This window comes from Rhinolophus ferrumequinum, chromosome 18 (genome assembly GCF_004115265.2).
Source record: "Rhinolophus ferrumequinum isolate MPI-CBG mRhiFer1 chromosome 18, mRhiFer1_v1.p, whole genome shotgun sequence".
NCBI lineage: Eukaryota > Metazoa > Chordata > Mammalia > Chiroptera > Rhinolophidae > Rhinolophus > Rhinolophus ferrumequinum.
In genome coordinates, this window is record NC_046301.1 from 27,687,516 (window position 1) to 27,831,694 (window position 144,179).

The 144,179-nt window shown below is 37.2% G+C and overlaps 2 protein-coding genes and 1 pseudogene across 5 annotated transcripts; 2 read left to right on the forward strand and 1 right to left on the reverse strand.

Moving 5' to 3' along the window:
* Positions 1 to 3,297: 3,297 nt before the first annotated feature.
* Positions 3,298 to 47,130, reverse strand: GASK1B (golgi associated kinase 1B). Of its 4 annotated transcripts, none has more exons than XM_033134891.1 (6): positions 46,793 to 47,130; positions 46,246 to 46,402; positions 44,428 to 45,564; positions 29,113 to 29,327; positions 7,586 to 7,812; positions 3,298 to 4,743 (listed from the first exon to the last, which is right to left on the reverse strand). In XM_033134891.1, exons 3-6 carry the CDS (start codon positions 45,332 to 45,334, stop codon positions 4,536 to 4,538), a joined length of 1,557 nt encoding a protein of 518 aa, XP_032990782.1. In that variant the 5' UTR covers positions 45,335 to 45,564; positions 46,246 to 46,402; positions 46,793 to 47,130; the 3' UTR covers positions 3,298 to 4,535. The 4 variants fall into 4 exon arrangements, with proteins under 4 accessions (XP_032990782.1, XP_032990780.1, XP_032990781.1 ...); XM_033134889.1 differs by having other exon boundaries at positions 44,428 to 45,568; XM_033134890.1 differs by lacking the exon at positions 46,246 to 46,402 and having other exon boundaries at positions 44,428 to 45,568.
* A 20,538-nt stretch (positions 47,131 to 67,668) lies between these two features.
* Positions 67,669 to 108,268, forward strand: TMEM144 (transmembrane protein 144). The gene is made up of 12 exons (XM_033135303.1): positions 67,669 to 67,830; positions 79,386 to 79,557; positions 81,626 to 81,748; positions 83,706 to 83,805; positions 85,409 to 85,489; positions 89,630 to 89,711; positions 92,139 to 92,215; positions 94,691 to 94,809; positions 97,214 to 97,333; positions 98,455 to 98,552; positions 102,374 to 102,427; positions 108,185 to 108,268. The coding sequence occupies exons 2-12, from the start codon at positions 79,449 to 79,451 to the stop codon at positions 108,266 to 108,268; spliced, it is 1,047 nt and encodes a 348-aa protein (XP_032991194.1). The 5' UTR covers positions 67,669 to 67,830; positions 79,386 to 79,448.
* A 35,582-nt stretch (positions 108,269 to 143,850) lies between these two features.
* The window catches only part of LOC117038422 (40S ribosomal protein SA-like), a 5,755-nt pseudogene continuing 5,426 nt past the window's right edge, over positions 143,851 to 144,179 (forward strand).

Below are 144,179 nucleotides of genomic sequence, written 5' to 3' on the forward strand. Positions count from 1 at the left end.
AAGGTAGCAAAAAACACCAATTAGAAAAGAAAGAAGAATCCCAAAAAATGAGGAGAGTTTAAGGGGCTTTTGTGACACCATCAAGCATACCAACATTCGCATCCTATGGGTACCAGAAGGAGAAGAGAGAGAGCAAAGAATTGAAAACCTATTTAAAGAAATAATGACAGAAAACTTCCTTAACCTGGTAAAGGAAATAGATATAAGCCCAGTAAGTACAGAGTCCCAAACAAGAATAACCCAAAGAGGCCCAAACCAAGACATAACATAGTTAAAATGGCAAAAGGTTACAGACAAAAAATGAATCTTAAAAGCAGCAAGAGAAAAGCAGTAGCTACCTAGAAGGGAGCTTCCATAAGACTGTCAGCTGATTTTTCAACAGAAACTTTGCAGGCCAGAGAGGTTGGCACAAAATACTCAAAGTGATGAAAATCGAGGACCTACAACCAAGATGACTTTACCCAACACAGCTACCATTTAGAATTGAAGGACAGGTAAAGAGCTTCCCAGACAAGAAAAAACTAAAGGAGTTCATCACCACCAAACTAGTATTACAAGGAATCTTACAGGGACTTCTTTAAAAAGAAGAAAAAGATAAAAAATATGAATAATAAAATGGCAATAACTACAAATCTATCAACAATTACTTTAAATGTAAATGGATTAAATGTTCTAATCAAAAGATATAGGGTGGGTGAATGGATAAGAAAACAAGACCCTTATATGGACTGCCTATAAGAGACTCACTTCAAATCGAAAGACACACATAGACTCAAAGTTAAAAGGATGGAAAAAGATATTTCATGAAAATGGAAACAAAAAACAAACTGGGGTAGCAATACTTCTATGAGACAAAACAGATTTTAAAACAATGGCTATCACAAGAGATAGGACCCAGTAATCCCACTTCTGAGTATTATCCCAAGAAACCCAAAAGACCATTTGGAAGGGACATGTGCATCCATATGTTCATTGCAGCATTATTTACAATAGCCACAATATGGAGGCAACCTGAGTGTCCATCAATGGATGTATGGATAAAGAAGAGATGGTACATATATACAATGGAATACTACTCAGCCACAAAAAGAATGAAATCTTGCCATCTGCAACAACATGGATGGACCTAGAGGATGTTATGCTGAATAGAGCAAGTCAGATTGAGAAAGACAAACACCATGTGATTTCACTGATATGTGGAACCTAAAGAACAAAACAAACGAACAAACAAAACAGAAACAAACTCATAGATACAGAGAACATTTTGATGGTTGCCAAATGGGAGGGGGATTGAAAGATGGGTGAGAAAAGGGAAGGGAGTAAGACATACAAATTGGTTGTTACAAGTAGTTATGGGGATGTAGGGTATAGCATAAGGAATATAGTTAATATTGTTAATAACTGTGTATGGTGTCAAATGGGCACTAGATTTATCAGGTCGATCACTTTGTAAGTTATATAAATGTCTAATCAATAGGTTGTACACCTGAAACTAATATAACATGTCAACTGTAATTTAAAAATAAAAAATATTTGCAAGGAAAGAAGGAAGGAAGGGAAAAGAAGAGCAGGAAGGAAGGGAAAGAAAGGAAGGAACAAAGACAGAGAGAGAAAAGAAAGAGAGAGTAGGAGGGAGGGAGAGAAAAAAAGGGGTGGGAAAGAATATGTTAATTATGTGAGATGATGGATATGTTAATTAGCTTGATTGTGGTCATAATGTATATAATATATCAAAATATCAAGTTGTACACCTTAAGTGTAAACAATTCCTATTTTTCAATTATACCTCAATAATGCTGAAAATTTTAAAAAGGAAAACTTTAAAAAGCAAATTCACCCAAATTCACCCAAAGCAAAGAAAACCAAAAATTAAATATTCTCTTATAGTTTATGGTATCTGTTACTTTGCATGCCACCTAAAACTATGCTATATGTACATCAAGAGAAAGCATATCACTAATAATAATATCAAATATATGTATACACAAACACAATCCAATAAAATTCTTGACTATTCAGTTGTTTCTTTTATCATGGATAAAAGTAGCAAACATTCCTCTATACTTCACTTCTGGAAAGTAACCCATCTGCAAAAGATAATGAACCCATGTACAAAATAGAAAGCATGCATCTTTAATTTCTAATATTTTTATTACAGATTTTTAAGATACATATTTTCATAAGTTTAAAGAAAATAAATCACACAAGAATAAGCTTTTGTATGTCTGCCAAGGTAAATTGTTCTATTTTCAATTTATCAAGTTATAAATAAACCACATAATGTGCTATGTGAAACACAGATAATCTGAGTACATTTGAAAGATGCAGAGTATTCTCATTGTTTCAGTAAGGGAAAAGAGGAGCATTACTTCTTAGAATTAAAAGCCTGGCCTTCAGCTATCCATTAATTCAAAAGTAATACAGCATGAATTATTCACTGATTATAAAACAAAATACATTGTTAAAAAGCAAAAGTGACTAAAACTAACATGTGTTCCTGAAACTTTCGTTTGATATTAAGTATTTTGGAAAAACTGAAGGCAAATAAACAAAGTCAGACCCACATATGGGAAGACGATGCTGCCCAAAAGCAGGTAGCTTGAGACACAAAATTAAAGCTCACTTCTCAGAAGCCGGGAATCCCACCACCAACGTCACCAATTTGGATGAAGATGGTATATTCCGTAAAAAGCATATTACAATGCACATATGCCTCCTTGATAAGACAAGGTGCAAGGCAACTGTACCACAAGTTACTCAAGTCAGTGCCTCACAGTAGAACGTGGGTTCCCAAACTTTCCTTAGGCCAATTTTTCATTAATATAATGATTAAGAAGAGAAAAAGCGATCTTAAAAAGCCCAAATACCATAGGTTAAAGTGGAGACTCAGGAGAGACAAAGAGTACTCTGAAGAGACGGGATCCGAGGGAGACACTCAGGGCTGTACAGGAGGAAAGGTCGGAAGACCAACTCTCCAAACGTCAGCCTGGCAAACAAGGGTCCTAAAATGTAGTACTTGAATGGGAGCCTAGAAAAGTTACAATTAGATGATCAAATGATCTCTCTCTCCTGAGTCTATCTTCTCCTGTACTTAACATGTTATTTTGACATTTTGCCCCTATTCTTTTGTATAAATTAGAATCTATAGATACGTTCTTATTATTAAAAACATTAAATTAAATTTTAATGTATTGTATTTTTCAATTTGCAGGGAAAGGAAAATTCAGTCTACTAGTTTTTAAGTAAAGGGTGGGGTGTGTGGGGGTGAGAGGATAATGATGATTTGTTCAAGTTTGGAAACCTCTATATGAACATCCATCATACACGACGACATGGGTATCGTCTAAGAATATGAAGAGCCCCCAGCACATGAAGACTCTATCTCCAAATACTTCCACCTAATTTAAAAAGTTGGTAGAGGGAACTGGGGAGAATTATCTGACGTTTAATAATATCCAAATTTGCTGCTTTCCTTGAGGAGAATTGATCAGTCAGGTTTTAATTTATTTTATTCATATTTCTCACATTGGAATAAGCCACACAATATACTTAAACACACTCAGTATCTGACCCTATTGTCAATATCTGGGAAATAGCAATGAAATCAGCTTAAATATAATCACACAGAACAAATTTGAAGAAACCCACTATTAATAATGAAATATACAGAAATTATAGTTCATCCTTTGTAAAAATAACAATATTTTTAAAAAGGGCATCCATTTTTAAAAGGATACTCGATAAGTATAGTTTCAAATAAGTAACTTCATGCCTTAAAATTGTTTAATTTCTAAGCCACTAGACATAAATTGGACCAAAACTGAGAGAGCAAAATCACCTAACATATAAATTGTGAGATGTGGATAGTTTCTGACACTGACAATGAAATAAATGTCTAAAAAAGGAATGGAAAATGTGGTTCTCACTGCTCAGAATCACAGAAATGCCTGGTCATTTACAGCTACAGTAAAATATATACAGATAGCTTTGCAAATGACTCACCATTTCTATTTAGAACTATTGCATGTGCTGATGTACTTACAGACTGTGTGCCTCAGTTTTCCAGTGCAGACTGGCCTCTGGGTTAGTGCTGGCACTGCTGTGTGCTAACAATCAGCAACAAATAATGCCAAGAATCATGCCCGTTAGTATCTGGACAGACTCATGAAAATGGCACAAAATATAATTTATTAAAGAAGTCAGTTTATACCATTCTACTAAACAACATGACAAATGGTTTAACAAAGTTAGCTGGAATAATAATTGCAACTATTCTGTCAACAGATGCTGAGACTCACATGACATGATATTAGTGAAAAATACAAACAAATTATTTTTTAAGGAGTATGTTTTTTAAAAGCATTATAAGTCTGCTTATAGCACTCAGGCCCATCACATATACTTGGTTCAATTTATTTCCTTTATATATTCATCTACACTGCCACATTCCTAAAAGAACTTGAGATTTGTGTACTTAGTTCAAAAACAAAAAAACACATAAATAAATCTAGTACTCTAGCCAGAAGATCCCTTTGTTATTCGTTCATCGGTAATACTTTGGCTCCATGTGCACTGATGTAGGTGAGGAGGATTTGGGCTCTTTGTTCTATTACATCAATAAGCTTTTCAATTCCTTGTCTACCTCCTTGACTTTCCCAATAAACTTTATCAAGAAACAGAGACTGAAGGAGTTTCTGCCGTAAGTGCTGGCTCTTCAAAACAGAAACTGCAGATTCGGGAAACCTGAAAAGATAAAATATTTCACTCTTAGTAATTGTTTGGAAATGTTATACCTTACCCAACTGCTCTGCCCTTCATTAATCTGGCATAAATCACACTATGAAACAGTACCTTGAGAATCAAAACGTTTTGATCACTGTCAAGCAGACACTTATCATAACAATATACTAGAATAATACATTTCAAGGGAACTAAATTTTCTATACCATTGAGAAATTGACATGCTAACATCTTACCTCAGGCCATGATATGTAGGTAAAGAGAGGCACAGAATTAAAAAGAGAATTCTGTTGGATGGGCAAAAATACTTTCCTCAATCTCAAACTCCATTTCACCCATGGAAACCACTTGAATCTGTCAAGTAGAATAGTATTCTCCTACGTGTCAACGTCGGGTTTTATGCAAGAAAGTCTTCAGCAAAATGCTGACAATTTCAGGCAAGTTCTCTTCCTGAGTAGAAGTTACATGGGGAAGAATCCAAAATATGTGTAGTAAAAACAGAAAGGAATAATTCCAAAATGCCCAATTAAATAAAGAATTGCCCCTGATTCAGATAATACTTCAGGAATTTTAAGGATCTGGGAGCATTTTATTGAACTGAAATACTAAATTGTTTTCAAATAAATTTAGCAAAACTCAAGTGTTAGAGCCAGGGCATTCCACCATGAACCATCTCTCTGGAAAACCTGAGGCCAATTTAGAATTATCTTAAGAGAATGCATGTGCTTCCTGCCCTTCACACAAGAAGAAAAAGGCCAGGGTCTAGCACACACATTATCTTAGTAAAAGTTCTGGTTCAAAATCATTAGGAATGTTTTTCTGAATCACCAATTCGGCCTCCCCCAGCTGTGATTAAAATGCTGATGAAAGCACAGTGAAAATATTGAGGTTTCATAGTAATTTTCAAGTAAAATTAGTTGTTCCTGAAAAACCAAAACAAGAGCACATACTTGCTGGAAGAGTGCAGTTTGCCAGAAGTTTCAAGCCTTCTAAGTACCTTTTCTAAATTTCAATGGAGCAAATGGGGCATGGCACTCAGGCGCATGAACGCAAGGCATCCACGTGCTCCTGCACTTCTGCTGCTGCAGAAAAACCAGAGGACACACAGCTGGACATGCTCAATGAGTGAATAAGTGTGGAAATAAAGAAGGCTGATAGGATGCTCTGAGCTCCTGAAGACATGCAGGATGTGATGTAGTGGCCATAGTGTTAATTAAGCATTTTAGCTCTTTGAAGTATTAGGAATCCATGATTTATAAATTCTACGGCCTTTCAACTAATTTAGCTGTGGCAAAATGTATGAGATGAAATTCTTAAAACCGTGGATCTTTTTCCTGGCGAATCGTTTTCACATAGAGAAATCAAAAAATTACCGGTCTTTGCATTACATTGGTTAATAGGATTATTCTATACATAAATCTGGGTTAGCAAAATCTTCATTTTTGTTTTTCAGTGTGTAAGTTACATATTCAAGGAAGATTTAACTAAACTCATTACTCCTCATAAAGCATTTAAAGTTAAATCTTTGAAAGTATAAATAAAACAGTATTCATATTTATATAAATGGATAGACTGCATTCTCCAAGGACTCTTAATTCTAAGAGAAGATTTAGGGATTTAAGAAGGCCCCATAGTATCAACTCAGTAAGTGATACCTTAGGTGTGTCAATTTTCCTACATGTCAAATTTCCTTCATTTAGATACTTCCAGGAGACAATTTGCCTTATATTCTACCTTCAATCCACAAAGAGATGTGAGGGCAAAACATGGGAAACACTCATGAAACTGGGGCTCATGAAAGTCTCACAGTACTATCTCTAGGGTTGAAAGTACATAAAACCTACATTACCTAATTCTCAGTGCGAGGAAGGACTATTGAAATATGCTTCAGAGGATTATTAACAAGAGCAATAGTAACAGCATGCGTAGTATGAGTTATTGCAGAAAAATCACTGAACTTGGATTTGGAAGACCTGGCTTCTACCCTCAATTTTAGACTTGCTCATGTGCTTTCCAGCAGTCACTTAGCTTCACACAGCTGGTCAACTATTTTAGAAATTCACCTCTCCATTTTCAAGTCTCAAACATATCCCAAGTTCTTGGTCACTCTGATTTCTGACTAAGGTGGGAAAACCATGAAGAGTGGCTACAGGTGGACCCTGAAATCTAGCCTCAATCTCCATAGCAGGCTGAACAGCTCCGATTCTACAGCAGGGTTCCTGCCACTATTAAGTGTGTTAGTTTCCTTTATTTCCAATTACATGTAAGTTTGAGATACTTTTTTCCATAATCTATGTCTACTGGTAGGATTTCCAAATGTTCGAAAACCCTCCTACCTGAATTAAACAGCTGCTACCTTTTGGTACAGTGTTCTACTCAGCAGATTGGCTCTAATGTTCCACCACATTCATAAAAGCCACTGGAGTTTATTGTGCCTTTGGACACCCTGCCATGCCAATATCTGCATGCCTAGTTAGTTTCCCTGTGCCATGCCCAAAGAACGGAGCCTCTGCCACCTGCTTATCCCTGTCCTGCCAGTTCCTATTAGAGAGATTTCTGCATGCTTCCAACCTAATCCACATGGATTTTTCACAGTGAGGGCCAAGCAACGTGATGGATGTGAAACATAGCAGGAGCTTTGCAGGTTGCATGGGCTGGAGACAGTAACACCCTGGATGCATCCTTGTTCTGTTCCGCTAGGTTTTGTTTCCCTTTTCTGCGCCTCCATTCCCAGATTCCACACCCGCAATTCAAGGGTTAAAACAATCAGACACAGGATGTGAGGTTTCTCAAAACCTTACTAATTATTTAATATACATCTGAAATCCTCCATCGTGAAACTTACTCTTGGATGCCTTTTAACAATTTGAAGTTTAAGTTATCTTCACTTCTGTCAAAGAAACCCTTGTTGTCGATAAACACCAAATGTCTTGGGTCATGCTTTCGCTGGACAATGTGGGCTAGAACCACAGAATCTTGGTGATCACATTTCAGCCTCAGTCCATTCTGTACACAGGCATCTTCCTTTTGAGGTCTGAATCCACAGCAATTGGTATCCAAGCGATTATAAATCTGATAATGAAAAACAAAAACAAAATTCAAGATGCTGAGTAAAAACAAAACTTGGGAAAGTCAGAAGAGTTCCAAAGAACTGGTATTTTCTAAATAGCTGACTTGCCAGAACCTAACAGCTTCATTTCATTAAAGGCAACTCTCAGGATAAGTCCAAGGTTCATATCCTTTTGACTCAGCTACGGTTATAAGCATTTCCAGCTTCTGCTAACAGCTCCAAAGGCAGATCACCCTAGTTTGGTGTCTCCACCCTTAATAGTCAAAGTTCCCACTGACATCACATGTGGATGCACAGCCAGAAAAATCTCTGACTCTATTCATGACAGAAGATAGAAACGGCTGTACTTTTACATGTCCAGAAGGCTCTATCTTGTTTTCTCCCTTGGATTGGGTTACAAAAAATCTGAGTTATCTCAGTGGCCCAACTGGACAAAACTATTGGGTCTATTAGGGTTTATTATGGGGAATAGGGCTACTAACATACAGAAGAGGATGAACAAAGATAAATTAGAAAAGGAAAAAATTGTGTAATTTCCATTTCCTTGGGACAATGAAAGAAATATTATTTATTGATCAGGGTAAATTAAAGCCTTGGCTCAGAAATTAGATAAATTTAAAGTCAAGTTCTGCTCTCACACTTGTTGGCTCTATGACCTTGTGTAGATTCCTTTATGTCACTGATTCACAGTTTAATTACCTATATAGTAGGAATGATACTATTCACCTTGCATGGTTAGTAAGAAGATTAATGAAAATCCCACTCTCAGGCATCTAGTAGATACTCAAGAAATGAAAGCTGTTATTATAATTGTTGAGACACGCACATACACATAATATGAAGTGATTTACCTCAAAACAAGCTTCCAAGGCAAAAGGTAATTTCTCCATTTTAATGAAGGAAAGCTGAGCCTCAGAGGGGTTAAATAATCTGCTTTGGGTAAAATATTAGTATCAAAGTTAAGATGTAGACACAGTTGTGTCTGTCTCCATAATGCCATGATTTTCCCCCATTACAGGTCACACTGAATAGCTTATGGCCGGTATATAGCTTATGCATATGCTCATGATGCAAAAGATGGCTAGACACAGAACGTCATTATTCTTCTTTTGGCACTAAATTCCCATCCTTTCTCCTCCTCCTGTGTTTTTACAGATCCTGGGGGTTGGCCATTCTAGGAGGCCAGGTGTGAAGAAAAGAATGCGGAAAGAGTAGTACCAAAATCTAGCCTCCTTTGAAATGATCATTATTCATCCATCCAACAGAAGTTTACTGAGTATCTCCTACCACCTATCCGTAGGTGAGGCATCAAGGAAACTGGTGCCCATGGATGGCCCGCACCTCCTCACATCACTTCCAGGGGAAAAGAAAGTGGTCATTTAATTTTGCCTCACTACCACAACCAACTTGAAGAACTGGGCAAATGACTTCCTCTCTGTCTTCTGCATGTCAGTGGACTTAGTATCAAATAGCATACTTTGAGTAGCAGAGATTATGAGACGTAAATTAGCATAAGCAAATTTCCTATGAAGTTGATGCAAAATCAGTCATATGGAGCAGGGGTGGTCAGTGAACAACCAAGCATTTGGACCGCTCAGAGGGCACACTATTGATCTAGAAACAATCCACAGATAGGGAAGGCTGGTCAGGATTGATTCCAGTTGACCCAGGGGGACATACGTCTAATCAGTGGTTTATCCAAAAGGTCACATAGGCTAATTCCAGTCAACAGGAAGATCCCACTGCTGGTTACAGCACATTTGTTCGACATGAGGATAAATGAGTTTCCTGAAATTGAGCAAGAGTGCCCCAAGCAAATCACTGTAGGTTAAATGAAAAAGGCATAAATTAGAAATGATTAGAAAAATTTATTGAGCCTTTTCTATGTAATTTCATTCATTTTACATAGTACTTTGACTGCCTTTGGATATAAGGTAAATCAAATCATATGAAGACATTGCATCTGATTACCAATTATTTAAGTCAAGATCAGGTGTCAGGGAGAACATGAAAAATAACTCTTCTACAAGCTGCTTCTCATCCAATCTCCCGAGTTTTAAAAACATTAGTTAATAATTCTTAAAGAATCTCTCTAGCATTTTTCCAGCATCATCATTATCATATGTTTATATCAGTTATAATAACATTACATATGAGGAAAAATCAAATCCTATTTAATTTTGACTATAACACCAAGGTCTGTTATGTTGGACGTAACAATAAGCACTTTAGAATTGAGGCCCTAATTTTCAGTACTTCTGTAAGTATTATACTCTGCTACTTTTAAACTACATGAAAAGCATTAAGAATTAGAGGTGGGAAAGCCCAATTTAGGTCATCTTTTTATTGCCTTCCCAACTTTAGATTGTTTCCTACAGGGTATTTTTAAAGTGCTTCATCTGATCTAATTTTGAATCACTCAAGAGTCTGTGATGATTTCACCACTTCCCTGACAGACTGTTGCACCACTCAAATCTAACAGACCTTATTATTGAAAATGGGCGTGTGTGTTCAACTCCTTTCCAGAAAAATGTTTACCACTCCTTTTATTCAGATCCTCACATGTACATGGTTGGTATGTTCACATGTACTGAGTGTGTGTGTGTGTGTGTGTGTGTGTGTGTGTGTCCACACTTACAGACATAGAAATGGATTAAAAGTCCTCAAATCTGGATTTTACTTTGTTTTTCCCATCCTCCAGCTATAGTAGATTATGTCTTTGTGTTATTGCTCTTGTGTAGAAAGGGTTTAAAAAGCTCTTATATCTAGTTCCCCGGCCCTTCTCATAATTTTGTTTATAGTCTTCCTTTTGAATTCACATTCAATATACCAGAAATAATCTGACCACAAAAACCATAATCCACTCCCTCAAATTCAGTGCCATTTTGCTTGGTATTTAATTTAGTTACATACTGAATATATTTCTGCTTACTTTTAAGAGAGTTTATCTATTTTTTAAAGCCTAATAAAGCATATTCTAGATAACTATGAATCTATAATATGGTTTTAATATGCTTGTTTAGTGCACACATTAAAAAAATCATTTAACTACTGCATGGTTAGCACAGTAGTTCATATCTATGTGTCTATGTTCTTAGATATTATCCTACAAAAATACTGTTTGAGGGTAAATTTTGGCAGTTCAGCAATTGTGAGTATTGAGCATCATTATTTCAGTTTGTTCAAATTTACATTTTATTCTTTAAAACAAGGAAAATCTTTTGCAAAATTGATCTTCCGAATCTGAAGATTACTGTCAACCACTATGTTCCATAAAATTACTCTTTGCTCTTTTAGGAAAAATACATCATTTCAATGTTTACCTAACTAAAATTATACTCGGAAAAATCCAGGTGTTCCAGCCAAATTTTTTGTGGGTGGGGATCATTGCCTTCTTCTAAAGTTGTTTTTTATTATTCCATTTTCCTTTTGGTCGTGTTAGTTTTGCCTGTAGGAAAAAGTATCTTATGAGTGACTCATGTGATGCTCTCGATGTAGAAACATGGAGGCCTCCACTGCACTCCCTGACGAGCTCTGCAAAGCCCATCAGATATCCAGTGACTTTCCACTTTTTGGCACAACACCCATTCTAGCTATGTCTTCAGAAAGTGGGTCTGTCAAAGCATGGGGAAGTTTCTTCACTTCTTCTTTTTCCTCAAAACAATGTGACTAAATGATTAATTTCAGGCAATGCCTGAACGAAGGCAATAAAAAATAGTCTAAAAAGGCTGCTAATGTTAGTAATGAAACTCATAATAGCAGTCACTTGTTGAGTGTTTAGTACATGCCAGGAACTGTGCACTTAATGCTTTATATGTACTATTTCTTTTCATCTTCAGAGCAACCTGAAGAGATAGGTACAACCAATAGTCCCATTTGATAAGTAAGGAAACTGAGGTATAAAAAGCCTAGTTGACTGGCCCCAGGTCCCTCAGCTCATAAATGACAGAACTCAGGATTTTAACCCACACGTCTATGACTTCCAAGTCCATGCTCTTATCCATCCTGATCCTAGCTCTCAGGTGCGGCCTCCAAGATGGTACTGCAGAAAAGCACGTGCATTTGTATAGAATGTTACATGCCAGTACACCTCCAATAAATACTAGTTATAAGATTTCAGCAGAAATACAAAGAACTTCCATGTAAGAGTCAGAAGAAGTGTAAAAGAAAAATTCATAGAGAGATTGTTATAGTGGGGAGTAAGCAACAGACAGTATTAACTGAAAAATAGGCAAAGGCATGAAGGTAGGAAATCAAAAAACATCTTTAGAGAAACTGAGAATACATTAGATCAGTGCTTCTCAAACTGTGGTGATCAGGTGTTTTTATCTTTTCTCTCCCCTGGCCCCACAATCTATGTGGACAACTGCTTTGCTAAAACAAAACAATTTAAAAAATAATTTATTACTGGATGGAAGTTTTAAAAATACAAAATACCAATATTTAGTTAGATCAATAGACAAAATGACTCTACCAAATTGCTATCGAAGTGCTTAATGCTTACTTTCAATTTTTGCACTTACTGTGGACTGTATGAACTGGCTGGGATCTTTGAATTAATCGCTAATTAAGTAAAACAGTAGGAAACTGCCATCAGAGGTCAGAGCAAAAGGTAAGTAAGAGTATCATGCCTATAAGAAAAAGTTAACAAAAGTGGATGTGTCTGCAAGTTTCACTCTCATTTTCTCATGTACATTTGGAAGAAAGGTACAAGGCAAGGGAGTAGGTCATCAGGTTAAATGTTAAAAGAATGAAAACTGAAGGGAACGAAGGCCGAGTGTAGTTGGAAGCTGAAGAAAGAGCAAAATGAAGATGTTCTTTTTAACACAGATTAGAAATGACCTTTATCCAAACATTTTTCTCAATTCTTTTAGTTAAATTACATAACCCTATATATTTTTCTACACCTCTTTAAGGGCATGAATGTGTGTGTGTGTGTGTGTGTGTGTGTATGTGTGTGTGTGTGTCCGGTTTGGTAAATCTGTATCTTAAGATTCTTACCATCTATTTGTTTTTACTGTTTAAAAACTGCACCTTTAACAAATAAATTGCATTTTTACAGAGCAGGTTTAAATTATGTAACAAAACACATAATGAATGGAATCTGATAATTCACACAGTAGCTCATCCAAAGCCTGGCACACAGTAGGCACTTAATAAATGTTTATTATTGAAAGAACTCTGCTCAAAGTTGGTATTCACTTTGCATTTAGCTATTTACAAAGCCCTTTCAAAACACTGTCTTCTATTGGGAAAGAGTCAAATAAAATACTAGTGGCTTACTAAGACATGGGTCTTTTTAAAGTAGCATGTAGTGAATGAAGTTGGGAAAAAATAGGAAAGGAGCAAACAATGGAACGGCTTCTGCTTGTCATTTGCTCTCGGTTGGCTTCTTTATGTGAGTTTGGTTTCACTTACCACAGACCATGATCTCTTACATCCCACAGAGAGTCCCCTTACATGTATTAGGCATTTGATAAATGCACAAGCAGATGTGACAGAAATAACATTAGGACATTTTTCTATAATTAGCAGTTTCTGGAAGTTTCCTTTGAATACCAGTGTCTCATAGGCCATCTCATTTGTTTTTAGAAAATGCATGGAGAAAAAAAGTCACATTTTCAGAAATTGCCTTACTTCAAAAAGTCAAAAAGACAGTGAGAATTGTTGCCATTATCGGCCCTACCCTAGGTTAAGAGAAACACAGAAACATATGGACTAATTTATCAGCTAACGACATTGGAAAATTTGTCGACATGAATTTGTCTCTGTGTAAGCCAGTGCACGGTTGCCATGTTATCAGCGGAAGTAGAGTTGGATCCCTGTAATCTGGTGAACGTGTGAAGGTAGAGGATCACAGAGAAGGCAACTGAAAACAAATGCCACAGTCCCCATGGAATTTGTTAATACAGACCCAGCCTCTTACCTTGGGAGCGATACAAAGCAAAAATGTTTTCGCGAGCCTGCACCTGTATCACTTGGGAACTCTCACCTCATAAAATAATAGATTTCATTTTTGTTCTGTGCTGCCATGGTAACAGGTGCCTGTTAAATTAGTATGCATGCAAATGTGACTAGCAGAGCAGGTGATGAACGAAGAGAAGAGTAAAAATAGTTTGCAATTTATACATCTAACAATGGGCATAGGCTCCCTTGGGTCTCTGCCTCTGTAAATAACAGTCATTGCCCTACATCACTGACACTCTTGGTATCAATCGGTACACATTGATAGTTATTTGACTATTTTAAAAATAACTATGAATGTGTACCAATGCAAGACATAATTTCTAGTTTCTTCCACGTTCCTGAATCATAAGTAAAAACATAATAGTTTTCTTTATGTATAAGTAAAAACATGTTAATGCTACAATATATTTGAATCTATTGCTATAGATGCAATGCTTGAGCATATATGCTGCCTAAGCAAGCACTGGATGCAACGTTTAGATTCCATATATAGCACCCCTGAGTAAGTATCAGAAGTCAAACATCATTCTGGCACAGAAAGATTCTTGAGAGTCATCAGGCTATTTTTAGAGAAAGAATTCACATTCTATAATTTGCACAAGCAGAACTGCATGAAAATAGCTCTGCCAGTGGCACACCCACTTTCCTATAAAGATTTAAAAAGAGCACTCAGACTAAGAAAAACAATAATTTTTACATTTCATGAAATTCTGATTTATAGAATGGATTTATATTAAGGAAATAAATTTAACACAGGAATAAAATAACCTTAATAAAAGTAAAATTGTTTAAATGCTGTCTTTCAATGAAATGAAACATCCTTTTTAACAATGTAACATTAAATAGGGTTGTAAATAAGCTTAAAATTGTGTACATTTACGTCTCGGGGAATATTGTCATTGAAAACTTTTCCTTTGCTTGAATTGATTTATATTAATTTTTAATATTCTTATAGAATTTCTATCAATTTTAACTTCTCCTATAACATAGTTATTTTATTATGAGGAAATTGATAAAAAAAATATAAGATAAACTAAATGATTATACTAAAACACAATTCTGATTATAGTGACAAAAATTCTTAGCTTGACCAAACTTTGGTCAGGTTCCTAAACCTTCTCCTAGGCCTATCTGTGCACATCTTTATAAAATCTAGTTTTAGCAAACACCCTGCTAAGTCAGCTTAACCAGAACCCACTCCCACCCCCACCCCCCTTGATATCTGATCACTCTCAATGTCTAATCAAGTTCCTTATCTTCCACCATCCCCCAAGTGACCCTGGCCTGTCTTCAGCAAGAACCTGATTAGTCCAATTTACCCAGAACTCCCTTTACCCCTGATGTGTCCTCTTAGTGATTTTCAATTCACTGAGCCCTACTCTGTTATAAATAGCACTTGCACATGATATGTGCAGGGTTGAGCCCAATCTCTCTCCCTCACTGTAAAATCCCATTGCAGTCGCCCCTATACCTATTGTGATGGTCCTCAAACAAGTCTGCCTTACCAACCATTTTAACAAGTGTCATACTTTTTTTTTCTTTAACAAAGATTAACACAATCTAATGTATCCAAAAGCTATTGAAACTCATATTATTTTATGGAAATTAGTTCCCTTTATAAAAATTTCATTGATTCTGACAGTAATTATTTTCTGGTTATTTAAAAAGAAATACTGCTTGAGAGCAGAACGGTGGTTGCCAGGGGCTGGGGGACATGGGGAGATGCTGGTCAAAGAAAGGGTACAAGATGAATAAGTTCTAAGGATCAGGCATTAGTTAATAAAACTGCTTTGTATATTTGAAATTTTCTAACAGAGCAGCTCTTAAGCATTCTCTACACACACACACACACACACACACACACACACACACACACACACAGAGGTAACTATGTGAGGTGACAGATCTGTTAATTAGCTTAATCGTGGTAAATAGTTCACAAGGTATATCAAATCATCACATTGTACACTTCAAGTATATACAATCATGTTTGTTAATTATACTTCAATAAAGATGGAACAAATAGAAAATAAATTCTGTGTTACTAAACTTTTTTCAAAGATTATTTTTCCATGTTCTTATAGAATTTCCCATTTAAAATGGATTTGTTGCTATGCTCCGTGGGTTAGCAAATAGATATAAAATAAAGCCCTGTCTCAACATTATTATGGAAATAGTTCTGAACCCCCTGAAAGGGCCACAAAAAAGCCATTGCCCCAAACAGTCCCCTTCAATTTGACCATAAATAGTAATAACTTTTCAAAATTCTAAATATCTCTTAGTTATCTGTATCCATAAACAACTTGAATATAGTTGGGAAGAGCATGGAACTACTAGAATCCTTATGAATCAGCTCTCGCTTAATCCTCTCTGAGTCTACTACATTGGGCAACATGAACCATAAATCTTTTAAAAATAATTACATACAAAAATATATGTGAGCCGGATGAATTATCTGCCTGCCCCCTCAGGTGTTCCAATAGAAATATTATCATAATAACTTTTCCATGGCTTTCTAATTTGCTTCCTGGCAGATTTATTCAGAGGTCCAATGGTTAGTCCTCCTGTTTGAACCTCAGTCAAACTCAGGCAAGGTCAGTTTCAAATTGTCTGTGGTTCAATGGCATAGAATTAGTGGGGAAGCCAATCCCAAATGCTAGCTGAAACAACACATTAAACAATTTTTGAATATCGAAAGGTTATGTATGAAATCATACAGGCTTCCTCAAATCCCTGATCTCTCCAGCCCAGCTATGTATATAACAAGATTTAGGACTGAAGTATGCAATGATCAGTTTCAGCACAGGCTAAAAATTCCATGGCAAGGGTTGAAATAAGAAAAAATGACATAGAAGTAAACAACATATGCTGTACTTTCGATTGATAATTAAATTACAGTTGACCCCAAAATGCACAGTTGATTGTCACTCAGCAATATGAGGTTTGCGAATATAAGTTATTTGACCAGATAGTTCCCCTTTTGATTCAGATGATATAAGAGCAAAGACCTACTGTCAACCAATGTCCTAGAACCAAATAAAGCTTTGGCAAATCCATGCCGGAAATCTCTGAGAATAAATGCTAGACCGTAGGTGAAAAGAATATATAAAATTCTAAAGGCTTTTAATTTGGAAGCAGAAATCTGAGGAACCTGTACACTCTTTAGCAGGAGGGTTATGCTCTGAGACACAGAGAACTCTTAAACTGGGCCAGGATCCAAAGAAACACAGTCTTGTTGTAGAAGCCAGGTAGCCAAGAAACGATGTCTGATGGAAGCAAGAAAGTACGATGGGGTAAAGACAGTCTATTCAATAAATGGTGCTGGGAAACCTGGACAGACACATGCAAAAAAATGAAGCTGGACCACCTCCTTACACCATATACAAAAATAAATTCAAAATGCCTTAAAGACTTAAATGTAAGATCTGAAACCATAAAATACCTAGAAGAAAATATAGGAAGAAACTTCACAGACATTATCCGGAGTAAGATTTTTACTGATATATCCCCTCGCGCGAGGGAAGTAAGAGAAAAAATAAACATGTGGGATTATATCAAACTAAAAAGTTTTTTCACAGCAAAGGAAACCATCAATAAAACAAAAAGGGATCCTACTGAATGGGAAAAGATATTTGCCAATGATATATCTGATAAGGGATTAATATCACAAATCTATGGAAAACTTACTCAACCCAACTCCAAAAAAACAAACGATCCAATTAAAAAATGGGCAGAGGACTTGAAGAGACATTTTTCTGAAAATACAGATGGCAAACAGACATATGAAGAAATGCTCAACCTCACTAACCATCAGAGAAATGCAAATAAAAACCACAATGAGATACCACCTCACCCCAGTCAGAATGGCTATCATCAATAAATCAACAAACAACAAGTGCTGGCGCAGATGTGGAGAAAAGGGAACGCTTGTGCACTGTTGGTGGGATTGCAGACTGGTGCAGCCGCTATGGAAAACAGTATGGAGGTATCTCAAAATTCTGAAAATGGAACTACCTTATGATCCAGTAATTCCACTCCTAGGTATCTATCCGGAGAAATCCAGAACTTCAATTCAAAAATCTCTATGCACTCCTATGTTTATTGCAGCACTATACACAATAGCTAAGACATGGAAACAACCAAAATGCCCATCGGTAGATGACTGGATTAAGAAACTGTGGTACATTTATACAATGGAGTATTATGCAGCCATAAAGAAGAAAGAAATCTTACCATTTGCAACAACATGGATGGATCTAGAGAACATTATGTTAAGTGAAATAAGTCAGACAGAGAAAGATAAGTACCATATGATCTCACTTATTTGCGGATTCTAAAGAAAAGAATAAGTGAATGAACTAATCAGAAACAGTTTGGGAGACAATGAGGAAAAACTGAGGGTTGCTAGATGGGCGGGGGGGGGTGGGGGTGGGGGGGAGGGTGAGGGGATTGGAGGGCAGTCGGTGACCACAGGATGGCCACGGGGTTTGAAAATTAATCTGGGGAACGTAATTTGGTGGTTACCAGAGCGTAAGGGTGTTGGGGGGTGGGGGATGAGGGTGAGGGGGATCAAATGTATGGTGATGGAAGGGGAGCTGACTCTGGGTGGTGAACACACAGTGTGATTTATGGATGATGTGATACAGAATTGCACAACTGAAATCTATGTAATTCTACTAACAATTGTCACCCCAATAAATTAAAAATAAATTTAAAAAAAAAAAATCAAATACAGAGCTTAAATTCTGTGAAAGGAGAGACTGTGTGTAGTCTCTAAAAGTCTGGTCTCCTCCAGGGAAGTTACGTCAAAGCTCAAAGGAAAGACTCATAGGTCAATGCCTTTGTGTTTACTCTCTCCATCTTGTCATATTCCTGTAGAGCATTTTTAGCAGCATAAACACATTCCGTTCAAGGGCCATAAATAGTGAGACTATTTGCCTTTTGAAGTATAGACCAATATAATTCTACTGCTGGTTTCCTAATCACCCCCGAAATTTTGAGAAGGCTTAACTTCTTTGGAAGAAAGTCCAATCTGGCAGATCAATTTCTGCAAAGGACGATATTACAGATTTCCTAGGTCAGACTCTCTTTGGAAGAGAGAATACTGAAGGAGCCACTGTGTGTCGATGGGATCTATCGCATGAACAATCAAAGTGGAATTGGTTGTGTGGATCAACCAAGAGGACATCTTGGAAGGAATCACACTAAGAAATAAGAGGACAATCATTCCCAGGCATGGAAATGACATTGTGTCAGATTCAGGGACCAAGTCACGAAATCTCAAATGATCACTGAAGTCCACACACTGATGGAAAATTGTCTGCATAGAATACAGAAATCCCTCAATTGAGGTTTGTTGAATTTAATTAAATCCCATAAGCAGTATCCTGTATGTTTACAATTCCTAATCTTGTTCGTAAAGTAAAATAAAAAGTACTAAGATATACTAACAGGAAAAATAGAACAAATGGTTATAAAGCAAACCATTTAAATAAAACACCTATGAAGCCAAGCAAAGTCTTTCATATGATGCTACAGTGCCCCCCCCCTGAAAAAAAAATAAATGTTCTGCGGTGTTTGTCACATTAAGAATCTGGTTCTAATCTAAGGAAAATTTCTTGGCTGCTGCCTTGCAGGCCTATGTTCTCAGGAATAGACTCCCCGTAATATCCACATCCCACTACACCCCTATTACTGGCATCATAAAACCACAGCCTGGCTAGACCCTGCCCCTCTCTAATTGTTAAAATAGGAGTAATAGTTAAAAACAGGAATGACAAGTTATATAAAAATGCATGCAGTCAACTGCATTTACAGTATGTAAATTTTACAAAACACAAACATCCACTTATTGTGCATGTAAAATGATTTTTAAATTGGCTCAAGAGTGTGATAGCCTGTGGGGAGAAAATGCTGGAAGAGCATAGGAAGAGATGGTCAAAAGGGACTTTATTTTTAATGTTATTTATATCTCTGAAGTAAATACCGAAAGCAGATATGCAAAAAGGAATATTGACAGAATAATTCTAGAGGGCGGAAACATGATACTTGTTATGTTACTCTTTACTCTTTGAGACTTTATTTTTAATGTCTCAACGAAGGGTAAGAAGATTGTGAAGAACAGAATCTGAAAATAAAATGCCAACTAGCTTCCTTAATTCTGTAAGCTGAGAGCACTGCAGTTAACAAACATACAAGGAAGTATTCTCTGCAGTTCCCCATCCATCTATGCAAAAACGGCAACTCCTGACCTCACCCTGACTTAAATGGCATCTCCATGGAAACTGCTTTCCATGATCCTATGTTTTCCTACAGCACCAAATGCTACAATGAGCAGCTCTACACTGCAGAAAATTCAATAAAGACTTATATGATTCCCTACCACCAAAGGCCCGCAGTATTTGGCGGTTCAGGAAATCATAAGCACACATACAAATACAATAAATTCAAATTTTTACAAATGGGATGGTTCTAGATGATAACTGTGCTGATCTATTGAGTACTTGCTATCTGTCAGTGTCTTAGTGCATTCAGATGCTGTAACAAAACACCACAGACTGGGTAATTTGTTGTCCCTCTTCCGGGTTGTAGACTTCTTGCTGTGCCCTCACATGGTAGAAGGGACAAAGGAGCTCTGTTGGGCTTCTTTCATAAAGGCACGAATCCCACTCATCAGGGCTGTCTTCATGACCTAATCACCTCCCAAAGGCCCCACCTAATGTTCTCACCTTCATATATTAGGAGTAAGCCTATAAATTTGGTGGGATACAGACATTTAGACCATAGTGGCCAGGTACTGTGATAAGCACTTCATGTAAATTATTTCATGTTATTCTCAGAAAAAATCTCCAAGGGAAGTAAAATCATTCTTATTTAAATAGTAAAGAAATATCAGGCGGATTATGAATTTGCCCAAGATTACAGAGCTAATTATTGAAGAAGTGGGGATTCGAATCCAAGTCTGTTTTATATAAACACTATGTTCTGTCATTTCTCTATGCATTTAATGTACTAAAAACTTGGGGAATTTTTTTAAAAATGATATTAGATGTCCAGAGGAGAAAGGGAGCTTAATCTGGTTAGAGCTGAGCTTTGAGGGATGCGCAGGCTATACATTAGATAGTGAGGAACAGAATTAAAGAATCCTTGAGAAGACAAATCTAAATCTGATAAAGTATCTGGACCTGATGCCAATGTATATGGTATATAGATGACAGAAGGACAGATAAAGGCACCATAAATGTGATTAGCTAAATTTAGAATCTAGAACAGGTGATCAGATCTCTTCAACAAGTAAAACGTAGGGGAAAAAGAGATAGAGGTGGAGTCTACAGATTAAAAGACATACCAACTAATCACGAAGTATAGGCTTTGAGTCCTGATTCAAATAAACAAACTGTGAGACAGATAAAAAGATGATGATAATGATAATAGATGATAGATAGATAGATATTTATGAGACAATTAAAATTTTGACCACTGACTGGATATTTAACTGGAATTATTGCTAATTTTTCTTTTGGGTGTGATAATGGTAATGTGCTTGTGTGTTTTATAATATCTTCTAGTGATTCAACATACCAAAATATTTACAGATGGAAGTATATGCTTCCTGGGATTTGCTTCAAATTAAAGTGGGCATAGTAAGTAGATAGGAATAGAGATGACATAGGATTGGTCGTGAGTTAATTGTTGTATTTGGATGACAGGCACAAGAGGGTTCATTATAAATATTCTATCTACTTTTGTATATGTTTAAATTTTTCTATAATATATTTTCTTTTTTTTAATTAAAGTTTATTGGGGTGACAATGGTTAGTAAAGTTACAAAGGTTTCAAGTGTACAATTCTGTAATACATTTTCAATGCACTAAGGCATTTAAAACTTATTTCAAATCAAATGGAAGTCTTCAAAGATTTCTTTTGCAAGAAGTAATATTACTAAAAGGGAAATAGAAAAGATAAATTCAGCAATGATTTGCACATAATTAGGAAATCTGTATGCTTCTTTTATATCCTTTCTTCTGTCTCTACACATCTAAACATATAAAACAATAAAGACATTGTAGGTACTCAATAAATACCCAGTCTTCTGGCCAGTTTGCTCACGTATTGCAAGCAGTACTCAGAAGTAGTGTCACAAGATAATTTGGAAAATCTCTGAGGCCTTTTTAACTAAGATAAGCCTTATATTGCAGCATCACTAACACTAAAATGAATTTCTCCTATTGACAAAGTGTGAACATATACATAGAAGAAACTATGTCAAAGTCCGACTTTTGAATTTCATTTATAACAAAAGGCAAATTAATTTTATACAATTAAAACTCTATAGTAACCATGACATATTTCAGTGCTTCACAGGTCCATACATGCGAAGTTTTGGAGTTTGTCATTTATAATGCCTAGAATGACACTGTCCGCATGTCTTCTACTTAGTGAGTCTCTGTAATCCAGTGAACCACTGTGATTCTCTTCATAAAAGAAGTTCTGAAGATTTTCAACAAGCAATAAGAAGCAGGAATGTATTGTTCTCTAAATCCTCTGATCCTTGGCAATCTTTGTTTCCTAAATCCCAGCCAATTCTGCATGCCAACCAATATTCCCAAAGCTAACCCCAGACTTTCTTTGTTACTTGAATCCAAGACAGTATCTGACTACATCATCTTTCATTGTTTGGTAGCAAATGAACAAGAAACTATATAATTTGCTTGCTTGGACTTACCAATAATACATGGTTAAGGGCTATTTATATTGGCAATGTGCTAATTCTACAAAACAATAAAACTGACCCAAACTTTCTGAAATTCCTGTGACCAGTACCCTGAATTGCTATGCCTTTTTCCGTCAGAGTACCTGCCCATGAGTGTTTGTCCTCACTGACCTCTGAAAGTCGGAGGTAAGACCCTTGATCCCTAAATAGTAGGGATAAAAGAAAGGAATGCTCGAAAGACCCTCGTGCTCTATCATGGAGGCCATAGTTGGAATCTTTCTTTGCCTAGCATATAGAATATTCCTGCAGAAACAAATCTTTTAGTGAAAAGTAATATTTCCTGTTGTTTATAGTTCATTGAAATGTTTACTTTTACTATTATCACACCATTAAGAGGAAAAAATGACACGGAATAAAAAGTGGAAGAGAATAGGTCAAAGATTCACACCTATTAATCCATTTCATTACATTCAGTAATCAAATAATTAGAAGCCAGCTACGAGTTAGGAGAGGTAACTGAAGAGAGACAACTGTAGAAGGCAAGGCATACCAATTCATATTTGCTTGTTGAATTCATGAACATACGCTGATTACTCACAGTCATCAGCAAGAAAACTAGCTTCATGGAACAGTTAGTTTCCATAAGCATCATTTTCTCCACTCTGAACATCTTCCCACGTTCAGCCCTGTTAGAATCCCTCTCTGAAAACTCTCTTTCTATCTCTCATACTCATCTTATTTCGGCAAGTTCTTCAGTTTCTAAACTAAATGTCGCACACTTAGTCTGCATTATCATACCTCTAATTCCATAAAAACAAATAGCACCCTATTTGTGGCTACAGAATGTTAACCTTGACTCCATCAGGACACCTGATATATTCTGCTATGATTATCTGTCTCGTCTATAGTCTATTAGATTGCATAATGCTTGAAGCCAGGGAGATGGTCTCTTTTTATCACCAGCACTAAACCTGCTGAGTGTCTGGAACAGAGAAGAGCTCCAAAAACATCTGTCAAATCCAAGTGAAAAGAAATACGTATAATTTATTTTGTTGATGGTGGAAGCAAACATCTCCCAAGATGCATCTCTGTCGGTCCCCCTCTGTTTAAAAACTCCTTAATATCTCATCAAATAAATAGCTGTTTTTAAAAAAATATAAGTGCAGGAACAATACCACTAAATAGTAAAAATATTCAATATTTTCTCTTCATTTAATTTTTCATTGTCTCAACTTCCACTTCTCTTCCTTTAACAAACTTTGTTTCTTTATTTACAAATATATCTTCCTTTCTTTCACTTTTAACATTTTTAATTTGACACTTTGTATTTACTATTTTAATATGACAAGGTAGTTTTCATTGATCAAGAAAAGCAATGTCCTGAGTAACTGTGACATCTCCAGTCTGCTGCTAATTAAAAGGTTATGAAGTTGAGTAAGATGGGGACTGCCATTGAGAAATTCACAGCTTATTAAAGAAGACAGATTAATAAAAAATAACTGAAATTTAATATGTTAATGTCTATAAGTATGAAAGTACATAAGAGTAGAAAAAATAAAATAATTTGGGAATGACTTTTAATGAGTGATAACAGTGATAAAATATTTAATTCTTATATTGATATTTACTTCCACTATTATTTCTAGATAATCAATTTCCCAATTAATCCATAATACTGACCACCTATTATGTACCATGTACGTTCTAAATCCTTTATGTGTATAAAAGTATTAAGTCCTCTCAATAGCCCTCTACATAAACAATATTATTATTCCTAATTTTACAGATGAGGAATCTCATGCAGAGAGAGGTTACATAATTCTCAATGTTAAAAAATAATTAGTATCAGCAATTGCAATTCAAATTTCGCAGACTGGCTCCAGAATCTGAGTTGCAAACCTTTGTGTAGTCTGTCTCTGAGGTCAAAAGCAAATTTGCTACATCCTAAATCTTCTTCTGTTATTTTATATAACCTTTGGAAAGAAATTTCACCAAATCTTGGAAACTCAAATACTCTCTAGAATCCTACTCTTTGTCATCCTAATGGAAATGAACTTTTGTCTACAAAGTTCATACCCCCACGCTTCACGAATAAAAGGTTACTTGTGTCTCTATCACATTTTATAGACCCAGTAAAATAGCATAGGCTTTGTGAATATAGATTCGTTAACAGGGTGACACAAAAAGAATGTTGTGCACAGAAAATTAACAACTGTGTTCTGTATTCTCTCACTCTTTCTATAGCATCATAAAACAAGTGATTTTAGTTTGCTTGAAGCATAACCTTTCTAAGATTATTCACAAATTCCATTCAATATACTCCAACACATTCTCAAACACCATTTAAATAAGGAATATATTCAACTTTAAAATAAAAATTTCAGTGAAACTGATGAGAAGGATTATTATATAAAAGATAACTATCTTTTTAGGGTACCCATGAAAAATGGCCTAAGCTTGTTATGTATTTTTGTTCAGTAAACATTTTCAATAAATATCTATCATTAGTGTATGATGCTAATTATAGGAAGTAAAAAGATCAATTAAGAGATGATCTTATTAAAAACATACAATTTTTTTGGAGTAAACTTTACTATGAGCAAAGTCAAAAGAAAAACAACCAAGAAAAATTATTTGAGCTATATAGGATTGACAAAGGCAAATGTTCATGGTATAGAAAATGTTTTTATAAATCAATAAGTAAATGTTATGAATGCAATAAAAAATGGCAATGATTTGAATATACAATTCAGATATGAACTGCAAATAATCAATATTTGAAAATATGTATATCCTCAATCTCACTCGTTATGAAAGAATCAGAAATATAAACAAGACCCCATTACCTTTCATAAAATCAGTAAAAACATTAGTTTTCTACCTCCCAAAGTTGGCAAGAGAGAGGGAAACTCACACTTTCTTATCTTACTGGTGAAATTGTAAAATGCTGCAATATCTAAAGGAAATTAGCCCTTTGTCTGTTGCACTGTAGGAAGTAAATAAATGTTGGATAAGTGAATGAACGTAAGTCCATTCTCACAGATTCCATTCTCAGATACATTACTTGATATACTTTTGCAAATACTAACCAAATTAATTCTTAACAATTGGATTAATTTCCGCCTTTTAGATTCAGTGCTTTAGCCAGAGCCAAAATTAGGAACGCCAATCTTAGTATCATAACTTGGACAGGTTCCAGTAAAGTCTTGCAGGGATCTCATCCTCATGAATTATCAAGACCAAGAAAGACCTCCTTTACTTTCCCAGGCAGAAGGAGAAAGAGAGTTGACTGCAAGAAAACAAAAAATCCACCTCCCCTACCAATAGAAGCAGTTCCTACAGAGGTAGCAGCAGCCTGATGCCGAGTATAGCAAGCCAAAGGTGATCTTGGCTCATAATGGAAGAACTAGAGTGGATTGGAAGGAGTCCTCCAGGTGATGAATGACAAAGCCTGAACTAAAATAAGAATACAAGCTATACCTAAAAGTTAGACTTAGGTGATATCAAGGATATGGTCTGTATGGATGTGAGGCTATGTCTCACGAAGCATCTAGGTGATACCCAGATTTTTCACTTGGAAAATTCAACGATGATGCTGCCATTCCCCCTTAAAATGAAAGGAAGCATTGTTCAGAAGTTTGGCTCTTAAGCCTGAACTCCAGGTTCTACTGCATACCAGCTATGTGACTCTGTCCAAGTTACGTGCTTCATTTCTCTTTTCCTAGATTTCCTCATCTCTAAAATAGAAATAATAAAATAGTATGTATTTCATAGGGCTGACATGTAGATTAAATACGTTAATATCTTAGTGCCTAGTATCAAGTGCTTAGAACAGTGCTTGGAATATAGCAAGTGTTACATGATTGTTAGATTATTAATGGTATTTATTTAAGGATTTGAAATAGTGATCCTTGTTAAAAATTTATAATAACGATTTCATGTGCCCAGATTTATCCTCAAGGACACAGACAATGGGCACAATGATGGTAAAAGCTGCCGGTGCCTTCAGAAGACAGTGGCTCAGCTGGAATTTGTTCTTGCTCAGTCAGGGGAATGGACAAAGAGAATTACACAGCAAGCATACGTCTTGCAAAAACAGTTCTCTTCTTCCATGTTCTACCATACTTCTTACAGGCAGAAAGAGTCACTAGTCTCCTAAATAACTGCTTCAGACGAATGGGATATTTAGGATGCCCTAAATATCACATGACTATTGCCAATCCCTTGTCCTTCCTCATGTGTTTTCCTATCCTCTCTTTCATTGGCCGCCTACAATCATACTCAAACTCTTCCTCCTTCACTATCTATTTTATGACAAAGAGTTCTCCCTCTTTTGACCTCACAACAATAAAAACTGATATTATTTCAGCCAGCCATTCTTGCATGAATCTCTCTTTTTGTTTTAGACACCATACTTTCCAAACTAAATATTTAAAAAAAAGAAAAATCAAACTGGAGGTGGGGCAATAGGGATACAAGCTTACACTACTTTGCTACCCCTGTGGTTGTTTTGTATAGTATAAGGCACAGCAGATGATGCATAAATACATCTTCATTGGATGAATGATAGCTGTAGCTTCCCTCAGCGATAAAGACAGAGTGTAGGCTGAGATTAGTTAAGATTCCAGAATAAAGATAAATGTCACTAGAGACAACTAAAAGGGTTTGCCCTCCATTCAGTGTTGATCGGCTCGTGCACATCAGGTACAAACCTCGAGATCACTCCTTTCTCACAGGCTTCACTACCATGGATTTCCTCTCCATCTTCCCCCTAGTCATCATCCTCAGAACATCAACATCTATGCTGACCACTCCTCCAAACATCTGGCCTCACAGTGAGTACCTTTACCTACTCAACCCTATACATTTTCATTCATTCTCCACTTCATTGCTGATGCATTTTTATCACACTGACTTCTTTCATTAACCTAAGGATAACTTGGTAGTTGTTATACAATAATGGTTTAAAATATCAAATCTAGAGTTAGTCAAACTGAAATCTCTATTTGGGAACTTACTAGCTATGTAATACCGAACAAGTTAGGTAACTGTTGAGAGACAATTGTCCATGACATTTCTGCACATCTTATATCAGGTTTTATTCTGTACTATCTCTTCAAGGATGTTAGTAAAGCAAACAGCCTTGGAAGATACAAAGAGTGTCTCCCTCTGAGGTGGAAGACAGACTTGTTTCCTGACCAAGATATACGGTCTCTTTCTGGGGCAGATTTTAGGCAGGTTTGTTTTAGGCAGCCTTTTATAAGATTGGTTTCCTGAGCCCAGAGTCAGCAGTGACACAAACCCACTACATGCGGTATTCACCAGGGCCACTACCGGTATGTATCACTCCATGGGACATGAGAGGCAAAGGACTATGAAGTTCATGCCACCTGCTGAACCACGAGTAACAAGGTCATTTGTCTCTGCCCCAGGAGTCCTTTGTCTTCTGCTAGCATCCATGAACATATGGCTGACTAACTTGTTAGCTTTCAAGAAAGGTAAGGTCTCACACTTCTCACAGCTCTCGATCATAACCTCTTTATGCCTCAGCTTCTCTACTTGTAAAAATGGAGAGGGTGCTTAAAACCAGTGTGAGTCTCATATCTGGACTCTTCAACAATATTTGGTGACTCCTGATTGCCTCTTTGCCAAACCAAATTTCATGCTTTTCCAGCTCAGTTCTCACTGGTGGCTCTGTGGCACTGACATCATAAATCATTCTCTCCTTCATGAAAGTTCCTAATGCCTAGACTGTGAACTCTGTACTAAAATGGTTTCTTTCTTACGTCTTTGTCCCTTTTAGTTCCTTCCTGAAATGTCAGACACCAAAAAAAGGAGAATGCTTTGCAAATGTCCTAAGATAGTCCTAAGTTTCCACAAAATACTAAATAACAGTACAACAACAGAAAGTCAGTTGTTTCTAAAATGGAGAATGGGAAAGGCAATAATCAGAATGAGGGGGTGAAAAGAGTCATGAGATCTTTATCAAAAGTAGATAAGAGGTATAGAAACCTGTAAAATGTCAAGTCACTCAATTTTATAGATGGTTGATATTCATTTTTCTCCAACATTTAATTATAACGAAATATTTATAAAAAATTACTAGAAAGAAAACAAGGGAAATGGTGGCTGTTATATGCCCAAATGACCATTGAAACACAGTGTGCAATGATGGAAAGAAATCAGATTTTTCCCATCAACAGATTCCCAGGGAATCCCAGCCCCAGCTTCTGGTAATTATAAGAACTTGGGTGAGTTACTTAATCTCACCAAACTTCAGTTTTCTCACCGCCCAAATGTGTGGAAAACCATCCACCTTGAAGAGCTGTTGATGGCTTACCTTAATAAATTGTGTCTATGGTGAGTATGACTATCACAGGATTGTAGTATTAAATAATTGTTTTCTTTAGAAATTAATAAAAGGGCTGAGGGTAGTTCTGAATATACCCCAAAAGGATAGAAAATTTTGTAATGTGGTAGTACACTTGCCAAATATAGATAGCATTATAGAACCTAAACTCTGGCTTCATAAAAATTCAAGATGAAGAAAATTCCTTAGTGTCAGACATCTATAATTCAGTGTCAGTCTTAGATAACCACTTACTCGATTTGATAAACTTACCTGTAACAGAAAATCAAAGAGGGCCACCTTGGACCACTCATGGTGATGTACTTCAGTACAACCCCAGTCAGGTTTGGGAACTCGACCGTTCTGCCAGCACTTCTGTTTTAACAACTGCTGATAAGTCCCCCAGGTGAGTTGAACAGATGAGTGGGTTTCATTACTTGTTGGAGACAAAGATGAATCCCAGAGAATGACAGGAAATGGGTGGCCATCTATGGAATTCCAAAAACAAACACATTTTTAGCATGCAAATGCTCGGTGTGTGCCCTTAGACAGTCATACTTTTTTTTTTTTTTTTTTTTTTTTTTTAAGGAGGGTGCAGCTCACAGTGGCCCACGTGTGGGGATCAAACCAGCAACCTCGGTGTTAGCACCACGCTCTAACCAACTGAGCTAACCGGCCACCCCCATACATTCTTTCACAGCTTCACTCTCTCACCTGTCAAATGTGAGAGTTTGATTGGATGGTATTTTATGGTCCCTTTGTCTTCTGAGGCTTTATTATTTTATACCTCCATGATAACTTCCTGATAGAAGTCATATAAAACAGAAAGTTATTGTTAGACAATGATAGGAAAAAAAAATTTTAAACAAGATACTTTCTAGATGTGGCAGGAATTGGCCACTAACCACCAATAGCAACGTCCTCTGGTTAATGTGGTTTTATTCCACATCTAAAAGCAGCCACCACAAATAAGGAAAGAATCCAGACATTTATAATTGTCTATTCAGTGTCTGAGTGGAGCTGCTCTCTATTTGTAATAACAACTGTCTGATTTTCTGAGGCCACATTATGATGTCAGGAAGAAAAAGAATTTTTAGAAGTCACAAATTTAACAGTGAAATGGTATGGTTCACACCAGTCACTATAATCTCCACCGAAGGAAAAAAATAAGCCAGAGGTATTGTTTTGTTTTGTTTTGTTTTCTCTTTTGATAGAAACATCATTACTTTTAGTAATAGATCATTTACTCTTGTATAACCTCACGTAGTGCATTAAGCAAATGACATTTCTTCAAATGCATATGTACAGATGATTTTTCCAAAAAAAAATCTGTCACTCAAATTTTTTTTTTGTCTCACTCTCGATAGTTTAGACATTTCATGGCTACACTGCATGAAGAATGGCAAGCCTGAGTGCAGGCAGCATGAACAGAGAACACCATATCGTGGGGTACATGGAATGACACTTCAAACTACAACTGGGAACATCACTCTTAAGCTCCCATTTCTGCCAAATAAAGTCACCAAGAGACGATGATGAATAGCTTTTCAGAATGATGCTCTTGGGGGGAAAAAAAAGCAACAACAACAAAACGGAGTCACAAAGATTTGAAAAAAAGCCCACTTTAACAGGCCTGGGCAACGGAAGACTCTGAAATTATGACTGGAATGTCTAGACACGTCACAGGAATTTTTAAAAGCCCTTTTAAGTAAGCTGAGAGGGTCTGAATATGCAACTGTTTTTCTTTCTGTTGAAGACACCGTTCAGCACCTTGCTTGCCTTGCCTTCTGGTGTAGTTCTTACCTCTGGTCTTTAACAGAGGAAAGCGTCGTCTTCTCCAGCCTGAATTGGGTGTTACGGCAACCTCAACAGTTTTAATAGCATTCACTTAATCACTCTAATCACCTGCATTCCAGTTTTCTCAAAAGAAAAAAATCTTTCTCCTTTTTGCCTCTCAATTTTGGCCAGGGCATATGGAAAGTCACTTAGATTGTGGAAAATATGCCACAGTCATTGACATCGAAGTAAGAGAAAAACAGAGGGGAAAAAAAAAATACATGAACCGTTACGAAAGAACTTCATTTTTAACATTACCTCTCTCCTTTTTATTTCCTTACACTTTGTAAAATGGTTTGGGGCTGCTGGGACCTAAAGGGGTATTCTCTAAATACTATGCCAATTAAAAAAATAATAATACATTCCAGGCAAAAGCAGTCCATTAGGCAGTGGGAGATAATGCACCAGCGTTAACAAATAGAAGACACAACACAGCTCGCAAAGACGTGGCTACTACAGACTTCTAAAGATAAACACCGAGAAACCGTATCTGTCAATGTCTTTTGACCAAGGTCACACACAGGTAGCACTTTGCATTCTCAGTGCTAGGAACTCGGTTCAAAGGGAGTTGAAACCTAATGTGGAATTTCAATAACACAAATCAATATGTGAGACAGACAGGCCAGCAGTTTCCTCAGCAATTCACACAGCACTCTCATGGAAACAACACATACCCACATAAACAACTGAAACAGTTAACAACCTTCCGGGCTGTTTTTCCTTTCCTTTAGGAACATTTGTTTCTTATTTTGAAAGTAACTAAAAGTCAATCTAAAAGTCAGTGCATTTTAAGAAATGTGGAAAAACATTAAAATGTATAGCTAAGAAACAAAATTCATCTATAATCTCATATCCTAGTAACTGGTTCTGTTATTTGGATTACTCATCTCTGGTATTTTTCCATCCCTTTCTTTCTCACCTGAAAATGTAAATTATTTTTAGAAATTTAAGGAGTTAAAGCTTATTGAGAGCTCAGACTCTGGAATTCAACAGACCTTTTGAATTCTGGTCACATTACTTCTTAGCTTGGTAACATTAGACAAGTTATGCAACCTCTCCTTGCTCTTATCTTCCATAAAATGAGGGTGATAATGTACCTTCCAAATGGTTGTTGTTAGGATCGCACACTTACAGTTTTCAGCCTGGTATCTAACATATACATATATGCCAGAACGGTTTTGTTATGACTGTTATTACACATATACAGTAAATAATCACATAATTCATCAGTCTTCAACTGGTCTTTATTTGTTTATTGAGCATCTACTGTGAGCCAAGGCCTGCTCTAGACCTGAATTAATTAATGACTTTTTTTTCTTTCATGGAGCTTACATTTCCACCAGGGGTAAGAGGCAAAAATTGTGCAAAGAAAATAAACTATTTGGGATTATCTTATATATACATGATTAATTTGTCATGATTGTTTCACTAAATTTTATACCATAAACATTTCTTTTCTAATTAAATATTTTTAAATAGCATCACTTTAACTGAAATACACTAATATAGCTCAGAAGTCAGCAAACTTGATTAAGGGCAGGTAGTAAATATTTTAGGCTTTGAGAGACAAATGGTCTCCCTCACAACTCTTCAACTATGCAAGTACTCAACTCTTCTGTAGCATAAAAGCAGTCAAAGACAAATGGCCTTGACTATGCTCCAATGAAACTGTATTATAGACGCCAACATTCACATTGCATATAATTTTCAAGCGTCACAGTCATATGATTCTTCTTTTGATTTTTTTCCCCAACACTTGAAGTTGTCGAAACCATCGGCATCCTTAAGGACCATATATAAAAACAGGCGTGGGCCATCTTTGGCCGACAGACTTTAGGGTATCACCCCGTCATCTAGTCTATGAGTGTATCACATTTCATTTACCATTTCTCTACTGTAGATCATCAAATTTTTTGAATACCACATTTTCTACACTGCTATATAAAAAGTTGTTTTCCAACTGCCAAGGGGCGCTTTCCGCTGATAAAAATAATTGGCTGCCAATTAATATTCCGTGCTTTGCCTCACACCCATCCATGTCCGTCAGCAGAATACTTTGAATGCTGACTACCACATAAGGAGGTTCCATCCTGCCGCGCTGGAAATCAGTGCACCTCCAGAAAGGGGGATTGCCAGACTCCAAGCCGGCAGGTGAGCAGCAGGTCTCAGACTGACACAGGGGTCTCCGCGCGGCACATGTGGGTGTATGGCCCTCGCAGTCATAACAGTATGGCTCCAGACCTCTGAGCTGTGAGGACTACTGTGAGGAGAATTCCACTTTTTATAAAAATGTGGCTGTGAAGAGAATTAATAGAACTGTGATAGATCTGAAGGGATGACAGAAAAATAGCCTCTGAAAACAGGAAACTGGTTAAAGCAACTTACCCTGAAATATTTCAGAGATGAGGAGCATTCATCTCTTCGCATTCGGGTTTGTCAGAATGATGCAGTAATGTACTCTCTAGAGAAATCTAAACAGTGAAGAGATAAAATTCTAACTGTCAGAGTGGTGAGAAAGCAGGGTTTAAAAGATATGTGGGTGTTCGAGTGAATTAAAGGTAACACGACTGTCTTTAAAAATGAGACTTGCCAGGAAAGCTTATTTTTTCCCCCAAATCTGAATATTTTCCCTGAATTCTCATGTTCTCCCAAGTTGTTCTTTATTCAAAAGCACACAAAAAAGCCATTCTTATGAGAATATAAATGGGAAAATTCACTGAGAATGATAGCCACGCACAGTCTCCTTTGCCTGGATTTATGAACTGCCCTTCACTTTGAACACTAGCGGGCTGGTTTTGTTCACCTGTGGGGAGACGCTCAGCCCACTGGGAGGGGTTGTGAATGTCTGTCTGCGTCTGTCACTGAGCAAAAATAAGTAAAAATGTCCTGAGCGCTGATATAGAAAATTCCTTTCTATCACGTGGACGACTTCCATGTGAACAAGGCAAAAAGGAAAGTGACAGTCCAGCTCAGAGCCCTTCATTAAAAACAACTCCACAAAACCCATTCAAGGAAACGAAGGCCAGTCAAAAGGTGAGGCTCATCTTTGTCACCGGGAATAAATTCTGTCGGGTTCCACTGCAACTGTCCAACGCACTGAAGGAAAAACCTTAATGCCGACGGCAATTGTTATGCTGATGTAACTCCAATGATAGCTTAGCAGTTGTCTTGTTGCTAATGATCCCTTAAGTGCTATCTGTTCTGTTTTTCTATTGCCTTAGGGTTTGGGCAATTAAAAAGTATTTGAAGTGAGAAAGAGGTAAGGTCTCTAGGCATAGAATTGCGGGATGTGAACAAGTTAGTCAATGTGAGAACTGGCAACATAGGAATGCAAGACTCTGTCACAGCCTGGAGGGAAGAGGAAATTTGCAGGATTAGATGAAATTCTACTTCTGCTCTGGGTTTTAAATATTGCTAATTGACTTATTCAAAATAAATAAAGAAAGAAAGAAAGAATGTGCAATTGTCCTCAACTGGACCTTTGGTTCCAGTGTTTCAGATATATAAGAATTCAGAAAATGGAAGCTGTACGAGATCCCAGACCCAGGCAAAGCCCAGGCCTTAGAGAGTTTAGAGTTTAGTAGAAACAGATCAGTGCATATATGTAATGATGACCAAATGAAATGCGGGCCAGTTTAATGAGTATTTTGAAGGGAAAAAGAGAAGGACAAAAATGAAGACTGAGTTCTCAGTGTAAAGCCAAGAAATGAAGAAATGGTGTGCCCCAGGATAGCTCTGTGGTGAAACGCTGCTGTTAATAAGGAGAAGAACTTCTACTGAAAAGGAGCTGAGAGCAGGGAGGTAGAAAAAGAAGTCATGATGTCAATTCTATTCTTGACTCCATCACTGGTCTCCACAGGGCATGAGCCAGCTCGTCCAGCCATCCTGACTGACTTTCCTGCGGTGAAGAGTACCTTTCAAATCTGTCTGGCAGGATTGTGTCACAATCCCGTGAAACACTGAAAATGCAGCACTGTCAAATACCAGTGCCAAAAAAAGGTATACACGTGACTTGTATCCATCTTTTGTTATTGGTATATATTGAGTATTACAATTGTAATACAGTTTTTGTTCCTTTCTTGAAATGTGTGTACATATTTTTTGGCACCCTCTGTATTAAGGAGAGCCAAACCTGTGTTTGGGTTTTATGACTTAAAAAAGGGGGCGGAGGGTGGGTAGAGAGGCAAAATTCCATAGATTTTTATATGTATACATTCTATATAGCCAGCCAAGTTCTGGACATAGGGGTTTGTCCCAGAAATAGATTTCTGTGTGATTTAGAATATATTTGTTCAAACAAATAATAACTATATTTACCCATCTGTGTTTTTTTTTCACTTCATAACTTGTTTTCTCTAGGTTAGACTGAATTAATCTCCATATTTCCTCAAGAGTTAGCTAAGTGCAAAGCCAAAGAAACAGGAAAGGAGGATATTTTGTGACTTCCTCCATCACAAACTACTCAAACAATCTAAATCATCAGATTTAAAAACAGTGCCTTTTTTTGTGCTGAACCTTTGACTAATACACAGGAACTTCTGCTTTCTAGGCCTGCCCTGGACTTCCGCTATGTAAATGGAAACTCCCAAGCCTCCCAGACTCTTCCTGTCTCAATATTCCATTTAAAAAAAAAAAAAAAAAAAACAGGAATCAAATTTGACTTCAGAGGATGGTGATGATGTGGTCACAGGCTCCACAAACAATCCCATTTTGTAAATGAAGTCTCGGTCACGTCAGGGTGACCCTGTCCTGGGCAATTCAGTGTTTATATAAATGGAGATAAAGGAGCCATGAATTCCTGACCAGAGTGACCTTTGTACAGTGCAAAGCTGATTACATCCCTCCTCTTCTTCAAGGGCCTTCAATGATTCCCCATTATCTGCAAGATAAAGTCTACTGTGTCCTTACATGACGTTAAACCTGCCCGCTCTCCACAGCTTTATCTCACCTCATCCCCTCCCACAACACTAACCTCCTTTTTTCAGAACTGTTTTGCAATTTCCTAAGCACACTCTGCCTTCACAAGTTTTTTTACACATCTACCCTTTCTACACCCACCCAATCTCTCACTCTACCCACGGTGACTTTTAAGAACCAGTTCTGACATTACCTCTCCTGGAAGTTTATACAGTTCCCCTACCGACCCCCCTACACACACACACTTTCTGGGCTAAATTCTCCCTCTCTGTACTTGCAGAGCCTCCTAAAAATATCTCCACTGAGGTCCTTATCATACCCTTCTGGCATGGTGGGTTTGCTTAGCTGTCTCCTGCCCTCCAAGCTGAGAGCTCTGTGAGAAAGGGGACTATTTCTTAATCACCTGCAGATTTCCAACTCCTGACATAACATCTCAACCAAAGCAAACATTCAAAAATGGTGACTGATGAATAAATGAATGAATTTTTCAGGGTCCCTCAATTTTCATCTAATAGCCCTTAGGTTCTAAGGAATGGTCAATGGACCGGTTTGATTGATGTGACATCCTAGTAAGCAGTGATTTCACCGTCCTTACTCGCAATGCATTCTTTGAGAAGGATTAGCGAGAAACCTGAGAAACAAAGGTGGGGTGTACAGAGGTTTCCAGGCCCTCATTCTATCCAGCTTGGGCTCAACAGTCCACTCCCATGTCTCCCTAATTCTGAGACCCCGGAATGATGAAAACAGGGGTGGTGTACATACCACTGCCTCTCTCCTTCTGACCCCAAATCACTGTCATGAGAAAGGAAACAGTTAAGGCATCAGAAATCAGACAGAAATGCAGTGGGGAAAGGGGGTTACAATCTGGATGCATTATTAACCAGGAAGCCCCAGGCCACAACCATTGTAGGCTAACATGAAATGTGAAGGGATAATGGGACTCGGTACACACACTGACGAGGAACAAAACTCTGGCATCCTTCTCACCAGTGTCTACATCGCTGCCGCACCACCCACAACCCGTGGCCTTTAGAAGACGCATGTTATTCTCTGAGCCTCATTTCTTCCACAAAGAACCATCCAACAATATCTGATGTATGGGACTGTTATCAAACGTAGTAAGATAATGAATGTCAAGTGCTTAGCACCCCACAAATAAGGTATTGCTATTATCCACGATCAACTCCAAGCACTTTCTTTAAATGACAATTTTAGGTGCCTGTTTTACTTAGTTTAATTGAGAGAAACTAAGAAAATCTAAGGAAACACATCTAAGGAAACACATCAAGGAAGAGCTGAATCAGCTTGGAAATTAGATGAAAATAAAAGGTAACATTTACTGAGTGTTACTATGTGTTAGGTGCTGTTACAAATATTTTATAGGTATCCACCCACCTAATTCTCACAGCTCTTTTTTTTAAGAGGTAAGTACTTATCATCATCATTATTTTTATTATCATCATCCTGGTTATATTAATGAAGAAATAAGGTACAAAGAAACTAAGTTAATTATCCCAGATCACACAGCTATCAAGTTAGGAACCAGGATTGAAATTCAAGATGCCTAGATTGCCAGTTGTTAAGAGCTGAATTGTGTCTCCCCACCCCCAAAATTCACATGTTGAAGCTCTAACCCCCCAGTGCCTCAGGATGTGACTGTATTGGTAGACAGGGGCTTTAAAGAGGTAATTAGGTTAAAATGAAGCCATTATGGTGGGCCCTAATCCAATCTGACTGGTGTCTTTGTAAGAGGAGGAGATTAGAACACACAGAGACACAAGAGATGTGTGCACACCAAGGAAAGGCGTGCACTGAGGCGTACCTGAGGGCATAGTGACAAGGTGGACATCTGTGAGCCAAGGAGAGAGGCCACAAAAGAAACCAAACATACTGACACCTTGATGTTGGACTTCGAGCCTCCAGAACTGTGAGAAAATAAATTTCTGTTGTTTAAGTTATGCAGCCTGTGATATTTTGTGATGGCGAAATAATACTCCTGTCCATGCTCTTAACTACAAAGCTATTTGAATTGGAGACTGTGTGGCTTCTTTTGCAGGCTTAGAGCGGTGCCTCACCCATGGAAAGTAAATGCTATCGATTACAACTGAATTCAACTGGAATTTCCATAGTTACCCATTAATGGAGGTTGGAGCGGGGCTGTCTAGTCCTTCCGCACCTGTGTTGTCCTTAGAGACAGATGAGAACATATTCTAATAGAAAGGTCATGACCTTGAGCTCAGGCGGGTGCCGTGAATCCTGAAATCAATGGCAACGTGATTTCCTCCAGGCCACTGAACTCTCTCATGGCCCACAAGTGTCAATTCCACAGGGGCAGGGATTCTTGACTGTTTGGTTCACTGATGTAGCCCAATGACTAGAAGAGTGGCTGGTACATAGCAGGTGCTCAATAAACACTTCTTAAAGAAAAAAAGATAAAGTGATACTGTAGAGGGGAGTATACTGCATGGAGCTGCGGCCTGTCCACCTTTTATGCTGTGAGCCCTGTTTCAACAATTCACTGTTCCTTCCATCCCAGCTACGCGTGAGATCAGGGGACAAGTTACAGAGGCACAGCAGAGAAGGTTACTCGGTTCTCCCACTTTGTCTATGAAGGTCTGTACTGAGCAAACAAGGGGACCCTGGAGCAGAGCTCTGCTTGGAGTGGATGCTCAGTAAACTTGTTCGCTGATGAATGAAAGCATCAAGCGGATTGCTAAAGAAATACCCTTAGGGCTCTTCTGATAAAGAACCCAATGTGCTCTCAGTCCAGATTCTTAAAAGTAAAACATGATTCCTGCATTTCCAAATACATATTTTAAGAAGGTTTGCAGATACATCCAAGATTTCCAGGATTTTGTAGTCAGTGTGTTTCCAAGTTGATCCGGGTTATTTTCATAACTTCCTACGAAACACCCCCGTCCTCCTCACCTGAGGGTCTGAAACAACATGAAATGTGCAGCTGCCCACCCTCTCGCTCTGGTACCTGCGCCGTTACCCGCAACTCACGGTGCTGCTGCTCACAGGGACTCGAAGAGAAAGTGGAAAATACACAATGTATCTCTCCTACTTTACGCTAAGAAGAGTCAACACAAGTTGGAAACAGTGAGCAACTTGGGATCAACAGTATATTTCAATGGAAGTTGGTAGCGTGCCTGCAGTGGGCTATCTAAGCAGCCCTGACGTGCAGAATTCCTGGGAACAGGCTACCTTAACTCCGTATGACAGCTCTGTGGCAACAGAGCAGCATCCTAAAAATAAAACATACATAATGTATCTTCCATGCTGGGCATGAAAAATAGCACAATGCTTAAATGCTACCAAAATGGTGTCTCTTGGGATCCATTCATATTACTGTGCAAACTGCCAGGGACAGCTTTGGCAAAGCTGCTAAACAGAAGATCACAGAGGGGTGCTGGATTTTCTTGAGCCCTCTTCTTTTACATGGACATAGTCTGCTTTGTCTTGTCTTAGACAAACATTTAAAAATATTTTGTTAAAATAATTATCTCAGTGTTATCAGCACCACATGGCACCTGCTAACCTTTGTCATGATGGAGGACTTTTGCAAGGATGATTTGGCTTAAAACACCTAATATGTTCATTTACATTAGCATCTATATGACAGTGTTTGTTAAGACAAGAAAATCTGGTAAGCACTGCCTTGCATTAAAAACAAAAAACACACCTCGTAGCAACACTCAGAGCAGTATGCAATACTCCCTTTGGGTAAACATACTATTAATGTTAAATTGTTAGATTGAAAAACAAAATTAAATAGAAATGCTAGCATGGTGGTGAATCAGAAATCACATGCCAAAATTTGCACATTTTTGTCACTATTCCATAATTATACCAAGGTATATTTGAGAGGTGGCATGTATGAAGTAAAACAACATCAGGAGGCTTTAGTATGAGGCAGAGTTGCGTACAAATTCCGATTCTACTACTCACAAACTATGCGTCCCTAACAAATTTCATAACCTCACTGAGCCTCAGGATTCCCACATTTAAAGTATCAATACTATTTGCTTTATAGAAGTGATACAGTGGGCAAAAAACCAAATGCAGTACAGGCATTGTGTGATGCCGAACACTAGATTCATTATACATTCACAATTGAAGATTTCATTATTGCAAATATGGATTGTTTTTAAAAAGCCCTTTGATACTACATTTCCATTCACTTTTGAATTTCCTGCAAAGACACGCATATGGTGAGCCTCTGTTCCAGTGATAATTGCTGGCTTTGTAATATGACACACCTGTAGGCAATTCCTACTTGGCCTTTCCCCAAGTATACCCTTTGCATTTTCTGGGATCTCCTTGGGGTAACACCTGTCAGAAAATGGTATGGTCTATAAGACAAAGCCACTAAGTCTACTAATTTCACATACATATTTTTGTATTCAAGGAGAATCACCTAGAATTCATTAAGTTATACAACGAAGAACCTGTGTCCCAGACTAACCTGAGCTTGTGGCTCTGTGCTGAAGGGATCGCACATGTCACTTTTACTAATTTAAAAAAAGAAAAAAAATCACTGAGGATGAGCTTTATAATTAGGACCTTTTATCTGTGGACTGAATCAACAGATGAAACAGGTGGGGCAGGCAGGTCGTTCAGATCATAGTGTTTGATTCACTTGTACATCTCTCTTTATATGTCGTGTACTCTTTTTACATGCAGGCAATTTATATGACTTTGGACAAGGTACTTAAGTACTCTGGGCCTCTATTTCCACATTCACAAAATGTCTCTCATGGAGTACCCACCGCAGAAAAATTTTACAAGGATTTAGTGAGATAATGTGTGCTCAGTACTTAAAACAGTGCCTGGTACATGGTATCATCAGTATCACTCTCGCAGCGGCTAAGGCTGTTGTCTCCTTGAGAAAAAAGAGGTTCCCGCAGCCTGTATCTGTGCATTCGTGTGTGCGTCGTCTGTTTCTAGTTATATGAAATAAGTGGATATACCACTAATAGCTTGCGGTGATGGAGAAAGAAAACATATCTTATACGATCTGTTGAGGGAAGATTGACGAAAAGAGGGAAGACTGGGAAGTTAGAAGACAAGGGTTTGAAATCTTTCTGGACAACTAACTGATGGTATGACCTTGAGCTGCCTTCAGAGTACTTTTCCTCCATCTCAAAATGGAGGTTAAAAAAGAAAAAAATTCTACTGCATAGATTTCTTGGAAAGATCAACTGAGATAAGCCAAATATCTATATCCAACCCACCATACAGACTAGCTACATTGTTTGTACTAACCATGAATTTATTTTCACAAACATTAATCAAAAGTCCGAGAACAGGAACTACACTTAAGGAAGATAATTTACAGGATTTGCTGGCTACCCACCCTCCCAGATATGAAAAGATCTACTCCTAACCAAGGCAGACCATCAGAGAAAGATATACTTAAACTAAATCCTATTGTTCCTCCTACAGAAACCTCATTATCAAATTACATTAGAGTGTGAGGCCAGCAGACCATGTTGATGGGCCTCACAAGAGCTCTATAAACCGTTTGATTTGCATTATACAGAGTCTGCCAAGGACATTTTTCATTATCTCTACAAGGAGATCTTTATAAGATCCTCCCAAAGAAATCCCAGCCTGGGCTTAGGTCTAAAATCAGTAGCACCTGTCTTGAGTATTGGAAGCTGGAGGGAAACATAGATTTACTGTTTAGAGACAGTGATACGGGCCAAGAATGCATTCCTGCATTGTCCAAAAATATTTATTGAGCACCTACTGTTTGCCAGACTCTCCACTGGGAGGTAGATGTGGAATGATAAACAAAGCAGTGATATAGGATGAGCCAGAAATAAGTGCTGGGTAACTAGATAAAATATATTACCTCCTTAGATGGACAGGGAGGTGAAAATAAAGCAAAGCTTGGACCGAAAGAAGAATAGGAGCACCCTAAAAGGAAAATACACACTTCTGTGGAAATCAGGGGAAGAAAGACACAAGTCAGGAAAAGACTAGAAATAGGTGGATAGAGAGAGATACCAAGAACCTAAAACTGTCTATATATCTCCTACCGTGACCAGAACCGATCTATTAATGTACCTTATCCGTATAATCCTCTACATAAGGAGAATTATATGGTGTAGGGCGCTCATAACTATATTTAAATTATTTCACAGATTCTTAAGGAAATTGGCCTGATTTTATAACTCTAAATAACTAAATCCAAGAAGGTATCAAAGAAAGAACAAAGAAAAATCTCGTACTGTTTGAGATATAATCTTAGGTATTTAATTCATCACATTGAATTAAATACAATCTCGTTTGTTTCTTTCCATCACCACTTACTTCTGAAAGGAGAGGAACATCAGGCTATGTTGGGATTATAAACCCTTCCTTCAAACTGAGTGCAACTCCCCTTTTTATTCCCAAAGACGCTGGATATTCAGAAAACAGAAATAAATATGTACGAGGAATTGTGGTATCGCAAAGTTGAACTACGCAGTTAGGAGACCTCGGTTGTAGTCCTAGTCCCGTCCCATAAAGAAATGATATGTGAGGCATTGTGAGTAATTTGCTAACTTACGTGCTTAGTGTAGTAATAGAAACAGCCAATACTTATTGAAGGTTTACTGCGCGACAAGTACTGGTTCCACGTTTTCCATATATCGACAATAGCCTCATGAGGTAGGTATTACTGTTATTTATAGCTGAGGAAACTGAGGCATGAAGAGACACTGTAACATTTCCAGGTCACATGGCTGGTAAAGTCAAATCCAAGTAGTCCCGTTCTAGAGCCCAGGCTCCTACCCACTACTTTATTCTCCCAACTTCCATCCAGGGGCATCCTAGGGAGGATCAAAGGATATATCAGAGTAGCGTGCCTCAGGCTATATTCAAGAGTTCACCTTCTCTTCACAGGGGCCTTCATGACATGGAAACAAATGGCAATATCGTGTAACAAGGATTACACCATGTCCAGGACAGCCTCAGTATATGCCTGTTGTCTCAGTTCCCACCAATGTCTTCTTTCATTTCAGAGGGTCCCAGTTTGGATAATAAGTAACACAGCCACCAAAGGCCAGTGGTTAAGAGGTTATGTTCTGATTTTTCTGGGCCTAGGTTCGAAACCAGCTTAGCTGTTAACATTAGCTGTGGGAGTTGAAACCAATTACTTTGCCTAAATAAGCCCCAATTTTCTTATCTACCAAATGGAAGTAATAATAGTGCCTGCTTCTTAGCATTGTTGTGAGAATCATAGAAGTGCATGTATGAACTATATGAATCAGTATGTGCTTAGCAAACAGTGAGCACCCAATAAAAATTAGCTTTTACCAACACTCGACTAAAAGTTTTAGGGGCTAGGGCGTGGCTGGATGGCTCAGTTGGTTAGAACGCAAGCTCTGAACAACAGGGTTGCCACATGGGCCAGTGAGCTGCACCCTCCACAACTAGATTGAAGACAATGAGCTGCCGCTGAGCTTCCGGAGGCAGGGGCCGGATGGCTGTTTGTTAGAGCGCGAGCTGTCAATGACAACGTTGCCGGTTCAATTTCTGCATGGGATGGTGGGCTGAGGCCCCTGCAACTAAGATTGAAAATGGTGACTGGACTTGGAGCTGAGCTGTGTCCTCCACAACTAGATTGAAGGACAGTGACTTGACTTGACTTGGCGCTTATGGGCCCTAAAAAACACACTGTCCCCCAATATTCCCCAATAAAAAATAAATAAAAGTAAAAAATAAAAACAAAAGTTTGAGGGGCTATTCCACATCAGCATAATCAGTATAATCATGGTGGGCTACCTTATAAACTTGAGACATCAAAACATACCTGTGACTCTGAAGCATGTAGACATAAAGCATAAGTACGGAATGCCATACCTGTCTAAGTAAATCACTGGTACTTCAAGAAGTACCCATTCTAAAATTAAATTATGATCCTAAAGCCATTAGAAATCCAGTTTAGTTCTTAGCCAGTCCCAAGGGTTTTAATTCATTCGAGCCCAGACTCCATGGGACTCTCACTAAAATACTAAATTCTATGGTGACAGGGAATAAGGGCATATCCTTTCAGTTTATAATCTCTTTGGAGTCCTTCTGGGATTGTTCTACTTTTAAACACAAGCCACTGGCCCACCCTACTTTGTGGCCATAGACCATGCCATAGAAGTGACTGGCTACATACCCTAGAACCTGCCAAAATGTTTGTCACCTGAGAGAATCTTGGAAATCAGACTCAATAAACCATAGCCATGGACTTGAAAAAAAAAAAACCACATGGCTAGTTAGCATATATACTGAACAATCACCTATTTTTGCCTCATTTTCTCTGTTGAATAGAGAGGTTAAATCCATTCCGAAAAATCAAGGGGCTGCATCTAACTTGGGTTGGCTCTGGGCCTTTTAAAAAGATTCCATCTGCTGAACAAAGATAACCTACTTCCCCCTTACTTTTAAAAACTAACGAACAAAATTTTACATACTTCCATAGTAACCTATCTAATAATATGCCTGACTGTCAGCAAGATCACCCTGGCTTCCTCTCTTCATCACGCAAATTGCCATTGGATTTAATTAGATTCAATAGGCCACTGGGAAGTACAGTAAGGGAAATGGAGAGCAAGGATTATACAGTGTGGGCTTACTCTTGTATGTGGAGGACAGCATTTCCCTGGAACTGTCAGATCCTCCCCAAACTGGGAAAATCAAGAATGCCAAGCATATGGAAAGACATGCTGCTGCTGCTGCTGTCCAAATGTGAAACGTGGGTGGAGACAATCATTTAGAAAAAGAGAGTGAGGGAAAAAAGAAAATCAACCCGAATCCCCAACAGCTGCAAAACAAAGCATGGGAAGCTGTTACCTTGGATGAACTCTGATTTCCTGCTCACAGAAGGCAGGGTCCTGTTGAGCCCCAGGATCCTGTCCAGGTGGAAGGCAAACACCTCACTCATGTCCAACGGATGCTTGACCAGCCCACAGGGGCCAGGGCCGCAGTCAGGCACAGAGCCAGAGGTGCTCCCCTCCAGCACCAGCAAGAGAGCTTGGCTGTTAGACGACAGGGGCTGGAGGCCCACCACCGCACCGTCGGCCAACAGGCGCATTCTGCGGATGTCTTCTTTGCTCAGCCACGAGGGGGCGCTCTCGCTGTAGATCCTGATGTTGCTCTCCTTGGCCTGGGGCAGCTGGAAATCTGAGCCATCACCTCGTACTCCCGGCCCCCGTAACAACCTCCAGGGTCGTCCAGTGTTAGCCCGGTTTCCTCCCTGTATGTACCCAGGCAATTCAGCATCAGCTGCCCTTGCAGCTTCCTGCAGCTGAAAGGATGGTCCATCCAAAGCCTCCTGTCCTGGGGCTGGAGATGCCACTGCATACTTCTTCCTGCGCTTTGGTTTCACTGTGCCACGGATATTGGCGGGCTTGCTGCGCTTGGAGCGTAGGGTAATGTACACCACATTGGGCTGCAGGGTGGACCCATTACCCTGGGACTCTGGAGGAGGCAGGGTACCATCTAAGGGTAACTCAGGGAAGGGTGCCTCAGCGGTGTCGCGGCTCTGCTGTGGCCCCTTTTCCGGGCCCCGTCTGTGCTGGAGGGAGGCGCGCCCCACCTGGCTCACCAGGAAACCCAGGTAGATGGCACAGGCAGTGCCCAGCAGGAGGTTCCTCCGGGTCCTTGGACGCCGGCTGCTCCAAAGTTTACGCACCCGTGGGACGCACAGGGTGCAGACGAACCAGTTTATGAGCTGCCCTGGCTTGTCTGGACAGGTCATTTCTCTGCTGCATCCACATGTTGAACAGAGTTTAAAGTCTGAAGTTGGCTCCTGCTGACATGATGCATGGTTTCCTGAATTCAGCTGTTGCCTCACTTAGATGCCTTAAGTGGTCTCCGGTGGGTAGAGATGGAAGTAAAGCGTTGGTGATGGAGTTGGGGATGTTTGTGACACTCGCCACAACAAACCTTTTACACTCCTATCAGTCTCCCCAAGGAGAAGTGTGGCTTCTTTCTGCGAATGAATGGAAACAGAGTTAACTGAGTCATAATCTCAAACTAATTCAGTTCCTCTCCAACAGCAAAAGAAAGAAATAACCTTTTCCTTTCATAACTATCACCACTAAATGTTTTTTGTTTTATCCTGAAATTTAAGAAACAGAAACAAGATAGATGTATTGATCTGATATTCAGTTTAAATTAGTCAGAACAAGCCACAAAAATCCAAGAATATTTCAGAACTTGTAGTTAGATTCATTTAATTTGATTCCGAAGGAAAAGCATTAAAACCAGGCTTTTCCTTTTGAAATTCAAAAATAACTTAAAATAAGTAATAGATGGTTTTTAAAAATCTATAGCTATCCCATATTTGTTTTTTAAATCCTGCACTAATTAGTTAACTAATTAACATTCAACTTCAGAAATATATTCTCTTAATCTAACAGAACCATTTTTTCTTCGTATGTTCCATTATCTGATATTATTATCACTCTACTATAGAGCCATAAATGCCCATATATCTTGAAAGCAGTTACATTTATTGTCACACACACAGAAACACAACATACAAATCCGACTGCTTTTTATTCCTTTTCTTTCCACCAAAGTCAGCTGAAAGAAAATAAAAGGATCTCTAGTTCTAGTTTTTCACATTATTAATTAGAAGAAGAAACCATAAGCAACTGTACTTACACAGCTGGCCCCATGCTTGGCTCCAGAAACAATGTAATCCCTGACTCTAATGCAAAGAACTTTTAAAGGCTGAGGCATGTAAGTAGAACATATTTCATGGTCAAGAGGGTTCCACATTTCAAATATTTCAGCTCGGCTTTAAAAGCTCCGTTGAAAACTAGTGATTGCAAAGCAAAAAAAAAAAAAAAAAACAAACAAACCAGTTACTTGTAAACTGACTGCTTATAACCCAATGTTAAGACAGGTGAGGTTTAAAAAAAAGAGTTTAAAAAATAAACTGTAATTTTAAATTCTGAAAAAGCAAATGCCGTACAGAAGCAGTTTTCATTCAAATAATTTTCCACTTATTTTTAACCCCTGGGAGCCCTCTAGTGTCCTATTTGGAAACAGACTCTGAAGTGTTAGTCTTGTGGAATTAAAAAAGGCTTGAATGTTTGCTTAGCAGCAGCCCAATAAATACCTTCTACGATGATAATGCTGTCATCCCACTGTCTGTCCCACTTAGCTGGGGATGAGAATACCAGGGTTTCCAGAGACGACGACTCACCTTCCCATCTTGGCCGTTTACAGAGGAACATTTGTCTCCAACATTTGTCTGCTACCACTTCTGAGAAGAGAAGGCCTGAAACTTCAAAAAAATTGAGAAAGGGTTAACACAAATGAAGAATAAAATAGAACAGTGAGATAAGTGTACACATAGATAGGGAAAGACGTATACTGCGCACTTGCATCACGAAAAAAAAAAAGTCTTGGATTCTCTCTGATTGGAGGTTTTTTAAAAAAACCGGTTAGTAATTGGCTTAGGCAGTTTGCATGTCCCGGCACAAAGACAGAAGTTGATGACCTCCAGACCTCACTTGGGCATATTCTTTTTGCTTCTATGGCAAATAGAATCAGAAGGCAAGAAAGGGACAAGATTCTCTTCCCCGTGGGGAAAAAAACATTTGTGATACTTTGGGGGGAGGGTAAGAGATTACAGTATAGTAGTCAATCCTAAAAATACTACATTTTACAAAGCAAAAAGATTATGGGATTGAAATATAGAGAGAAGGAAGGAATATACTTTCAAGTGATAAAATACCAAAAATTATAATAGAACTGTTACTTTAGCACTCTTCCTCAGACCTCTTCCTCTGTAAAAGTTCTGCCACATGGAGGAAAGAGAAGGAACAATGCCAGTACTGACTGTGGCCTTGAAGTACCTGTAGATTTTGGCTAAACTTTGTAAGAATTCAAGCATGAAAGCAATTTTCTTGGTGCTCCAAACTCTTAAAGCACACTTCCATATGCACAGAATTATTTTCTAGATAGTAAATGTTAACTTCTTGAAACCACGGAAGAGCTGTTTCATTATAACTCTTATTATTTTCACATATTGAGACAAATAACTGAGCTGACTCTAAAAATTAAAAACTCTTTGGCAGAAGCCAAGTTATAAAAAGCAGAAGCCGCTGCTAGCTGTTTCGAAAGCAATTTTTTTTAGTGAAGAAATGTTTAGGAAGTAGATAAGAGTTGTATGAGTTAATACGTTTGGTTGATTGACCCCTTCCCTCAAAAAATGTCTCTGTATTAGAAGAAGACTAATAGATTGCCTCTCCTTAAGCCACAAGAGGGATTAGTGGAGGCTAAAGGGTATGATGTTCGGAGAAGAGGCTCCAGAGGGAGAAAGCCTTGGCTTGGAGTTCTCTTCCTTCACTGCCTAGCTGTGGTCCCTTGTGACAAGGAACCTGACCTCTCATCCTCAGTTTCCATCCTTAAGAATAATACCACTTACTTCATCCATCTGTTGGGCTGATTAAATGAGAGAGTGGTGACAGAAGGATACTTTGAAATATCGGGCAACAGGTTTTTATCCTTCTAAAAGCCCCCAGACACAATCTAGACCACTAAACTTCTCTATGTCAGCTGTGGGTACTGAAGGCTTCAGTTCTCTGCCTCCTGCTCGTGCTTCCTGGTCACACATGCAGAAGCCAGGACAGACACCTGGCCCTCGGTCCTTTTGGCTTAGGATAGAATGACCAAAGCAGCAGTGGTTTTCAGCCTGTGTAGAGGAGTAAAGATTGATTAAGCTGCCTTGATTTTTAGGCTCCTTGCAGGAAACTAGTGCAGAGCTACAAATTATCTCTTCTCTCCTCACCTGAGGCATAGTTTGTATAAAAGAAAGAAGCTGCAGAGGACATTTAAAGGAAGGAAAGAAGGCCTCTGGTTACATTAAACCTGGCACATTAAAAAATGCATTAGAGTTCTAAATAAACACCATAAAAGTGCAAGAGAAAAAGGTCGAGAAAAATTAGGGGTCCTTTTTTCATTCCTATCTTGTAGTTGTAAGACTCAGTTGTGTCCCCCACCACTGTGATTCAGACATCTGTGACATATCTGGTAAATTGTTGGGGTGTGGAAACTACACATGCATGTTTTATAAATTGATAGAGAATCTGGATTAGAAAAGACAGACTGTGTTGCTATCACATTCCCTGCCCATCCTCCCCTTTCCACCTCACCAGCCCAGTAGATTCAAGCCCCAGGCAATCACTGATGAAGATATGTGCATGTACTCTGTGAGATGCTGAGGCCCCAGCAGCACTTTGGTTTTCCCTGCAAGGAAATGTGATGTAGGGTCTCGGAGCAACCCTTGCTCCTCACCACTTCCAGGTGTTGGCAATTGTGGAAGCCCTGGTGGGAGGCAGGCGTGGCGTGGGCCTCATGGTTCCCAGGGAAGCAGCAGCAACGGCAGTGGGTTCCGCAGTGAGTTACCTTTAAGTAGCTGCACAGACAGAAAATATCTGTGAGAGAGGCTAGTGTCTGGTAACCAAAAATGACTGAGTTATAGCACATGAATGACAAGCGGTGCCATATCCCTGTGACACAACTGAGTGCTTTTGAGAGGTCCTGGAGGTCTTGTTTTACTGGTATGCAGGAGACAGTAAGAATCTGTGCAATTTGAGTCACTCCCACTAGGCTGGTGAGATCCAGGAAAATGTAGGTTGCAGAGCCACTTAACATGTATTACAGACCCACTAAATGCCAGTTACTAAAGCTGGGTTCTGTGGGAGGTATGCAGCGTCTGAGGCACTGCTGGGCTCAGTAATGTCTCAGTAATGATGAGTGCTTAGATGAGCAAGTAAATAAAGATACTGAGATCATGAAGCACAGTCCCTAGACTAGTGGTCCACGAAGTGTGGCCCTGGACCAGCAGCGTCCATTCCCCACCCCCCACCCCGGGAATTTGTTAGAAATGCAAATAACAGCCCAAAACTACAGAGTTAGAAACTCTTGGAGGAGAGGCTCTGTAATCTGTATTGTAACGAGCCCTCTGAGTAATCTGCTACATGCTAAACTTTGAGAACCACTGCCTTAGAAAAGGACTCCCAAAAAGAATGTGGCAAGCCAAGAGGAAAATAGGAAAATGCGAAAAGAGGAAGGATAGAAAAGTGAAAAATTGTAGAAAGATGCAAAACAATATTTGCAATTTATATAAGACTTTTTTTCTACCTTTTCCCTCTTTATGAGAGTTCTATATCCTTCTCAACATTTCATCCATTGTTTGGAAAAAGACAGAATATGTTAATATCTGCCCAGCCACCTTCACCTACCCAGCCTTGTAAATTCTAGTCCTTTTCTCAAAGCAAGGTCATAGCATGCAGATACCAGGGCAGAAGAAATTTGAGAGAGACTACAATTCACAACCCATGGAATGAAAACCAGGAATGCCCGTGGCTGGGTGTGGAGGGACCATCTAAGGAAAACTGCAGGAAGAACTCAAATCCTCTACAGGCCATCCCCAGTCTGCACCCATAAGACTCCTGTTGAAGTAAAATCACACTGTTTTCCAAAAGGCAGTTCCCATGGCCACATAATGTTTTGCATAGGCAAAAACTATAAGCCAAAAAGCTTTGTCAGGAAGGCATTAGGGTTCTGAAACTAAAAAAAATAAACAGATACAAAGCAGTATAACACATAAAAGAAAATTAAATATTTTGATACGAAATGAACATGTCATTTCTCTAAATATAACTTATTTTTCTAGGAAATAACCAATGCTTTGGATAAAAAAGCACATCATTTTACAGTTCTTTGGAGAATGAAGACAACCTTGATTGAAGGGATCACCAGCTCAGAGGAAATACTCCTTATTTTGTCATTGCAGTAATTGCTTATAATATAGAAATGGCCAGATGATATATTTTTTGACAATAAATCCGCACTGAGTTGAGGAATTTGTAAACAAAATATTCTTATCTCAGTAAGGTGCTTTTCGCAAGTGCTATGGACTGAATATCTGTGTACCCACAAAGTTCATATATTGAAACAGTAACAGCCGATGTAATGATATTTGGAGTTGGGGTCTTTGGGAAGGGATTAGGTCATGAAGTTGGAGCTCTCATGATGGAGTTAATGCCCTCAGAAGAAGAGACAAAGGAGAACTTGTTTCCTCTTTCTGTGCCACATGAGGACACAGCGAGGAGACAGTCATCGGCAAACCGGGCGCGGGGGTGGGGGGGGTCTCACCAGCACCCAACCATGCTGTCCCTCTGATCTCAGACTTTTCAGCCTTCAGAACTGTCAGAAATAAATTTTTGTTGTTTAAACCACCCAGCTATGGTAATTTGTTACAGCAGCTTGAACTAGGACACCAAGATATTTAATTTTGCTCATTCTCTCATCTGAAAAACCAGGATTATTATATCTAGTGCACGGGATTGTTCTTAAGAATTAAATTATGTGTTATATGGAAAGCTCTTAGCACAGTGCTTGATACACAGTAAGAAGTATGGGTCTTTCACTTGCTCTCTTTTCCTTGCAAGGATGATACTAATGAGTAAGCACTCTCTAACGAGACCATAAGAAAACACTGATGGACAGAACAGTGACTGACACACAATTTCAAGTTCAAGAAACAGTCGTCAGTTATACTAAGTTACTAAATGCAGCAAATTATCCAGAATTTGCTCACTATCTCCTTCTATGCTTAACAAAGGACTTCAAAGATAATCAGAAGTATGTTGTATATTCTGCTTGCTACTTTGGATTCAACCCTTTGTTCATTTTGACTGTGCTATGTAGAATTAGCCTATGGTAACCACTGCGAGGCTATACAGGAATGGCAACGTACAGCAGGTCCTCGAATAACATCATTTCATTCAATGTTGTTTCATGATAACTCTAGGAACTTAACTCTTGTTTAACCTCTGGTAACACTGGTTTCATTATTCGTAGTTTCACTTAAGGTCCCAGAACCTATCTATGACAGATAATGTTAAGTAAGGACTTACTATAATTCAACTTAGGAGCATTTGTCATACAAGGTATGAAGTGTACATCACACACTGAAGAATTTCCCCTCAGGTGATATGAATCCTTCAGGCCCCTGAGATACACTCCCCCCAGGACTCTGGCATTGTTACCAAAATGATAATGGCTCATGACAATAGTAATAGAAGAGTTAACTTTCTTATTACCAGGACATTATGGGGGGTGGGGAGGAAACAGATCTTAGAAATATTCACTTATTATAGACAAAGGGAGATTGAGTTGACCATGCCTATTTACCCGTTGGTCACAGGAGAGGCCACCCAAGTTTTGGATCAATTTAGCTAGCCAGTTCTCCTGGCAGGTAGCTCCCTGTTACGGAGAAACTTGTAATGGGTTATCACAGATGGGGATGTCTACTGCCACATCTTTAGATGTCTATATTATTCTTTTATTTTTATTTTTTTATTTAAAATACTTTTGGAGCAACCACTGTATGACAGGTACTCTCAAGTCATTTTGGATGTAGCAGTGAAAACGATTTCCATTTCGATATCGAAAATGGTAACAGTCAAGGGCTGTATAGGATCCTACCTCCCAGACTAGACTCCCTTCTAAAACTTTCAGCTCTTTCAGTTCACCTACTTCCCCATCTACCAACGCTTAGAGCCTGTCCAAACCTAACAGATGTGTCTAGTTTCAGATTCCAATTCTTCTTGTTCTGTCTTGCCTCAATATAGTTAAGTAGATCATGTCTATACACCACCTTAGACAGGACAATTCTAATCAGGCCAAATTTCTCACCTGGCAAGTGATGGTACCAGACTGGTTTGATTAGTTTTGTAGATTATTCACTTAGTTTGATGAATAATTCACCTACCAATCTGTCATATGTTTCAAAGTGAACCAAAGCTTATTTTCACTAAATCGTTTTTTGAATCCTGGAAGAAAAAAAGAAAAGGCATTTTCTTTTTCCTTAAGGAAAAAAAAAAACAAGAATTTAAAGGATTAAAAGAAATTAGTTCAGTTTCAACTAGTGGATAACATTCCCTCCAAAATACATAAATATTTAAAATAAATGAAAAAAGTTTAATAAGATAGGTTTGGAATTTCTGCAGCTAAACTTTTAAATGCCTAAGAAGCTTGGTGAATCTTTTCACTAAACATTATTTTTCTAAGTTTTGCAGAGAGCATAATTGAAGATTAAAATGTATAACTCCTGCTTCAGCAGTACATCAGGCTAGTTACTCTCCAAGGCTTTCTTACTTCAAAGCTAGACTCAAGATAAATAAGGAAAAATATATATAATCCACTGTTTACAAGTTCTGTAAAAATGAAGTATTACCCCATTTAAAACTTCTACAAACTGGGATCACTTTATATGAGGGAAATATAAAAAAATTACCAAGCATACGAAGAAGAAAAGAAAGCAAACCCCAAGAGAGAGAGAAATTTTAGAATTATCATAATCTAAATATAAATTTAGTATACATGAAAAATGTTTAAAGGAAGGCAAACTGAGCGTGCAACAAGCAGTGATTAAAAATGATTGAATACGTATTAAAAATAAATAAAAAACCACATTCAGAAATGATGTTCAATGTCATTCAAACAAATTGTTGAAATTAAAATTCAGTCGATAAAATTTTTGGCCCTGGACTCAACAGTGTAACTTACGTTGAACTAAATCTTCTACCAAAAATAACTTAAAGTTGGAAAAATATATACACAATCCTTTGAGGGCACTGGAGAGCCAGTGCAAGTAATATCGAACAGCTAGAATCCTTCAGAAAAGGAAGCACAGAGGTGCAGTCCACATTGACCTCAGAATTTTCCTGAGGGCTTTTTCCAAATTGTGGCAAGGGTGAAAAGAGCCCAAGAAGAAAGCAGTGGTCTTGGAGATCAGAGCAGAGATTGAGTTCGGGGATGTCAAAAGAGATGGGATTTGAGGAGTAAAATATCGGAGAGAAAGGAACCTCAGAGAGAGTGCTCAAAAACCTGCATTCAAATGTCCCGCAAATTGCTGGTCAATTTCTGAGCTCTAAAGGTGCAAAGCAAGCTTGAAGGGAAGCAGTGAACAGCAGACAGGCAGCACAAGAGTTGAGCTGGATTTCAGCAGCTGAACAGCATTGGGGTGTTCAAGATTGTTATCTAAGACAGAGGAGGCTTGCTAAACACAGGCCTGAGATCTGGGAAGGGGCATTCCCTGGGGTTAATGGCCACACCTACGAGTAAAGCCAAAACCAAAATAGGTAAGGGATAACAGCTTAAAACCAAGTCTTGACTGGATCAAGATCATGCACTGAAACTCTTTGTGATTAAAAATCTTATCACTTTTTGGAAGAGTATCATATAGACAGAGCCTCTACAGTTCAGTATCCATAATCAGAAACATGACTGAAAATTATAAAACATGCTAAAAATAACAAAAGCAAATGATCGATATAAAAAGAAAAGGCAAGAAATACAGAGGCCCAGGTGCCATCCACAGAGCCATCAGGGAGGCAGTGTATTGCCAGCCCCTGCAACTTGGCAAAGGCCCAATCCATGCTACTTGGCCACTTCTGGAGCCTGTGCATGCACCTCAACTGCATGCCTGACTTCTGGATGCTGTGCAACAGGAGCTCATGGCTCCAGAGGTTGCCACGCCTCTGCAGCCACTGCCTCACCGGTCTTCTTCCTGTGCGCCTTCCCCTAGCACCCAAATGGCTCATATGGTGAGCTACCAGTGGTCATCTCTCACAAAGGCAACTGAAAATTTCATGTCAGAAGAAATTTGGCTGGTATCCCCACAGTTCTATGAAATAAAACTTGAAAACTTTCCTCCTTTCTCTGGCTTGCATGAATTCTGTTTGGATTGTACATTAGAAGGCAGGGTGAGATGGCTGCCCATCACCTTATTAACTGCTGATGTAGCACTCCAGCTTTAACTATAACAGATGACCTGTCCTGACACCATTTTGACTTTTTAGAAAATCATTTGTTCACTATAAAAAAATGTTGGAAGAAGTCATGAAGGAAGGCAAGAAATTTCACCTACTATAGTCTTTTTTAATAGTATCCACATGACTACAGAGCACTATAATCTTTGTGGTATCCACATGACTGTTAAAATACAAACATTTATCCTAACACTATGTAGTAGGTCAAACTGGTGAAAGACATCAATCCAAAGATTCAAAAACCTCACTGAACTCAAGAAAAGACATATCAAAGAAAAGTGTCAATAAATACCTCATAGCCTACTTACTAAAAACCAAAATAGATACAGCTGAAAACAGCATTTATAAACTGAAACGCAGGTCAGAAGAAAATATCTAAACAGAAGCACAGACAGTTAAGAGGGTGGAAAATACAGAAAAGAGCATAGGAGACTTATCAGCCATGGTGAAAAGGATTAAAACAAGGAAAATTTGAGGTACAACAAGAAAGGAGAAGGTGACAAAAGCAATATTTAAAGAAAAAAAATTGGCAAAGAATTTTTCAGATTAAAGAAATGCTACAAACCCGATGAAGGATTAATACAAGCATTTTACGTAAAGAAAACAATATAAAGTTTGGATAATTGAAGTATAGCTGTATTTTTTTTTATTGAATTTTAGATCTGGAAGAAGTCTGAGAGATAAACGAACACACTGATTTTACAGAGGAAGCAGCTTGAGAGCTGTACAAGTAAATGACCTAAGGAAAAAATCACAGAAGGCACAGCCAGAATCAGAATTCTTGAATTCAAATTAAGTGGTCTTCTTGCTATATAAGACTTTATCTCTTGTTTAATTTGATATGTCACAGCATTATCAAATTATATGCATTATTCTATCATTTTAAAGACAAATTTTCTTAAACTATATTTTAATCTTCTTGCTGACTTTCATACTGCCAAACAAATTGGCAGAGTAAACAAAAATGATGCTAGGTCAATCACTTGCTCAAGATTTCTTAACGTTAGAAATAGAGCAGAGACTAAATATCAGGGTACTAAACACTCAACTGCAGAGAGTTTTTCACATCCAGTTTTTTGTTTTGTTTTGTTTTGTTTTTAATGGCACTTGAGCACTGTAGCTAAGACCACAAAACCCCTTTTTTTTCACCTTCACCATTATCCTTAACAAATACTATTATGTAATTCATACAATTTATTTTTTAGTGCCTTTTTTCCAGCTGTATTGAGGTACAATAAAATTGTATATACTTAAAGTGTGCAATGCAATGTATACATTGTGAAACGTTGTGAAGCAATGAATACACACACACACACACACACACACACACACACACACACACACAGCTTCTGCAGCAGCTAGTCTAGCTCAACCAGATTTCACCTATTTTCTTTACCCTTTCAGGCTGGAGATGTGAGATACTATATAACCATGAAGCCTAATTCTTAGTGTTTAAGGCAGAGACAAGAGCAGGGAGAAGTTCGTGTTCTTATTGGAGTCAAAGATAAGGTCCAGGTACTCCATGGGGTCCACCAGGGGTTGTGAACTGGAGGTCCGGAAAATATAGAAAACATGTTGATAGCCCACAGCTCAGAAACACCACCAGGCTTTAGAAAGTGACCTTCCAGATGGGCAGCCCAGTTGCTAATGCACAGCTGGGGTTGCCACTTACACCCCCAACCCAAAGGGACAGTAAGTGAAGGGCACTTCATCTTAAACTTCTGTAGCTTCATGATACACCCATCTCTGCATTGAGTCTGGGTTAAGAGTTGTCCATATTGCCAGTGTCCAGCAGTCTAGAGAGTTGGACATTCAGGAGCTATGCTGACAGCAAAGCTGAATTCTCTACCTCACAATATAGGAAACTTCTTGATCTTTTCTACATTCCTTTCTTCGAGGTAGGAATTACCTCCTGTCATGCAGGGTGTCATGCAGGGTCTCGGCTCCCGCTCCCCACATAAGAACACAGGACATGGTGAGGCCAAAAAGGAACACCCATGGAGCCATAGATAGGGGAGTCATACCACTATATTCTTGCTGGTGGCTGGGTTGGAGACACAGGAAGCAGGAGCCACACTAACCACAAACTGCTGTCCTCTTCTCTCTGCCAACCAACCCCACTTGCTAGCTGCAATCCGCCATGCTAACTGCAATCCGCTCTTGCTAGTTCAGCCACCATCTGCTTGCTAGCCCCCATTTGCTGCTAGCATAGCCACAACAGTTATATTAGTGGCCAATGGCTCACCGGTTATGGCTGACGGCCAACTAGCCACAGCTGATGGCCATCCAATCACAACTGATGGCCATTTACTACCTGAGCCAGCACCTTTCCACGTGAGGCCGAGAGCCTGGAAACTGCACTCCTGGCTCTGTCCCCACACCTCCTCTTTCTCCCTCTGATTTATTTTTCTTCTGTCCATCCATCATTCCTTCTGCTTATTTCTATTATTTCGCTTATTCTTTGGTATTGTCCTTCGTAATTAGTTGAATGCATTTTTTGTGTTTGTTTTCAGGCAAACAGAAAACCTGAAAACACAATTCAAGCATCCACGAAAAGAAATTGTATTGGCTATTATCACTCAAACATCCAGAGTAGGCTTCAGTGCTGTTCAGTCTTATCAGGCCATGTTTCTCCGTTGTTCTCTTGGCTGTGCTCTTGTCCAATGGCTGACTTCATCCTCAGGCTAACTTTCCTCCTCATCACAAAATGGCTTCCTGAAGCTGCAGACTCTACATGATTCCTCTTTCATGTTTAGGTAAAATATATATATATGAAATCACAACCACCAAACAAGATTTCTGAGCTTCATGCAGAAACCAATCACTATACGAATAGATAAAAGAATGTCATATAGGTTTACAACTTGGTCACATGCTTATAGCTGAAACAATAACTGTAGTAAATGATTTTGAATTGTCCCTGGAGCTGGATGTGATATCAGTCTCATACCAATCCTTAATGTCTTGGCTTCTACCCAATGGGAAATGGTTAGAATGATGTCAGGTAGACAAACAAAATATCCATTATAATCATGATAGATTTTTTTTCCTATTGCCCCATTAAAACCTTGAGAGCCTGGAGGGGACAGCACTGACTTATCTCTGTATCTTAGGTCCTACTTCATAGCTGACATATAATCAGTATTCAACAGTCACCCAAATAAATGAACAAATAATAATTGATTTTCCTCAAAAATATATTTGTCACCAACCATTCCTGTAATTCTTAAATCTTACTATAGTTGCAATAATATTTGCACAATACTTTATTGTTCAATACCACCCTGCACGGTTGTAATTTTTACCTATTGCTTCCTGAGTCTTTCACTCGATTTCAACACATCACTGATTATTTTTAGAGCTGCAATTAACACAGACTTCCACTGCTATCCTGTTTTCCACTTGAGCAGCAAGACTGTTGCCATGGAAACAGATTTCAATACCTCTCTCTAGAGTCTTGCATCAATACAATTTGATGAGAGAGTCTAACATACTATCTCCTACTTCTATTTTATAAGTACGAAGATCTATTACCTCAAAAAGATACAAGCCATTACTGGGGTAAGGCATACTTAATGAAATATTGGTTTGACAGCTTGTCCAAGAAGATGTATCAGAGCCCTCACTTGGAGATAATTCCCTAATCAGAGATAATTCCCTAATCAGAGTCGAAGAAAGTTTTTAATGCTTGAATTGGCTAAAAATTCCAAGTTACAAGGTAGATTTTATTTCAAGGTGGGAGAAAGAATCATTTTACTTGGCACCACTTGTTCAGCACAGAGTCACAGACTCATAACCTCTCTCAGCGAACCATGTATGGTGATTATGTGAGGGGAAACTTCTTTCTCCAAAACTCCACCACGCAAAGAGTAAGGTTTGAAAGAGTTTGAAAGAGTAAGGTAGAAGATGGGGGGGGAGGAGTAAATTCCCAAGCATCTCTGGGTGAGGCAGCCCCCGTTAGCCAAGGGCGATTCTCTGGAAAGAGATGTTGTTCTCATCCTTAGCTGCTATACTCTCAGCAGCTGGGGAAAGGATATACTGGCTCCATGGGAAACTGTGAGGAGAAGCAACAGCATCAACTACATATGAGTAGAAAGGACTCATCACCAGGTCCTAGAATCTAAACTGGAACATATTTTCATAGTGTAAGACCAAGCTTTGACCTTGTCAACACTCAAAAATCTTTTATTTGGTGGCTCAATATGTGCTGTGATAGAATTTTCTATCTTATTGTCAGGTGTTTTCAGAGCTTATCTCTGCAGGTGTATCACTGAGGGTGATCTGGGTTAACCCAAAAGCATGGCTTGGGAAAAGCCAGGATAGGAGAGATGCAGGTGACAAAGGGGCAGAGGGGGACAGATTATAATACTAGAGCCAACTGTATCAAGAGGTACCAAAAGCACAGGGACCTAAGCAGAGCAGATAGTTAGTAGATAAGCCATAGCCAAGTATTCGTAGAGGTATTAACTCTTAGAAGCAAGCAGATAACAATGAGCTCGTGGATGAGAAACAAAGCCAAAAGGTACATGTACAGACGCGAACAGGGTCAAAAGACTACGTCAGTAGCAGAAAAAAGAGAAGAGAAGGAAGGTGAAGCTGGACCATAACACAACAGTGAGGATCCCACCCTGATTTTGTTTTGGAATCTTTTCTTAGTGCAGTGGTTTTAAACTGAACAAGCAAAAGATTTGTTTCTGGATTTGTTTTGGTTTTGGTTATCTGCTACTTTGGTTTATAATCCCGGCCCTATCAAGTGATATATTAAGACACTCGGTATATTTGCCCTTGGTCTATGCTTTCTCTGTTTCTGAAGAAAAAGGATGATTATCCACGAGCAGATGGAGACTGATTCTCCCAAGTGCCCTGGTCGCCACACTTCATTTCTTTGCTCTGTTAACCTTTGCCTTCATCCAAGCCACACCCCAGCTGTTCCCAGAGAACATTTAGTTCCCATTAGTATTGTTCTAGGAGAGAAGCAGGTCAATATTATTAATGGAGTTTGTTCTGCATACCAGCAGGTTTGGAAATATATATGTATTTTTTTTGTCAGGACATGCACAGGCTTCCTAACCATGAATAACTCCTCAACAAAGCCAGACCAAACTTGGCCCATTTCTCCATAGGACTCAGGCATATTCAAGGTTGCCAGGTTCTCGGCAGGGTATTAGTTGGGGTGTTTTCTTGCGTTCTTCATACTAGGCCCATTTCCAAGTGGCTGGGTAAGGATCTTGCTTTTACTGGATTTGCTCTGGACAGAATTCCTGACCTGCTCCTACTCTACTTTACTCTTATGTTTTGGTCTGTACTGCTGAAATCCTACCCTCTACACCTGCTCCATTGCATTCTTGCTTTCTCACCTGTTCTTGTTTTCACAATCCCACAATACTCCCCTCTCTGTCTCTCTTATAGAATGGCGAGAAATGCTAGACTGGATTGAAGGAGTGTCTTAGAAGGGAACGGCAGAGGAGAGTTCATCGCAGGTCCAAGGCCTTACAGGCGATAGGAAAGGCTCTGACTTTTAGTGCTAGGGAAATGGAGAACCACTGGAGGGTTTTCAGCTGAAGAGTGAACAAGGTCTGAAAATGATAGAAAATGATCACTCTGGTTGTTATTTTAGAAATAGATTGTAGGGGTGTAAAGAAAAAAGCAGGAAAACCCTCTATAAGACATCAAAATAATTCAGACTGAGATGATGGAGGCTTGATCCATGATGGTTGCAGTAGACGTGGTAAGATGAGGTCAGATTCAGACATGTATATATATGTATATGTATGTATATATATATATATGTGTGTGTGTGTGTATATATATATACACATATATATATACACATATATATACACATATACATACATACACATATATATTTAGCTGAGGGAAAAAGTTGACGGATTGTGAATGGGGTATGACAGAAGAACAGAGTTAAGGCTGATTCTAAGAGTTTCAGTTTGAGCAATTATTAAACATCTACATACTATTTCAGTAAATCATTACTGTGCTAGGCATTATTCTAAGTCCTCCCCCAGTCATGACTAATTCAGTCCTCATAACAACCCTATGAGATAAATGTAATTAGCATCCCCATTTTATAGATGAGTAACTTGAGCGCAGATTATTTAAATGACTCGGGCAAGGGGCCAGTGAATGTTAGCTGAGATGGATCAGTGCAGGAGTGGAACAGATTTGGAGCATAATTAGGAGCTTACCTTTCTACTTTTTAAGGACCAGAGACCACTCACTACTCACCTCTCCAAGCTCAGTCTACCTTTGCTTTCAGCTGGTTGGTATTAGTCCAGCGAATATACTTTGTGGGGGAAGAAGAAACTTTCCTCTACCCTCAAGTTTCTTTCAGCTGGTCTAATAATTAAATCTACATGAGACAGATTAAAAAGAGAAAAATAACCATATTTAATCAAATATGTACATATGGGGCAGTACATACATGAGAGAGTCGGAGACCCCACATACATGAGAGGTTCACCACAGAAAGGGAAAATGAGGTATACATAGCATGCTGACTGAGCTAAGGATGAGGAAGGTGCCCTGGGGCTGCAGAGGAGAGGAAGGTCATTCATAGGACAATAAAAAGAGCAGATGTTCAGTAATTAGAAGTTTGCCCAGCCCTATAGCTAGGTCATAAAAAGTTATTTGTAATGATCACTCTTATTATGGGCAAGGCCCTAATTTAAATTCTTCCAAGTAGTTAAGGAGGGGAGGGCAGAAATTTCTCTTGAGCCCACAAAGTCTTAGTTGTCTTTAGCTCAAAATAATCTGCACACCACTGAGGCACATCTTTGGGTGACTGATTCTGAATGCCTACAACTTCTTACCTACCGGGGTTATATCAAACATTCTAAGTTGGCACCAGGGCTCCCCCAGCTTAATATTCCACTGGAAATAGTGGCATGCTGGTAAATGTTTACCAGTCTCTTGGGGAAAAAAGCAGTACTTGTTGAGTATTTGGTGATTTCTGTGGTACAAATATTCACACCCTAGCCAACTTCAAACAGTGTGATTTTATTGAAAATGGAGTTTGGAAGAGATACACACAATTTACCCTCAGCTGTAGCATACCACTAACTTGAACCTTTATAATAATTTTAAAGCGCTAATGAACTGGTAGTGCAATGGTAGTTTGGGGCTCCCAAATGAGGAGAATCTATGGTTGGAGATGTAGCCAAAGCAGCTGGGAAAAATAATTTTGACTTAAACGAGAAATTTAAGTATAGATGATAAAGTAAAAATAGACAGTAAGTCCAAGGATATGGAATAACAAAGAAGCTACCTAACTATAGGAGAGTAAAATGGCTGAAATAGTGATTCTTAGTTAACGGCACAAGGGCCCAGTGCAGAGATGACTAGGTTACAAACCTGAAGAAGTCAGGTCAGCTAATCAGAAGTCTTAGGAGCAGGTAGAGGAAGAAATCCAGTCAGTATAGAAACGAGGCATCAGAGAACTCCAATAGCAGAGACACGCAACCATGGTGTTTCACACCTACAAACCATCTGCTTCTGAATCTCCAGGAGTTATTTTTTAAAATATTTCTGATGCAGTATGTCTGGATTGCATCAAGGAAGTATGTGTTTCTTATAAGCTCTAGAAGTGATTTGGGTACCTGGTAAATATCAGAGGCATAAGGAGTCAGGATATCCAGGAGTGCCAAGAGCAAATAAAAGACACCGAATTATGAGATTCAAATTTAGGGCCAGCACAGCAGTGCCTGAAAGGAACAGGACAAAGATAACACAGCAGCCAAGTAAATGAGATACTTAGGTCAGAACTGGTGCTGAGGCCTAAACACTAAGAACATGTTAGGCGTCCTTAGCAAACGTTCACAAAGGGTCCTGTACACATCACCATGAAGTTTTGATTTCTTGGCGGTGAAAGCCAGGAGAAAATTTTATTCAGGGAAATGACATGATTATTTTACTGTGATGGTAGGGTAGAGGATAGAATGCAAAGAAATAAGACTGGAAGTAAGAAAGCTAATTAATAAAAGGTAATTAGATATGCTGCGTGAGTTCTAACTCAAATATATCCCTAGAACCAACCTCGCTTCTCCATCCCTACATCCCTACTTATTTTACTATAAGACCGGGTATAATATAATATAATACTAGGTTTTATATTAATTTTTGCTCCAAAAGATGCATTAGAGCTGATGGTCCGGCTAGGTCTTATTTTTGGGGAAACACGGTTTGCCTGACCTACCCACACACATAGAAGTAGTATATGAGCTGGGTCTGGCCAGTCACAGTACCCACACTTTTGCCCAGAGTGATTAGATCAGAGGTGGTCAGCAGACCTGAGCTATACCAATCAGGGGCTTTTATAGCACTTTTCTATGAAAGCTAGCAGAGACTTTTCCCCTAGAGCTTTTCTCTTTGGGGTCACCATTTTGGGAGGATGAAAGCCTGAAGCAGCTTGCAATCCTCTTCCTTCCCTAGAAAAAAAAGTCTAACTGCATGAAGCTTAACTGAGACCAATTCAAAAGCTGAGACAAGCCAAGATGAGAGATGGAGAACAAGAGTAACCAAGCAGTTCTAGATTCGTAAATAGAGTCCTGGTTAATATGGTAAAGCTATTTCTTTGATCATATTAGCTTCTTCAATATCCTTCCAAAACATATGAGAAAATAAATTTGTTTTTCCCCTTAGGCTAGTCAGTAATGGCTCTAGTAATATAAAGTATAACATTCTTCATTAATACTGCTAAAAGGTTAGAAATGCAACTGGGCCTCAGGAAAAACTAGAGCCAGGGGCTGGAGTATTGCCTGAATCTAGTCTGTGCCTCTCCCTGTACACTGGTGTCATTCTCTCTCATTAGAGTCTACTTTCTTTTTACATAGCTGGAAATGTGACTACGAACAACTCCCTCGTTTTACTTCTTATAGGTTCTATCTCTATTTATGAACTTGGTTCTATATCTATTTTTTGAAGCACAAAGAGTAATCTGTGTTTTTTACTCTCTGTCTTCCAAGTTCAAAATTCTAAGAAAGGATTCTAATTGACCCACCTTGTGTCATATCATAGATCAATCCATTTTAACGAGGGTTTTGAAATACTATGACTGGCTGACCTTGGGCCAGGTTGCCATCCCTAAACCAATCAAACGAGGCCAGCGGGATGGATTCATATAAGAAAATAGCAACGCTCAAGGAAACCATAAAGTTAGATGAGGAAAGGGAATAGTTTCAAGAAACAGAAGTACTAATCCCAGAAGAAGGGAAAACACAGCTATAGGTGTCCCTTACTGGAAAGATAATGTTTTAAACATGTTAAATTTGAGACCCCAAGGAAGGCCAAAAGGAGGCCAAGGAAATGTGGCCTGTTAAAACTAGTACTCAAGTCTATAAGAGATCATTTATGCATACAATTGATTCTGATGAAACATGTCATCTCAGACTATAAACTTCAAATTTAAACTGTAAACTGTATATAATTTTACTCCAGGATTACCTAGAACTCATTTTCAAAACAGTTCTGCATACTTTAAAATGTTTCTGTGTTACAGTAGAGTGGACATTGTGATGTAAGAGAAGAAGGGTTGTGGCTGAGGGGACATTAAGAAGATGAACAAATCAGAGTCCTAAATGCTGTCTTATGCAGCCTCTCGCTTAACATAAAGTCCTCCAAGTTTATCCATGTTGTCTCAAATGGCAGGATTTCCTTCTTTTTAGGGATGAGTAAATATCATATTATAATATACATCGTAATGTTCCATTATATCCCATTTTCTTTATCCATTCATCTGTCAACAGACACTTAGATTGTTTTCCTATCTTGGCTATGCTGCAATGAACATGGAAGTACAGATATCTCTTTGATACAGTGATTTCATTTCCTTTGGCTATATACCCAGAAACGGGTTTGCTGGATCCACTATAAATTTTCATTAATAAATTTCCCATATCAGATCAATAGCATATGGTTGACAGTTTTTTTTAAAACATATATGGTCCTTTTCTTGTGATTATTTGGCAACTATAAAACTGTCTCTTACTAGTGGTTTTGGTCCACAAAACTGAGTAACATCCAGGTGAGATTTTAAAGGGAGAAATCAGTATGTTAAGTTTGAAAATGAGACATCCACCTGACAAGTGTAAGGATAGTGGGAATAGAGTCAAAATGGACTCAAAAGTCAGAAACAAGAAAAGCAAGATGCAGTTGATTGGTAGTGGATGAAGCAGACTACAGAATTTTTGAACATGCTTATCAAGACACATAGATACATTCTAGTTTTTTACCTGCTTGCACATGCATTTAATTTAATGTCTATTTAAAGAGATCAGAATGAGGTTCATATCACACAATATTTTGCAAAGTATATTAAATATTCATAACCTAAGTACTGAATCAGAGAGATTTAGACTTGAGAACTAGTAGCACTACCACTTGTCAGCTATGTGAATCTGAGCGAGGTACTCTTTGAACCTCGCTCTGTGTCCTCATCCATAAAATGTAGATAATCATAGCATGTGACTCACCATGGGGTTCTAAGAATTGAACAAGATAATGCACTGTACAAAGGGTCTTTGTGCAGTGATTACCCAAAGTAAATGTTCAATAATTGTTAGTTATTATTACTGCTGTTATTACACACTGTCCAGCAGAGGGTATTTCTTTCAGAGCCCCATTAGTGCCTTTCTCTCCTCAGTTTTTTCTCCACCCCACTAGATCTCATCAATGATACTCTCATCAGCACCCTCTGTGAACTTTCTCTGTCCTTCCACCACAGGTGTTGATGACTCTCATTCTGTGAATCCATTGACTGGAAACACTGTTGAAGAAAAATCACATGGTCCTAGCAAAAAACAAGTGTGAGAGATCATGTGTGTTTGTTGTCGGGCATTTTAAAGATTACTTGTGCCATATATATCTTGGCTAAGATTGAACTCAAGAGATTTAAATTTTTGATGAGTAAAATCAAGTAAAAACTTTTAACTAGATGTGGCACTCCGAGAAAGTTTTGGTTTCTAAAGATGAAGATTTTAAATTACCTGGACAGGCTGTTCCCTTGTTTTTAGAAAATCAACAGACGTGCTCTTGAACTATCCATATTGAAGGCAAATTCTTTGTTCCTGACAAAATTGTGATGACCTGTAGGCTGAAGTTAAGTGTTGTGGTTTGATCAACCATCATGTAAGGTAGAATCAGAGCTAGATCTTTGAGAATATTGACTTCGTTTCTTTATTATTACTATTATTGGTTGATTTGTTTGTTTCTTTGACTGTTTTCTTTTGTTTTCTTTTTTTTTTAAGTTTTGAGGATTGCTTGCAGAAGATGAAGCACACAGGAAAGAGGCAGCTTTATTGAAAGACAGAAACTGCATCAAGGCGCAGAAGGCATCATCGTGAGGAGAGACTTCTTGAGGTTCTAATAGGACCCAACCATGCTCTGCTCCCCCAATTTGGGACCTGCAGCTCTAGGAACATAGGTATGATGCCACATACCCATCAGTCATAGCAACAGGTGGTCTTCCTCAGAAAACTCGGATTGTAGTAAACATTAGTCAGGGGAAGCTAGAACAAGAAGGAAGGATACGAAGATGTCACACTAGGAGCCTGAACCCCTGTGAGGCGTCCCTTAGACTGGCAGACATAACTGTGGGACACTTGGAGGCTGAGGCCTTGGAGGCATGTTGCAGGGGGCATTAAAAATAAAAGGGGTCTAGTTGTATATCAATCGACTGGTGAGAACTTCTTCCAACCTCCTCATTTTACAAATGAAAAAGATGCCATACAAACTCTTTAGGTATCTTGACCACAATCACTCAGGGAAATTGACTTACGCATCAATATTTTGAACTGTAGTAAGTTACAGTAAGATACAGTAAAAGCAAAAATTTGCTGGGATTAAGAAAGTAAATATCTTCCTTACTATTCATCAATCCAGAATCAGAACTTCACACAAAACCAGGTACAACTTTATCAGAAAACAATATTTCCCCCAAATACACATTGCTGCTGTAAAACACCACAGCAGCCCAGTTCTTCGGGTGACTGCTTATTTCATACTGATAACGTGTCTTCTCTAAAATAGAGGCCATCAGAATTACTGCATGACATTATTTCAGTAAGAATAAAACATCCCCCTCTTGTCTGAAAGAGTGAAGTCATGTGACACAGCAAGCAGCCTTGATTTCTAGTCCATGGGCAGAGCTTCAGAGAGCGGGTCTCTGAACGTAATATTTGACATCTTCATTTTGTTTCCTAGAAAACAGAACCACAGGGCCATTTCACAGTCCAGAACCAATGTTGAGTCCATTACCCACAGCCTCATTTTGCTTTGAGCCCATCAAAACACTGCTTCATTTACATTGCACCTAAACTCCTGTAATAACTCTCTTTTCCTTTCTTTGGTAAATACCCCACAGTTCCTTTGATGCGCAGTCCCTGACATTTCAATGAGGCAGTAAACCTGACTTAGTTGATCTATAGGATTGTCCCTCATTGTCTTAGTCTGATTGGGCTAGAAAAAGACCATGTCTTGTATTTTAAATGTCTCCTTTAAGCACACTTAATTATTTGTATTTTGTCCTATTCCATAAGAAGTAACAAAGCAATCTAACTGCAAGCCAAAGGATGTTTATTATAATAAGATTTCCATGCTATAAACATAGAACATTCTCAAGACTAAAGAGGAAAAAAAAAATCACTCTTTAAAATGAAAAAAAAAAAGAGTTGGTTTTCTTTCAATTTACTAAGATTCAGGCTATGCCTCTTATAATACAGCAGTGATCAAAAAGAGGGTTGTTTTCCTCCTTAGTAATATGACCAAGAAAGCAAGAAAGTAATATGACAATGACCACTGCATCACTTGAGAGACACTGAAAAACTTGAAATACTTATGAAGCTCCAAAACCTCCTTCCAGGTCCTCATTCTTGACCTATGATCTTGTTTTCTGTTTCATTGAGAAACAAGGGAAAAAATCAGAAGAGAATGTGCACAAGCTCCCACCACCACCTCTCCCCACCTTCCTGCAACTGCACCTACGTACTGTTCCCATTGGTGACTTCTCTGCGTCTAACAAGGGCTAGAGCCCGTGTGCCTGGGTCTAGGCAAGGATGTTGTTCCAGGGATTTTCTTTTCCCTGGTAGGCAGCCTTCAGGACAGCACACAGGGATCCGCAATCCCGATATCCATGCCATGACGCAGCCTCTTCTCACACGGAATCAGGGATGAAGCGTGTGACCAAGAGAATATTGCAGAAGTGATGGTGTGTGACTTCAGATGCGAGGTCATAAAAGACAATGACACTTCAACCTGCTTGGATTTCTCCCTCTGGGGAAAGCTGTACCGTATCATGAGAACACTCAAGCAGTGCCATGGTGAGGTCCATGTGAAGAGGAACTGAGGCGCCCACCGGCAGCAACGCCAACTTGCTAGTCATGTGAGTAAGGCTTGGATGTGGAGACTCTAGGCACATCCTTTCTCCACTAAATTGCCTTTGCTCCTTTATCAAAGAACAGTTGACTATGTATATGTGGGTCCATTTAAGGGCTCTTATTCTGTTCCATCAATCTATGTGTCTTTTCTTTCACCAATTCACATTGTCTTGATTATTGTACTTAATAGTAAGCCTTGAAGTTGGGTAGTCTCATTTCTCTTTGTTCTTCAGTATTGTATTGGTTATTCTGGGTCTTTTGATCTTCCATATAAGCTTTAGAATCAATTTGTCAATATTGACAGAGTAACTCGCTAGGATACTGATTGAGATTGCATTGAATCTACAGATCAAATTGGGAAGAAGTGAAATCTTAACAATACTGCCTTCTATCCATGAACATAGAATATCTGCTTATTTAGTTCTTTGATTTTGTTTATCATAATTTTATAGTTTTCCTCATACAGATTTATTTGAAAGTAGAGTGTTTCTATGAAAAGTTTTATAAGCCTAAATGGGTGTAAGGTGAAGAGTATCCCCCACTTTTTGAAAGTTCGCTTTATACCACTTCGTTTTTTGGAAGAACTATATTAGTACCTATTTTCACTAACAAAAAGAAATACAAACAGGAGTTTTTCTTTTACAAAAAAAAAAGAAAGAAGAAGAAGAAGCCTATTACCATACTAATGTAGTAAGTAAAAGTGAAGTGACATAACTCAAACATTCAGAAAATGGATAATACCTGTATTTTGTTACATTTATACCTAAATATTTCATTTTTCTAATGCTAATATTAATGTTACTGTGTTTTGAATTTTAAATTGTATTGTTTATTCCTGGAATATAGGAAAACAATTGACTTTTATGTATTAACCTTGTATCCCACAGCTGTGCTCTAATTGCTTGTAAGTTCCAGGAGTTATTTTTGGCATTTTGGGCGGATTTACTATATACAAAATCATACATTTGTGAACTAAGACAGTTTTATGACTTTCTTCCCAAAGTGTATACCTTTTATTTCTTTTTCTTATTTATTGTATTAGCTAGGACTTCTAGTATGGTGTTGAAAATCACTGGTGAGAGGAGCCATCTTTGTCTTGTTCCTGATCTTAGTTTCTTATCATTAAATATGATGTTAGCTGTAGATTTTTGGTAGGTGTTATTTATCAAGTTGAGGAAGTTCCCCTCTATTCCTAGCTTGCTGAGCATTTTTAAAATTATGAATAGGTGTTGGATTTTGTCAAATACTTTTTCTGCATCAATTGATATGATTGTGTGATTTTTCTTTTTTAGCCTGTTGATATGATGGATTGTATTAATTAATTTTTGAGTGTTGTACCAGCCTTACATACCTGGGATAAGTCATACTTGTTCATTGTGTACAATTCTTTTTATACATTGTTGGCTTATATTTGCTAGTATTTTGTTGAGGATTTCAGCATCTATGTTCAGGAGGGGATATTGGTCTGCAGTTTTATTTTCTTGTAATATCTTTATCTGGTTTTAGTATTAGAGTAATGCTGACTTCATAGAATGAGTTAGGAAGTGTTTCTATTTCTGTTTACTGGAAGAGATTATAGATAATCTGTATAATTTCTTCCTTAAATGTTTGGTAGATGTCACCAGTGAATTCATCTGGTCCTGGTGCTTTCTATTTTAGAAGGCTATTAATTATTGTTTCAACTTCTTTAATATAGGCCTTTTCAGATTGTCTTTTCCTCATTGGGTGAGTTTTTGCAGACTGTCTTTCAAGGAATTGGTCCATTTTTTCCAGGTTGTCATATGTGTGGGCATAGAGTTGTTTGTAACATTCCATTTTATAATTTTAATATCCATGGGATCTGTAGCTCTTTCATTTCTAATAATAATTTATGTCTTTCCTTCCTTCCTTCTTTCCTTCCTTCTTTCCTTCCTTTTTTCCTTCCTTCCTTCCTTCCTTCCTTCCTTCCTTCCTTCCTTCCTTCCTTCCTTCCTTCCTTCCTTCCTTCCTTTCCTTCTTTCTTTCCTTTCTTCTTTCCTTCCCTCCCTTTCTCCCTCCTTTTTTCCTTCCTTTTTTCTTCCTCTCTCTCTCTCTCTTTCCCCCCTCTCTTCCTCTCTCCCTCTCTCCCTCTCTCTCTCTCTCTCTCTCTGCCTATCTAGAGGTTTGTCGATTTTATTGATTTTTTCAAATAAGAGTGTTTTTGTTTCATTGTTTTTTTCTTATTGATTTCATATTTTCAATTTCCTTGGTTTCTACTCTAACTTTTATTATTTTGTTCTTCTGCTTACTTTGGAGATAATTTGCTTTTCTGTTTCTATTTTCTTATATCAAAACTTAGACTACTGGTTTTAGAGCTTCTTTTCTAATATGTCATTTCTATGCTATAATTTTTTTCTCTAAGCATTGATTTCACTGCATCTCATAAATTTGATGAGTAGTATTTTCATTTTCATTTACTTTGAAATGCATTTTGTTTTAAGAGCTCTTCTTTGATCCGTGAGTTATTTAGTGGTGTGTTTTTAAATTTCCAATATTTGGGGATTTTTCAGCCAACTTTCTGTTATTTCTAGTTTAATTTCGTTGTGGTCTGAGAACATACTTTATATGATGTCTATTCTTTTAAATTTCTTACAATGTGTTTTATAGCCCAGAATGTAGTCTATCTTGGCTAATGTTCTATTTGAGCTTGAGGAGAATGTTTAGTCACCTGTGGTTGGATGAAATATTATATAACTGTCAATTAGCTCCAGATGGTAATGGTGCTAGTCAGTTGAGCTAGATCCCTACTGATTTTCCGCCTGCTGCACCTGTCAGTTACTAGCAGGGGTATTGAAGACTCCAACTATAATAGTAGTCTGTGTTTCTTTCTCCTTTCAGTTTTATCTGTTTTTGCCTTGTATATGTTGACACTCCATTGTGAGGTGCATACACAGGACTGTAATGTCTTCTTGAAGAGTTGACCTCCTTGTCATTATGTAATGCCTCTCTTTTTCCCTCATGCTATCCTTGTTCTGAGACAAAGTCAGCCTGGCCTGAAATTAAAATAGTTATTCCAGCTTTCTTTTGATTAGTGTCAGCATAGTATATTGTTCTCCATACCTTTTAATCTGTGTCTTTATCATTAAAGTGGATTTTTCATAAACAACAGGTAGTTGGGTTCTATATTTTATTCACTCTGTCTTTATCTTTTAATCAGTATATTTAGACCATTCACACTTAAAGTGATTATTGATAGAGTTGGATTAATATCTACTATATACTGATTTCCATTTGTTGCTCTTGTTCTTTGTTCCTTTTTTCTTTTTTTTTCTTTCTTTCTTTTTTTTTTCTGGGGGGAGGTGGTTCCTTCTCATCTTTTTCTGCTTTCTCTCATTTTAAGTAATATTTTGTATGATTCTATTTTCTCTCTTTTCTTAGCATACCAATTATACTTCTTTTAAATTCTTCTCTTTTCTTTTTGTTTTTTTTGTTTGTTTAGAAATTGCCCTTGAGTTTTCAGGATACATTTATAGCTAATCTAAACCCACTTTCATTAACATTATACTTTTGCACAGGTAGTGCAGGTAATTTATAATAGACTATTCCCAATTTCTTCCTTCTATCCCTTATAACATGCTGTCACTCAGTTCACTTATCCATAAACTATAATCACCTAATACATTGTTGCTACTGTTATGTTGAAGTTATCTTTTAATCGATTAGGAATAGGAACAATCTTTTTTTTAACCTTCATTTATTCCTTTCTAATGTTCTTCTTTTCTTCATGTACAACCAAGTTTCTGCCCTATATCATTTTTCTTCTCTGTGGAGAACTTCTTATAACATTTCTTCTAAGGCAGGTCTACTGGTGAAAATTTCCCTCAGTTCTTGTTTGCCTGAGAAAGTCTTTATTTCCTCTTCCCTCTTAAAGGATAATTACACTGGATACAGAATTGTAAGTTGGTAGATTTTCTTTCAACACTCTATAAATATTTCACTTCTACTTTCATGGTTTCCAAAGAGAAATCTGATATGATCCTAGTGCTTGCATTTTTATAGGTAAAGTGTCTTTTTTCCTCTGGTTTCTTTCAATATTCTTTCTTTGTCTGATTTTCTGAAATTTGAATACAATATGCCTGTGTGTAGATTTATTTTTTTAAATCCTGTTTGGTGTTCTCTGAGCTTCCTGTATCTGTGATTTGGTATCTGTCATTAATTTTGGAAAATTCTCAGCCATTATTACTTCAAATATTTCTTTTGCTCCTTTCTCTCTGGTAGTCCCATTACCTATTATGTTATACTTTTTGAAGTTTTTTCCATCATTCTTGAATATTGTTTCTTTTATTTTAAATTCTGTTTTCTCTTTATATTTCAATTTAGGAAGTCTTTATTGACATATCTTCAGGTTCACTGATTATTTCTCAGCTGTGAAAGGAATTTTTCATTTCTGGGACACTGTTTTTTGCTTTCTAGCATTTTCTTTTGATTCTTAGAGTTTTTATCTCTCTGCTTATATTACACATCTGTTCTTGCATGTTGTCCACATTTTCCAATAGAGGTCTTAGTATATTAATTATAGATATTTTAAATTCCCAGTCTAATAACTCCAAAATCTCTACCATACCTACCTCTGGTTCTGATGCTTACTTTATCTCACCAGATTGCATTTTTTTTCTTGCCTTTTAGCACAACTTGTAATTTTTTTTTGAAAGCCAGACATGATATAGTGGATAATAAGAACCGAGATAAATAGGCCACTAGTGTGAGGTTTTATGTTTATCTAGCCAGGAGTTTGCTGTGTTTAATATTTGCTCTGGTTGTAGGTGTCACAGGCTTCAGTTTCCTTTCATGTCCTCTTGTCTTCTCTTTTGTCTTAGGGTTTTCTTAGTAACTCCTTAAACACTGTGTCTTGCAGTTGCTTTAGCTGTAATCCATTATTATTATGCTGGGGCACTTTTACCACAGTCACAAGGTATTGGGGAATTTTATGACTAAATCTCCATTTTCAGGGAGCTACAATTCCTGGGCTGTGACCTTCAGAAGAGTTTCTTAACCATGCTCCCCCCCATTATGTGAAGGAGGCAGAAGAGCTAGAAGGGGCTCAAATTGTCTACTTGCTCTCTCTCTAGTGCTCTCGAAAACCTGGCTTCCCGCTGGCCTCTAGTACCTAGGTTACATAAGGGAAAGATCATTTACCATGGTTACTACTGTGTTTCTCCGAAAATAAGACCTAGCCGGACAATCAGCTCTAATGCGGCTTTTGGAGCAAAAATTAATATTATATTAATATTAAGACCCAGTCTTATTTTACTATAAAATCTTTTTACTATCTTATAGTAAAATAAGACCGGGTCTTATATAATTAATATAATATAATATAATGTAATATAATGTAATATAATATAATATAATACCAGGTCTTATTTTACTATAAGACCGGATATAATAGAATAGAATATATATAATACATATAATAAATTATACTATAAGATAAGATAAGATAAGATAAGATAAGATAAGATAAGATAAGATAAGATAAGATAAGATAAGATAAGATAAGATAAGATAATACCAGGTCTTATTTTACTATAAGACTGGGTCTTAATTTTTGCTCCAAAAGACGCATTGGAACTGATTGTCCGGCTAGGTCTTATTTTGGGGGAAACATGGTATGGGAGTTGGGGTCGTGGGCTCTACTGATTGGTCGGGGCTCAGGCAGGGAGCAATTGATCATGGCTCCAGGTCGTGGTGGCAGTCATGGCCTTGTTCTGTGCGGTTCCCAGGGAATGCGGTCCTGGGGCCCTTCTGGTTTCATGAGTCTGGAGCTAAAACATAATGGAGGCCAAAGTGTTACCTTTGTTTAACTAAAACTTTATTCTAGGTTGAGTTTTTTTTTTTTATTATTATTTTATTTTTTAATTTATTGGGGTGACAATTGTTAGTAAAATTACATAGATTTCAGGTGTGCAATTCTGTATCACATCATCCATAAATCACACTGTGTGTTCACCATCCAGAGTCAGCTCCCCTTCCATCACCATACATTTGATCCCCCTCACCCTCATCCCCCAACCCCCAACCCCTTTACCTTCTGGTAACCACCAAATTACGTTCCCCAGATTAATTTTCAAACCCGTGGCTATCCTGTGGTCACCGACTGCCCTCCAATCCCCTCACCTTCCCCCCCACCCCCACCCCTCCCGCCCATCTAGCAACCCTCAGTTTTTCCTCTTTGTCTCCAAAACTGTTTCCCTGGTCATGATTGATGGACCTGAAGCTTTATTCTTAAGTGAGTTTGACACAGACCAGAACCTAATGTCCTAAGAGCTTAATAATTAAAAGGAGTGGACCTATAGTGTATGTATAGTTAGGATCTGGGGGAAAGAATGCAAGTGAGTCATAGTTCTATCAGGCTAAACAAAGCTAACTTGCATTAAAGCAGAACGCATGCTAAAGAAATGAAGTTTACATGCGGTTACACTGTGACCTCAATTCTCTGGCAGATGTAAGAAGAATTGCTAATTTTCAATTTGTCTACTATTTTCTTATTGTGGTATCAGGAGTAATAGCTTCTGAGATCTTCAAATGTCAGAGCAGAAACCAGAAGTTCTAATGATATTTTATATGCATTATATCTTTTGACAACATAAAAGGGTGAGGTACACAGATCTTATTATTGACATTTTACATACAAGAAAACAGAGCTGAAACTAACTTGGATCTTCTAGTACCTGCCAAGACTTTTCCAATACAGACCTTTATGTTTAGGCATTAATGCACACGAAACAATTTGAAAGAAAAATTTTAGTTTAAGCAGATGATCATCCATGTTTGGACTGGCTCGGTGGCACAATATAAAAAGCACGGAACTGGAATATCCCGTAATAAATGTCCTCAAGCCGGACTCAGCCCCCAACTCATTTTTAAATTTTAGGGAATTCACAACAGTGGGGGAGCTCAGTCTCTCAATGTGAATCGGAAGCAAGAACCAATCACTTGACCATTGCAGTTTCTTGCAATCAAAGTGAAATAATTCTAGGTTGTATTTATGCCCTATATTCCTGGAAGAGAGAGACAGAATTTGTGTGTGAGTGTGTGTATCTGAGTATGTACGAAAGGGGAACTTCAAATTTTTTTTCTGAACTGCTTAATCCTTCCCTTTAGTGAAAAGCCTTAGCTTCTTTAATTCTTTAAATGACATGATACTACACCTTTTCATCTGCTTATCATACACTATAGTTTATGAATGTGAGTAATGTTTAAAGCAGGACTTCCTTCCAGGACACCTCATCTTTGGACGGTGCTTATGTTTTCTCCTTCCTTTAACTCCACAACCATTGCCAACCACTAGATTGTCTCAGTTAAGTATCACTTTCTCAAAGAAACCTACCTTGATCTCTTAGTCTAGGAGAGAACCCAGCACTTTTCCTTTCTGAACTTATTTGTTCATATCTGTGTCCCTTGCTATTCTGGAACCAACATGAAGGCTGGACTCTGTATATCTCAATGCTGCACCCGCAGAGGTAACAACCTAGAACAGTGCTGTTCAACAGAAATGTCTGGGATGATAGAAATGTTCTAAACCTGCACGTGTGGCCTGTTGAGCGCTTGGAAAGTGTCCAGTGCAAGTGAACTACTGAATTTTTAATTCTGATATAAATTTAAATAGCCATATGCTACATATCAGATAGTGAGGAACGAGAGCCATACTTCTCAAAATCTAAGTCAAGAGGTCAGCAAACGGCACTTTAACCCTTTCCTCCCAGTACTTCTTATGTCACTATAATCATATCAATATGATTTGACAACTAGTGATTTAGAACGTGAGTCTCAAGACTGGCTTCACATTAGAATCACCTGGAGGAGGTTTTACAAGTAAACGATTCTTGAGCCATACATTTAAGAGATTTTATTTCAATTGCTCTAGTGTAGGGTCCAGGTATCAGTATTTACAAAACGAAATGAAAAACCTCCCCCCGATGATTGTAATGTGCAATCAAGTTTGAGAAGCCTAGAACATGTGTTCTCACATGGCACTCAGGACATATTAAATAAACGTACACATAAATGGTCTGGGGCATTTATAAAGGAGTAATGATTACAAGTGATATCTTGTGATGTCACCAGAGACGGTGACATCATTGGTTGAGATGAATTTCTTGATACTCAGTGAAAAAAAAAAATCAGTTTTAGATAGTCTTTTACAACTGTGTGAATTGCTCAGCCTTTTGTTTTATCCATAAATAGTTTGACTAATACCTGCCTCTGTGATATTTAGAGAGAGTGACATGTTCGGAGTTCCCTGAACAATCTCCTCTCCAAACACACAAAAGTCTTTCTAGTTTGCGGGTGGGCTTACGGACGGCCTGCGAATCCTCCTCAGAGACCCGTAAGTTGCATGCTCCGCACTCCTGCACAGCAGCTGAAGGGCGGTGCTCGCCAACCTGCGGCTCTTAGGGAAGTCCTTAGCATCTCTTTTCCTAAAGCCCTCCCTTCCCTCCCCACTTGTATAGGTCATTGTCCCTGCAGGAAGTAAAGGCTGGCCAGGCCACCTGGAAGAGCCTAGGGAAGAGGCCCGGGAGCGGTGGGTGCAAGGCCCCTTCCTTCTCCCCCACCAAGTGCACAGGTAACTGTCCCGACAGAAAGTAAAGGCTGGCGAGGCACCTGGTAGTGGAAGGAGTAAGACCAGAGTAAGCTCAGCACCGGCAGCACCTACACCGGCAGCTGTGTAGGTGGATCACACCGGTGCTGAGCAGGTGAGAGTTTCAGCCGCCAGCGCCAGCCCCAAGCGCAGTGGGTACAGCAACTCAGAGGACACCCAAGTAGCTTTGCTCATGGTTTTTCAAAACGTGCTCATGATTAAAAAGAAAAATTAAGGCTCAGAATAAGTACGTTCAAGCACTGCTAATTTTAGCCAAGACACTGGCAGAGCTTGCCAGATTTGAAGAAATTAACATGAAGTTAAAAGTGAAATCTTCTTTCAAGTGGCACGAGCAGTATTGATTAGAAAACAGCCAATACCAACAGAGAGGACTGCATAGGAGTTTAAACTGCCAGGAGAAATTTAGAGGGAAAGTACTTACTAATACATGAAACAAGCACTAGAACAAAAATGAATACAGTTTAATAAAATGTCAGTGGACAGTTAAAAGTAAACATTAAAAATGACTTTAAAGTATATTAAATTAATTTAAAGTTTACGTAAAAGTAGTTTGAAACAGTAATTTGTTAACAGATTTGCGCTCAGAAGAAATGAGAATAATGTGCTAACGTGATATTGCTTTTCTTTTCCACAGAAATGCAGTTGGTTTACAAAGAGGTAGCCTCTTCCTTAAGATGGTAAAGATTGCCCACCCACACTAAAGTAACATCACATGCTTTCTGAAATGTGCCCGAGCTGTACGCAATAAACTGCATTTATTTGCATATGTATTGCACGAAATAACTTTAAGTGAAGTAACACTAATTAATGTTCCTTCAGCTGTCCAAATGCAGTTCTTGCACTCTGATTAGCACTTCAAATTATTCTTTCAATGGGCTGAAATCTGGGAGGTTTAGGGCTGTCAATAACCTTTAAGAGAGCCATCTTTTCACTAAAATAATTTGCCACTTTTGAAGGTTATGCATTCTCTTATCAATGTGCTTATAAAGATTTTGTTTTTTCGCTTTGCTTGTTTTAATTAAATTGAGGAAAAAAAATTGGTTTCTCCGCTAGCACCCAATTGTATCTCTTTTTAGTCCCATGATATCCTTCCCAGGCACCTCCTAATCCTGTGACCTATTGCAACTGTGTTACGTTAGCAACAATCCACCTCCATGCTTGACCCTTGAGCAATACAGCTCATATAAGCCCTTGCAAGGCTAAAACTTGCTTGTCACCTAACAGTAAAACTATTATTATTTTATTGTAACAAGTTACTATGCCAGTGTTTAAATATGACTCAGTGTCTCTTTCTGCACTTCATCCCTGTGAAGGATGCTGTCTTACCAGCAGTGTTTTGGTGGTTGTTTTCTTTCTTAAGAAAGTACACACAATTTCAAATAGATAGTTTTCTTACTAAAATTGATCCAGCCATTTTGAAGTTATCCTTATTTTCACTTAAATTATCCATAATAATGCCAAAGAACATATATTGTAGGTAGTTATTTAATATTCTCGGAAATGCAAAAGGAATGGGGAAAATACATGGAAAAATGAAACACCTTTTAAGTAAATGTTTATCATTGTAAAATAACAAGGAAAGGTGATTTCAGATGTATATTCAATACGTATCCACAAGAAGTTATCATTATAACATTAAATTTGGAGGAAAGAAAAGACGGGGTTATCCTCAGGTGCATTCCAGAGGGCTTACATGGTGAAATGAACCAAAAGGTCAATATGCAAAATATGAATTCAAGATGGCATTGTGGGAAGACTCTGGTTGCCTCCTGTGGTAAAATGAGTCTTTTGAGTTATTTTTATCTCAAGTAGTTTATACAACGGAAAAGGTGACTTGTGTTCAGTAGCATTTTCCAAATGTTATCTCATAAAAAATGTCTGGTTCTTGAGTATTTATGGTTTTATAGGGGAACCAAAACTTTTTAATGAGCTTAGTAATGTCGTCCAATAGAACGTCCTGCAATGATGGAAATGTTCCATATCTGCTCTGTCCAGTGTGGTAGCTACTGGCTATATGTGGCTATGGAGCACTTGAAATGTGGTTAGTGTGGCAGAGGAACTGAATTGTTTTTTCTTTTATGTAATTTTAATGAATTTAAATGAAAATCTAGTGATCCATATGTGCTAGTGGCCACCAGATTGCATAGGTAGCTGAGTAGCTGCTTTATGTTCTGCTGGCTGGCTGACAGAACTGTGCAACACACCACTGCTGAACCTGGCCGCTAGGAGATGCCTGAAGAGATTCCTCAAGAATCTAAATCTTGAAGAGATTTAGGAGATTCTTGAAGAGATCTTTGGGAGATTCTTCTATCTGTTCAGTTTTTTTGAAAGTCATAAACATATAGGGTTTTATGAACTACTTAAACTAATATATACTGTGGGGGGAACTACTGATGAAAAAAAGTGAATTCACCTCTAGGGGATCCTGAGATGTAGCAGCAATTCAACCTAAATGTGTGCATAAGCTCATGCTGGAAATACGAAAGCTTTCGCTTATAAGGCACTGATAGTTCTAAAAGTCTTCGCAAATGCTCCCTCATTTGATTGTCACATAAACCAACTGAGGTAGAGTCCTAGTCCACAAATCTTTTCATTATACCCATCCACCTACACGGGAGAATTTTTTTTATAATATCATAAAAACTGTATCCAGATCTTGGATGAAATTAGGCTTTCAAGCTCTGAAGACATTTTTTTTTCAGTCATAGGTTAGAGATCAAAAAGGGGTTCTATGATTTAAAAAAAAGAAATGAAAATCAATGAATGAATGAACATGGGAGTGTGTATATAATATCTAATTTCATAATGCCCTAACACTTTATCTGGAAGAAGGAAGCTTAGCAGGCTTTTGAAAAACTCAATAAATATCATGTATTAATCACAATTTGTTCACAGATTCATAACGTCTTCATTGTTTCATTTTTATTTCTTTTATTTCAGAAGCTCTTGAGAAGTACCTCAAGTCTAATGTGAACCAGTTCGCTCTCAGGCGGCACTAGAACCATGAACAGCAATGGAACAGACCTAACCACTGGTTTCATCTCCTCTTCTGTAGCCATCCTTTTGTTTGGTTCAAACTATGTACCACTTAAAAAATATGAGACTGGTGATGGTAATTATTTTTCCTGCATTGTTAACCTCAAATCATTTTTAAATATGAAGTTCTCTTTTTGGGGTCTTTTAAAAATGATGGTTACAAAAGTAAATTTTGTTGAACCAAATGAATAGAGCTTAAAATAAATCATTTGATAATGCCCATGCCAGTTTGTCTGAGAGTTTGTCAGTATAGGATGACCTCAAGATTGTGTTTCATGGTGAAGCTGAGATGGATACTGTTAGGCAAACTTTTCAGTCATATCTGTTATGTTCACAAAAGAAGGAAGTTAGTACATACTAATAACACTTGTTTCACAAACACAAATTTCCAACACAATTGATACAATAGAGAACAATTTGACCACAACACAAATTTTGTGTTTTCTTATGGGCAGTTTTGACTCTGACGAAACACTAAGTGAACACAGACAACTGCCCCAAGATGGGTAAAGATGCATAGTAACACACAAAATGCGTTCACACATGCCCCTCAAATATCCACCAGCTCCCTCAGCACCACACTCATTCTTATCTGGTTTTAGGACTCTCATCTACCAACTTCACAATAACCCACAACCTGAAACACTTCCGATGCCCACTTCCATAAGCAAACTTCAGGTCTTCTTCAAGTTAAAGTGCCATATCTATTGTAGCATTTGTGAATTTCTTAACCATTTAACCAATATAAAACTGTACGATTTTATTTGGTTCCTATCTTTTTTTTCCTAATACAATGCTGAAGAATTTTTGCGCCATGCCCTAGCCCCATTTTCCCCATAAGCTCTATGAAACATTTTTATTGCATGATTTTGCATAATGCAGTGATTTTTAGGAACATAACGTCACTGGCTCTAATGTGAATTTTAGGGAAGAAGCGACAGTTGTTTTTATCTGCCTGCCTTTTATATTAAAGCCAGGAGAAGGAATTGGAGATGTGATGGTGAACATCTGTAGGGAAACAGTTGTGTTATCTCCCCAATTTCTATGTCTTGACACAACTTAGACAATAGCATTACAAATCTTTTACCTCCAGAGTCTTTCTTTTCCTTTGCAGTTACGACAGGAATGGAAACTACTAAAAGAAGAACCAAAAATCCTAAAACTAAAGGGTAGAAGACCTGGCTTTTAGGTGTTTCACAACTGTGCAATTCTGGGCAAATCTCATCAGCTCTTTTATTCTCAGTTTCTCATTTATAAAATGAAGAACTTGTGAAAAGAACTTATTCCCTTTCATCTTTATGATCCTACTTTTTTTGTTTTAGAGGTTAATAGCCATTTTTTCCCTCTCCTCCACAGAAATAGGCAAAAATTTTCCAAAGTTAGAGTCAGAAGTGCTACGCTGAGTTGTACCTGCCTTAGGATTTCTTCCAATGTTGACTTTTTCCTTATCCTTTTGATCCCTAAACCCTAGCTGGTACAAAGATACAGATATATCTCACATCACCATGTGACGGTCAAATAACTGGCAAATGGCAACCCAGAACATAGAAAGGAGAGCAGCCCTCACCTAGAAGGCTAATTCTCATGTTTGAAATGTCTGCCTCGTCAGACATTCAGCTCTAACTGTATGAGGTCTCATGTGACCATAAATGACTTTATATTTATCCTGAAAGTGGCATAAATGATCCCCAAAGGTTTCGATCACTGTTGTGCTCTTCTGAAGTTCTTAATGCCATGTTTTTGGTGAGAGACAGAACTAGGTATGGCATCTGAATAAAAATATAGAGATTTAGTCTTGCCAATACTAAATATTTGGTTTGTCTTATAGGTGGGAAAAAATGTTAAGCAGGAATGCACTATGTATAGCAAATTTTCAAATCAACCACCTGCATTTAAATTCCAGTTCTACAAACTGGTAGCTGATTGGGCAAGTTCCTTCATCTCAGATTCATTTCCTCAATGTTTGAACTCGGGTTAATTATGACGGACAGTAATTGTAAGAATTATATTAAATGTGCAAAGTGCCTGGCATATAAGCATCCAATAAATTGTGGCCATTCCTATAATGTCTCATTGATATTCCTAAAAGTATTAATTTACTCAAATCAGTTTGAACCACTGACACCAATTTCTTTCATTACCAGGGATGTTTCTCCAGTGGGTACTTTGTGCTGCCATATGGTTGGTTGCCGTGGTGGCCAATCTGATATTACGTTGCCCTAAGTTTTGGCCTTTTGCAATGGTTGGGGGCTGCATTTGGGCAACAGGTAATGTATGATATAATATTATCATTTAATACTTTAATTGATTTATACTATGATCAAAATAACCCTGGTTCATAATAGAAGGAAACAGTACAAATAGTAATTCTGAATAATCCTTAGTCATAGATGTTAGAAGTTGACAATTTAGTTTCTTTCATTGAGATGTTTTTTCATTGAGATATTTTTGGTGCATTTCTTGACTCTTCCCTCTTAATGGTTTTTTTTTTTTTAGTCCTTGATAGAAAATTATAGCAAAAAATATTTTAATGGCTCTCTTTTCAAGCATAACTCATATATAAGTTTAAGTGCTCTGGCCTTTCTTTCTCTAGCATGTTTATCAGAAAATATTTATTAAATAGTAGTCTCTACTAATATCATTTTTAGGATTTTTCTTTAAAAATGAGCACAGATACATTATCATTTCAAAAGCACTGGCAGACAAAAGCAAACAAAAATCTTCTCCTGGTTGCCTTATCAATACCTGAAATTATATAACTAGAATTCATGACTTAGCTTGGCCAATCACAGATGTTTTCCTGGCATTAATATAGTACACCTCAGGACAGCTTTCTTTTCTTTATCAAAGAGAAGTCCAGGTATCAAGGATCTTTAGAGGTAATTTGATTAAAAGCAAATAAATTTTAAAATGTTGAAAATTTATTGGGTACCCACTTAATTTGAATATCTGCTGAATAAATGATTTAGTGCAGTTCATGAGTTGGAGGACAAAAGAGTTAATGTCTAAATTTCCACTAGAACTTAAATTATAATACCTCACTTCTACCTTACTGTGATGATGTTTATCAGATTGGGCTAGGGGAACAGAGAAAGCATCCATTCCTGCAGATCTTGATAACCACGTGTAGTATTTATATTGGCCCAGCAGGATCCACTGGGAGTCGGTGGAGGAAGGGTCTAACTTGAGATATGCTGCAGATGTAGTTCCTATAGACCAAAGTAACTGATTGGACCTGGGAGTAGAGAAAAGGGAGGAGTCAGTGATGATATAGGGGTTTTATCATAGGTGATTAGGAAGGTGGTGGTATTACTGTCACGTATGAAGAAAATGGGGAAAAGAACATGTCTGAAAAGAAAAATGATGAGTTCAGAGTTCAGCTTGGGACCTTCTGTGTTGGAAGTTCCTGATGTTTCTACACTGGGGGACATCTTTGTTGGAGATCTCTTATTGGAGATCTCTCGTCTTTGTTGGAGTTGGAGATCTCTTATCGGCAGATTGAAACATAGCACTCCAACTGTGGAGCAGGTCCAGGCTAGATCTGTATTGCTGGGAGCACGTGTCTCTAGCTGATAGTTGAAATCATGAAATTAGTCAAATAACAAAAATGAATATACCAACAGGAGGAATGTGTTCTAGGGAAAATGTTTAGTGGGCACCTACATCTGGAAGGTATGATGAGAAAGAACAGCTGTAGAAATTGCTGAAAAGAGGAACAGGCGGGAATCAGGAGATGAGAGCATCTCAGAAGCCAGGAGAAGAAAGCTTCAAGAGCACAAAGCAGTGAATGCAGGAATCCAGAACAGAAGTCAGTGAGTCAAAGTCTGGGGTCATAATGGGCCAAAGACATCTATCTACCTGTGGTCGGCCCTGGCTCGAGTCTAAGGGGATGGTCACTACCGGTTTTATTGATGGCCGCTGCAGACGTCAGAGATCGGAAGCCTACATTAGGATGAAGAACACTGGTGCAGTTAGGCAGGGAACTCAACTATTTTTTTTTTTTTTTTGTAGGATTTTGCACTAAGCCTAGTTCTTCCAGTGATCATAACCATGAGTTTAATGTCCCCCAAAAATGTGGTTATTTTAAAAATGCAGCCTTGTGCTTTACTAAATTGGCCCAAATCCCATAAACTTCAGTTGCAGTTTAAATAAAAATTCATCCAATTTATTGTGTATTTTCTGTGTTGGAAATAATACCTTTCTTCTGTTATGTTACGTCCACAGGGAATATTGCTGTTGTCCCAATTATCAAAACCATTGGTTTAGGCCTTGGACTCTTAATCTGGGGATCCTTTAATGCCTTAACTGGCTGGGCAAGCTCAAGGTAATACAAAGCAAACTGTTTCAACGACGATTCTCTGTGCTCATACTCGCTGTCAGGCAAGGGCTAGGGCCTGGGCTACCTGAGAGGACTAACGTATGGTTCTTACACGCTCAGAGAGTACCGCTGGCAAGACATACGCATGAAATATGTTACCTTTAATCATTATTTACCGTAAGTTCTAAAGAAGTGATCTAGATTTGATCAAGATACAGGAAAGCATTATCCCTAGGGAGCCAAAGTAGGGATAGAAAAAGGGAACTGATGTTTATCCTCCCATTTGATTGTGTGACGTGTGTTATACGCATCATCCTTACCTCCTTTTCACAAACATGTAAGGTACGCACGCTCTGCTAAGAGAACTGATACGCAAAAGGTTGAGCACCTTGCTGAAGGTCACAGAGCTACTAAGCCAGGATTCAAGCCCTGGTCTTCTAGCTCTAAAGCACATCATATTCTTCCCTCTAGAGTCTGGGCCAGGGACAGCAAACCAGGGCCCTGACTCTCAGCCACTTTTGTATATAAAGTCTTACTGGAACACAGCCAAACCCATCCATTTAAGTATTGTCTATGGCTGCTTTTACACTACAGTGACAGAGTTGAGTAGTTAGTTGCAAGAGACCCACAAAGCCTGAAATATTTACTCTCTGCCCCTTTAAGGAAGAGTTGCCAACCTCAGCTCTGGAGCGGGGCTGTCCAGTAGAATCACCACAAACCACCGGTGGACATTTGCATTTACATTTAAATTAATTAAAATTAAACACTCGGTTCCCCACTTGTCCTAGCCACGTTGCAAGTACTCAGTAGCCACATCTGGCCACAGGCTACCACCCTATTGCACGGGCGGCTGGAGAACGGCCCCGTCAGCCAGACGTTCTATTGCACTGCACTGCCCTTGATCAGAAGTAAGAGTCATATTCAAGTGGAGTCTGGGAAAATGAATGAGAGGGAGGAGATTCCTCTTACCTTACTTTTGGGGCTCCTCTTCCCATTTAAAGCACTCCAACAACCTCAATCATAGCAAAACCAGCTAACCTCCAATACATTCTTTCTGGCCGTTTCCCCATTCCCCGCCCTGCTTTTTCACATGTGCTATTTTTCTTTTGCTTTTTCCTCTTGCCTCCTTTTCTCTTGCCCCTGGATGGTTCACAGTGATTGTTGGGAATGATCACTACAATGTCAAGGCATGAAAATAAAAGGAATTTAAGGTGATGCCAAAGACCAGAGGTCTTTAAATTAAGCAGTTATTTAAAAGTCTATTTCAAATAGAATATAAAATTGCAACTAACTAAGTAGCATTCAGTTCGGCACCTGACCTATTTTTTCTTCCTCCTTCCGTAGTCTTAGTAAGAAAGGGACACTCACAAGTAATTTTACATATGCTAACACTTTTAATTTTCATAAGAAACCTATAAGGTACATATAATTGTCCCCATTTTAAACGTGGGAAATTGAGGCACAGTGACAACAGTTAACTTCTCCAAGTCTCAGCAAGTGAGGGACCTAGGATTGGAACCTGGGAATCTGACCCTGAATTGATGCCCTCAAACACCGGATGAACACATTTTTAACAGTATCAACTTGATGTGACTTTGTCCGTTTCCAGGTTTGGCTGGTTTGGAATGGATGCTGAAGAAGTATCAAAACCGCTGCTAAATTACTTTGGAGCCGGGCTCTCAGTAGTAAGGTACGCAGCCATTTCTAATATTTCAGCTGTCCTTCTTAACATTTCGAATTGTTTTTAAAGATCCTGATGTGTTTACATTTTTTAAAAACACCCCACATTTCATAAAACTATCCTGATTTTGCCTCAGATTCTTCATTTACATTGACAGACCTGGCTTTAGAGGACACAAAGTGCCAGCTCTAGGGTGAGGAGTCCAAGCTGCAGCTTTCCAAACCTCTGAGACCCTGGGAAAATCATTTAGCTCCTTTGAAACTCATTTCATTATCTGTAATATTTAGAAAATCGTAATACAAGGCTCATACATTAGAATTACACAGCATATTACAGTATTTTGCAAACTAAAAAATGTCATGTAAGTCAATGTGCTTGCTTCCTGACGCCCATGGAATAGCCGTTGATTCTCTGTTCTTATTACTCACTCTTTGCCACCCTTCCACTTTTCTGTCACCTCATTCAACTTTTCTTAACCCAGTTAGATAACTACTCTCTCACCCAGGGAAACACACACTCATATATACCTATTTTTGGATGTCTGTGTCTAGTTGTGTGCACTACATAAATGAGGCTGAAAATGACTTTGAATCTCTGTATGTCAGTGTTCAGTCAATATAAATGTAACAGAAATTAGGTCACCTTAAATTCAGTCCCCTTTCCTCTCTAGACTCCATTAATATTCCCTGTCCGTGCTTCACAAAATGAATAGCACTGCCTGGAAAGATTTTAGTAGTTTTTTATTCTTCAGGGAAAAAAAATACGGTATTTCTCTTCCTCCTGCAATGATAGCTTTTCCCTAACCACATTCAGGAACAATCTCTTTGTCATTGAAATGTTGCCTTAGAGAGTGGTTCCAGGCCAATTGGAGAACAAATAACATAGATTATTCTAAAATAGCAGATTCCTGACATTTTTGGTCAGAGGCAATTTTATGTATTTTGTACAATTCACAGAGCATTCTAGCTTTAAACAGCTCTCTGAAATACAATTTCTTTACACCCAAAAATTGTAACGTAGCATGCCTTAGTTTTGATTTAATCGTAATTTAAGGCCAATTTACCCAGTCCATCAGGCGTTGTTTGTTTTCCTATTTCTTCTTAGAGAGTGTACATTCTCTAAAATTACAAATTATTCACGTTCTACCACTTTTACCTTGGGCAAATCACTTCATTCTCCAAGCCTTGCTTTATTATCCAGAGATAATAACTGTACCAGCCTCATAAGATATGTTGAGGATTAAATCAAATAAAATATGTTAAGTGCTTTGTAATAGTGCTAGGAGCATGGCTAATGTTCTATATGTCGGATAATTTTCATCATACTATTCGTTTTTATTAACAATTATTTCATGTTCAATTACTGTATCCCCTTTGGGTAAGTGTTGTCAAACTCCAAGGTAAACTAGTCAGTGCACCTGGGGAATCACGCAGTTTGGTTTGGAGCTTGGTTTGTGGCAGGGAAATGCAATGATCTCTTCCTGGAGGGCACCCCAACTCCCTTTTATGATTCTTTATTGAGAAGAATTTCTGGAACCTTTCATTTCATTATTTTAACTCAGTTAAATCAGTTTGTTCTGAAGGGCATTCATTGACTAAGTCTGGAGTTTTATTTATGGTCAGTATAAGGAAACTTGGAATACAGTTACATTGGTTTACGAAGTTGCTCTTCTTTTTAAAATTGAAATCATTGCTCATATCCTATGTACAATCCAATTTTTAAAGGACGGTGTAGATCACCTCTATATGATATGTAAGGTAAATATCAGTCAGTCTCTACACCCAAAACCATCCAGGTATTTTAAACAGCAGAGGATTTAACACAAGGAATTGTTCACAAAAGTGGCAAAGGCCCAGAGGAGCAAAAGGAGGAATGGGGCACCGCCCTACACCTTGAAGCCACACTTTGGCTGGCACTGCTGGAACAATTGCGTCTGCTCCAGTGATCGAGTGACCGAGTGACCACTGCTGTTGAAATTACTACCGTGTTTCCCCAAAAATAAGACCTACGCTGAAAACAAACCCCAGGGAAGATCGTCAGCCAGACGGACACATTTAGTACATTATGACAATGTTCCAGAAGAACATGACATGACTGTATTTGAATAAATGTAGATTGTTGTACATAAAAAAATAAGACATCCCCTCAAAGTACGCCCTAATGCATTGTTTGGAGCAAAAATTAATATAAGACCCGGTCTTGTTTTCGGGGAAACACGGTAGAACAATCACCAAAACAAAATGGTATCTCCCACCTTTCAATGTCATGCATATGCCTCCCATTGGCAAAACCTAGCTGCCAATACAGTTTGAGAGAAATGTAGTTTTCAGTCTTCTAAGTCCCATGGTTCAGGAAGTAGAGCTGCCACCAAGAAACACTGTCCAGGACACTCTCCTAAACATGCTTTCATGGAGATCGAGGAGTCGGAGTGCATAAAAAGGCTCTGGATTTTCCTTGAGTCTGCTCTCCATTCTTTTGTCTTCTCACCTAACCTGCTTTCTCTGGAGAGTTGTATTGTGAAGAAACCCAAATCTTTCTTTCTAGCCATTACTTTTCTTCCGAGCTTCCATTACTTTTCTTCTTCTTTTCGTCCTTACATCTAACTACAGTCCAGGCTAGACATCTCTGCATAGAGGCCCCCAGGTCTCCCCCCCCCCCATCTGAGATGAAGTCACATGTGATGGGGACCCTCGGGGGACAGACACAGGTCAGCACTCTGTAAACACTAGTTCCTTTCTCTTTGCCTTGCATGTTTCCCAAACAAGTTACTCTTCTGACTTTACCCTTCCCTTCAAACTAATTCCTCTTCCTGCCTTCCCTGTCTCCATAGAGGTATTAGCCACAGTTATTCAAATTCAGAACCTAAGTCGTCTTGATTTCTTTTCCTTTTGTACACCATCTTATTTAATCCTGTAAAATTCTTTCTGAATATATCACAACTTCTTCTCCTGTCCCTTAGTCCCTTACTACCTTACCTACCTGAATGCAATTATAAAAATCTCCCATCTAATTTCCCTAGTTCCAGTCTTTCCTTTTGCCAGTATGACTTGCTTGTATCTGCTATCAAATCAGGCCCTCCCTCTTCTACTTACGAACTTTCGAAGGCTCCCCATTCGATTCAGAATAAATTTGTCTCCTTCACCTGGCATATCCTCCACAGTGACAGGTTCAATCCTTCTTCCTGGCACCTTTCGGCAAGTAAGAGACTGAACTAGGAAATACTTCATTTTTATTTGAAAGATAGCATATCATATGCCCCATTCCACACTTAGCTACCTTACACTATTTCAGGCTCGTATATACTTTGAAAACTTATTATATCATTGTAACTTTTGAACCATGCAAATGCATTCAAAAAAGAATGTCAAAAGTATATCAAACTTGTTCGTTTTCTTAAGTTAATTTACTATTGTAACACATTTTTAACATATTTGCATGGTTCAATAGTCAAGAGTGAGGCATTTGTTACAAAGATACTGGACGTGAATAGACAGTACATTATGAGAGAGATGTTAAAGGGGGAAAGTCAATAGGCTTATGCATTTGTTTTTACCTCTTAAAATATACTCTGGAGATCTTCCCATATCAGAGCATCGAGGGCATCCTCACTCCTTTCTTATAGCTGCATAGCATTCCACTGTGTGACCATGAAGGTCACCGCACCTGAGTGTGGGTGTACCTGGAACGGATTGGTAAGGTCAGGAGTGGACACACCTGTGGCTTTGGAAGATGGCCCTAGAGTCTCCTTCATGGGGTATGCACAATTCTGCACTCACCTGTCTCCTTGAGTTCTCCAACGGAGGATGCTGTTAAACTTTTGGGAGTTTTCAATCTGATAGGTGAGAAGTAATATTTCAAAGTGTTTTTTATTTGTGTTCTTTTACCTTGTGATTCCAGGGTTAAGCAGGAATAAAAAGATGGAGCCATTGACTAAAATGAGAAAATCGGTAGAAAGATCTGATTTGGGAGGCGGGGGGAAGCTAATGAGTTTAGCTTCTAACCTGCTGCAATGAAGGCCAATGGGAGACATCAAAGAAAGTGATCATCATATTAGTAGGATTTGATTTAAGCTGTTTTTTCTTAACATTCAGGCAACTTGATATGAACCAGGGTTATGGTAAATACCACTAACATTTATTTTCTTTACAGTGCTTTCATATTTTTGTTCATCAAAAGTGAAATACCAAGTAACAAGTGCTCTGTGGACACCACACCACAAATGACAGAGCATGTGAGTATAATATGAGAGGCAACTTGATTTGAAATATAAAATTAAGATAAAAGGAAAATACTTCGATTTCAAACAAAGATGAGATGGTGGGGTGTGTGTGTGCGCGTGTGTATATGTATGTAGTCAGGGCTATCTCAAATGTCTTAGCACGATTGTTATGGCGAGGTCTGTTACAGAGCTCAAGGGGTTCACTGCTTGGGGTGTTCTATTCAAGAATGCAACGTCGTTGTCGTGAGGTAGTTTTCTACTTGCAGCAAGTAAAGGAGACAAGACTTACACCTACAGCTCTGGCTCCCAGAAGTGAGGCTTAGCCATTGCTTACATACACTATTTGGTTAATTACACATTAATGTCTTCTTTGCAGTTGGCTCCACATAATCAGGTTGAGTTCCTGTCGAGCTCATCCTGTTTACAGCTGCACCTGCAAAATACTGTGCTACATTTTCACATGTGGCAAGACCAGTATTCAGTAAGAGTGGTCCCCACCTTGAGATCCTTGTCCTACTAACAGGTCTGTGTAATAATCTATCAGTATTTCCACAGAAAAGTTTCTCAATTAACACCAAGGTCTATTTTCATTGACAGTAGATCCCTACTAGGAGATGTATATTCAAGCCCATATTTTGGAATGATTTAAGGATTTCCACAATAGAAGAACCCTGAATATTATAGAGGAACATGAAAGTTACTTTAGAAAGGAGGAGAAAGGAGGTTTTCAAGTAGACTTAAGAAGGACGGGGTGAAATAGATCAGAGAAAGCCAATGAAAAGGTAAACCAAGTCATAGGAAAATAGGAATTGTACGTGATCTTCTTCCTATTTCTCTTTTCTGCTTTATCCCGTTCCACTCAAAGGTAAAGACAGGAAATATGTAAGGAGTGACTGTTTTGACTTTGATGAACCTAAATTAGTCTGGAATAGCAAATCTAGTTTAAACAGGGACAACATTTAAAAGATGTGACACAGCACAAATGCAGAGGCTACATATACAAAAGTGATTAAAGGGCAAACCCCCACTGTCGTGAGCCCAGACTCTAGTCCTTCCTACAGGTATCTCTTCTCCCTGCCGTGGGCCTAGGGCTATCCAGCTGCCCTGTGAATCCGGCGGCCCACACCCCCGCTGAAGTACTGCCTCCCTGGAAGGTGCTGCCTCTACTCTTTACTTCAAAATTAATCTCCCTTCCTTCTACTCCTATCAAACCTCCTATAAGCTAAGGCGACTGAAACCTCACTGAAACTGACACTAAAGTTAAATATTAATTAGCTTAAGTGTAAGAGAAAAGAGACTTATAATTTCACAGGCATCTCTAATCATGGAAATGTTTCAGGGAGAATGGAGGAGTTGGCGTTGAGAGATGGTATCTGATGTGCCTTCCTACTTTAGGGATCCAGGAGGTTTCCTAACCAACCACCCTTCAAACAATGAAACAAAAAAATAATAATAATATAATAACTTAAATGCAACTTGGTAAAGATACATACCGTGTTTCCCCGAAAATAAGACCTAGCTGGACAATCAACTCTAATGCATCTTTTGGAGCAAAAATTAATATAAGACCTGATATTATATTATATTATACCCAGTCTTATAGTAAAATAAGACCAGGTCTTATATTAATTTTTGCTCCAAAAGATGCATTAGAACTGAATGTCCGGCTAGGTCTTATTTTAGGGGAAACACAGTAGTAGGCAAGATTTTTTTCTAGGCAAGATGGAAGGATACAAGTAAACCAAGTTTAAAGATGGATAAATAGCATGATTGGTTAGTATGCAACCATCTATCACGAGTTCCTCAGTTATTGCCAAAGGAAAACTTGACTTAGCACATGACAAAGAATTCAAATCCAGTTTCTTATCTCTTACAAAAACAGTATGATTATAACATCAAGAAACTTCAGCTAAGAGAGAAAGATGATTACACACAATAGTAGAAATATTATGAATTTGCTCATACTTTACCTGCTTACATTATGTGCCTAATCTTGGACTGGAAATATTTTATTAACTAATTCAATTAAAAAGAATTCTGAATAAAAATATGCTTTTTGACCTAAGCTGGTTCACAGTAGAAGAGTCTGAATTTTCCTTGGTTCTAATTTCTTTCCAGATTATTAAAATATGCAAATGAAACACAAGCATTAACAACTTCTGTTAATTTTGACAGGTGTATCAAAATAGCTGTATATTAAAACTGTAAAAAATTTACACAGAGAACTTACCAACTGCCAAACTGTTCTGAATTAAAGAGGAATAGAATCAGAAACATTTGAATCTAGAGATATCCACATAATCAGAACACATAGTGTAACATGTTTATATTTTAAAGTGTATTTGAAAGAGTAGAGAAAAACACTGAAAAATCTTGTCACCAGTGTGATTATCAATTGAATGCTGTTTTTGTTTTGGTTTGTGCCAACATTTTCAACAGGTGTTCAACAAAACTCAAGAGCCCTGTCCTGGTGATTCCTGGGTGGATAAACTTTCTACAGTGCAATCCCGCATCGTGTAAGAAGAGGTTCTGTTATTATTTCATATTTGGTTAAAGCAGGTGTTACCAGAGTGAAGCTGTACTCCTATGAGTTCAAGAAGAAAATGTTAACACAGGCTTTGACTTTCTTAGCTCCATGGTGGAGATTTTCTTGTCCCCTGTTGAGTTTTTAGGTATAGAGGTCCTTTGACACAGTGCTTCAAAAAAGTCCTAAGCCACTGCAGTATTTCTAGCCAATAAGTAGCTGACAGACGCTACAAATCTTATTTGGCAGGACTTTTGTACCTAAAGTAAAGAGGACTATAATATAGGCCACAGAGTACAATGACCAGAATGCTCTAAGAAATCACAATCAAATGAGGCAACATGCTTCTCTAGTACTATACTGCCTGGGATGCCCGCCTTCCACTGGAAATCTTTCCACTTGTGTGTTAGGTAATTTTATAATCCCAAGACATTCATTTTCAAATATAGAATATTTTGTTTCCATGTAAGTTCTAACCAACACACACACACACACACACACACACACACACACACACACACACACCCCTACCTTAAAGACTAGGATATTTAGGCTCAATATTGGCTCCTACATTCAAGAGTTTGGGGAGGTGGCAAAGAAATATGAAAATATGTAATAGTATGTAGCTTCCATTTTATAATTAATAGCTGTTTTGGACTTTATATGATGACATCATTTTTTGCCTCAAAAACATAAAGCATTTCCTCTGTGGGTATACACAGTGTCTTCACAGTGGAAAAGGGGTGGTGCCTGGTACATAATAAATACCCAATAAATACTTGAATAAATTGAATGAATGAATGAACTCATAAACAAAGAAGCTTTAGAAGAAGTAAATATGTTACTATGTTTGTTTCAGAATAAAACAGATTTCTCAAACAAAACATTTTTTCACAAAGCATCTCCTTTGATAAGGGAGTATTTGTTAGTAACACATTTTTAGTCACCTCATGATTAGCCAGACTTACTATATTTGCCTGGTCTGTGTTTGGGACACTTCTCTGGGACTGTGAGGTCCCAGAGAACATGGAGTATCCTCTGTGAATAGAATGCATTGCTGAGTTGGCCCTGTGAGTTCCTACATTTTTATATTCCTGAAAGCACTACTAAAATAGATTTTAAGAATTGGTTTTTCAGTTTGGAAAGAAATGTTTTTCTCCTAAAAACTCTTTTCTGTTCCATGCCATTATCCTTTTGTATTAAGAAGGTAAAGGGACTGTTCCAAAATATAGAGGGTGCCAAAAAAATGTATACACATTTTAAGAAAGGAAAAAAACTATTAAAATTGTAATATAATGAATGCATTCATTTGATTAACTATCTTTTGAGTGAACGTCATACTATATACACTGCTACCACAATTCAATTCTTGAGATTATCATGCTGAGTGAAATAAGTCAGACAGAAAAAATCAAGAATCATATGATTTCACTTTTATGTGGTATATAAAACTGAAAACAACAAAAGAACAAGACAAACAAATGACGAAACAAAAACTCATAGACACAGACAATCGTGTAGTGGTTACCAGAGGGTAGTGGGTGAGGGGGGTGGTAGAGGAGAGTAAACATATGGTGATGGAAAGAGAACTGACTCTGGGTGGTGAACACACACAATGTGATTTATAGATGATGTAATACAGTACTGTACACCTGAAACCTATGTAACTTTACTAACAATTGTCGCGCCAATAAACTTTAATTAAAAAAAAGAAAAAAGAAAAAGAAAAGTAATACATAGATAACATCTCTTAAAATGTGTACTTTTTTTGGTCAACCTTTGGTATTAATCACCACCACCCCAAAATCATCGGAGTCACTGGTTTCATGCAGATATAACCCAAGCCTGAGGAGTCAACGTGAACCCAGTACTTAAAGCATTTCCCTCTTACAAAAAGTAATGTTTTACCTTAAATATCCAGATTATTTTATTAAATCAACACTCCTCTTCAAAGTCAATGAAGACATAGGCAAGTCAATAGATCTCAATAGTTGTTTTGAACAAACTTGTGTTTAGTAGGACAGCTATGGCCTGTCCAAGCCCTGTGCTAGATATTAATAGAGTGTTTTTAAAAAGAAGCATAGGGCGTAGTCAGTCCACAAATACTTCATAATTTCATTAGGGAGCCAAGTTTATTTATGGAGATTGTATAATATGATAGCAATATTCCCATCTATGTAATGACAATTTATAATGACACTCTGTTATAACTTCTGTAAATCATGTTAGCTCCAAACATGTGGACCTAAGCTGAGCTCTGCGTCCTGATGCCACTTTGACACTGCAGGGCATTTCTTTGACCTCTGCCAGTCACAGAGCTCGAGATAGATGGGCGGTTTCCACATAATTGTTTGTGAATTACATTTTGAAGCATGCTTTAGTTATGATTCCGTTTGTGTGTCAGAAATATTGCTTAGGGCCAAGATTAGTAGTGATTTATTTGTGTGTGTGTGTTGTTGTTTTTAAGGGGCTGCAGTCTTGCGGTGATATCTGGAATACTCTATGGATCCGCATTTGTGCCAATCATTTATATCAAGGACCACAGCAAAAGAAATGATAGTATATATGCAGGGGCAAGCCAGTATGGTGAGAGTAAAAAGTTATTTTACTGTACAAATAAACTCAATACCTGTTTTTCTGCTTAATAATATAAAAAGAACGTGATCACCATAAATATTAGTACGTCGATTTGATCTCACTTTTTCGTTGTCAGTGGTGAATTAGAAAGGCACAGAAGACTAAAAGTAACAAAGGACTGTTTGAGTATATTCATGTGCTCTTTAACATACAAATATATTCAAGTTTAGTCAGGATTCATTTCAGCCACTTGGGTCTTAACACATGGTTTCCAGCTTTACACTGGGAAGTGTAAGTTTAAGATTTGGAGATTATTTTCCCGTTAGACGATCTCTAGGAAAATATGTATTCTTCTCTTTGAAAAAAAAAAAAAAGCTAAAGTGCAGTAGTACACAGTACTTTAAAATCAAGTAAAGGTCAAAGCATAGACTTCCTAAAGGTCAAAGTATATCCTAGTTAGTCAGAGGATATTATTTTTCAAGCACAGGGTGATGCACTGAAAGGCCCAACATAATGCCTCCTAATTATCTCAGTTTCTAGGGATAAAATTAATCTCTCAGGCCTAAACTCAACACTGTGTGCAATAGCTCTGTGTAGGCTCAAAATGAGATGGAAAAGGGTCCACTCCAAAGGTCCTATAATTATGTTGAAATATGTTTTACACCCAATGATAAAAAAAAAAGAGATCACGGTTAATAAAGTTCTAAATTGAATGGTACAGAAAATTAATGTGATGTATGTTCAGATAAGGGAGAAGTTTGGAGGGCAACAATCATTAGAGAAAGATCGATGAAAATGCTGGGTTTTTAACTCAGCTTTAAATGAGTGGATAGACTCTGAGTAGTTGCCCTAGTTTCTTTCTTCCTTTTTATATTCAGCTCCACAAACAGTACTCAAACCTTTTATTATCTTCTCTCTCTTTTTATTAAGATTTTATAGAAATACTTTTTGTAGTTTTATTATTTTAATATTTAAAGGATAAAAACTAATAAAATTGAATAACATAGGATAAATTAAAAGAGAAAGAAAAACAAGGGTGAAAAAATAAAACAAAACCACTAGTGAGTCTAAAAACTGTACTACACTTGTACACTTGCTAGCAATGAGCCATAAATTTGATTCTAAGATTTCTTATAGCCACAAGGGAAATCACACTAGTCCCACAATTTAGAAATGCAAGATTAAAAATAACTAATTGATCAGCACTACAATTATTCGTGGTACTGGAACGTAACAAACAATGTCCTCAACAATCTCTTTGCTTAAATAGTACAATCAGTTCTCAGGAATCTTTCTTATAACTCAAATGTAGTCTAACAGAAACACACTTCATTCCAATTTATTCAAAAATAATTCTACAAGGGCATAATTTTTTATTTCATTCACTAACAGACACATAAATAGTACGTGTTCTATGATAGGCACTGTACTTGAGCACAGTAAATAATAACTCAGTTGATCTTCATGACAATGTTACTGGCTGAATATCATTATTATTGTTTTATAACTGAAAAAAATTAAGACAGAGAGAGGTTAGGTCATTTGCCCAAGTGTCAAAGTTAGCAGGTAGTGGATTGAGGATCCCACCAGGTGATCTGGGCTTGAAATCACTATGTTATGCTGCCTTTTGTGGTGGTCCATAAGGGGATATGCTGTTCTTATCTGATCCAGAAGTAGGACTTAGTATTTCAGAAGATTAGATAAACTCTTTGGCCTTCAAACTCTCCTCCTTAAATATGGCCATTCTTCTGTCCAAAATTTCGTTCAGAGAAACACTGAGTCCAATGTGGTCTCCCCAGCCAGTACCTCTAGTACACCCATCCGTGTGGTCAAAGTACCACCTGCTTAAAGAGTCAGTGGCGTTGGGGTTTCTCAGACATTGGCCCACCATAATATGTTAACTCCCTTGTGTAATTAGGTTTATAGTAATAAACTGAATAAAACCCTCGTTGGGAAAACTTCCTAAATATCCTTCTGTATAGCAGTCATCTTCAACAGAGATACTGGTGTCCAGATTGATCAATAAATATATAAAATTAGCAGCCCCCCAAATTTTTTACACACCCCCCCACTACAGCCTGCTTGGAGATTTGCTATAATTGCTGTAGTCCTTAGTGAAATTAGGTCTGAATACCTATTCTTACAAGGGAGATATTAACATTATATTCATATAATGTTTCTTGTTTCTTATTTAGCTTTCCAAGATAATCATAAAAGCCAGCCGTTTCGATTGATTATATTATAGTAACTAATTAAAATTCTATACAATAAACAGTATGTACAAAACAAGGGTGATATAATAGCTTCTTTACTTTTAAGGTTAACTTTGATCTGTTTGTTTTATTTTAGAACTCTGAATATATTTGAAATGACTAAAATTATACACTTAGAGTTTTATAATCTGTATTTTCAGATTTAGACTATGTTTTTGCACACTCCAGCGGCATCTTTCTTACAAGTACGGTCTACTTTCTGGCCTACTGTATAACCATGAAAAATAATCCTAAACTATATCCTGAAGCAGTCTTGCCAGGTAAGAACATTTACTACATAAAATCTTCTTACTCTGTAAATGTATCATTCTCTCCTCACTTAACTTGAATAACCTAATAGTCTTCTGTAAACTAAGCCATGCTCTGTGTGTGTGTGTGTGTGTGTGTGTGTGTGTGTGTATGTATGTGTGTATATTTATTCCCTTAATTGCATTGGCCCAGTTCTCCAAATTTCAAGGATTTAAAAACCATGAAACTGGATATGAAGTGCCAGCCATTATTATAGAACCTAAAACTTGAACAATGAATCTGAGATCATTTCCTATGCCAAAACATCTTGTGTATTGAGCATCAGACTTCATTATTTCTTCTTCACTGTCTAAGGATTCGTATGAAAAGTCAGAGTCAAAAAAAAAAAGGAGATTAGAAAAAGAAAAAAGGAAAAAAAAGAAAAAGAAAAGTCAGAGTCCTCTGACTCTTAAAAAAAAACAAGTAAAAATTATATAATTTCGCACTTATTTCGGAGTTTGCTATAATTCAATGTGAAATACAGGTCCACAGTAAAACTCTTTGTAGAACAAAATAAAGCATATGTCAGAGATTCATTTTGATGCCTGATTCATTTAAGCCCAAGTGTGCCGCTATACCGCTGTACCATTAGAGAAAATGGCAGAATATTTATTGAAGGCTTAGCTAAATTCTTCTGTAATTTTTAGCTGGTATTTTCTTTCAAATTCTGGGAGTTTTTTTGTTTGTTTGTTTTGTTTTGTTTTTTCCTTAGCTATAGGCATCCTTCTGAATTTCACCTATTTTTAGGTTCATGGTTTAGAGTAAATGGTGTTTGCACAGCATGTTCAGATCCAATATTCTCCCTATGCCTCTCTCCACTACTCAATCGTTATCTCAATTACTACATTGGGTACTTTATTTAATGTCAACAAGGTGAAAAATTATTAATAATTAGACCCACAGCAGTCAAGGGCAGAGAAATCATGTGATTTCCAAAATGATCATAAAACATAACTCCAAAATCCATGTCAGACAACAACATTGGACAGGAATGTGTTGCTATGTGTACTTGAACATTCCTGCTAGAGCTAGAGGTGAATTTTTCAGGAAAGGAACATGGCTTGTAAATGTGTGATGTTTGTGTGTGTTTCAGGATTCCTGTCAGGAGGACTCTGGACAATAGCTACCTGTTGTTGGTTCATAGCTAATTACACTCTCAGCGCTGTGGTCAGTTTTCCAATAATCACTTCTGTGAGTAGCTGAATTGTTTTTCTAAATTTGTGTTTTTAAAACGAAATCTAATTTTTCTGAAGCATTCTCAGTGAATCACTGGAGGCTTTTATGGAGTTTGGTTTGTTTTTTTGTTTTTTTTTAAGGAGGACAAGTAGTGTAATAGATTCTTGCAGATAAACTGAGAGCCTCAAATGTCCTTGATCGCTAAGGGAACATTGCTAGCTTCATTTTAGCAGGTTTGTTAATCTTTGATATCCTCGCAGTTTTTGGTTGGTCACTTTACCTAACGTGATTTTTGGATACATCATAATTTGCTATTTATAACAACACCCATCTCTGGATACCAGTTTAGACATATGAAAGTGTTTTTGTATCTATTATCACACTTGAATCTCATGACAACCTTGTAAAACATAAAGTACTTCATCCTCCTCTTCATATATGACTTCAGTATTTTAAAGGAAGGCTTTCAGAAAGTGCTAAAGCAAAGTATTGTCTCTGGAGAATGCCATTTATTGTGGCATTACAATACAATTTGATTCATCTGACTTTTTTAAGTGGCAATTATGTAGCACATAGTTTGGTAACAGAAAAACAAAAACATTTCTTTAGACATAGGCAGAACAAGTATTGGTAGGATATCCCCACTTTGATGATGAGAAAATTGGTGTACTTGCTGAGAGCACTGTCTAAAGTGAAAAAGCCAGTGGGAGTCTCACAGCTTCTAAGTACAGTGCGCAGTGCTACTTTTTGCCATCCGTATGGAATCCAATTTAGAGTTTGTTTCCGTTTCATTACGGTACTAGGACCGATGTACACACAGGAATTAACTGTGTTAATGGACTCTTACGTCTACTCCAGAGATGTTAGATTGCTGACCAGTTATTGACCTGCGTCCCTTGCTTCTTAAATCACCATCGTAAACAAAATTTGCCGGAAATATTTTGGGCAGCACACCTGTTCAAACACACAAAACTGATTTTTAAAAAACTGATTACCTAGGCTAAAACACATAAAAGTTTCAGCCATCCTTAAATTTTAGTATTCAAGTAAATGTTGGGTTTCAAAAATTCTATTTTTGACAGTTCTATTGTGTTCATAAAATTGTTGGCTTTAAATGACAACTGAATTCAAATAATAAAGTTTTTTGATTTAAAGAACTCACATTTTGACATTCTTAATCTCTGCTGAGGGAAAATGCTATTAAAATCAAATAAATTATAAGGAACTTTTTTTTAGGTTTAAGTTCTCATCATTGGGCAAAGGACCCAAATTCCTTTCCACAAAAATGTTTGTTTCTTATCATTTCAGGGATATTTAACGCTAGAAGTGACCATATAATACAGGAAAATATAGTGTGAAATGGGTATAAAGCTCACCAGTTAAATGCTTGAAAGTAAATTTACAGACAAAAGTGTACAGTATGATATATTCCTCAACTAGGGATACACATGTTATATTCTTGAAGAAATGTGGGTTCTTTAAAAAGAGTTTGAAGAAATTTTATATAAAATACACAGACACCATTGAGTCATACAAGACAAATAGAAATAGAAAATCAAAACTATTATAAAAATGAGAAAGGAAGCAAATAGCCCAAAGGGTAAGTAGTTATGTGATTAAACATTAAGTTTTGCTTTGCACTTGGAAAAGGGGGTAATACAATTGGGGTAGCTAATTTATTTTAACTAATAACATACTATTTTCTTAGGAAAGACCACATATTTCCTAGCATTTAAATTCTTAACAGAATTTATCATATGGGCCTTTTACAAGAGACACTGAACAATAAATAATATTATTTACAAAAAATGTATTGTAGATAGCAAGATGGTTTTCCAACCACTGTTTCTTGTATTAAGTTATGGTGAAGACTTAGGACAAAACATTAAAGCCTAATTCAGTGGAAATAAATTGCTGAGATAGTTGGGGTATGGACAGAGGGTTAGTGGGAATGGTCACAGTGGCTTTTGAGATTTGCCTGTCAAAAGGATATTCTTGAACCACTACGATATAAGCAAAGTCTCCCCCTCCCACTCCGCCCCCATGAGGTACAGCTTCCTCTAGTGCTTGGGGATTGCTACCTGGGAAGGGCAGATAGCTCTGGGAGATGGGGGGAGAGGTCCTTATAGCCACTAGGTTCTTGCTTGGTTTTGCTTTGTTACTCTATTCAAGACAACTTTATCCACATGCAGAAAAAAATTCAGCCCCTACCCTCAAAGATCTTAAAAAAGAATAAATTTCTTTTTATTTTATCTTTGGTAGAGCTAGAATTTTTTTAACTTTTTCTAATGGAAAATTTCAAACAAACCCATCACCCAGGTTCCACAATTATAAATATGGTCAATCTTATATTATCAAAAAAGTACATTTTTTGAGTCTCAGCAGCTCTGTTTTTCCCAGGTGGATATATTTCCAATTGTTACATATCCATTGGGACTAAACTATGAGTTCCTTGAAGGCAGCATCTATATTGTTCATTGGCAAATAATGTTCAACTAAAAAGCAAAGGGAAAAGAAAAATAAAACCCACATAACATGAGAAAGGGCTTGTTACCGCTGCTCCAAGTATTCCCTGTAAGTCTAAAAGCTGAATCACCTAATCCAGAAGGTTCAGCTTCTCAAGATGGCTCAAGCATGCCAACATTAATATTATATCCCCTGTTCTATTGTTTTCACCAATCCTGTCCAAAGTCGGTATGGATTTGCCTAAAGGACCCAGAAGCTTCTTGTTTGGTTTGGATTTTGAGGCTTAGGACTTGATGTCATTGATAAATAACAGTTCTTTTGACCTATCTCTCTGACTCTTTTGATGTGGACTTTTCAAATGCTGATAAACAGAGAGTATTTTCATTGTTTTTCTCATATGTTAGGAGTGGAGTCCAACTTTGTTGACCCAGTCATGTAGACAGGTAGAGCAGTGAAGGGGGAAACACATGTTGGAATTGTTTATTTGAAACTCTTTCAGAGTTTGTGCAGAGCTTGAAAAGGAATCATAAAAATGCTGACACAATGCACCTTCTCCACAAAAACCACGATTAATCCAAATTCCCATTTTTCCCCCTCTCAGCTAAAAAAAATTAATAAACTTTAATAGCTTAAAGTTTTCAAATTGCAGAATCATCCTTTTTCCGTCAGTTCCTTTCTTCTCATTTCCTTTGATCCTGTTTTATTTCATTCCTCTTTCTCTCCTGCTCACGAACCCACTGTTTATTTTTCCTTACATGGTTTTTCTCTCTCCTCATAATACTACCTTTCATATTAATTAAAGTTTAATGTTTGACATAATTGATTACTGTGCAGTAGTATCAGTCTTTAAAAGAAATTTAAAGTACATGCTGCTTCCGTATGCATATTTGTCAGGTCTAAAAAAAATACTAAAATTTCTTCAGTTTTGAGATTGTCTCATGCCAGAGAAAGTAATAAATTTGTTCTTACATAATGTTTCCTATTAATCCTATTTCTAGTGTTACCATAAGGAGCTAGTTCACTAAAACAAAATAAATTATTTCCTTATTAAAGTATTTTATTACAAATAGATCACATTAAAGATACGCATTCTATGGCAAAATATTCTAGCATCATCCAAATAGTAATAAAAGAACTATAAAGAAAAAAAATGGAAAAAAGTCTTTTTGCCTAATGCTACTTACTTTAACTTAATATTGAGTTAGGGTTGAGATTACGAATAGTTCCCCTGGACAATATTGTTATATTGCTTTTCCAGTATGAAATTATTGGATTAAAATGTAGGTCAGCTCTCCAACTGACTATATTTACATACAGTACAGCCACAGAAAAATAACCAATTTAATTAAAGTTCTCATTTTTTTTTTAAGGGTCCAGGATTTGTAGCTGCGATGTGGAGTATCTTCGTGTTTAAAGAGATACAGGTATGTACGAGAAAGGGCAGGTTAGAAAATAGGTGTATATCATGTAAGAAAGGTATTTAATACTGTGTTATTTTCTGCAAAGGGCATGTGACTCCGAAGCCCGGAGAAGAAAGCACATGAATAGATTTGACAAGATGTTCAAAATGTTATGATCCCTAACTAGGAAAGAAAATATTAAAGACATAATTATTATGAATCATGTTTCTCTTCACCCCAACTCCCAATGAAAAAAATGCTTTCGTTGAATTTGTATTTCCTTAAGAGGTTTAGTTACATAATCTAATAAAATATGATAGAGGGAAATTTTATTTCCTGTAAAATATGGTAGATTAACAAGATAAAAGACTTTTTTCTATCCCAAAGATTAAAATATCCTTGAGGCAAATGGAATTTGGAAATCAATATTTTTGTTGGTTCTCCTGCCTCTCCTAGACCTCCGTATCCAACCAGCAACTTTATAGGAAAACAGTGCAGTAACTGGTGACTACTGCTTCTTCCTTTTCATGTGTAATTGATGGTGATTTCAAATTGCATTAATCAAATAGTGAGGGAGAGAGAGAGAGAGAGAGAGAGAGAGAGAGAGAGAGAGAGAGAGAGAGAGAGAGAGTTTTCATTAAAAATTGCTTTAGAATTTTTTCCATTTACTTTTATTTGTGGGAAAAGTCTTCAATTAAAGAATATATATGTGAAGGTATTTTTTAATAGTTTTTATTAAAAATAATACAAATCTAGAGACACTATCTTAAGGCATTATCAATGTAATATTTTCTGTCTTAATATGCAGTTGTAATAGCAAATAATTCTTGGTCCTAAGATCTGATATTGCTAATTTCCAGGAACCATAAAGTGAACTGTATCCTGGGCTATTTCGTTAAGTGATTATTCAATTTTAGATTTTAAAAAATCATTTATTTCATTCATTCTAAATGAAATGTTTTGATTTAGAAAACCATAATTTGATAACATGAGTAAGGTTCTCAGGTGAAATACATTTTTTTTAGAAGATATTTGGACCATGACCTTAATTTTTTTTTTAAATACACAAGACAACGTAAAACATTTATAGACCCATAAATTACTTTCATCCACACGTTTCCTATTTATTTTAGTTAGGGTTGCTTTCCACAAAAAAATAATTCTATGTCCATAGCACATTGTAAATCTCTTTGCAGATATATCATCTGCCTCACAAAGGACAATGATTTCTACTTAAGAATTGAGCATTATTCAGTACATCATGCTGAAACCTTAGAAAATTACAAGTGATCAGAGCTCATTTGCAATTATTGATATAAAGAAGCACAAACTAAGAATAGATTTATTAAAAACATTTGAAAATTATTTTGCTCACTACTATAGTCATAACACTGAATTAAAAATTCTTTCTTAGATACAAGAACTCCCTTGAGAGCATCTCTAACCATTGAACCTAGTGTTAATTCTTCAGAGTCCCCTTAAAAAGATACTAAAAGACACAGAAAAATTTTTAAAGACACCTTTAAAAAGATGGCTCAGACCAGAACAGGAACTTTTAAGAATGATAAGCCATGACTAAGTAGCATTTAGTTCAGGAATGTGAGGATAGTTCATAATGTGCAAATAATTAATGTAGTTTGTTATAACATTAGATAAACAGAGAAAAGCTATATGATGACATATATTCAAAAGACATTTGCCAAAATTAAAATTTGTTAATTAAGAGAACAACCTCTCAGTAGAGCTGCAAATAGAAGGAAGCTTTACATGATACAAGATGTCTGTCATAAAACAATAGCAAATATATAACTAATGTGAAACATAGGAGTTCTCTATCAATTACGCCTCAATAAAACTGAAAAAATAAGTTCTCTATAAGTTAAAAGGCAAAGATTTCTCCATCACTGCCATTGTTCAGTGTTTTCTAGAGCTCCTAGACTGTGTGGTAAGATAGAATTAAGAAACAAGAGGAATAGCTATAGGAAGAGGAAATGAGAAAATCGTCATTTAAATATAATGTTATCTTCTCTAAAAATTTAAGAGAATCAGCTTGAACATCTTGAGTTCCAGGATCTGAAATATAATCTTAAAATCCAATAAGGTGCTGAAATATAGGATAAAACGTAAAATCAATAGCTTTCCAATAAGCCACCAATTACCAATTCAAAATAGGAAAATAAATGCAATTAATGCCTACGAAGATTATAAAATATAAGATAATAATTGGGGCAGCCGGATGGCTCAGTTGGAGCACGAGCTCTTAATAACAAGGTTGCCCATTCCTGCATGGGATGGTGGGGGGCACAACGACAAGGAACTGATGGGCCCTGGAAAAACACGCTACTCCCCAATATTCCCCAATTTAAAAAAAAAGAATTATGCTACATTTATGAAATCTTTTACTTTACTGCAAATTTACAAAAGGACATAAATGAAAATCTGAACAAATGGAGAGACTCATTGTATTCCTGATGGAAATAACTCATTATTGTTGCTCGGCAGTTCTCTTCAATGACATTCAGTATGATCCCTATAAAATCCCAATGGAATTCTAGGTATCTAGAATTTTGAGAGTGAGTGCTAAAGTTTGGCAAAGTATGTATGTAAAAACTAAAGAGAGGGAGGGCCCATCTGATAGTAGAGTGAATTTTGTTGACCTTTCTAGAGCTAAAAAAACCCAAAACCTTACAAATCTATATACAACCAAAACTTAGTGGGTATCCAGTGATATTTATTGTTCAGTACAGATGCCTAATTGCCTCTTGAATCCTGAGTCTCAAGGAAAGTTTTAAATACTTTACACGCTAGCTAGTTTAAGAAAGAATTGTCAACTAAACACTGAACCCCAAATCCTATCAGCATTTTTGAAAATTATTTTTCTTAGAAACAACAAAAAATCCTAGCAAAAAGAAGCAAATCATGTACCTGTATGACTTTTAGGCCCTATCAGTTATGTCTTGAAGCAATCCTTGGAGACACATACCAGGGGTGCCAAAAACTGTATGCAAGTGGACACTTTGGTCAACGTTGCTCAAGCAGTAGTTCGCCATAATCAGAAATGTCTGGACACTGATGGTAACCACTTTGAGCACCTTTCGTAATTGCAGAAGGCAAATGTGACTTGTATTCATCTTTTGTTATGGTTATATATTGAGTATTACAATTTTAACACAGTTTTCCTTTCTTAAAATGTGCATACATTTTTTTGGCACCCTCTGTATTTAAAAACCTACACCTTACTGTAATAAGGACTTAAGCTGAGATCTCAGCACTTTTTGCGTGAAAGAATTTAATGATTTTATTTAGTTTTAATGCTATCAGTGCTCCAGTTGGATCATGCTTTGTACTTTTGATGTTCTTTTATATCTGATGTCCGTTCCTCTTTGGGAAGTTTGTTTTATAATTTTATATTTAGCTATTTGAAGCTGGATATCCACTATATTTTTCACAACACACTTTCGTCAGTATGTCTACATTAATCCCAGTGCAGCAATTGTTGCCACAACAATTTATAGGTCAGTAGCTACCCCTAGATAAAGAATGAGACGATTTTTATCTCATCAACTGTTTCAAAAATCCAAGATATATATATATATATATATATATATATATATATATATATATATATATATATATATATATTGCTTTGGGGAGAATGTTAGCCTTAACAAAGGAAAACTATTGCTATTGTCCAAATATAATCAATCTTTTTGAATATAAGCAACCTTTTTTCTAAGAGACTAGGCAGATTATTAACTGTAAAGGGGAACAATATTTTACTCCCTGAAAACATTATTCTCCTGTCTACATAAACAACAAAATAGAGACCTTAGCAAAGTAGTCACATAATTAGGTTCTAAAATGCTGACAATTGAGGACCATATATTGTTTTATCTTAAGCCATCACATCTATTCTCTAATTTGAAGTATATTTAGAAATCACAAGTGTATTCATTCTTTGAACAAATATTTATTGAGTGGCAATTCTGCACTAGTACTGATATCTAAGAAAAAAGTTACTGTCTTTAAAACTAAGAAAAAGGTGTCAGGGAACCTTAAAACCTTACTGCAAGATTCAAGGTGTGTGTGCATGTGTGTATGTGTGTGTGTGCGTGCATGTGTGTGTTGCTCTGTGCTAGACAAGGCTTGGTGGTGCGGCTTTTCACTTGTACAACTGGTATTAGAGTGACTTCTGATAATATTGACGCTCATGGTGAATCAGACAATACAACTGGCCCCAACCCAACTCAGAAAGACCTCAGTCTGGTCATCAAACAGGCAAATTGATCCACTCTAACCCAGTTCTCTATTAAGTTAAAACAAGGGAATGTGCATTTTACTGTGTTTTGGCTATGTATTAATTAGTATTAATCTTAATAAGAGCTAATAATAGCATTATATGATTTGACTGTCAGGAGATCCCTATGTAATTTTAGACATTATATCTAAAATTGGAGAGGTGCTAATCCAGTTTTAATTTGTGATGTTACAACCTTCCCTTAGAGTATTGGGGTCATATTTAGAGAGGGATGCAGACATTCCACAAATCATTCAAAGGGAAACAGCCAAGACAGGAAGGGAGCCTGAAACCATTCCATATGAAAAACAGTCAAAGGAGCTAAAATACTAATCAGGAAAAAAAGATGCTTCAGGTTATAAGACAGTTATTTGTCAATGTTTGAGGGTTTATCTTGTGAGAGAGAGATTAGAATCAATCTATCTGTACCCCTAGAAATAGAACTCACAGGAAATAAAATATTTCTACTTAACACAGGAAGACATTTCTTTGTTAATCTGAAGATGGACTGGCTACCTTGGAAAGTGGTTCTCAGCCTTGTCCATCTTTGTGCCCAGTGCAGGCGTACACAGGTGAACAAGCCAAACTTAGTCTCTCTCTTTCTTCCTTGCCCCTTAGACTGATCTCTCTTTACATGCACTTCGTCACCTTTCTCCAAGAGGACTGTAGTTGCCTCCTCACCGGTCTCCTTGCATCCATTCTGGCCCCGTCCAGTTTATTCACCATCTGCCAAAAGTGTGGGCTTTACACAATGTAAGTCCCATCCTTTACCACATCCCGCTGCCTATTCCTTTCGGCCGTTGGCTTGCCAAAATAAAAACCTAAAGTATGCAGAGCTTGTTAGATCCCTGTATGCTCAGGCCCATAGCTCTTTCACCTCATCTCGCTTCACTTCACTCTCATTGCTCTAGTCACACTGACCTTCTTTCACATGGTCCCTGGCAAGTGTCATGCTTTCTTTTACCACAGAGCTTTGCACATAAAATTCCTCCTACCTGGAATTTCTACCTGCCGCCCTCTTTCCCTGCCCAATTCATTGATACTTCTAGTTAAGAGCTCAGCTCCCCATTGTCCAACCACCTTGTTACGCTTCGTGTGTAACACACCAAGAAACACCCGTGATTACTTGTTTATTATCACCCGTCTCACGTGGTAACATTCTTTTCTGGGATGATGTTATTTCCTTTCTCCCATATTATGCAATTAGCTGAATAAAGCCACATTGCACATTTTGTTCACCATTGTAACCCAAGCACATATTGACACATGGTGGGAGCCCCCATGAAGTTACTGAACGGGTGAGTTAGTGAGGATCTTGTGGGTCTCAAGGGACTCGGGGTGATTACTTCCAGGGATAGCAAACAGCATGTAGGCGGTTAAAACAGATGGTTAGTGAAGTACCTAGTAATCTATAGAGTCTGTGCCTTTTGCATATTTGATTCATGTTTTCTTAATTTCAGTTATTCTTTTTTATTATTATTTAGGGTCTACAAAACTACCTATTAATGATACTTGCATTTTGCATCATCATGACTGGAGCATTATGCACTGCTTTTTCTAAAATCTAACAATCAAATGGCCAGCAGGTGGCAGCAGTGGTTAAGAGAATGCTTCTACCGGGGACACTAGACAGATGATGCTGAGAACAGTCATTTTCATACAGCAAATGCATCTCAACTCATCTTGGAGAGGGTAAATGATTTATTTTTCCACAAATGTGAGACTGAGGGAAAACTGAGTTTCAGTCTACTATAAAAATGAAAAATTCTTCTAACGAACTACTTAATGAAGGTAGAGATTGAATGGGTTACTAAAATGTCTACATTCCTATTGCATTACATCTGAGAGTGCTCCTTTTACCACAATATGCGTATGTACTTAATGTTGCACAATCTAGAAAACAGTGTGCAGTTCATATACAAAGAATTTTGTGTATGTCAAATTTCCAACATATTATACTCAATGAAGAGAGGCAGAGAAAGGCTGGAGGCGGTGGTATGGGGAGAAGAGGTAACTTATAATGGAATTAGATTCCAAATATATCTGGATCCTTTGCTAATAAAAGTAAATGTCAGATTTGGTAACTGAATGCTAAAAAGACCATTTCATTATTTTTAGCCCAAACTTTTCTTTACTTCAAAGGAATATTGCCCAACTTTACATCACCCATCCGTCTTACTTAGCTCAAAATACTTTTGATTTTCTCAAGATAAAAATCCATCTTCAGAGAACAAAACTTTCCACCATTGAGAATATGTGTATAATACACATATGTACATATAAAAGTACATATAAACACACACACGTATATACTATGTACAAAGGTCTGACAATTAAGTTCACAAACACATCCTAGAAAGAGTGCTGCATACCTCATTGCTGAATATCACTATGGTCACCTTCGAAGTCCTCCCCTTGGGAAGCTATGCACTGACGCCAGTGCCTAGTCCACCCTCCAAAGCAATTTTGGAACTCTTTTTCTGGAATGACCATCAAAGCTGTTGTCGTATTACCCTTGATGACCTGAATATCATCAAAATGTCTTCCTTTCAATATTTCCTTTCTCTTCAGGTAAAGAAAGAAGTCATTGGGGGCCAGATCAGGTGAATAAGGAGGGTGTTCCAATACAGTTATTTGTTTACTGGCTAAAAACTCCCTCACAGGCCGTGCCATGTGAGAACTGACATGATGCAAGAGCTCCTTCAGGACCAGTTTTGCACACACCTTTCTCATGCCAAGATTTTCAGTTAAGATTTTCCTGTTTCTCTATAGATGTTTACTTGGTCTGCTATGCTTCTCACAGTCAGCCGACGATTTTGATGCACAATTTGATTAATTTGTGCAATGTTTTCATCAGTTCTGCTCGTTACTGGCCACCCTGACCTCTCTTCATCAGTGAAGCATTCTCTCCCCTCAGAAAAATATTTAATCCATTTGTACACTGCCGTTTTCTTCATGGCATTATCCCCATAAATTTGGACCAGTATGTCCCTGATTTCACTTCCACTCTTGCCAAGAAACAAGAAATTTAATGATTGTCCATTACTCTAATCCAAGCTCAGACATTCTCAGGACAGCACACAAAAATATGCAGCAACAATAATGAACTCCACTCAGCAAGACACCTCCACACGTCAACAGGAACACAGCTGTTAGACACTGATATACCAAGGTTATAAAACCTTAGTGAGCTGTTTGTACAGTGCTGCCAGTGTAAGTGCATGGTGGCAAGTTCGTGAACTTAATTGTGAGAAATATATATATATATATACATATATATTTACATGTATATGTGTATATATATGTATACATATATACATATATGTGTGTGTATATATATGTATGTGTGTGTGTGTGTGTGTGTGTGTGTGTGTGTATACACGGTGTTTCCCCGAAAATAAGACCTGGCTGGACAATCAGCTCCAAAGAGTTTTTTGGAGCAAAAATTAATATAAGACCCAATCTTATTTTACTATAAGACCCGGTATAATATAATATAATATAATATAATATAATATAATATAATATAATATAATATAATACAATGTAATACCGGGTCTTATATTAATTTTTGTTTCAAAAGATGCATTAGAGCTGATTGTAGGTCTTATTTTCGGGGAAACACAGTGTGTGTATATATATATATATATATATATATATATACACACATATATATATATATGGAAAGAGAGAGAGAGAGAGATTATAAATACTTGACTCACATGATTGTTGAAGCTGAGAAGTCCCAAGATCTGCAGTTGATAAGCTAGAGATGCGGAGAGCTCGATGGTACCTTCATAGTCCAAATCTGAGAAGCAGAAGGATTGATGGTGTAAATTCCAGTCTGAGTTTGAAGGCCTGAGAACAGCGAGAGCCAATGCTCCAAGTTTTAGTCTGAGTCCATGTCTCCCAAAGGCAGGAAAAGCCCCATGTCCCAGCTCAAAGTCAGGCAGAGAGCAAGAGTAAACTTTCTCTTATTCAGCCTTTTTGTTCTTTTTAAGCCTTCAGTGGATTGGATGTGGCCTTCTAACACTGGGGAGGGCCACATCTGATTTACTCAGTCTATCTATTCAAATGTTAATCTCATCCAGATACACCCTCAAAGACACACCCAGAATAATGTTTAACCAAATATATCGGTACCCTGTGGCCCAGGCAAGTTGACACATAAAATTAACCATCTCACATATGGTAAGTCATTTTATGATATTTAGCTATTCAACCATAAAAAGAATTTGAGTTTAAACACTTGAATACACTGTTTGTTAATATAGCTGACCCTTAAAAAACGCAGGGATTAGGGAATATACACAGTTGAAAATCTGCATAGAATTTTGAACTCCCCCAAAACTTAACTACACAGTTGTCCTTTGGTATGTGCAGGTACCAAAACCTGCAGATGCTCAAGTACCCTATATAAAATGGTGTAGATCGATGCAAACAGTCAACCTTCCAAATCCATGGACTCCCAACCGCGTATCAAAAACAGTATAGGCATTTTTTGGAAAAAAAAAAATCTGTACATAAGTGGACCCATGCTGTTCAAGGGTCACCTGTACTATTCTGTGGAGATTATTTTATCACATACCTGAGGCTGTAGTGAAAACATACTTATTATAAACACACAAAGGACTGTGGAATTCTTGAGAAGTTTTCTAACTTCGTTCATTAAAAGGCCTCCCCACTTAATCCCACCCCTGGATCATTTTATAACAACTCCGCAGTATATACCTAAGAGGAATGAATGTATATATCCATAGAGAGTCTTGTACAAGAATGTCCATAGCAGCTGAAAACTGGAAATAATCCCATGTCCATGAACAGGAGAACGGATAAATTGTGGTATAGTCATAAAATGCAATGGAATACTACTCATTAATACTCACACAAAGTGAGGCATCTGGTTGCTTATCTTTAGTTATTAACGTATATTAATCAATCATTTAATTCTTCGGGATAAATACATTTTCAACCACCAGAGGTCAGTAAAGGTTTAATTGTGATAGTTTTTATGTTATTTTTTTTTTAAATGTGATTTTTTTTAAAGTTTAGGCTTCTTCTCTCTCTCTTTTTTGTTTTCCTCCTTTGCATTTCTCTCTGAAATGACTACACTTTGCTATTTATGGATTTTTAAAATCTGAACTAGGAAAATTATCTTATATCTCGTGTGTATCAATCGAATTCTGTGTTATGTCTGCTTTTTAGTTATTGGGTTTTCATTACTTTTTGACTTTATTATTTGGAGTTTATCATTTAATTTTCTAAAAGTTGAACACATCACAAATTGAATCCATTTTTGGAGTTCTTTAAGCAGAAGAGTGTGTTGCCTTACAATATCCAGGAGTTAGAAGAATTCTCACAGTCAGCGCTACCAACACCGGTGAACATTACTGCATGAATACTAAGCTAGAAGCCACATGTTTCTCTAACCCAACGGCAGAAATATCATTACTAAATCATTAGGCTGAATGGCCTCGGGTTTCTCTAAGATACTCTAATAATTCTTCAGCTTCATTAGACATTTTAGGTCACAGAGACCTAGAACTATTTGCCCTGTTATTTTCGAAGACCTTTTTGCAACCAACAGGCTAAAATGTTTCCCAATAGGCTATTAAGTAATCATTTGCAGTACTTGGATAGATTCTGAATATGGATTCTTATGGGTTTTACCATCACTGGTAGACTGGCTGGAGGAAGGTGTGTACTCCATTCCTATTTCCTGGGTACAGAATGATGGTTTGCTAAGGCAAATGTTTGATGTAAAGTGGGATAGCACATAAGCCTGATGTTTGTTTCAAATGAACTCTGAAATGCCTAGTGGAAAATTACCAAGAAACCAATTGCATGGAGCATAGAAAGTTGGACATGTCTAAAATTCTCAAATTGTAAGCTGAGATATTTTCCAGAATCTTCTTCTTTTCTCTTTATTTACACAATGAAAGTCCTTTGGAATTCTGTTTCTTCCCTCATCATCTTAATTGTTATGGTTCCCGTTGAAGACCTCAGGTCTGAAATTCAAAAACATATGTATGTGTTGTCTTGGTAATAAGACCATCAACTTCAATATGGGAATGTGACATATTTCTTAAATATGTGGTAAGAAAATATATATATAATTAAATCTCACAAAATATTCCAATAGATATTTGTGCATTTTATTATAGGGGGATTGAAGGCAACTTGGAATTGGACACTTTCAAACCTAAGGGGTTTTCTGCAGAAATCAGGCTCTATATTCTGCACCATTTTATGGAAATGTGTCTTTTCTATGACTGTTGGAAAAATTCTAAATGCCGAATCATTGCTTAACTTTGATGCTTTGTGGGATGAATTTCTCCTCCTGAAAAGATGTTTTAAGATCATAAATCAAAGGAAGAAAATGTAATTTTCCTCACCTTTTGTATGATTTTATGGTTCTGCAGCCCCAACTGTTTGATTTACTATTCACTCAAGTAAATTTCTCAGAAAATTCTCTGAGAAATCCAGCAGGGGCAAAATAGTCTATTCTCATGCAGTTTACTTGTGCAAGAGAGAAAGCACATCAACATAAATTGCTATTCATATTGGTTGCAGTTTAAAATTACATTAAAATAAGTATCTTTATGGAACAAAATTCTGGTTCTTTTTTTAAAAATGTAACTTATGATGCCCATTTAAATTCTCTCTGGAATGAACACAGATTTTAAGATTTGTTTGTTTATCAATAAAACAAGTCCATTGTTTTAAAAAAGGGAAAAACAAAAGTATAGAACTGAAAATTAAATAGCACCTTGGTTCACTCATGTACATTCTCTCTGAAACTCTCAATTTCTATCTTGCTTACACATACACACACACACACACACACGGTCTTAGAGATTATTTCCTGAATTTACTGAAAAAATGAATTCATTAAATACTGCCATTAATATGCACTTATGTGTATATGTTTTCAAGGCATATTCCTAGTAGAATTATTGTATCACAAGATAAATACACATTAAAAATTTCGAAAGATACTGCCATAATGCTCTGCAAAAAGTTGTAACTAAATTTTAACTCTGCTAACAGATTCTCCATACAGTTGCCAAAATGATTTTTATCAGTTTCTTAAATATTTCTCAATGTGATGTGATTAAAATAGCATGTAAGCAGCTAAGTGCATCTAAGTGTATATTAATTTGTGAGGAGAATTTGTTAAATATTTTTATGTATATCAGCTCCTTGCATTGCCTTTCTGTGACCTTTCTTCTTGTTCATATCTCTTTACAAATTTTCCAGGAAAATGATAATTTGTAGGATTCCTTTGTATATCAAAGGAATTAACCTCTTTGCCTGTGGTCATTTTTGGTAAATATTTTCCCTGTTTATATTTTATTTTTATTTTGTTGATAGTTGCCATCCATTTAATTCTTGTATGGTAAAATTTATGAAATGTTCCCTTTTAACAGGCAGATTTTCGTCACATTCTCAAGATAATTATTTTTTAATCATTATGATTTTTTTCTAACACTTCTGTTTTTATGTTTTATGTTTAAAATTTTAGTCCATATATAGTTAATTTTAGAGTAAGGGATAAAGACTTACCTACATTATTTTTCAAGTATCTGAATCATGTCATCATTTTTTATGCTAGGACCAAAGAGTAATTACTATGTCTTAATATATCTTAAAATTGTTTATCTTGTCCAATATTTCTTACTCTTCCCTTTCAGGTTATTCCATGCTATTTTTTATATATTTTCTTTTCAAAATGAATTTAGACTAAGTCTATCAAGCAAATAAACAAACACAACAGCCACAACACATCTGTTAGCATTTTGATTGGACAGCATCTGAATTTGTAAATTTAATTCAGGGACAATCATCACCTTTCAAATATTGAGTCTTCCTATTCAAGAGTGCTCAATATCTTTGCACTGTTTAAAAAATATTTTGGTTGTGCTACTATGTGGTTTTCTATTTTATTATCGTTGTTTGAAAGTAATAGTTCCTGGTTCTAGTTATCAATTCTGTTATTCAGCTTACTTTTATGTTTGTTTTAATCATTTTATTCTCTTTATTTTTAATCTGATTTAAATGCTTAATTCAATATTTTATCTCTTCTAGTAAGTATAAGTCATTAGGTCTATTAATTTTTCTATGAATATAGTTTTAGATCAGTCACATAAGTTTTGATACCTAGAGTTGTTATTTTCATTTTCTAGATATTTGGCACTATCAGTTTTTCTTTTTTTTTTCAGTATCTTGTTTTACACAAAAATAATTTAAGATAGCATTTAAAAATTCTGAGGGGTTAAAGTTTTAAATTTTTATTTTAATGATTTCTATTTTTCATACAATTAATGTAATTGATATTCTTTCTATTTATTAAATTTTATTGAAGCAGTTTTTGTGAACTAAAATAGGATCAATTTCTAGAAGTGTTTAATGGAAGTTTAAATATAAGATGTTATAACTGTTCTCAGGTTATTAAATTTAGCATGTACCCATTAAATTGACCTTATTTATTGTCTTTTTTTTTGCATACTTTAAGCCAAATGTTTATTTTTTAAATTTAATCTGTTAGCTAATGTTTCCTGAAAGTATTGTTTTTCTATTAATTTTCTTTTGTATTTCCTGTAGGTTTGCTTCTTGAGTTCTGATGTTACATTACTTAATTCAGAAAGATTTATTCCAGTTAGGTCTTCATTACAGAAGGTAAAATTTATCTGTACAAAGTTCCACTCTCTGTCTTTTGAATGTATTTTTTTCGCGTTACTTAGATGAGTTGCTTGTAAGCAGCGTATAGTTAAGTTTTGCTTTTTGATCCAGTATGAGTCTTATTATTTAACAAATTTATAGTTATCCTTATAATCACTATATTTGGTCCTAATTCTTCCATCTTATTTTATGTTATCTTTTTATGTTTAATAACTTTTTTCCACCTTTTTAAATATAATTTGTATTTTCTGACCCTCTGTCCTCTTGCAATTCAGAAAGTACATTGGCCCCTCTTAGTTTTTCAAGTGTAGTGTAGTGTTTCTATAACAGTGGACCATGGATTAATAGAATCGACTTAGTACTTGTTATACCAGCACATCCCAGACCTACTAAATCCAGGATCTCAAAGGTGGAAAATGTGTGGGCTTGCTCTACACAAGCTAGTCAGGAGAACTCCACCAAGTTTTATCTTGCAGAGTTTCAAACCTATTGACAATGTGTGCAACAAACCCTGGTTTCAAAATTTAAAAGAATAGCAATATAAATACCTGTATACCCCTCATCTAACTGTAATGATTAACATTTTGCTTCCTTTGCATCCCCTCTCTCTCTCTCTCTCTCTCTCTCTCTCTCTCTCTCTCTCTCTCTCTCTTTCTCTCTCTCTCTCTCTCTCTCTCTCTCTCTTTCTCCCCCCTCTCCTCTCCTCTCCTCTCCTTCTCCCTCACTCTCTCCCCTTCCTCTTTCATTCTCTCCCTAAAGTAAAGTATCTGAAAGGGAATTCCACCAATCATGACGAAAATCATGTCATATCATTTTTAACTATTTGAGCCTTTATTGCTTAAGGCTAGAATGTTGTCCTTCATGACCACAATATTAACATCCAAAAATGTTAACATTGATTTTAAAGTATTATATAAATTAATACCTGTGGTTGATTGTTACATTCATGGCCCCTATGAACGCTATTCTTCTACTATGCAAAGCCATGAGACATAAAAGGAGAGAGTAAGTGGAGTGGAACCCAAGCGTGACTCAGTGTAGAGTTGGTGGGTGCTCTGTCTATCTGTCTCTCTGTCATCTTATTTTCACCTCAGTTCCCCCAAATTTTCTATTTTCTTTCTCAGCTCTACTTGTCTTTGTTTGGTTTTACTCTCTCTACCCACATATAGCTCTGGCTACCTATCATTCTAGCTCCAACATCCCTTAAGAAAAGCACCTTCCACATCTGCTAGACACTGAAGAGTCTCAAGAAAAGACTCTGGGTTAACAAGGTTGCAGGGACAAAGCAAGCAGCAACAGTAAGTGGGATGATAAAAGCAATATCAGATACATGTCCAAGTCACAATAGAAGGAAGATAGTGCACCTGTCAGAACACAAAATATTGCCTTGTGCCAGATTCCATATTTGGCATTTTTTCAACCATCTTAGAGCCATTTTTGACAACCTAAAACTCTGTTTTCATAATGTAAAATGAAAACTGAAAATACCATCCCTGCTTAGCACACAGTTATTTGGAGGAACAAAGGACATAATGCAAATGAAAGCATTATTACATTAACTATTGTGCTATAATATTAAGTGCTCATCGTTAAATTGTTGCTTGAATTAAGTATACCTAGGAGAAAGGCTTGACTTACCTCATTATCCTAGAAAATATAAATGTAAGTAGTAATCAAATTAATAGTTATTCTATGTGTAGATCTTTACTGAATAAATTAAACAGGATTGAGACATGAAATCATAGCACTTGTGTTTATACTGTTTAGGATTTGTATATATTCTGTTTGTTCTGATGGGTATTTATCTTTATTTGTTTGTTTTATAGTATATAGCAACTGAGCTTTCTTATACTAGATCAAGGGTCAACAATCATGTATGACAAAGTCGGCCGCATGGAATAATAATCTGTAATGAATTTAGGCTGCTTTACTGCTTCTAGATACCTCAGGATCACTTATGAAAGAGTGTACAATATAGTGACTGGTAAGAATAGGTTCTAGCATTTTATAGACCTGGGTTAAACTCTCTCTCTTCCACTTGATATCCGGGTAACCTTTAGCATACTACACCTCCAAAGCTTCAGTTTCTTCTTCGTTTGTAAATGGAGAAAATTATACCTGCAGAAGTTCAAAGAATGAATGAAATTAAATTAAAAAAAAGTGTTACCAGGTTAATTCTTACTAAATGCCACAAAATGTGAACACAGGTGGCATTGGTCTGAATGATTTGTCCACAGGTGGTTCTGGCTTTCAATCCTGAAAGCTCAGAAACTAAAATTCATAGGGACCCCTGAATAGACTGGCCTCAGCAATTCTGAATCGAGCTATCAAAACACAGAAGAGACACATATAAATTGTTGTACATTATTTTTAATGAGAGTTCTCTGCCAAGTGAATCTCTCTACTGCATCCTTTCCCTAGAGATGAGCTACATGGAAAGCCAATTGAACAGAAAGCTTCTCCCTGAGTGAGGAATCAGAACAAGGAAAGATGGTTATTTGATTTGGGTGTATAACATAACTGTATATATGCATATTTTTCTCCACCAGGTAGCTATCAGAACATACCACCCCAAAATACACCACTTTGGCATATTATTTTGAGCCTAAGGCAGTTGAGAAAAAGCAGATGTAGCATGGCTCTCTAACCTACCACTTTCTACCTAAAAGTGGGCATAAGTTTCCTGTGAGAAAGTTACCCTCCCTGTATCAGAAAGAGAACATTCTTATCACTGGAGATAGGGAGTTGATACCGAGATGAACCCATACAAACAAACCTACCAAAATATCCCTTATCCTCCATTAGTTTCCCCATAAATTTCCTAGTCACTTTCTCACGTATACTACCCCTTTTCCTTTGTCTCATCATAGCTCCATGACCTATTATGGTACATAAGTTCGCAGACCAATTCCCTTCTTAGGGTCTCCATTTTCTACATACAAAAGCCTCTGTGTACATGTAAAAATTATTAATAACATCAAATAAAATTTGTATGTTTTTCTCCTGTTAATCTCTTTTGTCAGTTTCAGACACAGAACCTAAGGGTCTAGGAAAATTTGTAAAATTTGTCATGTTGACATACATGTCAGCCAGTCTGGGGAACTCCTGATTCATACTTAGATGGGTATTCTCAACATTTGACTCCACTTTCTGCCTTTCTCTAAGCCACCACTACTAATTAGCTTCCCTTTTGATTGACATGAGGAAAGGCATATTAACTTTCAATTGATTTATAATCAAGTCTGACAGGCCTAGAGGCCCTGTTCTACTTAGGATCATTTTTCCAAGTCCATAGGTTAGCTCTCTTATTTCTCTGCTTTCATAGTTTTTGGTACATTCCTCAGTGTCATGGTCAGGCATTAACGAGAATACCTACCTCGTTATGCCTGGCATTTAGTAGGTATTTGATAAATGTTAGTTTATGGATTTTTCCCGCCCCATGAGTTTATCTTTCCCTGTCGTCCTACTCTGTGTCAAAGAAATGAAAGTCAGATTTTACCTACAATCCCATTTGTCTGCAGTCTCATTATATTCTCTCGACTGATGGTCATGACCGCTCAGCCTAACTGCCTGCCTTGCAGGGCTTCTGCTCAGCCTCTCAGACAAGCCTCCTCAATGTGGGGAACATATTGATGTATTTCCACTGAGGATAGGATTAGAAATGTGAAGGAGAGTCTTTTCAAAGTAGTTTTGTTTGAAGGAGCAGCAGGGGAACCAGTCAGGAGCAGCTCTATTCAAAATATTCATTTAATAGCTGGTTTCTTCTCCTTCACTACTTATATTTTAAAAAGAAGAGTGGACTAAGGAAGATTGAGGCACAAAGAGAAAGGCATTTTAAAAATTTCAAAGTCACTGGTGAAAAATACTTCCATTTTCCCACTGGAAACGTCCTCCCACAATGTAACTGATAATGGTCCCTGTCACTGTTTCCACCCACTTCTGCATCTGCTTTACCACCACTGCCACCCGTTCCTACACACAAACCATGCCTTTTGACATTTTCAGTCTTCTAAGTGAGAACATTTTCTTCTCTTAGCTTTGGATGCATGAATTAATTCATGAGAAACTCAATAGCTGGTATAGAGAGAAAAAACTCAACGAACAGAAGACACCTGACCTAACAGAGAGCTAAGCCTCGAAAAAGAAGCGATGTCTTTGAAAGTGGGTGGGAGAACTCTCAATTGAGTAGACTTCAGCCTCCCACTGGACATATTTAAGGTGAGAATGCCTTACTTGGGCAGGGGACTGAATACACTAAGCTGAGTTTCAGAGGACAGACTAATTATGACCAAATCTGCACAGTTTGAATCAACCACATTAGAGATGGGTGACAAACAGATGACCTTAGTGGAACCAAGCAAATGGGAATCAGCAGAGATAAAAACCACTCACTCCTACAGAAGTATGAAGTCTTTCATCAGCAGGGTCATTGGCAAACACTCATTAGGAGGCATGATGAGACTTTGTTCTCTCTACTTGGACAACTCTTGAGCCTATTGGTAAGCAAAGGTAATTTCTGAAGAATATAGAGGCTTAGTATTCCTTGATCTTCTGGGGGAAAAAAGCCAAAGACACACAAACACACACACACACACACACACACACACACACACACACACACACAAAACCCAGGAGTATAAACTCTGAAATGCTTATCTTATCTCCCCTTTGAAGGCATTTAGATTCCAATGGGTAAGAAGCTACAGACCTTTCCCTTTTCTTCCCAATACAATTTGTTTACATGAAGGAGATAGGGTTTCTCTTTGTCTCTCCAGAGCAGGGCAGATGTCCTGCTCCTATATAAGCTCCCAGGTTCCTAATTTTAATGTCGCCTTTCTGTATGAAAAAACACCCCTTTCTTTGCACATGCAGATCTGCCCATTTGGCTCTGATCACATTGCCATAGAAACGAAAAGAATTGGTGCAAAGGGATCTGATGGAGTTCTTGCTCCAAGTTATAATAATCTGCCTTGATCGAGAAATGCATAATATGAACAAATATACATATTAAAAACTTATCATATATATCCTTGATAGGTAGAAAAACAGAGATAATATAGATATAGGTAGATACGTAAAATGATAATATATATTGTGGTTATATATTCATGCCACATGAACATGTGCAATTTTCAGTAATTGAACTTTCTATCACGACCATTTGAAAGTAGACTATTACATAGAAAATAATACAAAACACACAATGGGTCTAAAAATGGGGCTTGATAGACATATACAAGCTTTTGCACTTGAAACAAAGGCTACTTAGTCGAGTATATAAAGGAAAGCCATCACCACCCAAGGTAGCCATGACATTAAAAATATATATATTTAGTTTATTCATGGTGTCATTAAAATTGCCAATCAAATATACGCATAGGTCACTGAATTCTTTTTCCTCCTCTTTTTATAGGTATGGGGCAGTGTCTACAAACAGTTATTGTTCCATCCTGGCCTTTTGCACAGAAAGTCCTTACTGCTCTGCTAAAGATCAAGACAGACAAGATTTTCTGGACAGAACACTCAATTTAAGAGATCAGAAGCTTGATTGTGACTTACTTGGAATAGCAGCACAATATGGAGACTTATTTTTTTCACTGTTGACCAACCAAAATTTCCGATGAGAAGTACAAAGTGAATGTGATAGCAATAAAATAGGAACTATGGACACATTTCCTGATGATGTTGTGCTGGGTTCTTTCAGTATTTTAAATGACCTGGTCATGAACAACTCTAAGGAACTGCCTGAATGTTTTGAATAGTCTCAAGAAACATTAAAAAGATAATAAAAGACCTTTATAAATGTTTTCCTTAGTTGGAAGGCAACACGGAATAGAAAGGTAAAAATTTTTTCCATCGTTTTCAAGATATTACCAAATAAATTGATACTTTAAGACAGAACATTACATAATGGGCCACATTTCAGCAAGATTCTTGAAACAAAAAAATTGTTGAATAAAAGTCATCGAACAATTTCAATTTGTTTGTAATGTAAGCCTGGCTTCTCTGTGCTAGTTAATATTTTTAAAACCTGGAATGATCTAATTGAGTTGAGTCTAATTTTCCTCTGACATTAAGAAACATTAAGCTGAATATTCCTTTATTAGTGAGAGTTTAAATAAATCCATTGTTACTCCAGTGTGCATTTTATAAATTGATTAGACTTAGTGTTACTTATATATATTGTTTTATTTAAATGTAAAATTTACTTAAATTGTTTTTGTTTTTGTTATGTTTCGTTTTACTGTTTGTTACTTTCTATTTATAACAGATGATAATGCTTGTTTATTTATGGTAGGGATATAATGTTTTTTTTCCCCAAAGTAAAATTAAATTTTAAAATTATTTGCATACATGTCTCTGATTATGTTACCTTGCAGATTCTGTAGGCATTTGAATTTGGAACCCTTGGTTTAAAGTATATGACAGGAAAAGAAAAACGATATTTCAATAGGAATAGACTATTCCTATCGATGCTTCTTTGGCCTGGAGCGCCCTTTCTATTTACCATAATTGAATTCAGTCTTCAAGGACAATTTCAAATAGAAATACTTATTCTGAAGAAAACTCTCCCCAGGCACTACAGAGGGAATTAATTGCTCTTCCAGTAATCTTTCAATATTTCCACCAATCTTATATTTACCTCACAGTACAGACTATATATATGGAAAGATGACACCAAAATATAATAGATATTTAATAAACATTTGTTGATTTTTGAAAAATGTTTCATTTTTATGCATCTGTATTTTTACCTATGGCAAAAATACTCTCTAACACTATTAGACACATAGGGAAATATTAGGTTGGTGCAAAAGTAATTGTAATTTAAAAGCTTAAAAACAATTGCAAAAACCACAATTACTTTTGCACCAATCTACTGTGTTTCCCTGAAAATAAGACCTAGCCAGACAATCAGCTCTAATGCGTCATTTGGAGCAAAAATTAATATAAGACTCAGTCTTCTTTCACTTTAATATAAGACCGGGTATAATATAATATAATATAATACCAGGTCTTATACTGATTTTTGCTCCAAAAGACTCATTAGAGCTGAGTGTCCGGCTAGGTCTTATTTTCAGGGAAACAGGATAATACATTAATCTTTGCAAGTTAGAAAAGTGCAAATTAATCTGAAGATAAGAAATCAATGCCATTTGTGCCACTCTGTAGCCCCTTAGGCAAATTCAGTAACATTCTAACCAACTCCTCTAGGTTTTATATTGTTTTTTTCTTACCCCCAGCACATACTCTTCATGATTATAGCCTTACATGTTATCTTCCTTTCCTGTTTCTGCCTGTGTCCTGGCAGTTAATGGCAGAGAAGCACCTTTCTGCTGGTGTTCAGACCCACTAGTTGTTGAATCCTAATGCAGAGCATTGCGTCAGTCTGAAAGAACGAATATTGCTTTAATTAGGTGAATGAGACATTGGAGAATCTATTTTCCCCATTAGTTTCTGTGTGCTATTTTCCTATCCTTCTCTCTAGTTCTCTGTAGATATGGCCTACCAATCTATCACTCATTACAACATGTAGTGCTCACTTCAGCAAAATGATTGTCTTTTATTGTGATATAAAAGATTATTTCCATTGAACTTTATATGATTATAACCATTCCAAGCAATTTAGTTTCTGCAAAAACAGCATTGATGATAAATACTAAACTGTTCACAGAAGTGTTTCTAATGTTTGCAAAATGTTAGGAAAGACTGTTATGTGGGAAGAAGTCTTATATTGTTTAAAATTTTATTCTCAGTAATTTGAACAAAAAAGCAAGCTTGTATGTCAACACTTAGGACAATGGAGCTATCAATACACAGTGTGGGCGCACTTCCAGGAAATGGAACACATTCTGGATAATGAGATGTGCTTCGTTATAATTCACAACAATGAGGTGGAAGCTGGGACGAAGTCTGAAGATAAGTAGTTGTCCTCTGGCTAGAAACTTAGAGACACATAGAAGCGGAATATTTAGGGGAAGAAATAAGGCTGAAAGAAAGTCTACATTTTAAACTTTAATGCCATCAAAATTATCCTTTAAAATCTTGCTGAATTTCTGGCTATTAGAACAATATATATTATTCCTTTTCATTATTTGAAGACCAAATTTATTAAAAATCCTTTGTATTGCTTCAGTAATAACTTGATACCTTTAAGTGTCTTATCAATAACAGTATGTACAATTGCTATATTTTCCCTTTTAAACATTTTCATCAATTGTTTTATCTCCATAGATTTTGATTTTTTTCATGTTCTAAGTTATTGAAATAACGACAGTCATTTGAAAGAACCAAGTGTATGTGATTTATTTTGATTTCATTCAAATTTTCAAAAAAGTAATTCATACCAGAATTTTGTGTTGGGCGGCAGTTCAGTTTTTTTGTTTGTTTGTTTGTTTTTTAAGGTGGTTATAGTGTCTTCAGAACTTTTATATGTAGAACTGAAGTTACTCTAATTTTTTAAATTAACCTATAAATTACTTCAATTGCAATCAATCAAGAAAACAAGAAAGCAAGGCTTTAACTAGTTTTCATCCTCCAAAATTATTCCTAGGTTCCAAGATGTTTAAGATATTGAAGTAAAATTAAGAAAACAATAGCAAATGATTCCAAAACACAGAAAAAGACTGAAATTATTGGCAAGCAAAATTACTAAACATGTCACTGAAATTAATTAGAAGAGAAGTGAACAGAAAAGAACAACGGAAGAGAAGAAAAAGGTGCAATTGGGAGATGAAATGTTACACAGGAAACCAACCAGCTTCAGAAGAGATAAAGTCATATCTTGATAATGAATTTGGGGGTTACTTTTACACTTCATTGAAAGAAATTAAGAGTTGATAAGTTATTTAATACAGCTTCATCTCCACTTCATCTGCAAATCCATGATGTGAGGAAATTGGACTATACTATTATCTAAGTCCTTCCGGTCAAACACATCATTATTGGGAGATTATTTTTCATGTGTATCCAAGGATTTCAGGACTTGCCATCCCAAAATATGCCACTCTGGCATAATGATTATTTGTATATGAAGGCATTTAAAAAACAGCCAATGCAGGGAGAGGATTTCTCTGAATTTCCCTAATCTGCTTAAAGACAGAAAGGGACCTCAATTGTCATAAATCCATTCCCAGGAGTTTCATCAAGCAGGGAAGACTGACTCATCACAGGAGAGACTGGAAGTCACCATACTCAGACACACCTTCTCACAAACTATTCTACCTGCCATGAATTCTTCTAAAGACCCATTCATCTTGCCTAAAAAGCATTCAGCCTCCCCATAGCGTCTTAGAGTGCCCTTTTCCTTCCCTTATTGAGATATTACGCAAGCTCCCAGATCTCACTGTTTTTTGGATATTCACTTTTGTTTTCCTGTGATGCTCCATGCACATATTACTAAAAATTCACAAATCTGTATATCTTTTCTCCTGTTAATCTGCCTTGTGTTAGTTTATTTGATAGGCCCAGCTATCAAACCTAGGAGAGTAAAGGAAAGGTTTTCCTCCTCTACACATAGAACCTTTCATATTTGCCCTGGAATTCACAGCTATGAAATTTTTCACACTGAAGTCTGCAGAAATATCTTTAAAACATGGTTTAGTCTAAGTTTATTGAAATTTATATTAGTTATAGTGATAGACGAAGGACTAAAGAAGAGATTTAGCACTGCACACAAGTATCTAGTTAATAGACATGGCAGATTCCTATTCTTAAGGAAGGAATCCAGTTATTGGAGGATATTGGTCAGAGCTGCATCAGGAGGAAGGCAGATGTGAGAGGAGCTAGCGAGATCTTCCTCTAGGACATAAAGCCCTGATCATCCCAGAGTCCTGAGCTGAGTTGAAGTCAGGGAATCAAGCACTTAGTTAAGAGGGTCACAGCAGCACAGAGTCAAGAAGATTGTCACATGTGCTCTATCTTCCATAATTAAAGTCAGGAGTTAGCTCATAAAATATGAAAATGCATTTTGGGAAAACGTGAGATTTACTTTTGCCAAAAAGACTCATTTCAAAAGCTCATCTATTTCTTTTTTGCATGTCTAAACAGAGGTCAAAGGCGCCTTGAACCACATCAGCATAATTGTACTTTTCAAAAAAATTCAAAGTACTAGTCTCCCATAGAAATACGCTTATGAAAATCGATGTTTCAGCAAAAAATATAAAAGGAAGAAGCCGATCTCAACTGACAATTTTAATTATCAAAAGTTTATTGTTATTAAGTAGTTAGATTATTTTGCACAAATTAATGTAGAACAAATTGGAACTGGTAATTAGAAGCAAATATATATATATATATATATATATATATATATATATATAGAGAGAGAGAGAGAGAGAGAGAGAGAGAGAGAGAGAGATACATATACTTAACTGTCGTTGTAACTTACATTTATTTTCTAAACACAGAATGACCTGAACTTTTTAAATGATGGAAAAAAGTTGTACCATTTTCTCCCCCCCCACACACATGTATATCACTAAGCTAACCAAGAATTTAAAATATTTTAAATATAATAATTATATATAATATTTTAAATGTTTCCCTTAGAAGTTATCTCATATTGGGAAATGTCCAAGGAGAGCAAATATGTGATCAATCTTATACAGTAATTCTAAGATAAAATGTGTTCAAGGTGTTAACCTTGAACTGACCAATGATAACCACTAGAGAGTTTCTAAATGTCCTTATCCAATAAAAGGAACTAGGTTTTTCTTAAAGAAATGGCTGACCTGGGGGCTGGGCAGGGAAAGTATGAGATGTGCCAGAAAATAAGGGAATTTTCATGAATGATGGAAACCTATGAAAACGACCCAGTTGACGATATGAAAAGGTTCTAACTGGCCAAAGTTATAAAACTTGAAAATCAAATTAAAGATATAAATGAATTATAACTCACCAAATAAGAGTCCATACTGATATAAATAATAAACAAATAAAAAGGAAAAGCTCTACCTTAGAGCTCTACTAATACATATTGAAGAAATAATAGAATTAGCAAATTATTATTTGGTAGCCATCATAGTAATAGTAATAATTGATTTAAGGTAAGAAACATAAAGGGGTAAAATTTTAATGTGGAACAGGATATTTGTATATATGTGTGTGTATATATGTGTGTACGTATGCAAGTTAACTTTTTATATACATAAACACACATATATATACACACACGCATACATATACATACACATGTGTATACATAGAGAGAGAGAAGGAGAAAGAATGGCAGAGAAAATGTGATAGAATACTAACAATGGAGGGATTTGGACAAAGGAGATATGAATTTCTATGTACTTTTTCCTAACTGTTCTGCAAAGATGTCACTGTATCAAAATTTAAAAGTTACCCCAAATTTCATCAATTCAGATCCTATTAATTCAGCCTCTAATATAGTATCTTCATTTGTTAACTAATGTTTTATTCTTAAAATTACTATTCAGGATTTATGTAGACTTCCAATGGCTATCCATTCAACCCAAGAGAGTTGTTGAGTGCTTTTTTTAAGGAGGATGCAGCTCACAGTGGCCCATGAGGGGACTGAGCTAGTAGCACAACCTTGGTTCTACCAGCACCACGCTCTAACCAGCTGAGCTAACTGGCCACCCCGAAAGTATTCCTTAAATACTTTCAACATCTGGTAAAGATGAAAAACTAACAATAAAGTCTAGAGTTTAATTTTTTTTAGATATTAAATATTTATTGAAAGTTAACTTTTTACAGAACCAGACAGTATTCTAGGCTCTCAGGTCAACATGACGCTTGCCAGGAAGAAAATACCAAGTCGCCATGCATTCAGTGAAGGAAGAAAGCCACTGAGCACTTGCATGTACGGGGGAAGAATAAATCCTTTCTTCGCTGTTTATCAGTGTACTCCTATCAAGTTTATCTACCAGTCCTTTGTGGAACACCTTTAGTGGGCAAAGCCTTTCTTCAGGCTCTGTGTAAAAAGATAATACAAATAAAACATAGACTCTATCTTCCAGGAATTTAAATTTAGAGAGAAAAGATGAGGAGGAGGAAAATGATATATTCATAATTCATGTTAATATAACAGAAAAAAAAATGGAACTATGGAAAAAAAATAAGGAAAAAAAGATTAAATCTCACTGGGAGGTGTGTGTTATGGTTTCTAGAAGGAGATATGATCTGCCCCTTTAAGGATGCACCTTTTATTTACAGCTATGAAGAGGGGATAGGGTGACCTAGAGAGAGGGAAATCTTTAGGAAAAAAAAAGAAAAAAAAAGAATCTGGAAAATGCAGATTATATTTTGAGAAAAGATAGTAAAATCATAGGGTGAAGTTACAAACATAGGCCGTCGAGTGTTCTTCCCTGCCTTGCCATTCTTTGGAATTCAGGATCCTGTAAACTCACAGAGACTCCTTCAGTTACTGGAAGGGTACAGTTCAAGACATCTCTACAAATTAATATGAAACATGTGTTTTGTTTTTTTCCCATAATTCCAGGCTAAGAGTCATCAGATGCAATCGTGAGATCATAAAGATTGAGCCCTGGTGATCATTCTCATAATAAAAAGAAAATTTTATTAGACATGAACCTGGAAATTATATCTGGCATTAAAAATAACTGTTGGCAACAGAGTAAAAAAAATGACATTTTGGTTTATTTTATGTGAACAGCACATCCATTTCTAATCTGTTTTAACGTAACACTAACTGCAAGGATAATGTTTTGTAAGGTTACTTTTTGCCTTGTTTATTCAAATGTAAAACAATACCTGGTTTTGATAGTTGCCATTCATGATAATCTATTATGAGGAACTTTTAGTGTGGGAAACTGTAAAATATCTAAGCATAGACAATGTGATTGATATAAATATTGTGGAGGAGATACTTTTCTAAGGTGTGACCATGGCCTGATCTGGAAGCTGGACCCAGGCCAGAAAGGGGAGACTGCTTCCTGCAAACCCACCTTGTTTTGAAACTGTCTGATGGTAATCGATATTCATTCTGACATAAACCAGCACCCCTCTCCTGCCTCCCACTACTTGTCAGAACAAGGATTTCATGGTAGAGCAAGACCTGGACAAGCAGAGCAGAAGAGGTGGCGTAGTTTTTCATTTGAGAAATCCTACACGAGGGCAGTGGAAAAGTAAAACGCTGAAGAGTTCACTGATTGGACGGGAATGATGAAGGAAAGGAGGAATCCAGGCTAAATACAGGAATGACATCACTGAGTGATGGCGACATTAACAAATAGGAGGAAATTTAGAACGGAAGGTGGTAAATTCATTTTGGTCATGCTGATCTGAACTGCTATAAAGTGAGAAGATGTACAGCAGGCAGTTAGATAACCACCTCTAAAGTTGGAGGAGTCCACAGCACATAATTGGAGATAACCTGAAGTTTATGAGACCACACAGGGAGAGTATATACTGTAGAATAAAAGCATGAATTGTGGGAAATACCAAGATTTAGAGGGCAGGTAACGAAAGGGAGTGTGAGAATGAGATAGAAAAGAAATAAAGGCATGAAGGAAAACCAGGAAAGTTTGAGACCATGGAGTTCAGGGGGAAGAAAGAGTCTGAAGTAGAAAGAAATGACAATATGTGTTCAATGCAGAATCATGTATCACAGTGGGCTGCTGCAATGAAGTCAGTGAGCGATCGAGCCAGAAGCAGCTTTAGAGATCATCTAGTCTAGTCTGAACCTCTCATTTTGCTAATAGGAAATTGAAGTTCAGAGAAATTTGGCGTCCATCTCATAGTGAACTATTAATGGCAGAGCTGGAGTTAGAGCCAAATCTGTTAATAGCAACACCAGGACTCACAAAAGTGTTATTGAAAGTTGGTAGTGAAAACTATACCTAAAAAAAAAAAAAAAAAAACTATACCTGAGGCCAGTACCCAGGTATTCTTAAGAAAACACATAAAGACGGTACAGTTTTTACAAAAGCACTTTTTAATTTCCAGGAATATATTGGCCTGGACATCTTATCAGCATCAACTTTGCACAATTTGCAAATCTTTAAAATGTGCATGAGGCAATTTATCCCAACACAGAAGGACAATGGACCGCTCCACTCCCCTCTGCTTGAGGACCAGACTCGAGGATGAGACACAAGCAGGACTCTTCCAATAGCTCCCGAAACTCCTTCCACATCCAACTCACAGTGACAGCAGCAATCACTGCTGAGGGAGGAGACATGTGCAGCTATGAGACAAACAACGGACAATTACGGGCACCTGCCTAGAAGTTAAGGCATGGCATGGCATGGTCTTCTACCCCTGCCCCCAAAGAAATGTGCGTGCGTGTGTGTGTGTGTGTGTGTCGATAAAAATGTTTACTCTAGATATATTGAATCTAATATCTAATATAATCTAATATAATAATTTTATACTGAGTCAATTCTTATGTTGAATAATCCTATGAAAAATGTAAACAGTTGTTTGGAAAGGGAATGTCAAGTTGGTTTCCACTTTTTATGCCAAAACCAATGGAGTGAATGTATTGCAGTCACTGTAAGTTTATTCCTTTCATAGCTTTAACAGATATTACTGAAATTACACATTTTAATTTAAAAATTTTGAAAATTATAACTTTTGTTGAAACATTTAAAGGTCTGCCATGCGGAATGGTGTTTGTGGCCTTTTTAAAGGGAAATATATGTGTTTTGTATTTTATCTAGAGTAGAATTTAAAGATATATACACTGTAGACTGAGGATTTCATATGAAATAATGCTGTCAGAAAAGAAAGTCAGTACTTGTCCTACAGATTCTGAAAAATGTATGGAACACGATACCCAAAAATATAACAAGCAACCTAGCAATTTTCAGGGGGAAAAAAAATAAGAAAAGTGATATAAAGGAAATTTTGCCTTCAGGTTCCACTGGGATAGTGGAAGCAGCAAGAGTCAAGAGTTGCATTCTGTTATTTTGGCGGTGGCGGTGTGGTTTTCAGGGGAAGGAGGGCTCTTGTTCATTTCCAATGCAGTATTTACTGTGAGATAATAGTAAACATAAATGTTTTGTTGAAATTTTTCATATTCTATCGCATAACCCAGATTTCTTAATTATTATATTTTAAGATAACTCTTAAATGGCAAAGCATATTATAATCAAGATTTATGAAGCCACTGTACAAAGTCATTACTTTCATTCTCCCAGATATTTTTAGGCTTTAGTAAAACATAGTTTTAGTTTAAGCAAGGAGGAGAAAGATGTCAAAACACTATACCAATTTAGACATGAACATAGTTTTCACAAATATAGTAAAGATACCTACTTTATTGCCATATGTTAAAATTCTTAAAGTAAAATGATGTTCAGCCTTTAGAGGAATCTGTTGTGTGTAGCGAACTCCACAATCTTGTCCACACAGAAAAAAGGCAATGGCTTTAAAAATTGACTAAAATACACACATCAACCCAAATATCGCATATGATGCTTTTTTTTTTTAATTTCCACAACGTTACTGCAATCTTGGCATAAAATGAAATAAATTCCCAAATATAAATAGTCAACCACATTGATCTAGAGATCAGTGTTGCTTTGGAACTTTTCTCGGTATTAGATAGAAAGCACAAGTGTTGACTACTTTATAAAAGGCACTGGATCAGTTGTTATAGGATACAACAACTACACCCTGTACTTACAAGAAAACAGCAGAGTGTCTCAAGAGCTAAGAGAAATCTGAGTCCAAGCAGTGTCTCACTGCTGCCCTAATACTGACGTACCAGGTCAAATCACTTCACTTACTCGTTTCATTACCTTTAAAAAATAGAGGTAGTACATTACTGCAAGTGCCCCAAATATAACTCTAATTTTCTGAGAAAGGTACAAGTTCTCCTGGAATTGGTCCACTAACAGAATTCTTCTAATATAGTATTATTAAAGGTAGTTCTTATAGATCGCTAGGAAGATGCCTTGGAAGGATTAAGGATTTATGTATTTGAAAATCTGGGGAATATTTTCTTTCCAAAGACACTTCATTGATACTTATAAAAACAGAACACTCACTATATTTGAAAACATAGATTTGGCCAAACTGAAGTGATGTCTCAAGTTTGAGACCATCTATAAAATTTTGTTAAGAATTAAGAAATTTATTTCTCTTGAGATAGAAGTAAAGTCAAACAAATAGCTAAGCTAAAGACTATTTGGTTAGATTTTATAATGCAATGAATTAGAATAAACAGTAATAATTACCATTGTGATTTCCTAAGATAATAAAAACATAACAATTTTTTGAGAAAAATTTTAATTTGAAAGAAGTTTAAATATTACTAGAAAATAGAAGTGATTGCCAATCTCAATAGTCTTATCAAGAAATTATATAATTAAGTCTTGTACTTCAATCATGGTTTACCTGGCCTTCTGGTTGCACAAAAAATGAAAGTTTCTTGAAATACTGTTAAAATTGTTATTTAACATATCTAAGACTGCCATATTTTCTTGGCAATAAATCATTGGCAGTCAGCAGCAGACATCCAATTCCATAGTCCTTATAGTTACTATTTCCCCCAAACTGTTCAAATGCTCAAGAAATTACACTATTTAATACATCCTCTTTCATCTGTATCCCATCCCAAGTCACCAAGGTAAAAGTCTTTGCAAATCTTATTGATAAGGGGCTATCATTTTTTCACCCACCACCAATAACGGGATCCTTTCTATAATCCGGTTGAGAGTAAGCGGATCCTATCCTTAGGGTCTGTTACAGGTCCACTCCTGGCACCAACTGTCTTAGACGTTCCCTACAAGCAGAGCCTGAGAAAAGCATTCTCATTCAAGACTTATTGAGTGAGTATTCTCCAGAGCAGAGCAAAGAAGTCAGACTAGGGCAGGGGGCAAAGCTAAGAGAAAATATAGTTTCAGCTGGAGACTGGTTTCAGCGTGATCTCATAGGAAAACTCTAGAGCACAAATGACCCTAGAGTTGGTCACAGTGCCCTCTTGTCATTCAGACATTGGCTGAAGACTGCGGCTGGAGGATGGTGCATAACTTTCCAGGTGACGTGTACACCATCATCTCAGGGTATTTTTTTAGAGAAGAGGGTCAGCTACGAACTGTTAGTAGTCAGCACTCATAGTAGCTGGGGCATGGGTATGTTAGTTGAACAAAGAGGATCTATAATACATCATCTATATATCACATTGTGTGTTCACCACCCAGAGTCAGTTCTGCTTCCATTACCATATATCAGATCCCCTTTACCCTCATCTACCACCCCCCACCCCCTACCCTCTGGTAACCACTAAACTATTGTCTATGAGTTTTTGTTTCTTCATTTGTTTGTCTTGTTCTTTTGTTGTTTTCAGTTTTATATACCTGAAACCTATGTAACTCTACTAACATGGTCACCCCAATAAACTTTAGTTAAAAATAAAAAATAAAATAAAAAAGAGGATCTGGACAAGGTAGTGCAGCATAGACTATGGCCACACTTCAGAACCGGGTCACTAAGAGTTGCTACCTCTTCCATAATCAGGAAGTCACTCGTTTCACAACTATCTTTTCACAGCTATACTCTGTCACTCCAGCAAGGCAAATACCACACATAAGAAGCCACCACACAAAAAATCCCTGTATTCCTGCTGCTAATATTATCTCAACATCCAAGCCAGATTGTTCCAATCTGCATCCAAAAAACAGATGCTCTCCACATTGCTTCTCAATATGGACAAAATAGTAGCTCATGGTCCCTGGGGCTTCTGTTAATACTCCGGCAAGGGGAAGAAGTTCCACAGATCTGCTTGCCAACAGAAGCAGCAAAACAGCAAATCCAGATGCCGTATGAGTACATCTGATTGACTAAGCCTAAATCACTGCTGGACTCTAATTGCAAGGAGTTTAGGAAACAGTCTTATGGTCCTTCAGCCTCTTCATTCTGGAAGGTATGCCAAAAAGAGGGCATACCCTCTTTTTGTAATGGATGGTCAGCATCAGTCCACCAAATCCACCTCCATCCACTCTTGTTATTCAAAATCTATCTCCCAACACTTAAACTTCCAAATAAAAACGTCAGTACCAACAACAGGCTGACACCTAAAATAATCCAACCTATCCCCAGGAAACATGTCCTCTCAGTCTTTATATGGCTGAAAATATCTTAATTTTGACTTCATTCTCAGGTTATCGTTTAGCTGTATAAAATTCTAGGTTGATGATGATCTTACATCAGAACACTGAAACTATATTTCACTGTCTTGTAGCATTGATTACAGCTGCTAAGAAATCTGTTGCCAGTCTAATCAACCTTCCTTCATAATGTATCTGGCTTTTCTCTCTGGTGAACTAGGTTTTTCTCTTCTTATTTGATATTCTTCAATTTTACTATGGTTTATCCAGGTGCAATTTATTTTTCTCTTTCCTGATAGATCTAGGTGTACTCCTTCAACCTGAGGACTGTCTTCAATTCTAGGAAGTTCTGACTCATTACCTCTTTTAATACCATCATTTGCCCTATTCTCTTATTCTTTTTTTCCTGGAATTTCATCAGCATATGTTGGTAAGTTTTCAAATTTTATCTTCTATGGACCATAGCATTCTTTTAAATTTTTCATCTCTTTATCTCTCTATGCTTAATTTTACTCTGTTTTTCATCAATCTTTCAATTAACTATTTTTCAATTTGATGATTACATCATTCACTCTTTTAGCTGCCTTTTTAAAAACCTCAGTTTCTACAAATTTTACTACTTTTAAATATTCTTTTTTGGTTTGTTTCCAAAGAAACCTGTTCTTTTTTATATGCTTAGTCATTGCCCTTATGGTCTCAGATATTTTTATGTCTACACTATGCATACAAACTCTCCAGTTTCCTGCATTCTCTAACTCTTCTTCACTCACTTATTCTGCTTGTTATTTATCATTTTTAGATTTATATGGGGGAGAAGCTTATTTTCCAAGAGAGTCGAATGTTCCCTGGGTTGTCAAAGAATCCTACAGAGCAATTTTGAGTTTTCTTCTTCCGAGCCCTGTGGGGCTCACACGTCTAGGACCAACTTGTGTGATTTTTTTCTCTTGGCGCCCTGAGTTGATTGGAAAGTCCAGCTCCAGCTTCTGCAGAGACAACGCCCTCGTCAGGCCTTCACAGCTCATCTAATTCACTGACCTGTGTTTGAATTTCTTCCTCATTAATTTACCTGATGATTCCACTTTCCTTGGAGCTTTAGTATATATGTAAGGGTTTTGTTTTTGTTTTGCTTGTTTTGGTTTTCGTTGCTATATTTTGTTTGTAATTTTCATATATTGAAACTTGGGAAGGATTTCCCATATCTGCTTAGTCTGTCATAGCAATCAAAAATATTCTGTCAATGACTTGTTTGTCTTCTATTTACTGAAGAAGAAAAAAACAAATAAAGGCAGTGTCAATATCCCTCTGGAATTTAAAGCAGAATTGTTAGCAATAAGACTCTTTAGCTGATCTAACTTGTCGTTTCATCGATAAGAGATGGATGCTCGACAGAAATAGGAGAAGCCTCCCCATTATACTTTATTTCCCCTTTTATACACCCTCAGTTGTTACTGGGAAAATATTTTTGGGGAGAAGAATATCGGTCTATGCCAAACACACTGCAGTTAAAATGCAGATGTCATACTGTCTTATGGTAAGAAAATAATTTATTATATAATCGAGGTCTTTGATAAACAAAAAGTTAATGAGCATAAGCCCAGTTACTGGAATTCCTAATAATTTGAAAACGTATTTCTCCCTGGAGAATCCTTTCAGCATCTTGTCATGCTTCAGCACTCTACCTCAGCCTCTTCTCCGTGTTCCCCAGTCAACACAAAAGTGACCTCACGCAAAGGTGCTTCGTCTTCAACAGAGCCTTGTTGGCCCAACCCCCAAATAACAACTGATCAAGAAAAAGCAGGCCTATATTTCTCAATAAGTAAGGGTGCTAATTGCAGGGGTCACTGACCTGCCTCATCCAATTGCATTGAGACTCTCCCCTGGCATTGTTTAATTTGTCTATACCTCAGATGTACAGACTCTAGCTGAGCAGGGACTTCTCTTAGGTACAGAAAATTAAGAGACCCCAGGGAACTTTTCCTTCACATGACATCAAGTGGGCATTACCAGTTCCCCCTTTATAAAGAAGAAGAGTCAATAAGTTTGAATCCTCCGAACCCAAATGTTCCTTCTACCGGTTAGTCATATGTGTGTCAAGATTTTGAGTTACACAGAGTTTTTTCCCTCCTTCACTTTCTATTCTGATTTGATTTTGATACTGTTGTTTTCATTCTTTGTAGAAGTTAACTCACTATCTCTTCTGCAATCTTCTAAAAATACAACATTAGGATCAAGTAAAACAGTAAGGGAATATGAGAGAACTGGAGATTACTCTTCCAAAAGTAGTTTCTTTGCTTTGATTTCAACAAGTTACAGGTCCTCTGCAGGTGTAGTGATGCTCCAGAAAAATCTTAGTAAATGAAGTTTAGCTTTCTTTATATAATATTAAATTAAGGACACAAATGCCTTTGTAATTAAAATGCAACATTTGTTGTTATTGTTGTTGTTGCTTTTAATAGCAACCATTACATAAAGAATGAAGTAATTTTTCAGAGAAGATACTTTGTCCTAATTGAGGGTTGAACATCAGGAATTATTTATAAAATATCTTTCTGTATTTTAAGATTGAACTTCAAAGCAACTCCTTTCTCTATTCTGGGGAAAACACATTAGAACTTGAAAATGAGCCATTTGCAGATGTTTTAGAGTGAGAATATGTGTTTCCTTTGAAAAACTTTTGAATATATGTCTCAGCCAAGATATAATCAACGAAGATCTGCTGATTGTTTTGGAGATTTTTTTTTCCCTAAGTGGATTTAACTGACCTGTGACTCTATACTAAGTTTTATCTTCTTTAAATGTGTGTATGTGATTGGCCAGGAAATTCTCAATAAATATCAATCAGAAGCTGAATCTCCTTCCTGATTATTGATTCAAGCTGGATAACAAACCAACAAATGACTGGATTGGGTTTGGCTACACTTAGCATATTGACTCAGAGATGGCTCTAGATAGAGTAATAAAAACTTTCACATGCCAAACACTCCTCTAGGTTCTGAGGTCAGTGCTGTAGTCTCACACTTGTTCTCATGAAATTTATGTTGGAGTGAGAGACAGAAAATAAACAAGTAAATAAAGGAACACATACACAATACACAAGAATGTCAAACAGCTCTGAGATCAATGAAGATCAAATAGGTAATGTGACGGTGAAAAGGTATATAGAAGTAGGGCTATTTAAATTGGATCATCAGGGGAAGACTTTTGGATGACGTATTATTGTGCTGACTTCTTTAGCCATGAGAAAATCAATGGACGAGCATTCCAAGCAAAGAAAAGCACAAGAGCTTAGGCCCTGAAGCAGAAATAAGGTTGGAATAGTGAGCAATAGGAAGACTGTATGTAACTAAGGTATATGAGTGAGGGAGAAAGTGATTGCAAATGCCATTTGGACAGGTGGGCTCCAAAACCATGCAGGGCCTTGTACATGTCAATGAGCACTTTAAATTTGATTTTAAATGTGACAGGAAGTCATTTTGGGGTTTTGAATAAAAGGTTTCCTTGACTGTATTTATCGTGTTTCCCCCAAAATAAGACTTAGCCGGACCATCAGCTCTAATGAGTCTTTTGGAGCAAAACTTAATATAAGACCCAGTATTATATTATATTATATTATATTATATTATATTATATTATATTATATTATATTATATTATATTATATTGTATTATATTATACTATCTTATATTATATATTATAAAGACACAGTCTTATATTATAGTAAAATAAGACTGAAATCTTATATTAATTTTTGCTCCAAAAGACGCATTAGAGCTGATGGTCTGGCTAGGTCTTATTTTCAGGGAAACACGGTATATGATCCAAGTATAAACTAGAATCAACTACAACCTTTTGACTCTTGTATCTTCATAGCATTTATCATATCATGTATTTGTGAGGTTTTTTGGTTTTGTTTGTTGTTGTTGTTGTTTTACATCTGCCTTCTCCCTGTAAGCTCCATCAGAGTAGGAAAGAGACTATTTTTGTCTACCACTGATTTTCCAGAAGCAAACTGAGAGTCTAGCACATACATGGTGAGTGCTCAATATATGTTAGTTGAATAAATGACTGCATTAAATGTTTATTACCAATTCTTGTAACGGTCAGAGGATACTGAAACAAACCTCTCCATGTAATAACTATAAGACAGCTCCACCAGGTGAACTGTCAGGTCCAGGCACTATCCAACTTCCTCAGCATCACTGTGTCCACTGAGCCCAGAAAAGATACACTTTTATGCACTTTTCAATATCATATGAAATCAGTGTACTTGTTCCTAATAAGACATAGAGAACCCAAAGAATAAAAAATATTGCCGAAGGTGAGGGGATTAGAAAACAATCAGTAACCACAAGATGGCCACGGGGTTTGAAAATTAATCTGGGGAACGTAATTTAGTGGTTACCAGAGGGTAAGGGGGTTGGGGGGTGGGAGATGAGGGTAAGGGGGATCAAATATGTGGTGATGGAAGGAGAACTGACTCTGGATGGTGAACACATAATGTAATTTATAGATGATGTGATACAGAATTGCACACCTGAAATCTATGTAATTTTACTAACAATTGTCACCCCAATAAATTTAAAAAAGAAAGAAAGAAAGAAAGAAAGAAAGAAAGAAAGAAAGAAAGAAAGAAAGAAAGAAAGAAAGAAAAAAGAAAGAAAGAAAAAATATTGCCAACATAGAAAGAAAATAAAACGGTACCAGGAGCTCCACAGGTAGGATTTAAATAGCTATCATTTTATATGGAAAGAGCTCTATCATGATTTCTGTCGTAAGATGCAGTTCAGAGATTGAACAGACCAAAACTACATTAGTAAGTAAAAGAACTAAAAGGATTTTACGGCCATTCCCTACAAGGAATTCTGCACTAAACAGAATCATTACAGCCTAAAATTTTGAAACAATAAAACCGACAGTAGTTTCATTCAAGGAGAGAATCTTTCTGCTCTAAAGACATTTAGAATCATTTTAGCGAATCAGTCTGAGTATGTCTTCCTAGAAAGAGGGGACTATAATAACCACAGCCATGCCCAGCCTCTCTCCTCAGTGGCTATCTGCTGACTCCGACCAAACTTCCAATCTACCTGTGCGTATGTCTGTGTGTTTCAGGGTTGGGATGGAGTATGCTTTTCCAGTTCCCTACTTGTTAAGGAACCGAACTCATATTTGAATTTGCCAAGGGTGACCACTAAAAACAAATACCAAGGAGGTCATAAGAATATTCACATAAGCATTTACCTCTTGTGGTTTCAGGGAGGCAGGGAGAATCCTTATTATCAAAATCTCTCTCATTACTTGAAATTCTCTTAGAATTACACCTTTTCATTTGTCTACTAGAATCAAGACAAATTCAGTGGAAGGGATAATATCCTTTCATATATTTACATATTCTCACTCCGATGTAAATAATTACCTGATATCATGATGTCCAAGTCTTCTCTGAAAAGAAGTTTAGCTATGGAGGAAGGTGGCATACTCAGTCTCTAAAAGAGGACCTGCCTGGAATAAAGGAGAGTTTGAAGGTAGCAGATATAGAATCTTTGTTCTCTCACAAACTTCCTGGGGTCATCTCTACTTAGAAGTTACACGTGTTCCTAGAAATGGCAGCCAGATACCTGAATTATTCAGGAGAGGTGATAAAATAATGTAAATGCAATGAAAGAAAAAACATCATGTAGAGATTGCGTGAGGGCCCAAGATCATTGGATTATTTTGTTGCTTTCATGTTAAAAGGAAAACTTGAAAAAACAATTTCAAAAAAGAATCTGTACTTTAACATCTACTACATTTCTCTGTGATTCAACTTCTCCTTTGGAAACTAGCATACGGTTATTTATTTGTCATAAATTGTTATTTAGCTCTTGCTATGCGCCAGACACTGGGCTTGGTGCTGAGGATACAAAGATAATGAAGACCAAGGCCTTGCTCTCAAGTCGTATACTGACCAGTGGAGAGACAGAGGGAAAATTAACAATTACAGTATAATTCATCTGCTCAAGGGCAGGCACTTTTGATGTTTTTATGTAATTCTCTGTCCCCAGTGCCTAACATCCTGGCAGGCATACAGTATACGCTCAGCGTGTTGAATGTTGAGTGACTATAATAATTGCTATAATGGAAATAACACTAATATGAGAGCTGCACACAGGAGATGGTATTTGGATTGAGACTTGAAGCATTAATAGGAAATTTCCCAGTAGGCAGAATGCACCCAGAGAGAAGGCAGCCTTGGCAGAGAAGAGCTTAGCCAGGGCACAGAAGTGTGAGAGAGCATAGTGTATTCAGACATACAGGTAAGTTAGTAGGGATGAAGCATGAAGTGCAAAAGCGGGAGTGACAAGAGATGAAACTAGAAAGGTAAGCAGGAGCCATATTGGGAAGGGCCAATTGATTTCTAAAATAGACTTGAAATTGAATCTGCACATGATGAAAAACACTGGGAAACTTTGATCAAGAGTAGCATATAACAGTTCATATGTATTGAACATATGAACAGTTAGGACAGAGGGTGGGTGAATTAGAGGGTATCAATACTTGAAGCCAGGAGACCAACTAGAGGCCACCGTGAGAGCATTTGTGATAGACCGTGAGGGCCTGAACTAGGGCAATGAGGGGAGAGAAGAAGATGAGAGGACAAATACAATCAGTGTTTTCAAGTGAGACTGAAGGGCTTGGAAATTTGACCTGGACGTGAAAAACAGAAGAGAAATATAGATTTTTCTCTCAGATTTGGGCTTGAGCTCTGGGGTACATTGTTGGGCGGTTAGTAAAGAGAGGAAGTAATGCAGGCCAGAGATGAACAAATCTGACAGCGTGTTAGGATCCCAATCCCTCCTGATGGGTGGAGTCTGAAATGGATAGAGCTTGGTGTGAACATGCCCACTGAGGCCACAGCCACTTTGCCCAACTCTCATGTATTTTCATACAATACAAAAGTGCTCCTGTACCTGCTTCAGGTTTTTGCTCTAGTTCCAGGTCAAGGCTGGATGCCTGCCTCAGTCTACTTGTCTGGAGTACTGACATGTTTCTTAGGCAAAGGGCATTGTATCTCAGCCAGTGCCTGGGAGTCTTTTGTTGATGCAAAATGACATAATCCCTACTCCTTCTTACCACTTCCTTTGGAGGACAATGATGGTATACTCAAGAAATCTAACCATTTGGCTATTGATATTAATCCATAAAAATCCCAAAATTTGGCACATTATTTGGGTATGATCTGGATTGCTGGTCACCTTTCTTATGGGCCCGGTCTATAGCAAGAATATGACCCATGTTCTCCAAACGTTCACCACAGAGGTGTTCAGTACGTCAAGTTCACATGCAGAATAGAAAAAAAAAAAAAATCACACCTTGGTATCCCTACAAGAACTTAAAAAGTCACATTAGAATGGTCTTAAACTTTCAATAATAAACGAAATATCACATTAAAAAATGGCTTCAGGTAATAACTTAAAAATCCAGTTATCTATACGTATGTTATTAATTTATTGAATCTCTTACAGTATTCTAGTATAACTAAACATTTCATTATATTGAAATATGTAATTTTTACAGTAATCATCTATTTGCTCCTTTTCAACTGATCAGTGACTTGTTAGGTAGAGCCATCTCTCAGAATCTCCTGAGAAAGCTTTTTGTTTGGTTTGGGGTTGTTTTGTTGTTTCCTAATACACATGCCCAAATGCAGTAATTAGATCTCTGAAGATAGAGTCTGGACATGTGTACTTTTAAAATTTTTCATTTTGATATCATTTTAAACTTAAAGAAAGCTGCAAAAATAGTACAAAGAACTGCCATATGCTCTTTATTGAGTTCCTGTTATCTGTTGCTGTGTAACAAACATCCTCAAAGTTTAAACTTAAAATAACAGTTATTTTAAACTTAAAATAACTGTTATTTTAAACTTAAAATAACAGTTATTTTTTAGCTCACAGATCTGCAACTTGGGAAAGTCTCAGGGGGAATACAGCACTAGCAGGGGAAGTGGATCTAACTCCAAGATGTCTCCTCCTTTGGTAGCAAATGAGTGCTGCCATGAGCTCAGGGCTCCACCTAAGAGCTGTGGACCTCAGTTCCTTTCCATGTGGGCCTCTCCACATAGGCTTCTCTGTGGGCTGCTTGAGCTTCCTCTGAGCATGATAGCTGGGTTCCAAGAGTGAACATGCAAAGAAGCAGGCAGTAGCTAGACTGCCTTTTATTTTCTAGCCTGGAAAGTCATATAGCATCATTTCTGCCATACACATGCCCAACCCAATTTGAAGAGGGGAAACAGACCCCTTACACAAGTAAAAGAACTATAGGATGAGAGGTATTATTGTCTGTATTTTTGCAAAATACAATGTTTCACACCCAGGATCACCAATTGTTTACATTTTGCCCCATTTGTTTTATTATTGTCTCTATCTAGCTATCTGTTTCTACATATATAGAATATCTATACATAGAGAGACATATATTTAAGTGTGTATTACTTAAAGGAGGGGCATCGTCTTATATAACCACAGTATAGTTACCAAAAATCAGGAAATTCGACATTGATACATTACTGTTATTTAATCTGCAATTCATGTTTAAATTTTACCAATTGCTCCCACCCTCTCCTTCCAAATCCATAAAATCCATGCATGCATATATTTTTTTAATCTCCTAGGGTGATTCTGGTGGGCAGTCGTAGTCTAGAATAACATGTAAATATTTGGAGACAGATAGACCCAAATTCGTATCTTAGAGTTGTCATTTACCAGCAGCAAAACCTTGAGCAAATTACTTTAGTTCTCCATACCTCAATTTTCTCATTAATAAAAATGAGAACATTGTTGGCTACATCCTAGAATGGAGGAAAAAAAATGTGTAAAGCACCAGCTCCTCAACAAATGTTAGTTTTACCCTCTTTCGATCCTTAAAATTACCAGTCAAATAATCACATAGAATGTGGTGCTACAGGTGGCAGTGTCTACACCACCTTTGTTCCACCTTCACTTAACTCTAACTTTATAGTGAAGCAATTCAATAGAAATTCAGTCATGCTTTTCACGAAGGCTGCAGTCACTTATTTGGGGTATATTGTTTGAGTCTAATTCATGGATTCGAGCCCACACAGACCAATTAGCTTTTGTTTTGTTCCCTGCTCTCAAAACACACCAGCTTTCTTGCATGCACAGGCAACTGGAGAATTAAGCAAGAGCAGAAGAATGAATGGTAAGGAAGTTATACCTGTTACTTAGCACAGAAGTGCCCCTTATCCCAGGGAATGTGTTCCAAGTGGAGGCCTAAAACTGTGTGTAGTACCAACCCTACATATGCTATGTTTTTTCCCCATACATACATACCTGTGATAAAGTTTAATTTATAAATTAGTAAGAGATTAACAATAACTAATAATAAATTAGAACAATTACAACAATATAGTGTAATAAAAGTTATGTGAATATAGCCTCTCTCTCAAAATATCTCATTGTACAGTAAGTCCTCACTTAACATTGTGGACAGGTTCTTGGAAACTGCCAATTGCTATAATGGAGAGTTTAGTTCCTATGGCATATTTTTAGTCACAAAAACATCACCAAACTTCTAAATAAAGACCCAAAACACTTCAAATAGTAAACACTGAAATAAATGTGAGCTACACATACATTTCAGAGGGACTAATAAAAACAACTAAGACAGTAATTTTCCAACTTGCTTTTCCCAGTTCAGGGTCTCAGGTGGCCATAGCCCATCCAGGTGCTCAGGGCTCCAGGCAGGAACCCACCCTGGACAGGACCCCCTTCCGTCGCAGAGCATATCAGACATTCACTCTGCCACATGCACATCTTTGGGATGTGAGAGGAAAGTGGAGTCTCCAGAGAAAACCCACGCAAATGCGGGGAGAACATGCAAGCTCCACACAGACAGTGGTCAGTCCGGGAATCCATTTTTTTTCTCTCATCAATGTTAAAACAAATTGACGATGAACTAAAGAGCATTATTCGAATGCATGATGTACTGTACTCACCCTTCCTGTGATGATATGAGATGATACAATGCCTATGTGATGAGATGAAGTGAGGCGAGTGACATAGATAGACATTGTGAAACAGAGTTAAGCTACTATAAGCATTACAAGCACTGTGATGCCAGCCACAGTTGATCTGATAATTGAAACAGTTGTTAAATGACTGACAGGCAGAAATATCTACAGCATGAAGACACTGAAAAAAGAGATGATTCACATGAGGGGCAGGATGGAATTGACATTGCGAGGTTTTATCACCTACTCAGAATGGCGTGCTTTTTAAAACTTGTGAATTGTTTATTTCTGAAAATTTCCATTTAATACTTTGGGCCAATATTCGACTGCTGGTAACTGGAACCTCAGAAAGTGAAACCATGGTTAAAGGGGGACTCCTGTACATATAAAATAGCACCATCCTCCAAATAGGAAGATGGTTTTTCATGGTGTATTTGGTAAGTACTAAAAAGCAAGTGCAAGCATAGATTTCTCATTGGGTCTTTCATTATCACTATTTAAATATAACCTAAAGGAAGAAAATTCTTATTGCTTTTTTTTTCTTACTGTTCAATCTGCCCTAGGATGTTTACTACTATTGGCTCTGCAATTTAATCACAGCTCCTTAGAGTTCTATGGGTTTTCTCTGCCAGAGATTCCATTCAAGGTGACTGCATTAACTTTTACAGCTTTTGTGGCTATCCCTATCCCTTGATGATACCACCATTAAATAACCCTTTTCACAATATATAGACACTGTAGTTT

Bases quoted from the DNA above. Each gene is read 5' to 3' on its own strand.
- GASK1B (XM_033134890.1), bottom strand. From the start codon at position 45,334: ATGACCTGTCCAGACAAGCCAGGGCAGCTCATAAACTGGTTCGTCTGC. The intron at 29,328-44,427 runs GTAACAGCTTCC...GGAATTCCATAG, and splicing joins GAAATCAGAGTTCATCCAAG to ATGGCCACCCATTTCCTGTC. The intron at 7,813-29,112 runs GTAAGTTTATCA...TTTCATTATCAG, and splicing joins TCTTTGATTTTCTGTTACAG to ATTTATAATCGCTTGGATAC.
- TMEM144 (XM_033135303.1), top strand. From the start codon at position 79,449: ATGAACAGCAATGGAACAGACCTAACCACTGGTTTCATCTCCTCTTCT. The intron at 83,806-85,408 runs GTAATACAAAGC...GTCCGTTTCCAG, and splicing joins ACTGGCTGGGCAAGCTCAAG to GTTTGGCTGGTTTGGAATGG. The intron at 94,810-97,213 runs GTGAGAGTAAAA...CTGTATTTTCAG, and splicing joins TGCAGGGGCAAGCCAGTATG to ATTTAGACTATGTTTTTGCA.